Consider the following 121,896-nt stretch of genomic DNA (forward strand, 5'->3'; position numbering starts at 1 on the left):
ATCGTCAATAGCCAGGCAGGGGACAAGATTAAGCTGTTTGTCCTGAAAAATGGACTCTGTAGGCTTAGGGTTAGTGACGGGTATACTGTGGTAATCCATCGAAAACTACAGGAGCTTATGGGGCTACCCTACGACCCTGCAAAAAAAGTACTTTACCAAAGGCGACTATGACAGCTTCTACAAAACTGACGTGTACCAAAGATTGAGACTCGTTTGCCCCCAGCTGGATGAAGACGATTGCCTACTCTATGGGAAGAAATCAAAAATTCTTGCTTTGCTTCCCACCAAAGAGTTAAACGCATGGGGAGACATGCTTACATGGAGTTTCGACACTCCAATCTACCTTCCTTTGAAAGGCTCAACAGACAGACTGGAGTTCATGCTGACGGACCAGCATCATTATGAAAAAAATGTTTCGTTCGTCGGAATTACGATGCATTTACTCATAGAATAAATGGCTGATACAATGAAGCTTTACCCAACTTTGCCGCCAAGTGCGCCTGAGCATGAGCCAGAAGAAAGTCAGGTATACAGACTCAAGAAGATCGAGGAGGTGGAACAGTACTTGCGTGGTGAGATCAAAGAGCGTGACAAACTCGCCAAAAAGTTCAAGATGCATGGTACGTGGGTTAGATTCACTGATCATGAATTGCTAGCTGTAAGTATTATAACTTCAGGTGTTGGGATTGGTAGTATGCTGTCCGGAATAGGTGTACCACTAGCTGTGGCAATGGGTGGTATCACGATCGTTGTAGGACTAGGGCAGGCAGGTTTACGGAATGCGGGGAAGAGGCTAGACGTTAAGTCAAAGAAGCATGAGGGCATCAGACTCTTAGCAGAGACTAAGTTGAACTCCGTTGTCGACCTCATCTCAAAGGCTGTGGAGAACGGTGTGATTAGTGATTATGAGTTCAGCCTAATCATGCAGGAGAAGCAACGCTACATGTTGCTGAAGGAGCAGGTCCGACAACGAACGAGAAATATCGTAGATTCCATCAATGATCGGGAGCGACAGCAGCTTGTCGCAAAGGGGCGTAAGGAGGCCAAAGAGGAGCTTATGAAAAAACTTCAATCTGCGCAGTATGTCAGCGATACTTAGAGTCTCCACCTGCTTATTCGTAGATCTAGTGTATTATTCAAAACACTAGATCACCTGCACAATCTCGATCACTTCTCCCGTATCTTGATCTATGAGCAAGTCGCCATCATGTACGACACGTCGCTGTTTTTTAGCGAGATCCCTCAAATATTGTTCAAGATTTTTCTCCCATGCAATTTTAGCACAAGGCTCGCAGTACGGTCCGTCCGTTTGTGTCGACGCATCCTTATACTTGACTTTGCGTATGGTTTCGACAAGGTATATTCGCTTCAACGTAGAGTACCCTTTGAGACCTAAGACTTTAGCTTCTTGTCGCAGTTTGTCCATTTGTTTATGTGAACAGCGCCAGGCTACATTCTACATGGAGATATGACTGCCTTTCGTTGTAGGTGGGGGATGAAACGTCCCCCACCACCACCACCACCCCCAAAAAAACCAGAACAGTTCATCGTAAAAGTCCTCTCGCGCTTCGGTTTCGATTTCGTCGTGCAGCGTTGCCATTTATTTTGTATATTTTTGGGTCTAACCTGCTTTGCCTCATGGACAAAAAAGTCTCACAAGGGCAGTGGCCACCATTGTAAGTGGCATAGTCTTGGTAGCAATACCAACAAAGCACCTTCTCTCCCATACGCAGACGTCTTTGACATCTACCACACCTATCGTAGGCATCTAGAGTACTTTGACAGTCATCGCAGATTTCTCGCATTTATTTTATGATACACCAAAAATTATTCAGTTTCTTCTAGTTCTTTAATTCTCTCTACTAGAGCGTTGATAGCACTCTCGCACTCTTCTTCTTTCGCACTTTTCATCACAAGTGCGGTAGAGGTGAGGGCTAGGGCAAATCCCACACCTCCAAAAAGCGTAAAAAGCATAAAATTTGTGTACCAATCTAGCGCTGTCTTTTTATCGTTGCTTGACATTTATTATACCAGCAATACGTTTGTTTTTGTCGCTATCCGCAACAATTTTGAGACTTTTTATTTCCCTTTCTATTCAAACAGATTTGCGCGTTTGTTGATGTCAGCAGTTTTGTCGAGTGCCGTCATGATGTCACGTGACTTGTTTACTCATTTGAGGCATGATAAAATCTGTGACGTCACAGATTTTTTAGGGGGTCTAAAAGCAACGTTTTTTAATAGGGCTTTGACCGTCGAAAACCAAAAACCTGGTTATAAGGGTGTACTACTCTAGCTCGAGGAGGGCACATAGCTAGCTACCTTTATCTGGTACACAAAATTTATCACCACATATTATTGTTTTAATTATTCATTTTTCATATTTTAACACTTTTTTTATCTGTATAAATATATATATAGCCAAATAAACTTTTAACTTATAAATAACACAACACATCTTTATTCTATATAAATGCAAAAGAGCATTTCTATCCCCGCTTTTCGTTTTTAAACTTTTAAAATGTGATCTTAAAAAACATTTCTATCCTCGCTTTTCGATTTTAAAATGCGATCTAAAAAAACAATTTATGTTATTTTTATAAGCACCCAAGCCTCATTTTGAATTTCAATTGCTTATATCAAATTTATAAAGATACTTAGGTTCAATTTGGAAAACTTAAGAAACATTTAAGAAACATTACCAGGCTGGATTGTTAAGGAATATAATTCTCAGAAAAGTGAAACTTTAAGCAAACATTATTTTAACTAAATAGCTTAAAATCAATTCAAGTATCTGCAAACAAGTCAAAGATGTTGCCATTATGATGGTTTCCCAAGTCTTAAAAAAAAGGAGTTTAGCTCCGAAGACACTAAACAATGATTAGAAATTATCGATGCTGCATGCAAAATTGTGTTTCCGATTAGGCTACCATTGTGCGTAGGTGCATGATTTTTTTTTAATTCAGAACAAATTTATTGAGTGTTTGAAAATAACCTTATTGGCAGGGCCCTCAATGCTAGTGCTTAGTGGTATAAAAATAGGCAGGCTTTCGTTTTCATGGTAGCAAAAAGATTTTCTTTAAAATTAAGAATTGCATATTAACTTTATAATGCTTACCAATTCTCATGCTATGACTTGTGACGTTTATTGCATTATAAAAATAATAGATACAAAATTAATAAAATCTCCATTTTTAATTGATATATTTATATAGATGTTTGGAATTACTCTAATGTCATCTTCAGTTTATGTAAGTATTGATAATAAGTCATGTCACAAGCAGATGACATGATATTGTTCGGCAATTGTCAAACTCCTGTTTATAATTATGCAAAATTAGACTTAATTGAAAAAAATGAACGAATCGTGCTGATTTTAATCAGCGTGGCCCAGGGTCATTTCTTCGCGCCGTCTCGGATATCAAAAAAACGTAAAATTGCCCTGGGAATGAGGTTGAGTTTTGAAGATTTTATCCTTTAGACATCCAAGGAGAAAGGATGTATTTATTTTTTATTGTAATTTTCTTTAGAGGAAAAAAATAGTTTTTGTGATGTGAGTATATTCTTAAAAATGCTTTGTAGGATTTATTGGCATCTTTAGCATTTATTACATCTGTCCAATCCGTGTTTTGTAGTGTTTGAGTGAAGTCCCTTATGGTTTGGTCTTTAAGCATCCTTTTGTGGATGATTGTAGATTTATCTGCTAAAGTGTTACAGTTTATAGTTTTTGTTGTAAAAAAATATTTAGGGAAATGATCGGAAATATCTGTTTGAATGATGCCCGAAGTAGTATTTTCATTTAAAAAACAATTTAGGAAAACATTGTCAATAATTGTACTGGAACTAGGTGTTACTCGTGTTGGTTTATTAATTATCGGTATAAATCCACCAGAAAATAGAGTGTTGAAAACATTTTGAACGTTAGTGTTTGTGTCGTAGGTTAAGGAATCTATGTTAAAATCACCTGTTAGGAACACGTGATTGTTTTCACGATTCATCACATTAAGAATTTTTGTTAATATGAAATTAAATTTGATGATATTTCCACTAGGCGGCCTATAAATCACGCCAAGTAAACTATTTTTCTTTCTTTTGTTTTCAATTTCTAAGGAAAGGATTTCATTGTCATTATTAGAAACTGAGAGATCCTCTCTAACTTTAAATGAGAGGGAATCATGCACAAACGCACATATTCCACCACCTTTTTTACTTGTTTTGCGCTCAAAATGGATGCTTTTATAACCAGTGAGCTGGTAGTTATGATCACAATTAAAGGATTCGTTAGATAACCATGTTTCTGTTAAGACAATTACCTTAAATGTTTGATTTGTCTGTATAAGAAAATGTCTAAAAGACTCAAAGTGTTTTTGCATGCTTCTGATATTTAAATGGAGGGCGGAAAGCTGCTTGTCGTGATACTAGAGTCTGAGCAAATTTGTTCCATATTATAATACGGTGTATTAAGACGCTCTTTATGTTGGTGTTCAAAAAGATTTTTTTCCGCATCTAGATTGTCTGAATGCGTAAGAACGACAAAAATGTTGGAAATAGTTTTTCATATGTGGTCACAGATTCCATTGTAAAGAGAATGTTAATTTATGTATCATCTTGAAATTTTTTTAAGAATGCCATTGTGCAGCAAACTCTTGCGTCAGAAAGTATTATTTTTAGAAGAAGAAAATATTTTAAAAAGGTACTGAATGTGCACAACAAAAATTTGTGTAAGAGTACAAAATATAAAAAAAATAATAAAAAACCCTGAAAAACAAGTGTAAAAAACAATTACCTATCATTTTCAACGTTTTCTTTTCCTTTTATCAATGTCTTATAATGTAGCTTCGACTTTATTCCTGTATCCCGCAGATACTTCATTTCTTTGGAAAGCTCCTTCCTAATTCTAGCTCTGAGAATTCCTCATTTATGTAAGTTTTATTTTCCCACAACCTTTTTTTGTAGTATCTTGATAAAATGTCCTCTTTGTCCTTATAGTTCAAAAATCTTACAACTATGGTTCTCTTCTTTCTGTTTCTTCGTCCTGTTCTGTGCGCCCTTTCAATTTCCACAGCGTCAGTTCTTTCCAGTTGGTTTATAATGATATCCTTCACTTTCTTTTCACTTTTCTCCCATGTCTCGTTCTCATTTTCTTCTACGTTATCAAATCTTAAATTATTTCGTCTTTCTTTATCTTCCAGTTCAGACATGTTTTCCTCAAAAAAGTCATACTGTTTTTGTTGTAGCCAATGTACCTGCTTTATTCGCTCTTTCTCTTGCTCATGTTTTTCATTATTGAAACTCAATCCCACCTTTATCCTCGATCTCCTTCTTTAACTCTTTGTTCTGATCTTTCATTTCGTTTCGAATTTCTTGAATTGCTATTTCAAAGCGACACTGATAAATTTAGAAGAGTCAAATGAAACCTTAAATGCAATCATTTTACAAAGACTCCCTTAGGGAGTCAAAAAGGAGTCAAATTGAGACGCAAGAAGGAGTCAACCCGCAATGACTCCTTTTTGAGGTGCTCATTTGACTCCTTTAGGGTTTCATTTTTTGCTTGACTCCTTGAAAGGAGTCATTATTGCGTTCAATGATTGTTGTGCGTTCAATGATTGTTGTGCGTTCAATGATTGTTGTGTAGTGTGCTCACATGATTCCTCAAAAGATTTCATCGGGAATATCGCATTTAATGATTTCTGCTGTGTTTGACTTTTTTATAAGAGAATACACTCAGATACAATCACTTTAGGTGGAGATTATAGAAATGCGCCTTTTAATACTTGGAAACTGTTTTACGGGAAGTCTGTAATTCCTTCTCGAGTGCGATATGAAGAAAGGTATACATGCCTTGTAAATCAAAGTAATCAAAAGATTTTTCAGGGTCAAATAAAGGAAAATTTAAGAAACATTTTGTTATATTATGTTTTTTATTGAGATAGACTACGGCTGCAAGCTAGGATTGTTTATCCACCTGTACATAGCCTTATAACCCTATATATCGATTAGACCTGTACATAGTTTTTATCACTCTTGTTATTTTTATCAAATATGGCTGACTCAAGCTGAAAAGCTTGACTTGTTCACTCTCTTTACATCCACTCATATCTGCATATAACATGGTGTCAGAATATTGAATTTGTTACACAAGAACCTTATAATATAATATTTCACAATACTCACTGTTGTATCTGAATGAGACACGTATCACACTATTTCGGACGCCATTTTATTCTCCCTCCATCATGTATACAACTCTAATATTACGGCAGACGACATACACATAAAATGGTAGACCAGCTACCGGGACAGACGATACTCACGAAACAACAAGTTTCGCCAACATAAAAAAACGTCCGTGAACATTAATAGACTTTCAGCGTTCCGTTACCGTTATTAGTCCATCACGAAGTCATCAAGTCTTCGTGGTTTTTTTCGAGTTCGTTTTTTCATTTCGTCGTCAGTCTTCGCCTCGTCATCGGGCTTATCGTTGCTTCCTTTGTCGTTGTACTTTTCTGTATCGGATTCGTCGTATGCTACCGTTGCATCGCTGTCGGTATCAGCGTCGTAACTGTTATCTATAAGATTTTCGTTGTGTATATCATTGTCGATTGATGGTAGCTCTAGTTCGAAGTCGCTGTCACTATCCTCAGAGCTCGTCATTTGGTTTGCACGTTTTTGTATAGTGAATCGTGGTGTGTGATACGTCTTAACCTGTCCAGAGTTTCTTAGTGTATCCTTGCCATCTCGCTTTAGGAATATAGCACTCCCTTTTACCCCACTGACGACGAAAGGTCTTGGGTCCCAGCGACTGGTGTACTTATTTTTGTGTTTCCAGCTGTTGGTGCCCAAAGCTGTTGTGCCAACCTTGATTTGGTGCGGTTTGACACGTCTGGATTTGTCCATTAAGATCTTGGCTTGCGTCTTTTTTGTAGTAACTAGACGAAGAATATCTGGTCGACTTGTTTTTCCATCGCATTCACTGGGACTGGGCAGTTTGTCCCTGAGTGTCCTATTGAACAACAGTTCAGCTGGCGTGACTCCTGTGGTGGCGTGTGGTGTGTTGCGATAATTAAGCAAAAAGTTTTGCATTACAACACGCCAGTCTTTAGCTTCTGCTATCGCCGTCTCAACGACCTTCTTCAGGTTGCGATTAAACCGTTCTACTTCGCCATTGGCCTGTGGGTGGTATGGTGTTACTCTTCTGTGGTGGATGTTGAATTTGTTCATTAGTTCTTTAAATGTGTTGCTGACAAATTGAGGTCCGTTTTTGCTTACCAGTTCGCATCGGCTGAAAAGTTTTCGTAGTTTTGTGACGATGGCGGTCGATGTGATTTTATGCAGGATCTCTACCTCCGGAAATCTACTGAAGTAGTCGATACACACGAGAAGATTTTCTTCTGTCGGAAACATGCCACACAGGTCGCAGCCTAGCATTAGCCATGCTCCCCGGGGGATCGGAGTTATTTCCATTGGTGATGGAGTCTGTGCAGGGCCAACCACTTGGCAAGGGTGACAATGACGTATGAAGTTTTCAATGTCTGCGTTCATTGCCGGCCACCAGACTTTTGTGCGCAGACGTTGCTTAGTGCGCACTATTCCCTGATGTCCCTCATGTGCAAGGTCGATCACGCGGTGCTTCAATTCCTCTGGCACGACAATTTTGTTGTCACACATGACAATTTCTTTCGAGACGGACAAATGCAGTCGTTGACGCTTGAAAGTGGTGACTGCTCCTTTGTCAGGAAAGTGCCCTTTGCGTAGGCACTCCTTCAGCTTCACGAGGACTGGGTCACGGTGAGTTGCTTCTTGCATGGTAGTAAGGGACAGCGCTACTGGCAGACTGGTGTTGCAAACCATGTGTATATATCGGTCTGCCATTTTGCTGTCTTCTCTGAGTGTTTGTACGGGGTTCGATCGAGAGAGGTAATCTGCTGGGTTGTTGACTCCGGGTCGAAATTGAACAATGAAATCATACGGAAGCAGCTTCATTACTCAGCGTTCTATCCTTGGTGGTAGGTTAGATTTCTTCCCGAACAGTGCCACCAACGGTTTGTGATCGGTGTTGACGATAAACGTGATGCCGTATAGATAGATCTTGAATCGTTCAATGGCAAACAATATGGCTAGAGCTTCACGTTCAATTCGGCTGTATCTTTGTTCAACAGGAGACAGCGATCTGCTTGCGTAGCTGATTGATTGATTGATTGATTGATTTAATTTATTTACCGTCGGTTATTATATACAATAGTTCTTTAAAAAAATAATATTTTGCAAAAAACTAATCAAAACCGACCAAATAATTTTATATATTTACAATTTAGATGAAAACTATAATAAATAAATAATGAATAAATAATAAATAAAAGATAAACATTCCCCCTCTCCCATTTTCGTATTGATTACGCAAGTTATGGAATCAATTGCCGACACTCTGTGCATGAACAGTGGTACAGCGGCGAATATCGTCAAAAAATGAAAAATAATAACTTTTTTGAAATATCTATTTTTCTTTTAAGTCTTTTGCAAAAAAAGACATTTGTTTTACGATTTGGATGCCTTTTTGGAAAAATACTAATATGTATATATATATTTATACTTTGTTTTATATTAACAGAGAATAAACAATGATGTTTTTGAAAAATGGAACTAGTGCTCGTAAGTATAAATTTGATCTCTTTGATTCAAATAAGGTTATATCAGGTATGATATTGTTATTGACTTCTTTTATTAACCTTTCCATGGTTTTTATGGTAGTGACCTTTGAATTCTAATGCTATATTGAATTTTCGTGCGAAAAACCTGTAAATCACCCTTGTCCCCAGTGCCTTTGCGTGGCTTGTACGAAACTGTTTTTGTAAACATAGTTTTGTTAATAATTGAGTGAGAACGGAGAAGAACACAAAAAAATTCAATATTATTTTTTCTAACCTTTTAAGTTATTTCGATAAAGGAAAAGGTAGGTAAATTTCGAATCCTTTTCAAGTGCTTTTTCGAACGCACATTTTAAATTTACATTGAAACTTTTAACGCGTGTTTTTATGTTCAGGAGACTGAAAAGAGAAAATTTCAGGAATGGTTGGAAGTTGAAAGGACTAAACGGAATTCCGTAATAATGCCCGAACAGACTTATAAAACAATGGTAGATTTGAAAGAATAGATGTGAAAGAATAGACAACGTTCCACGTGCTATGAAAAGAAAATTGCGAAGAAAAAAATTCCAAGTGATGAGTTATCCTACACTTGGTTTATCGGGTGTTTTGTGCTCTCCATTTCCCGATGTCAGAACATTTTTATATATATCTAATTTTGGAAAAACTAAAGTCACAATTATTTTTTTTATAAACATTTCTACTTTTAAGAAATTTTGTTTCAGGCTCGGCATGTTCATATGGTGTTCTCAATTTTTGGATAGCTTCGGTCTAGATGTTCTTATGAGCTTAAGTTCTTAAGCTTAAGGTTTATAAAATTGCCAACTCAAATAATTTTACGGTATTTTAGGGCGATTCTCCTCTGGGAAAATATCGTCGCGTAGCAACAGACCGACAGATGTTTGACATTATCAATAGAGTACACCGCCAAGAAGTTGGTCACCAAGGGGTTCATAAAACGTTTCAAAAGGTATTAGATTCTTCGAACAAACCTCGTTTGAAAGTAAGAGTCCAAGGAATATGGGTGTGTCACTGATTCTTAATTGCTAACAATTTTAGATAGCACGCACCTATGATAACGTTACTAGAGACGCTGTTGGTGCTTATATAAAGCTTTGCACAAAACGGTGCTTATGAAGCTGCTAAACTTCATACTGCTATTTATCGAAGAATAGGACCAACCAACCAATGCTTGTCATTTTTTTGCGCAGAATACGAATGTATGATAAAAAACTTCGTTGCGCCATTCATGGAACATATTGTGGAGTCAGCTTGCAACAGTCCGCATTGTAGCATGAAACAATCGAGAGCCTGCTTCGACACATTTCCTTCGGCAACGGTGAAAAGTTCCTTTGTCCATGATGTCCAAAAGTGGTTTCTTGAAGCAACAACGTCAGTTTGTGGAAAGAAAGTAAATCAGAACATATCTGACGAATTTTCTTTCGTCGACGAAAACATAACAACAGGGTATAGTACGCCAATATGTTCGTATTCGATGTTAAAAGTTATTAATTTTTTAATTATGTTGTTTCCATAGGATAAAGAACAGATCTTGTAATGGAAACAGAATATACAAGGCCCGATTTTTTAAAAAGCTTCCTCAACTATTAGTTGTTGATGTTGCAGGCGATATTGACCCAATAGACATGGCTACCATTCCCGAACAATTACACATTCGGTTTTCCACAAATCAAGGAAATAGGTATTATCGAGGCCAAAAAATATCTTAAGTTCGGTTTGGATGTTTTTTAACTTTGAAAGAGGCCTTTTGAACATTTATAGAATGAGACCTATATTGATATATCGCTGTCTTGTCTGGTGTCATTTTAAATGCTCCAAATTGGCTGTAAAACCCTTAGGGGACTGGTTTTGCGATCTATGTTTACATATTGCAAAAAAAGGTCAGTAAAGCTTCCCTGAGTTGCTACACAAAATTGTATAATTAACATGTACTATGAGTTTTCTTTTTTTAACTTATATTCCAGATTTCCAGCAGCATCAACAACAAAGAGAAGCAGGTATTTAAAAATTAATTATAAGCCTGATCGCAAACAATTTCATAATAATAATGAGATAGTTATACAATGATTACTTTCCTTTAATAGAGAAAGAAGTGGAAGACGAAGAAGAAAGGGAGAGGCAATGGAGGAGAGAGTTTTTGCCATTATTATACAAAAACGGTACCCTGGACTACCTGGTACAACAATCGAAGCTGCCTGAAGTAAATTCACTACTTCTGATTAAACGTTCTGGTAGCAAGTATCAAGCATTTTATAACGAAATACTGGCGAAAAAACATCCTCAATTTTATCAAAAACTGATGCGTCATTCGAACATTGCAGAGCCAACTGGAGTCATCACCAATTACATTCGGATGAAGTACCCTTGCGAATTCGATATAGGGAGATTATCGTTAAACCGCATTCAGTTTTTGTTGGTGGAAATTATTGATAGAGTAAATAAAAAAAAGCGATGTAAAGACCATAAATGATAATATATAGTAGTCTTCATCTGTTTCTTGGTGTTTTAAGTTGTACGAAGTTGGTATGGTTAAAAAAATTCAAGTTAAGTAGAAGAAGTGAAGTAGGCCCAACCTCGTACACAGTTATTTAAGTTGTACGAAGTTGGTATGGTTAAAAAAAAATTCAACTTAAGTAGAAGAAGTGACGTTGGCCCAATCTCGTACACAGTTATTTAAGTTGTACGAAGTTGGTATGGATCAAAAAAATTCAAGTTAAGTAGAAGAAGTAAAGTAGGCCCAACCTCGTACACAGTTATTTAAGTTGTACGAAGTTGGTACAATCATCAGATAATTGTCAAAAATTAACGTTCAGAGAATATTTAAGATATTATCATGTTTACTGAATGTAATTAACAATGTTTAGATATTCATTTCTAAACCAAATTATTCGTTGCCTAATTTTTGTACAGCAATTGTAATGCCCATTTTCGTACAAAATTGTCCATCTTCGTACAAGCGCGAAAAGTGACCAACCTCGTACAACGGGTCAATTTCGTACGGAACAACACAACACTCACAGTATTTTAATAATAATGGATTGTCTCAAGGATCTAAAGGCACTAAACTTGGACATTCAAAAAGCTTGCCGAACTCTGGAAATCATGGAAGCAGGCATTTTAAATCTTCCTCCAAGCCACCAAATCTGCTGATAAGCCAGATATTGTCAAATCATCAATCCTTCTTCACTGCATAGGTAAGCAATGCAAAGAAATTTACGATACTTTTGAATTCCATAAAGGAGATGAAATGAAATTGAACATTATTCTCCAGAAATTTGATGATCATTTCAAACGTAGTTAGTTGAGTATTTAATGCTCAAAATGAGCATTAAATACTCAAGGACTCTCCATCTAAGCCATGGCCCCTCCTGGAAATAATAGACAGGGTATATCCCTCGATATTTGTGAGGCTAGCCATGTAAAATATGCACATCTCTCTCTCTCTCATCAGGAAGACTTTGAGAAATTTGACGAATACCGCACTAGATTATGTAAATTGTGTGAACTCAATCAACTCCAGGATTTTCTCATCAAAGACATGATCATTATCGGTTTAAGAGACCAAAAATTTAAAGAATGCCTACTCTGCGAAAACGACATCACATTCGAGCTAGTGAGGTATCAAAGTTGCAAACTAAGTCTATTCTCACAACAAACCTGACTCAACTTCTTCATCATCAACTGCTAATTCTGATGATCCATTATCAAAAAAGCAAAGAAATCATGAAATGCAAATTCTGTGCTGGAAGTCATCCTTGTAGTTTATGCCCAGCATACGGCAAAATATGCAATACCTGTGAAAGTAAAGGACACTTCTAAAAAATGTCGAAAATCTAATCAAAACTTATCTCAACGTAATAATAAACCAAAGAGATACTCACAACGCCCATCAAAACCTGTTGACTCAGTTGAACAAGAACATCAATTTAATTTAGACTCAGATAGTTCAGACAATAAATTCTTCCTGAGATCAATCAAACTTGAACCAACCTCCGAAAGCAAACGACATCAACGAAATACCCAATCCAACTGCATCAGACCATCCAGACTGGCTAATCAATCTCTCAACCAATGATACAATGGTTACGTATAAAATAGACACTGCTGCTCGTGTAAACGTTCTATCAATCTGTCTTTCAACGCTCAGCAAAAAAGCAATGAGTGTGACCTCCTACTTGTATATTTTATATACATACCACACAAAAACCTGCTTGAAAAGTTTCAATCTGAAATTACTCTTGAATTAATGTATATAAAGAAGTTGCGTAGTCCTATTTTTATCTTTAATATATTATAAAAAAATATTTACACCTGTGAAAAACATGTCAATTTCCTATGTGCTCATGTAAGTTTTTGAAATTTTATATCTTACGAACTGCCCTAGATTTTTGGGGTGATTCCTCTATGATGCTTTTCAAAAAAATTCACAGGAAAAAAGAAAAAAATTTATTTATGTAGCATATTTTTAAGATTGTAGTAATTGTTTTACTTATGTGTTTAGTATTTTTACTTGTATATGTATATAATATTTTTCGGTCCTAGTATTTATTTTCTGTTATTGATAATAATTAATATTTTTTGTTCCCAATATATTAATAAATTTATGTACATTTTTTAGCCTGAATTAACAAGGCAATAAAAACTCCAATGATATATCATTGAAACCCTTTAGGGATTCATTGATGGGGTGCCTGTGAGGAGTACATAAAAAGAGTCGTAGAAAAAATGACTCCTTTAACTCTAAATTTATCAGTGGAGCCTCTTGCATTTTAATAACCTCAAGTATTGTGTCTTGTTGCATTTTAAGTATAGCTTGTAGTTGTTCTGTTGAGAAAGTTGTTTTCTGTTCTTCTTCTTCAGTGATAGTTTCGGCAATAGATTCGTCATGTTTGTTGTTGTTAGTGTTAACTCTTTTCTTGGAACCTTTTCCACTCATGTTCAAAGAGTTAAATTAAAGTTATAATTTAAGTTAAAGTTATTATATTTGATTTTTATTGTTAAAAAAATTTGTTTTTGAAAACAAATTTAAGGAGCATGCAAAAACACGTCTTCTCACTACAACATAACCAGGACCTCAGAGGGACCTAAAGAAGAACGCCTATCCTGCCAAATTTATTTACTAGAAGAAATACTCTAGGAGCCTGGGGGGGGTTGAGTATGCACTTCAATGTACACTAGGTCTGACTTCAAATCTTGAAAGTACATGATGGAAAGGTCAGAAAAAACTTACTTTCCCATTTTGGTTCATGGTCGTTTGGCGGGAAAGATGGCGGAAGGGCTCGAAAAATGCATAAGGGCGTAATTTAATACTGATCAATAATCACATTAGAACTTGGGTCTGAAAATGTACCGTTCAAAAGTTAGAAGCATTTAAGTGAAGTTCGGTATCTTATCTTTTCAAAAAATATATTGTCTTTTCAAAAAAATGTTGTGTATATTTTCTTGTTTACTACATGTTGCATTTTAATTGAAGATCATTGCTAATTTTGCAGGTTTGTATTGTTTTATATTGAGTATAGAAATCATACCTAAAGTGTGGACAAAAAGTAAATAAATTACATGTGAATACTATCATGCGAATAAATTGTAAGTTTTGTCTCGTGATATTTTATAGCTCTTGTTCATCGTGCATGATATAAAAATTTCTCTTTTTATGTATTTAGAACTAAAAATATGCAATGACTAGTGTTGAATCGCCTACAAAGCTACATGCACCGTCTTGTACGAAAGAAGATAGTAAAAAGAGTACAAAAGACCTTACCAAGTGTATTATTTGTCAGAAAAAACAAGATAATAAGGGAAACAAGAAACTTACAAGTACAGAGAATGGAAGAAATGCTATATTTAACTGTTCAAAAAGTTTGAATGATGATTTATTGAAGGGGATACCATTGAGTCAATACGATGATATCAACTACCATGTCAATACTTGCTATCCCCGGTATGTACGTTCTAAAGAGAGATTTGAAAGTAGGAATGAAACAGCAACAAGCACAGAAGATCTTGAAGTTAAACCAAAACGAAAAAATCAAATGTTTCCAGTCCTCCACCTCTAGCTGAGAAGCCATGTGTTATTTGTAACCATATCAAATTCAAAATGAAATTTTGGAAAAGGAACATAATAGTGGTATGAATTATTCTTTTCATTAATTTATTACCGGACACCCCTCGTTTCTTTTTTCAATTCGTAATTTCTTTCGCATTATTTATAAAAGCCTATGTTACGAACAGAACATTGAAGACACTTCTAATTGACAACTTTGGAGAAGAATTATCATTTACATATCCAAAAGATAGGAAGAAATCACAGATGTTTTATTTATCTGACACACACACACTACTGCAACAGTTATAGAAACAATGCGATCAAACAACCCAATTGAAGTATGTGCAAATAAATTGAGATCAGAGTGTGAGAACTTTGACTTTAATCTCGATAACAGCTTCAGATATGCCAGTGATTTAGAGCTAAGTTTCAATTTGATTAAAGACGGTCAAAAGAAAACACCATTACACACTGCAATTGCCCAGTGTATTCACGACACATGTAAATCGAAAAATCTGATTCAAATTTTGAACCGCTTAAGACTGTGTATCAGTTATGACGACCTAGAACGTATTGACATTGGCATCACCCAACACACAATTGATATAGCTGGTACAAATAGAGTACCAATGTCAAAAAGTATCACATCAACTTCCATTATTCACGGTGCTACTGATAATTTTGATCATGATGAAAACACACCATCTGGAATAGGAGGGAGCCATGATACTATCCTTATGCTCTTTCAAAATGAAAAGAAGGACCGTGAGGGGAACACAATGAGCCAAAAAACTGAAGAAATTCGTAAATTTTCACGACAGAAAAGAAGTCTTAGCTGTGCTTTAGATTGCCAGAATTTGATTAAGATGGGAAGATTTTCAAAACGTGGTGAAATTTCAAATGATTTCATCTCAAAGAAGCCTCCAAATCTAACGGCTGTTATTAAAAAATCACAAAAGTATTATGAAACATAGATTGCTGCAAGGTATTTCTCTGGTGATAGTAATGCTGGTATTCCATCACTCTCAGCTACAAATAGCTTCTTTCAAGATATAGCACCACAGATAACAAGTGTTGCATTTACACCAATCATACCATACCCAGCAACTTCATACGATACCATTTTTACAGTCATGAAAAACTTTCAAGATGTTTTATCTCAAAAGGATCAGTCATATGGACCACTATGGTGTGATGAAGGCGTTTACCGTTTGGCAAAAGAGCTGCAACTGCTAAATCCAACACTCTTTAAAAATATATTCCTTGGTCTTGGTGGATTTCATTTTGAAAAGGTGATCATCGCATGTTGTGGAAAGTACTTGGAAGATGTTGGGATTGATTCCATATTTGTGGAAAATAAGGTATTTGGTCCTGCAATTGTCAATACTGTTATGAATGGTGGCAACTACAATCGCGGTTTGCGTGGAATGTCATTATTATCAGAGGTTTTCTATACTCTCTTATTGAAGCGATTCACTGCAGAAAACAAAGATTCATATGAGGAAATCAAGCTTCAGGTCGAATTACTCAATACATTAATACCAACATGTGAAGTTAAAAAGACTATCACCGAATGGGAAAAACTTCAAACACAATTTCATGAAATGAAAATTGATTCGTTCAGACAAGATGGCAGAGTTAAAAGTAACCAATTTTTGTACTGGGATACATTTCTGACAAGCATCTACCCAGTGTTAAGAGATCTTACGCGTTCTCACAGAGAAGGTGACTGGAAATTGCATCTTTCAGCAATCGAACGTGGATTGTCATTAGTGTTTGCTTTCGATAGAACAAATTACAAGCGATGGCTACCAATATATTTTGAAGATTGTTTAGCATTAGAGTCAGAGTTCCCATTGATATATGAATCTTTCAAGGAGGGAGGTTTTGTTGCAAAGTTATCCCAGAGAAAAGGGAGTGCGATACCGATGGATCAAGCTCTTGAAACAAAGTACAATAAACCAGCCAAGAGTTCGTCCGGTATCATTGGAATAACTCGTAGAAAAGAAGCAGTGTGTAAATGGAATCTTGTGAAGCATGAAAAATCTAATTATACCAAGTTTTTGCGTGATATATCAGGTATCAGCGACGACGATGAATATTCTTTGCACCATGGGTTTTCTACTAAACGAACAGAGAGTGATAGAAAGCTAGTCAAACAGCTCAGTGCCTATATCGATGGTAGAGGTAACCCATTTAATGCATTGAAAAATCACATAATGAATATAGCCACTGGAGCAAAGTTAAATGATAAATCTGCTGAATTTTACTTGAAAAGTATCACTTTGGGACAGGAGTCTTACAAAAAATTCAAGATTGAAAGACTTGAAGAAAAAAGCAAGAAGTTGTTTGATACAATACCAATGACTCGATCTTCAACAAAAGCAAAACGTTTGCATACATTCGATGTCAAAAAAGAAACTATATCTTTTCTTCGAATAATGGATTAGGCACGTCTTAGACAATACAATGTCGAAAATCTTCTGTCATATGAAGTATCAAGTACTTCGTTTTACCTGACTAAAGATGGAAACCTAAGGAAGTCCCCTAAATCAGAGCTCGCGCAAGAAATGAAAAAGCTTTTGAAGGAAGATTGCCCAGCAAATGTTCCAAATAATGTGGAAATGAAATCAATGATTGCTATCGATTTTATGGGTTATGCTTGTAAATTACCTACCAAAAAAATGAAATTGAAGACATACGAAGATTTTGCAAAGGCATTATGGAAGATATTTGTCAACCTATCGAAAAACTGTGAAAGGATAGACATAATATTCGATCTGTACCTTCAACAAAGTATCAAACAAGATGAACGTAATAGGAGAATGAAAGCTGATCCAATCGAAGTCAAAATTACACACTTCAAGCAGCAATTACCTGTTGAAATGGATAGGTTTTGGTCATCCTCAGAAAACAAAATGGGTCTCCAGCAAATGTTCATCAATTGGATGATTGAGTGTTTTCGATCAGAAATTCCTGTTTTCCTTGGTGGTGCAAACACCGATGATATAACATCTTGTTTGAAGCTTTGCAATGGGGAGAGATCTGTTGTTCCATCACTCAGCAATGATCACGAAGAAGCTGATGATTGCATCATATACCATGTTAGCCAGTCAATCTCAGAAGAAAGATTTGAGAAAGTTATAGTTGCTTCTCCAGATACTGATGTTTTTGTATGTTCTGTTTACCATTTCAAGCGTTGGATTTTCAATGGTTTGAATGAGTTGTGGGTAGTCAGCGGTAGGAGCGGTACAACAGTTGCATTTCCTGTTCATGACCTGGCAGAGAGGATTGCTCCTGAAGTTATAGATATCTTACCAGCTGTGCATACATTAACAGGTTGAACCATAATTTGAGAATATTGAGTACATTTGTTAATGTAGTAACTGTAGACCTGCAATGTAAACATGTATTCAAAATTTAACTGTTCATTCACTTTAAACATGCAATTCATGAAATCTTTTTTTATAGGATGCGACACAACAAGCAAAATTGGAACAAAAACAGCAGCATTAAAAGTTGCGTCTGGAAGTTGTTTTGGTGAACTATCTTTCTTTGGTGTATCTACTTTGAATGAAGAATTAGTCGACTTAGCACAACATTTTATGGTACATTGTATTTCAAAAGGACGTTACAACATTTGATCAGTTACGAAACAAGATCTATTATAAAAAATCGCAACTGTTAGATTTAGAGAAGCTTCCTCCCACATCGTCGAGAGCAATATTACATATTAAACGTGCCTATCTTCAAACGTATGTATGGTTACATGCCCCATTTGTGAGAAGTATTGACATAGATCCAACACATTATGGCTATGTATTGGATGAAGAAGGTGTTTGCCTGAAGCCAAAAATAACTGAAGATGACGTTTTGCCTGATGATTTACCACAGCCTTGCAACTGTCTGAAATGTGCTCGAGCTAATGTCTGTATATGTCGAATAAATAACATTAACTGTTGTCAATATTGTAACTGCAAACGCGAAGAGTGTCAAAACCCATTCGGATGAAATTAGTAAATCTCTATATCATCAACGAACAAAGGCGCATGATATTTTTGTTATAATAGTTTTTTATATATATAGTGTCGTTTTACTCTTATCGTTTGATCAAGATTTTTTATCAAGAGCCTGAATAAAATAATTTACAATACTCCAAATTATGATCAGTATTGAAATTTTTAGTTTAGTATGCTTCACTTAAATGCTTCTAACTTTTAAACGGTACATTTTCAGACCCAAGTTCTAATGTGATTATTGATCAGTATTAAATTTGTGATCGATTGATATATAACATGACCATATTTGGGAAATTACGCCCTTATGCATTTTTTGCGCCCTTCCGTCATCTTTCCCGCCAAACGACCATGAACCAAAATGGGAAAGTAAGTTTTTTCTGACCTTTTCATCATGTACTTTCAGGATTTGAAGTCATACCTAGTGTACATTGAAGTGCATACTCAACCCCCCCAGGCTCCTAGAGTAAAATGGGCATTCTCTTTTAAAAGAATATTTTTTTCTTTATATTCTTTACTATTTTCGCAAGATAATCTGGAAACGTGCTAGTTGTTTGGAAATTATAATACGAGATCGTGTAGATCGCTGAAGACCTGGAGTGCCCGACTATCGTAGAGGTTTCTGACTCGACGAGGTAAGTAATTGATATGTTTCGCTGCGCTGCTTCGCGTTTTCAGACGTCACATTTCGGCAGGGCGGCCCCAAAACTAGTTGATTTTGTAGAATTTACTCCTTTTTCAGAAAAACTGATCTAAAGTGTCCAAACGTCACGAGACATTGAGATGACACGCCCTGCGTATCACTATATTTTAAAGGGTTAATTATGACTAATTTTAATTTTTTGGACCAAGTTACTGTTATTTAGGCCTATTAAGCCGACATTTTCTGAACTTATTTGAACTGAATATGCAGTTTCTAAGATAAAAGCTATTTATTTACCCATTGCGTTTCTATATTAAAATATGGCCCGATAAACATGAAGCAAAGTACGGTAACTGAGGCACAAAGTAATCCCTGCATACTGTGCTTGTTTTAGCCACAGAATAGAAAAGAGTCTAATTAACTGTCTAAATAACTGTCTATTAAAATAGTAAGCACCCTAAATTTAAAATTTAGCGCTACATTTATTTTAACGCTCCTGTCTTCTACAAATACAGGACTGTTTATGATAATCTTTCCGGCTTTATTTTGCGCACTGCTTTCCACACATGAAGAACCAAACAAACAAACCGACTACTTTTATGCGCTGTGGTTTCTACTTAAAATATTTTAAAACGTAAATTTTGTGAACTTGAAATGGTGGTCATGGTAATCCTAGGTGACGTCATCACAGTTTCATATTTAATCCAGGATTCTTTCCGTCCTTGTGCAAAAAGAAGCCTATTTAAGTAGCTACGACAAAAAAGCCTGCTAATTAACTGGATCAAACATTAAAATCAAGAGTTTAATGACTTACTTTCACGTAATAATTCAGTTAAAATAATTTCAGCCTCGTCATCAAGTTGAGGTTGACATCGTGTTTTAGTGTCGCTTTTCATCTCATCTTCTTCTTTCTCGTCTAATCTTTCCTCGCTTCTATAAAATGATCTGCCTTGTAAAAGCTTTTTAAATACTCCTTCTTATAGGCATTGCATTAACTTAACTTTACAATCCTGTTTTTATATCTTCGTCTGTCACATTTTTAATTCTTAATATTATCTTGGAAGGTACTATTTTTGACGCTGTTATCCGAAATGTGCTTATCGTCTTTCCAGTTTATGGTTAAATCCAGTCTTGCTTCCAGGACTTTGCCAATTTTTGATTAGCTCTAAGAGTGATATCAAAAAGAGGTCCTAAAAACGAGGTTGTGTCTAAAATCTACATTTCATCAAAATCACATTGGCCAAAAGTTTTATGATTTTCAAAAACAATAAAAAACATTCGCTGTTATCTTTTTATGTACCCTGGATATTATTAATCTCTAACCAAAGGAAAAGCTTCTTATATAATAATACGAAGTGTATGTGACGGTCATAGTGAATATCGTCATTTTCCTTTGATGTCGCCGAAATTTTCTTTGAAGTTGCCGAAAAAAGTATGTCTCAAATGTTAAATTTTATGACGTCAATAACACTACTTTAACGTCAATGCACTAAAAACTTTAAGGCCAAATAACTTGAAAACGAGGTGGTGACGTCAATGATTTTTCACAGCATGGGTAACTAGGGACAACCTAGGACCAATTTGGGTAAGTTTCTCAAACCTAGGTCCCCAAATCCGTTTCGGAATGGACGGGTTGATGACGTCATCAAAAAACCTTCAAACTCTAATATCTCTGCAACCGTTTGTCAAAAGTACATGATCCTATACATTTTCTTGATCAGCGTTTCAAAATCTATACGATGAAAGCAACAGGTATACAAATTTCTAAAAAAAAAATTTGATTTTGACGGGTCATTGCTGACGTCAGCAAAATTTTTAAACCCTTATATTTCATTAACTGCTCATCAAAACCACACGATCATATACATTTTCTTGATCAGCAGTGTAAGGTCTACACAATGGAGGAAACATAAAAACAAGTTTCTCAATTTATTTATTTTGTATTTGCACTGCTGACGTCAGCAAAAAATGTAAAACAACCTATTTGTCCATCTTCCTTTTGCCTGAGTGGATTTTTCCACGGGCCTTATCGACTAGTTTTCATATAACATTATACGTAGCTTTTTCTAGGTGATAACAAACCATTGTTTGTATCACATATGACTGTGTTCTATCACTTGAAGGCGCACTTTTAGTTCTAAAATTAGTTGAAAAGTGATCTTCATGTTTGAAACTAGTAGGGTATATTTTTAGATAGGAGTTTTATCTGAAGTTTCGTGATATTACTTCTCAAGGGTAAAGAAACCCAGGTACACCACGAGGCTTACCACACTCGGCTCCAGGGTTTGTTGCTTGATGTCGAAGCCGCTAGCGCTTACTTGACGGCTAACAGCTTCGATGTCAAAAAGGCAAAATACCCTGAGGACGAGGTTGAGGAGTTTACCTCCCTTCTTGGAGGAAGAACTTCCATGACATACACATTCTAAATGCACAGACTTGATTGCCGTGTAACATCGGCATTTTGTGTAGTTAATCAGACTGGGATTTTTTGTTAAAATAATCCAAACTGATACAAAATCCCATGACGAGAGCTGTTGCAGTGCAGTCGTGAAGTTCATCATAAAAGAAGAATGCTCTGGGAACAAGTCTTGTACAGAATAAAACGCAACTTTTTCTTCGCACAAAAGAGTGGAAATCTTTTAGCTATCGTGTATTTATTATAAGACGCAAGCAATTTTCTTTTTCTAGAATTCCATACCGTTGCAAAAGTCTTCACAAGAAAATACATTTTCATTTGATTTAAAATTAAAGGTCAAAATTTTGTATCAAGCGCATCTTCACTACTCGTAACAACGTCTTTAGAAATGTTATTCATTTCAATATCAAATATTTCATCATGTTCCTCCGCAGTTTTCGTTCCTCCAAGGGCGTCAACGTAATCAACTATATTCCTCTGTGCCAGGTCAAACAGAACGTTTCCACTCATTTCATTTATGTTCTCTAACTGAATGTTGTTATTATTTCTGGTCTCACCGCTCAAAATAAAATCTAAAGAAATCAGAGACTATGTTTGTTAGTATGTCCAATGAAGAAATATATAACTCTTAACCCTATTCGGTCCGGGGTTTTTCGAACATACTATGACCGGGGGGGGCGGATTCCGCCCCCCCTCAATAACTTTTCATAGGGTTGTTCAAATTGAATCAAACTTGGCACACTTATAGTACGTCATAAAAGGAACAAAATGGCGCCAAAAAAAATTTGCTTGCGTCAGCACATTTTCTGTGACGTCATCAAAAGCTTGAAAATTGTTAAAAATGCCACTATCTGCTTAAAATATTATTACTTTTGTTCTAGAGCGAATTTTTACATTCTGTTTGAAGTTTCTGAAAGCTAAATAAAAGTTATTTAACATATTTTCCGGTTTTTACATGGATCGGATGAAAAATTGCCAAAAATTGCCCGAAAATCCGTTTTTTTTCGATTTTCGGGTAAAATCCGACAAAGTCGGGAAATCGGATTAGTCACGTGTTCAAATTATTCAAAATGATTCTTCTTGATGAAACAAAGTTATGTTGCAAGTTTCAAGTTCTAAGGATAATCCTAACAGGAGTTATTATATTTTCCCCATTATAAGGATTTCATAGAGATTTTTAGGGGTAGTTTCGAGTAATGGCCAATATCAAAGCCTCTGAAAGGTATAGGACCTAAAAAATTAGCATGCAGGTGTCTAATAGATAAATGTTGAAACTCAGTAAGTATCATAGCCATATAACAAAGCAATAAGGAGTTATTAAAAAAAAACCGTCAGGGGGGGCGGAATCCGCCCCCCCCCGGACCGAATAGGGTTAAAGGACGAATCCTGAAAACTGGCAAGCAAAAACAGTCCCGCCGTTTGACTGCAATAACTTCTGAGGACTAGGTTTAATGAAAAGTGCTCCCATGTTCTAGAAAGTAGCCACCAACTGCGTCTAAACTTTAGGGAAGTTGATTATTTGTTAACTGGAAAAAAAAGGATCTTTTCATAAAACGAGCGCCACAGGGATTGATATGGTAGCAAATACCTATTCACTTTATAATTAGTAACAAAGTCAGTGTTAAGTGATTGTATTAGACAGGCAATAAAAAAGGGGAAAGTTAGATATGTACACTAATACATCAACCTCGTCCCCAAGGCTTCTTATCTCTCACCGCAGCTGCGCTGCCGTCAGATACAAAAAAGAGAGATCCTGGGAAGGAGTTTGCTAATACATATATACTTAGTTCTAACACTACTCTAGAGTAGAGTTGGGGAAAAATAAAAAAATAATAATTGTAGGCGTGACTGGCAATTGACGCTAATACCACATACCATTTCTTTGTCACGTGACATTTCATTTCGAATCAATATAGTATTAGATGAGGGTTTAGAAATAAAACCTTTGATTGTGAATTTCAGAACTTAAAACTGGTAGGATGCAATGCAATATTACAAAGGCAACATACATACATACATTGCAAACCTTCACCCACCTAATGTGTCTTGCGGTGGAGTAACAAGTTTACATGTAAGATAACTAATGGTAGAATGAAACATCCAACAAAATGATCTTCGAAATTTTCTCCTTAATATAGGATGCAACCATGGGTTTATCACACCCTGTAATGCAGCTAAACGAATAGACAGCATACCATACCAATCTGGGTATTCTGTTTTTGATAAAGAAATGCACAGACATACCTAAACAACAAAGGAAGTGAAAAAAACTTAATAAAGAAACATTGTAGCAGCCACTAGACTGACAAATGCCGGTTATTTCTTTGTTATATCGACTGCACCTGCAAAAAAACAATGTTTATCTATTATTGAGAATAATTCAGTTTGAACATTGCGGTTGGTTGGCAAAATTTCCAGGCAACATTGGCTGGTCATTATTTAATCGGTAACCAACATGGCTAGTGGAGAGTCGACTTTAAGTACTGGAAAAAGAGGCTATTGGAAAACAGACACAGATGTATGCAATATTTATTTAACGTTTTATCTACCCAGCTGCAACAACATCTGATACAGAAAAATTCGTTGGCAGATTTCCAATTTACTTGTTTTAATTCTCACATTCTATGGTCAGTGAAGATATAAATTTTACGTACATATAGCGGGAACCATAAAATTAAAAATGTTGCCATGGTGACTATGGACAAACGCAGAAATAAGTACTCCTCACTGTCAGTCTGGTCTGTACTTTGCGAAGTTGAATATTGAGTTCGAAATGAAATCATTTCGTAAACGCTAATCGAGCCGCCGATGTTTGCAACGATGACTAATAGTATCATTATGGTAAATGCAATTAAATAACCCATCAGCATTGTCCGGTCACGGTCATTTGTTGGTTGAAGGGTAAACATACAATAGGTACCAGGATAATATAAGGTGTTGGTACCAAACCCAAGAAAAGGAGGTATCGATATCGCAGCAGATATGGTCATGTTTACTAAGATAAATATGATTATTTTAGTTGCATTGGACACCATCTTTTCTTGGTAGCAGTAAGGCCGCGATACTGCAAAATACCTATCAATTGCCATGCTTATAACAACAATAATAGACATGCTATTAAAAAACAAAACAACGGAAGCGTGTATATTACAGACCAGATAACCACCAATATATTTTCCATGTAGGTAAGTGATCAATGGTTGCACGTACGTGACTGTAACTAACAAAATATCAACAGTTGTTAAGACTAAGATTAAAATGTTAGGGATATTCTTTTTTTTTCCAAGAGTCCTAATTATAACACACAATACTACGAGGTTGCCAACAATGCCGATGATAAAAGCAAGTAATAGAGATACACCAGCTAATACTCTCACATTTACGGAAAAAATATCTTCCAAAACATATGCTTCGTCCATCTTTAAACACTTATCAAGACTGCTGCTAGTGCCAGATGAGCAACATTTCTAGATCTTATTCATTGAAGCTGCTTAGATACGAGTTAGGGGTGATTGCATCAATTTTCATAAAGAAAATCAAGCAATAGCTGCACTTCCTGCCCCTGAAAAACTGTATCTTTGGAAATTTAATTCGGAGGTGACGTATTTTCTTTAAAATCTATTTTCGGCATGATTTACGTATTGCAAATATGTGCTTAAATTCTAAATAACTTCGGTGCCGTCTATTTCGACACTGAAGTTTGCTCAAGCGTATTATAGCTACCCTGGGTAAATTATTCATCGATAAACGTAATTTATCAATCTTGTTCTCAGGACACTAAATTTAAAAATTTTTTTGCCTTTTAAAACAATACTGAAAAAGTTAGAACAAACCAGAAGTTGAAATTTATCCTGAAATTCATGTATATAAATTTCAGCCTTTTCGGTTAATAATAAAAAAGCGATTGCTAAATTTTGTTTGCGTCGTGCAACTCTTATTTCTTCAAAAGGAAATATGGAAAAAAGTACACGAAACCAGTATGAAAAAGGTACCAGTATTAAGTAATTTTGGACAATATTTTAACATTCGAATGAAATTTTCTACCATTTTTGACAGCATAACAGTTTTGACGCACCAAGCTCATCTTCAGGGCATCTTATATCTTTTCTTGCATCGCGAAAATGTTCTGTTCGTACATTTCTATTACCAGCAATTCTTAGTCAGATGGTGTGTAAATAAAACGTATGCTATGTTTGCAACCAAATAAAAATCGGTCGAGAAACTGTTGTTGTTCCAATAATTTTGACCGAGATTGTTGTTGGTTCTTATGACGTCGGCTTTAATTCAACACTGCTTTTTTACTAGCTTTGTCAAACACTCATGGATATACCTCTAACATCGCCAAACGCTCCCAGATGCACTTATATAGGCAGTCCTTTCAAACACAATTGCATTATGGGGGCCGCGTATACCTTACTGGTAAACAAATTTAAAAATAAGCAAAAAATTAAGACACTTTGACATAATTTTGTCACTTTTTGTGGACTAAATCTTCGAAATTAGTCACTTTTCCAGATTGAAATGACAACAAAAGTTAGAAATTTTAGGCTTTTTTTCTTTCAAAAAAAAATTTAAAAGAACAAAAAGGAAGACTTTGTAAAGTTCCAATGATTATTTCTTTCTTTTTCTTTAATTTGAACATTTTATCTGCTTTGCTCTTTAACTTCTTCTTCTTTATTTCCTTCTCGGCTCTCTTTTTCCCATACTATGCTCACTTGAACCTTTATTCAGACCTTCAGACTGTCAAAGTTTCATACAGAATTGAAAAATCGGCAAAATGAAAGAAAAATACCCTGAAAAAACGGCAAAAATGTTTGGTCGGCTAAAGAAATTGCAAAAATTGTAGTTCGGCAAAAAAAAATTAGTCAAAAATTAGTTAATTTGGGCACTTTTTGGCAGCTTTTTTATCGATAAGGTAAAATGGTGGAGAGAACATGCTTTACTTCAGAGGGACTTTTTGCGGCAGAAAATTTTGGGAAGGTAAAAATTTGCGAAACTATGTAAATACAGTTGCGAAAAAATTTCACGCAGAAAAGTGTTCCAGAAATTTAGAACATGAAAATACGCATTTTTTAATAAACCAAAACACAGTTGACAGCAACCTCGTTTCTAGCTATTGTTGTTTCATTTTTATATGTCTTGACGGCGAAACGAACATGGCTCTGGAGAAAGTTGGTCCGATATGAAACTGATATGGTTCGATATAATAAGCGGTACAAGATACATCTGTGATGAGTTAATAGTGATATGACGTCACTTTGGATAAACCATAAAATATAACGTCAATTAAAATGTATTTAATTTATTTTAGACGTTAAATTGAGTTGTCGAATTGACAATTCTTTGGTTTTATATAAACCTTGCTACAGAGAAGACGTATCTAAGTAGAAAAGACTAGGACTATTTAAAAGAAGTAGCTGAAATGCAATTTAATATTGCTGAAGCGATGAACATTCTTATGAACACAAATACCGATTGCCGATGGTATACAGCACACAGATGCCTTTTTACAGCAACGAATGAAGTGAATCTTAGATATCTAAACGATAAATAAATAAACAAAATGTCTATAGATTTTGAATCAAATGCGTTCCAAGCATGCTTTTTAATAGAAAGCGCCAGTCTCACATAAGACTATGTTGTGATTAAAATAACGAACACAAATGGTATAAAACGATCAATGTACGTACCTTGATTATTAGAATTTAATTTTGCTTTTTCTTCGTCGTACATGCTCAGCACAGCATCAATAAACTTTTCTCCGTGACTGTTTTCAATGCTTACAGAATCTTCTTTATATGTCTTCGTCCTCGAAATAATTCACCAACCAAATCATTCGTACTGTGATCACACAAAGGTACATTAAAATGTATTCTCTTGAATCAATATATTTTGATTTAGAACCAGTACTGTTTTTCAAGAAGGTTCGATTCCGTGAGTCATTAGTTGACGTACACATGTTCGAATGTGATAGAGATAATGTTAACATCTATGCAGTGGAAAGTGAAATCAAAACCTCTGCGATGGAGGAAAGTGCAGTTGAACTGCCTGCACAGAGCGTGTTAACGCGTTTCAAAGATTTTTTAAAAGGTGCAGAAGAAATTAAAAGCATCTAAGCTCTATGTCGTTCTCTTTGAATTCCGGTACCTGCAGGATCTTGTGTTTTTAGAAAATCTATAACTTTCATTAATAGCCAGTTTACCAGAATATGACTACCCCAGGCCACCTGGAGGTAGTGATTTGCAGAGTACTGAAAACCTGTGTACTCATTTAAAACAATGTTTTAATAAACTCCCAAAAGACGAAGAAGTTTTTATCTTGGGAGATTTTAACTATAAAGGAACTTGTTCCACTCTTTACCTAAAACAACATATTACGGAGCCAACTCGAGTTACAGAAAATAGTAGCACTCTTAACTTGATTCTTTCTAAGAGTTCTTGTATTTCTATAACTGGTGTCACGGATTTAGGCATCAGTGATCACAATTTAGTTTATGTAATCAAAAAATTTAAAAGGCCAAAATGTGAACCTAAATCTATCAAGGTTCATGGCTACAAGAACTTCAGTGAAGAGGCTTTTCTAAAAGAACTCAAGAATTTAGACTGGTCATATTTTAAAAATTATGATGACCTTGATCAAACATGTGAGAAACTGAATAAAATTGTTAAAACAGTGGCTGACAAACACGCTCCTTTCAAAACACATAGATTTCCTGGCCGTGTTGAGGCATGGGTCACTGATGAATTAATAATAGACATCGAAGAAAGAGACTTCTTAAAACAAAAAGCATCAAGAACAAAATCCATCATAGACTGGGAAGCCTTCAGACGAAAAAGGAGCCAGGTAATAGGTCTCAAAAAATCGACTTAAAAACGAGTACTATAATGACGTTTTGCAAGATTTTAAAAAACGGCCAAAACAACTTTTGAAAATCCTAAAAAACTTGTTCCTGATAAGTCAGGCAATACCACCTCAATAAAGCGATTGGTCCAAAACGATGACACAGAAACATCTCACCCGAAGGAAATTTCAAACACATTTATTTTATTTTTTGTCAGTGTTGGTGCCAAGCTAGCCTGAAAATTTTCTTCTGGCACCACTAATGTTAATCCACCTGTTAGCAGACACGATTTTCGGTGGGCTCCTATTGAGACCAAATGTGTCGAAAAAATAATTAGTTCACTAAAACTTAATAAAGCTACAGGCTTGGACGAAATTGGTTCAAGACTGCTAAAAGTAGGTTCGTCAGTTTTGAGTATTTATTTATCAAGTCTTTTCATCAAATCTTTATTTACTAGTTATGTACCTAAACTTTGAAAGACTAAAAGGTTCTCGCCTATTTTAAAAGTGGCAATAAAACAGATCCTACTAATTATCAGCCTATCTCCATTCTGGTGTAACTGTCACAATTCCCACCGACCGGGCAATGGTAGCTTTGACTTTGTTCCTGAACGTTCCTAATGTTGTTGAACGAAGAAATTTGAACCTTCTGATTTAAACTTTGAAGGCTGTTTGGTCCATTGGACAAAATTTACAAAAAACGTATATAAGTATTTTTATCAGTTTTCATTTTTCCTGCCACGCTTTGAAAATGATGTGTCGTATTAAAAGGACATGTATAATGATTTGTGTTGAAGGTTTTGGAGGAAATGAAGGAATGCGTTCTTTGCTGCCTGTCAGTGTCACATACACATTGTCAACAAACATCTGCACGTCTGTTGCTTGTGGAGGGATGATTCCGATGCATCAGGTAAGAGATATCCTTTTTTGCAGCAGTTCGTATTGTGACATGGTTCATTTTTTGCACTTGATTTACTAATTACACCTCTTACGCTATTTCCATTATCGTTTTTAATTATTGCTGAATATGCATAAAATCGTAAAAGATGGATCTTAACAGCACCAACTTCTCTGCGTGTTCTGTTTGGTTCAGTTAGATTTAATCGTTGCCTTTATAGCGACACCCTGCTTTTATCTACATATATGCCATATGAAAGTAAAAATACTGGTGGAAGAGCAGGTAAAGGACATGGGATCCGGGTTAAGGTCGCAATGCCAAAGGAGAGTGAAAAATGGTTGGAATGCCACGATAGCTAGATGCAGTTGAGGGTACCGTTTGTCATATAAGCAGACTTGGAAAGCCTACTTATTCCAGTAGAAAAAATGTTAGAGATAGTAAAACGCAGAAGCTGAATAATCACATACCATCTTGCTTTTGCACCTTTAGCAAATTTTCTTACGGACATGTACCAGATCCACTGAAGGTCTACCGTGGCAAGGACTGTGTTAAGCGATTCGTGAACCATCTGGAGGATGAAGAAAAGAGGTTGTTCGACATCTTTCCTCAGTTGCGGATGACAGAGCTCACAGAGATGCAAAAAAGAGAGTAAAACGAGTCGGCAGAATGTCACATCTGTATGAAGTCATTCGACGACCCTGCAAGGAATCGCAAGCTACGTGACCACTGTCATTACACTTGTTTGTTTGTAAATTTATTTATAGTCGGTACATTATATACAAGTTTCGTGAAAAGAAAAATTATATGCATAGCTCTAAAAAGTAGTGCTAATCAAAACCGACTGAAATTAAAGTGCAAATAGAAATAATATTAAATAATATTAATTGAATGAGAGGAAATATTTTTAAATTTTTATATATACAAAAAAGAGTAAAATTGAACTAAAAGCGTGTTTGGGACAATTCACATACCTCACAAAAACATTTACTTCCATTCCAACTTTTGATCGCATTTTTAAAAGTACTAAGAGACTCTGAGGATTTCAAGTGATTGGGTAATTTATTCCATATTTTTGGCCCCAGGGAAGAGAGACTTTTTGTTCCAAAACTAACGGTATCTATATTTGGGACTGTTAAATTATTAACATTTTGTGATCTCACTGGTCTACCACTCCCATGAAATTTAAAGATATCTTTAATGTATGTCGGATTGAGTTCGTGCAAAGTCTTATATATTTCTGTACATAATGTTTTAAGTCTATAGACGCTCATTTGGTATTTTCCTGCTTTTAAAAGGAGTTCGTCGTAAGTACTATCATTATCATTTAATAAGAAACGCAAAGCTCTCTTCTGAATTTGTTCAATTCTCAACAAAGATTTATATGAAGAGAAATTCCATACTAAAGGGCAATAATTAAAGTTAGAGTATATAAAACTTTGTACCAGCGCTAATTTGGCTTTGTGAGATAAAAACGTGCTAAGTCTAAACAGTGCATTCAATTGTGCTGATGATTTTTTGATAAGTTTAGAAATGTGAGAGTCGAAATTCAAGCCATTATCAATGGTCACTCCTAGTAATTTAACTTTGCTTTCTGTTTTAATTAACTTGTCACCAATTTTTACCACTAAATCACAATTGTTAAATTTATCTCTGGTGACAATGATTGATTGAAATTTTTTTGGATTCGCCATCATTTTGTTATTTTTCAACCACACTAGTGCTATATTAGATTCACATTCTAAAAGTTTAATTAAGTTTGAAATTGAGTTTGAGAAAGCAGAAAGGGAAATGTCATCAGCATAATTATGTACACTGGCTTTTTTAATAAAAAAAATAAAGTCATTAATAAAAATGTTAAATAAAATAGGTCCTAAAATTGATCCTTGGGGTACTCCAGACAGAATTAATTGGAAAAGACTATGCTGATTATTTATGCGGGTAGATTGCTCTCTGTCAGAAAGGTACGATAAAATTAGAAGTAGGGCATCCTTGCTAAAGCCATAGGCATTTAATTTAGCAATAAGTAAATCATGAGGCACGCAATCAAAAGCTTTAGATAGATCCATTAAAACTGCACCAATTACGTAATGTTTATCTAATTTTTGTTTCCATTCTTCCAATAATCTTATTAGTACATGTTGTGTGCCATATGATTCCCTATAGGCTGATAAAAATTCTGAAAGTTTTTTATCAATATAATCAACAATTTGAGATTTAATTATTCTCTCATAAAATTTTGAAAATATATTTAAAATGCTGACTGGTCTATAGTTGTTTATACATAATTTATCTTTCCCACCTTTATCAATAGGGGATACAGTAGCGCGTTTGGCTCTCCTCGGAAAAACAGAAAGACAAATACTGTTGTTAATGGCATTTGTTAAGGGTTTTATCAAATAAGGTTTTGCTAACTTCACCATTTTAGCCGTTATCTTGTCCTCTCCAGATGCCACACCTACTTTTAGATCCCCGAAAAGTTTAGAGACTTCATTTTCCGAGACTTCCTTAAAGTTAAACAACATTTCATTATTTTGATCAATTAGTGAATTTTTAATTTCAAGAATACTGGGGTGATTTTTATATGTTTCCAGAATCTTTGAGATAACTTCATTTCTATTTTCAGATTGATAATTTCGTAGCGACACTGGTTTAACTCCACTATATTTTTCAACTATATGTATGTACTCTTCATTGAAAATTTCCGCTAATTCATTTTTATCCGTTACTATAATACCATCGTGAACAATCATAATTTCATTAGAGCTCTTACCTGATTTGTTAGTAAGGAAAGGTTTAACAGTGCTCCAAAATTTCTTATTTTAAATAATGCCACCCTCCATAACACTATTAAAATGCTCTTTAATCGCCTGTCGTCTCATACTAACACACTTATTTCTTTGTTTTTTATATTTTGCCCTATTTTCATCTGTTCGATTTTTGTTAAAATTGTTTTTAAGACGAGATCTTGTGTAAATTGCTTTTCGTAATTTTTTATTCATAAACGGGGCTTCGTTACCCCGAACTAATTTAATTTTTATAGGTGCATGTTTATCAATTATATTTCGAAATTTCAGTACAAGGTTCTCATTACTTTCATTTGGATCTATGTTATCACAACAAAAATCTGTGCTCCTCATTTCTTCAAGAAAAACTTGCTCATCAAATTTTTTAAAACACCTATACGATATCTCTTTCGATTTTAAACGTACTAAAAAAGTCTTCATAAAAGTAGAAATCATATGGTGGTGGTCACTAAGTCCAGTTTCAAAAGATTTAGAATTATGGAAACATGCATGTTTGTTTTTGCTCAAGGTTCGATAATTGCTTACAAATCAGCCCTTTTTTGACGTATTCAATAAGTCCCCCTCCATTTTTATCCCTGTCCCTTCTGTTTCGTATTTCATAATTTTCAATATCAAATTGAGCAGACGGAAATTCAAGGTCTAATTTAGTTTCTGCCAAAACAAAGTAATCTGGTGATATTTTTGTTACAACTTCGCGAACATCTACTATCTTGTTCCTTAAGCTATTTAAGTTTAAATAGCAAAGTTTAAATAGCAAAGCAAAGGATTATTCGGATGTTTAAGCCGCAAATGTTTAGCATTTTCTAAATCACATTCATTAGAAAATCCATCTTGCTCCTTATTTGAGACATCACTTAAAGTTACGGAACACCCCAAGAAACCGTGTTTACATATAAAAAATTATTTAAATAATTCAAAAAATTATTGGCTAAAAATACTTTCCCATTATCATTTAAGTGTAGACCATCTTTCCACAAGTTGAGGTCTTTAATCATTTCGTTGTTTACAAAAATATGGTCGTGTGCAATAGCTTTATCTTCTACGGCTCTATTCACTTTAATAATTTTCTCAAAATATACTCGCTTGCACCTGATGATACTTGATATAAAAACTTTTTCCACGCCATGCTCTTTACATTTATCTGCTATGTTTACGATGTTATTAGCAATTTGTTCTTCAGTATTGTCGTTTTCGTCCATATTAAGAAGATCGTTAATTCCTACGTGCAACACAACGATATCGGGGCGCTCGTCGATTAGGGTGGGTAGGGCATAATGGCCAAGATTCTTCACATTTGTACCTGGAAAACATTTTATTCTTGCATCACCATTTTTCAATTGTCTATTAAATTCTCTTGTCTTAATTCCCTTAGGAATACTATCGCAGATGATTCTGATTTTTTTCTTCTCCGTGGCTGGCTCTCTCATACCTTGTTGATCATTGTTAGTATTATAAAAGTATTTTTCCCTTTCCGGATAGTGACTTACAACTGGATTTGGCCTTCTGGGAGGAAACGTTATATTACGTGCATTTGTTGACCCATTAGTTTGTGACAAAAACCTTCCACTTGATTGATTGTCAGTCTGTATTAACGTTTGTATTGTTAGGGTTTTCAAAGTTTAAAACCTCATGAGGAAGATTATCAAATCTATTTCTCGAAGTATAATCATAATAATTACTACCTGACTTTGTTGATGGTGGTCCTCTGGGGACTTTATGCCAATTATCGATTTTTTCTGTTCTGGTTGACCGTGCTTGTGTTACGTTGTTGTTGTTTTCAAAGTTTAAAACCTCATGAGGAAGATTATCAAATCTATTTCTCGAAGTATAATCATAATAATTACTACCTGACTTTGTTGATGGTGGTCCTCTGGGGACTTTATGCCAATTATCGATTTTTTCTGTTCTGGTTGACCGTGCTTGTATTACGTTGTTGTTGTTTTCACAAAGTTGAATAATAAGATTCCTATATTCTTTTAATTCTTCCTTTAAAAAACTATTTTCTTGTCTAAGCTGTTCCACTAAATCATCAGAAAAACACTTTCGAGTTTGATCGATTTTATACGTAAAATATTCTTTTAGGTCACTGATTTGTGTGACCAGACCTTGAAAAACTTCAAACTCACGACAACTGGAGATTTCTTTTGACAAAAAAGATTCTTCTTTTGCCGACGACATATTTAAACCACTCTCTTCAGAAATCACAAATTCTTCGTTATTTTCGTCACTGCATTTCTGTAAATCAACATTTACGTTATCTGTTTTACAAATCTATAACTTTGTTTACCATTACTCTCTGTAACGTAAATAAAATCTTTATCACACAAAGTTTCCAATGTAGACTTTATTACATCAGGTTCTAAGTCTTTTGTACACAAGTTGTACACAAGTCTATAGCGCGGCGCAGAACGACCGCAATCTGAATTAAATCTCAAGCACATCCCCATCATCCTCCATAAAAGGAGTGGTTACGATGCGCATTTGTTCATCAGAGAACTCGGCGAGAAATATAACACGCCAGACATAGGCTGTATCGCGGAGAACTCGGAAAAGTGCATAAGCCTCAACGTGAAAATCGATGTGCCGCTAGGAGGCATCACGAACTAGGATGAAAAACAGGTGTTCAATAAGGTAGAGCTCAGGTTTTTTCATAACTGTTGATTCATGCCATCGAGTTTAGACAAGCTGTCAGGTAGCTTGAGTGATGAACAGTATAGAAATGGTTTGTCAAACAGGAAGACCTATTCAAGCTAATGCAATACATGGGCGTATATCCATACGAGTATATGAATGCATAAGAAAGCCTCGAAAAGACGGAGCCTTCGAAGGAAGCGGTCGACAGTAAACTCAATATGAGAGGCATCTTCGACGCAGTCTGCGTTAATGCCCAAAATGTATCGACGAATTGCATCAACCAAAAAGGCCACAAGGCTACACTCGGCGACTATCACGACACCTACATCGCTACAGACGTGCTACTCCTTGTGGATGTCTCTGAGAATTTCCGGGACGTCTTCCTCGAGAACTTTAAACTTGATACCGTACACTTCTACACCTCTTCGAACCTAGCCGGGAGAGCTGTACTTAGACAGGCAGGAATAAACTTAGAGCTTCTCACGATTTCTGACATGCTTCTAATGTTTGAGGCATCCGTGGAGGGATCACACAAACAGTATATCGTTATGCCAAATCCAACAACTAGTATATGGGTGATGAGTATACTCCGTACCTGCAGTACCTCGATGCAAACAACCTCCATGGCTGCGCCATAACTCAGGAACTGCCGACACATTTCCTGAGGCTTTAAATGGGTACTTCAGACCGTAAATTTACGGCCAAGCCCATTGCAATGCTGGTCAGGAAGAACGGGCACGGTTACATGCTAGATGTAGATGTAGAATATCCAGAGGCGCTGCTTGATAAGCATAACGAACTACCGTTTCTGCCAGAGCAGATGACGATCAACGGGGAGAATAAGCTCGTACCAAAGTTGAAAAACAAGCGTAGATACGAGGTGGATATCAGAGCTCTTCATGGCTTATACTGAAAACGTTATACCGAGTCATCAAGTTCAATCCGAGTCAATGGCTTAAACCCTACACCAATCTTAATACGAGACTAAGAACTGTCGCCAGAAACGAGCTCGAGAAGGATTCTTTTAAGCCCGTGAACGTCTCTGTCTTTGGGAAGACTATGGAGAATGTGAGGAGGCATCGCAACAGAACTAGTGGCGAGTGAAGTACATATTGATGGTGACGAAGCCGAATTTCAAGGATAGCACCTGCTGTAGCAAACATCTAATGAGCGTAATGATGGGAAAAACAGGGATCAAAATGCTGAAACCTGTGTATCTGGGGCAAGCGATCGTACATTTCTTCAAGCTGATCATGTACGAGTTTCACTACGACTATATGCAGCCAAAATATGGTAGTAAGATTCAACTCTGTTATATAGATACCGACAGCTGCGTTTACAATATACGTACGGATGACTTCTACAAGGATATAGCTACCGACGTAGAGGAACACTTTAATACAAGCGCATTTTACAAGGAAGGCGCAGGGCCACGTCGGATCGGTAAAAACAAGAAGGTGTGAGTTCGTGGCACTAAGAGCAGAACTGTATGCCTGCAAGAGCCTCACGGAGAAGGGCGGTCATCGAAAAGCGAATGGTGTGAAGAAATGTGTTACGGAGAAGTCTATTCCCTTCTATGACTACAAGCGATGCTTGAAGGAAGGTATTGATGTGCACACGAGCCAGATGTTTATCCAGCAGAAAAAGCATCAACTCACACTCAAAAGGTGAACAAACTGGCGCTAAACCGAGCTTGTGACAGAGGTTCGTACAAGCGGACAAGATCCGAACACTATCGCGTAAACACTATGAAAAAATGACTATCACTACTCATGAGTATAAAGTGGCAAAAACAAGATCATACTCATTTGCTTCATCTATTCAAACTGTTTACGCATTTCTGAATGAGCCACAGCTTTCTGTATAAATGCGCAAGAGTTGCGCGCAGTAATAGGTGGTTTAATCACATGTGCAATACTTAAGGTAATACAATACTGAAGGGGTTACTTCGAAGTATACTAGAGTCATGGTACCAGGCTTAGTGCTGGCGGAAGGGTAGGCTTACGTAGGCGAGAGCATGTTCTACCTGAAAGCGGTCGTTTTGCCCCGGTTTGTACCACACTAGCGCCATGCCTGTAAAATTGTGTTATATGTCGGGAAAAAATGTCTGTGCAGGAAAGGCCTCTGGCAGCTCCCAATTAAAAAGGTCGGTTCGTTAAAGCGTAGTACAGCACGTTATTCTGTATCAAGAGAGATACTCGCAGTTGGATCAAAAATTCTCTAGATTTTAAAAGACAGCAACAACAACAACAAGAATAAAAAATCCAGAAAGTTTTTTCAAGGGAGTTTTGTTCCTACAACAAATATGGGAATACACCTTAGCATCGCCATAGCTCTGCTTTACGTTAACCTTTCCTGTTGCTCTGTGTTCTACGATATGGGAATCTTATTGGAAAGATGTCTTCACTCATAAAAAATTTAGATGTGGTAGATACACCTGCGGAAGCTGTGAACATCAAGGAGAAGAGGATTGACCAGCTATTGAATATATACAAAGTCCGACCGGACATCAAGAATTGGACGAGTGGCTAAAAGGTTGAGATTAGACAAAAATTGTAATGAATGAGGGTTTTAAATTAGCGGATTGGTTTGATGTCAGCGTAAGCGAAAATAATGTTCGGAATACAGCTTGAAAATACCTTATCGAGGCACTTTCCAAAGTCGAATCCATGTCTCTTGATGCCAAAAGGTGTGCAATAAGATATTCGAGGCAGTAGTATGATTTTATTTCGTGCTTACTTCCATAAAGTAAATGAGCGACGGTACACAACAAGTTGAAGAACAGCGGGTCATTACAAAGCAAGTCAAGCATCTAGGGATAGTAGCACAAGGCCATAATTTAGCGGCACGGATGAAGGAGAGGAAAGAAGATCTGATCCAACAAAAAGGATACTCATCAAAAATAAAAATCATCAGTCAAAACCTCTTCTAAGGTCAGTTTAACACAGTCCTACAGCACTGTGTACTATGGTGTACTCGCAATAGGTGTCGGTGTCTGGTACGTGCGATCGCTAGCAAATTTGACAGCTTTAACGCGTGCCAAGGTTCCGGATGTAGAAGCACACACGTATTCGAAGCCTGACTAAAACACGCCGGCTCCTCGGTGCAGCCTGCCAGAAGATTTACCTATGTTTCAAATGGTCAAATGTTGATTTTTCAGGTATATAATAAATGATAACCGTAACGCCTAATGAGAAGGAAATAATTACTATGCTGTACGAGACTTGACCTGAGGCTTACTTTCGAATATGCCTTAGCAGGGAAGAAGATTCTAGGAGATTCTAATGAACAGTCAATGCTAATGTTACGTATAAAAATTTAAACAGATGTTATAAAATGTTAAAAAAGTACGAAATGTGTCACAATCGAACGTGTTGTCATTTAATACCCAATTTGATTCTTTGACCACCTTGTCTCTTTTATCAAGAAGACAAAATGAGACGTCGTCCACTGTATTTTAACAAAATTATGCCTTCCTTACTGCAAAAAATTATAAAAAAAATTTCCATCTTTCACTTCAGATAGAATCAATCAGCCAATCGCGTTGCATGTATACATTTTTAAGGGATATTTTAAAGTGGCAACAATCGGCCTAACTATACCTACCTGTAAGTTTCAATGCAAATTTTGATCAAGATAAATTTATTTAGCACGATGGCAAGGGGTTGGGTTGTTTTTATTTACACTGCATATAGATACAAAAAATAAACTGAAAGAAATGAGAAGCGAAAAATCACATATTGCAAAATGTCATCGGACAAAAAAATATTAGGAAAAAGTGACAGTTTTTGAGGGGGTACGAAAATTCTGTTAAACTAGTTAATAAGAAAGTCTAAACTAATAATCCGATTTTAAGTTCGGGTTTATAGAGGCTACTTACAAGAGAAAGGTAAAAATGCGGAAAAAATGAAACACTGCGAATGAAAATATAGACTAAAAAATAGACACTTTCGAGCTACATTCAAGATAGTTAAAAAAGAGTTATAACTTAAAATATACATTCCCTATCATGACCATATTTAAAAACTAAAACACGTGTTAAACAAATAACTTTGTGACGTGGTAAAGATTGTTTTTACATACAGTACACAACCTCTCATGACCTCGTACTGCAAAAGGTCGTTGAGGAAAATAAGCTATCCTTTTCAGAAAGACTGTCTACTTTATCTGAAGAAGTAAGCATACTGAATTGAATGCTTTTGCAAAAAAGTTTCTTTTCATTATCAAGGCGCTCCATTAAACGCCCTAGCGTTTTCTTCACTCGCAATGCAGTTAATCTGGCTACTGGGGTTTCGTACCAACATTCACTCATCAGCTTCGCTAACGTCATTAAATGCTAAAAAGAGAAACATTTTATCAGAATTTGGTACCTATTTCAAAGGAGTGGTTACACTATCCCCTTTTCTTAAATTATGTCAAAGAAAAAAAAACTAAGAAAAAAGGAAAAGTATAGACAGACAGCTCGTTGCTTTCAAATGCACTCAAACACAGTGAATTTGCTATCTCGAACTCTCAGGAAGCCAATAAAACAGTTTGAGATAGGAAAAGTTTGAAATTAAAAATTTTTGTGGTCTGAGCGTAGCGAACTGCTTTAAAGAATGGTAGATTGGTCAAACTATAAGATTTAGAGAGCTTTGACCATGACAACATATTTTTTTAGATCCCTACGCAAAACGCCCTGGAAATAATTTGGGAAATTGTTCTTTTTTTTAGGTCTTGCTCGTAATGGACAAACATCATCACTTGGCCAGTAGTCCGCAGTCGGTATGTTGCCATAGTTCTACTTTGGTAGTGGTGCAGGCCGAGTAGCTAACGACGAAAATGCGTTAGCTGCGCTTTCCGCAATGTCCACATTATGAAACAACCTGAAAAGATCCAAAATAAGGTGGAATCGGGGCATGACGTCAACAAAAATAAGCATCCTTTAGATTTTGGACCTAACCAAATAACCTAAGATCCTAAATCCACTGTGAATATTGACAAGTTCGGAGTGCTTTTTATAGAGATAGAAACGACGTTCTTAATTGCTGTGGTTGCGATCTTTGAAATTCCGCCCTTTTCCCAATTATTATGTCCGGGGTTGTAGGCAAACAGTCAGACCGTATTTTGTTTAAATTAACACACATAACAACGCTTACCTCTTCACCGTACCATTTTTTGGGGATGCGTGGTCGATAAGACTCGTCACAGATTACCCTCTTCACATCTTCGAAAGGAGGATCTTGACATAACTTATCATAATATGGAGGCTGGTAGTCTTCACTCACACCTATTGGTAAGAAGTAGATTGCAATGTAAAAATAGATAAAAGAACATATAACAATTAATACGTAGAAATATAGCGTTCACGTTCATTGCTAGATTTATTGAAACTCCATTGCCGCAGAATTTACTCACCATCGCAGAGTGTCCTTCTCGCTACCTCCCATAACACCAATCCGAAGGCATACATGTCTGCTTGTTTAAAAGCATCAAAACTCTTTAAACACATTGTTTCATTTAACAGCTCCGGCGCCATATATCGCTTTGTCCCAACCCTCCTGTTAATAGCCAGATCTAACTTATTGGAGTCGGAGGAATGCAACACAGAAAGTCCAAGATCTGATATTACGCATTGCCCATTCTTTTTTACTAAAATATTTTTCGTTTTCATGTCTCGATGAGCAATCGCAGGTTTCCCTTGCATACCAAATATTTCCGTGTGTAAGTGAGCCAAACCGCTGACTGCTGAATAGGCAATCAAGCACATTTGGTGTGGATCCAGTGTGTGAAGGTTTAAATAATCATACAATGATCCGTGCATGTGATAGTGTGTGACTAGCCACATACACGTAACACCGTGCCTCGTTGCAATATCGGCGGCGATATAACCGAGTACGTTATCGTGACGTAAAAGTACGGTGTTGTAAATTTCCGTTTCACGTTTCCACGATTCTTCATCTCTTGAGTTGAAAATTTTCACAGCAACACTTTCACCTTGCCAACTTCCACGCCATACCTCTCCATATCTACCCCGTCCAATTAGATCACACAAAACAATCTGCCTAGCAACAGTCCGTTGTACAAGAAAAGGTAGACCCGACCCTGAGCCAGAAGAACAAGAGTTCTCTAATAATCTTGTGAGGGAATCATCACCGGGAAGCAACGGAGTCAAAGCGGTTCCGGGCTGCATTTGATTCTCTTTCTTTTTAATGAATTTTAAAGACTTGCGTTGCCAGAGTTTAAACGCGCCAATGATAACAGCAAGTAGGAAGATCAACGCAGCAACTGGTGTACCGATATTAATCGCCATGTTTTTGCTGAACGAATGTGACGTGTTAGTGGGCGTGGCTGATGACAAATTCGACATACCTGACATTTAAAGAACACAAAAATAGCATTCCTTACTACTTTAAACAGCATATATATGAGAAAAAAGTGAAATCGTTTCTCGATCGTATCATTGTGATAAACAAAATTATGACATTGAAAAATATACTTTAGAATCAAGGGCTATATTTTGTATTAAATGTTAGCCCTCACAAGGGTTTATAGAAAACAGAAAAATACTAGATAAATTATCTCTTAGCGCATTAAAAAATTGGCACCTACAATGGCGAGCAGGTGTTGGAAACACTGCGTTGCAATCATCTGTCTCACAGCACCTCATAGTGACACATTCGCCGTCAACTCCTTTGTTGCCAATCCCATTGGTGACGGTACCATTGATATTTGCCGTACCGCAATACATTCGTAGACGTAGATGCATTTGCTAAAGAAAAATACAAAGTATATAAAAAATAAGATTCTAGAAGCAAAGCCATAAACGTTGAGTGCTTCCCTAGCCATGTGACATAGTTTAGCTGACAAGACAATACTGCACAACGGAAATGGTTGTTGCGTTGCATGCTGGTACTTAGTTTAAGTTCACTACCATACTTCATGCCGCATCATGTAACGCAAAGGTAGCAAACAAAACGAAAATCGTAAGAAAAATAAAGTAACGGTCGTATGTAAAGAATCGATCATCTATTTGATTAGACTCATTCTAGCACGCAGAGCACAGCGGGTCACAGACCTTTGGGGTTAACCAGAATTTACGAAAAACCAATTACAGTTTCTCACAAAGTGGGAAGGAAGTCATCATAGGTGTTAACGATACTGGTTCGTGCTTAGCTAATTGGCTATACAAATTCTCCATCGCAAAGCTTTGATTTTTTCAGCCATCAATAATAACTTCAAGTATATCATTTCGTGCGCATGAGGCACGATGCTCATAATAAATTGCTGACAATGAAAGTACAATGTAACCAGAGGTAGCAAGGGTAGAACCAACACTGAAAAGTAGCAACTTGGCTTATGATTGCAGCAAAGTTTTTATCATATTTAATTTTGGACCATTCTAAAAATTAGAAAGTCTTTTGAATTTTGTTGCAGAAGCTGTTTAAAAAATAAAAGCGACTATTTCTAATTACCGACTGCTAATTAGAGAATAAACATATTTCAAAATAAACTGCCGCAATTTGACACAGTTTTCAACCAGACCTGAGTACAAATTTTTTCTTTTATAAAAATATGCTTCAAAAGAATATCAAGCTAGAATTTTTGGTAAAAATATTTAAAAAAATAAGAATAATGACCAGCCTGTTTAGGATTTTGAAATTTTTATAAAAAAAAGCGTGTACGTCCGAAATACGGGAGAAGTGCATATTTTCCTGCAAAAAGTTTATTTAGGCATGAATCCATTACCTCTATGTCATCTTTGTGCTCGTGAAGACAACCATAACGTTTTGTTAGCGCTTTAGTTGAGCCACTTTTATGAGTCACCGAAGAAAAGCAGCCGGCATACGACTCACACACATGATTCGCACAACCATCACAATGACATCTTACTCTTTTACCGGAATTACGAGCTGTCGTTTTATCGGCCAGTTCGGTCAAATTTAAGCGCTTCGCGAGCGTTTTCCGTTCTTTATCGTTTAAATGTCGAACATTTTTAGTATAGTTCAGTACATTACCAGCCTCGCCAATCAGCTTCTTCCTCCCCTTGACTCCAAGAGGACCATCACTTGTACTGTCGTTTGATGACATAGCTAGAAAAGAAGAGAAAAAAATTCGTTAAACAAAGATAGGTATTTAAACATGAATTATCGATCAGCACTGCATTATGTATAATATATACCGTAAACTCTTTGATATCTTAATGTAATACGCCCCAACCACATGTCTGGCTGTGAGAATGAAAATTTTTGTTTTGAACTTCACACCACATACATACATACCTGGTAATCGACCAATCACAGTGAGTTTTAACGCAGGATGCAATTTCATTCCAGCTGCCTTCATGTTTTAAAAACTTATTAAATGACAAAGTTTGTAATTAGTACGTTAACTCTCTTAATAGTATGACATATAAAGATATTGAAAAATATTTTTTTATAAAAACTAACGAAAAAAAAGTAAGTCAAATTTAATTTCGGTACACAGTAAAAGTTACAAGCATTTCCTCGCTTGACACAGACTTCAACTAATCAGTAAGAAGCGAAGGAAAACTTGGCAAAGCTTTTAACTTGCCACTTACAAACGAAAACGCACTAAAATACATTTAGAAGAATACCTAACATTGCAATATTTTCTAACATTAACTTTTTGATGGCAATTAATAACATTAGTCGCCATTAAGAACAGCTGTTTTACGATATTAACACTAATTATAAAAATTCCGAAACTTCTTTTAAAAACGAGAAAAAAGTGATCGAAGATACTTGTCTAAAAGTACAAAAAATTCAGTATACATAAAAGGAACGACGAGAGAAGATGTAAAAAAAAGTTTAATTTACAAACGAAAGAGTTTTTATTTCATGATTTAAAACAAATTCTTTCCCATCAAAAACTCGATTGTGCACTACACTACTTTTCAACAGCTATCAATGATAAACGTTCTCTGAATCCAAGCCGTGTGAGCTATTTTGGTTTGGGCAGGTACTTAACACTCACGGAAAGCATGAATTTACTGAAATAAAACATACCCATATAAGGCATCTTTACAACCATATATGCCTCACTTGAATAACTTAAGGACTGGAGGGAATATAAGACTGAGAAAAAGAGTGAGTCGGTCGAAGTAGTAGTGGTCAACGCGAAGCTATATCTCAATGGAAAGTGCGAATATAGACGTCACTGGATTCATAAAACATTTATGATGTTAAAATATTGTGGTAGCAACACTGTGAATAGAGATCTTGGGCGTGACTACGAATAAAAAAAGCAAAAATATATTTAAAAATGTCCTATTTGAGAGATTGGAAACAAGTTTTTTTAAACAACAAAATTTTAATTAGCAATCAAGTTCAAGTTAATGCTTTAACGAGAAATAGTTACTTTTATACCCTCGTCGTCTCTATTAATAAAAACACAAAGCAGGAGAGCAATATCAAGCTTTTATCACGTAGGCTAAAAATTTTTTTCGTGTTAAAAACTACGTAATCATCCAACACTAATCAGGAATAAAATCTGAAACGCTCTTCTTATTTCACACCGACGACCTTTCTTTGTTTCTTCAAACATCTCAACATATCGATTTACAGTACATAATATTATGTCATGGAGTACATTAAAAGACATAGCTACGAACTAATGTGTGTGAAAAACATACGGATGTTCTAGCTAGAACTCGTCGCTATTTTCACTAAAAACTAAGTTAATAATTCATGATATGTGTAAATAAAAATACTAAGGGAGGGAGGAACAAAAGAGAACAATATTCATTTTCTAAGCCAAGGTGTCTGTCATAAACTATGGGTAAGTTGACATCTTACGTCTTGTGTATATTTACGTGACTAGGTTTTTAAGGAAGTCGTGTACCACCCCTGTCCCAAAATACTATTATATTTTCTACCTTTAATCATAGAAACAATATGAATAATTTTACCAAATATTTACAAGTAAAAAACTTGTATTGCTAACTTGCTCACTAAACAAACGCAACTGTTAATGTATGTATATAAATAAATCTAATCAAGAAAAATTAAGAAAACTATTCAATATAGGCTAACAAGAGAATTAATTGATTACACGTATGACGTCATCACACCATGCTGGAACACAATGATCATGGGAGCAAAAGTGAAGTGGTACAAACAACAAAATCGATCAATAAAAAAAAATCAATTAAATAAAAAAATCAATAAAAAAACAACAAAATCAATAAAAAACAAAAGTTTATATATATATATATATATATATATATATATATATATATATATATATATATATATATATATATATATATATATATATATATATATATATATATATATATATATATATATATATATATATATATATATATATATATATATATATATATATATATATATATATATATATATATATATATATATATATATATATATATATATATATATATATATATATATATATATATATATATATATATATATCGCTGGCTCAATGTTTTTTTTCGACAAGTATATTACAAAGAAATATTTCGGCGAGACTCATTCTGGATGAAAACATGACCAAGGCTGGAGAAGATAAAAATTCATGCCAGAAAAATAGCCAGGTTGTTTTTCACCGCCAACAGCTCGACTTTCGTGTAAGTTACTAAAGTCGAAAACCAACAGCCGTTTCGTAGCTCCTTTAATTTGAACTCGTATTCAAAGACATCAGAAAGCACTTTTTGTTATTGTTGTTAAAGAATATATAACAACAAATTGATAGTGAGAAAAAGTTCTAGCAATTTATATTGTGCTCCGGCTAATTTTATTTGTCTACTTCGTCTGCTTTTCATAGCCACCAAATGTGACTAAAAACACCTTGTATTTTTAGAACTTTATTTCAAGATCTCCAGTGCTTAGATAAGTCTCTCTCATTTTCTATCGTTGCCAAATTTTGAATATTGCCACAGGCTTATTTTACCAGTTTACTAAATCTTTTCACAATTGTCAACTTCAAAAGATTTTTTTCAATAGGTCTTGAAAGGCAGAAACATGAATTTAGATATATTAATGAATAAACAGAATGTAACTTTGGAAAGAAATAGAAACCAACTGCAAACTAAACCAATACAAAAAATGAGCAATTGCTGTATTAAGATTAACTAAATTATCTGTTTTACTTAAGGTAGGTAATCTAAGAAGCAATAATTTACTCCGCAATATAGGGCACCTTTTTTTACAACAACCTTTCTATTTAACATAACCCCACCCTTTTTATTTGGAAATTTGTAACCTCTTAATTTTTACAACTTCTACAACAAAGTATAGAGATCTAGAATGCTTTAGAAACGCCTTAATTCAACAGTTTTCACTTTTAAAACAAAACGATCAATAAAACATACAAACAAATTTGACACTTGTGTACACGACATTATTGCAGCTGAAAATAAAAACAGGCTTTTAGTGAGGATGACTCACAAATCGAAAAGTGTACGCTAAAGTCAACGTTAGGAATGGGGGAGGGGGGGTTAAAACCATTCATGTTTAAATATAATTTTATATTGCCAAACATGGTTTTTTTTGGAGAATAAAAAGTATTTTGAACTAGTTGTTGTTCAAACGCTTCACAGGAGCATATATCCGAGCGCTAGAAATTTCAGGGATTACGATAATGTTACATTTTTATCAAATATTTATTTTAGACAGAAAGGGAGAAGGAAAGAAAGCGTACACTTTTTAAATTAAACAGTGTCAGTGTTTATAACAGCGTCACAACTCTTGTGAAAAATCTTGTGAAATACAAACTATCAGGTGCTTTATGCTCAAGCTATAAAAGAATTTAACAGTGATAAATTGTACCTTATAAATACGTATTCATAGCCCATATAAAACGAAACAACAGTAGAAACAACTCTAATTCAACTTTAAACAAAAGATAACAGTTAACAATTTGCGCTCTTTTTTCTCCTTCCTTCTTTATACTATTGGCTTCTTTGATGAATACAATTACATCAAGTCCTGTGGCTGCATTGGCAAACTTAAAAAATAATAATAATTCACACATCAATAATTCACGCTCGTTTTTATGTAAAGATTATTAATTAATAAATAAATTATCATAACTAATAGATGACTATGAAAAAAAACTATATTTTTATACTATGACAAGAATTGTAAACATGGAATAAAAAGTAAAACCCTTCAGGAGACGAACAGAAGTTACCATGCTAAGTTTTTTTTGTGATAACTCAAGAGGATAATTGATAAAACTAATTCAGCTACCGTCTTTTCAAAACATTCAGGCAATACCGAGTTGGGACGTCTCCAATGCTATTCCTTAACGTTATACATAGGGTATCAAGAAACTAAGAATTTTAAACTATGGAACAGTAGGAGGCTAGTATCAATGGCATGCATGATCCTAAGGCAACGCTTTGAATAGATATTGAATATATACATAATATTCCCAACTAATTGCTTATGTAGTGTTGAAAATGAAGTACTAATCCTTGAAGATCATACTTAACAAATTAAAATATTACTTTTGCCATCATTACGCATGAGAACAGAACTGCATCAAAGCGATGACAGAATTGTTCATCCTTGCTTTCTATAGGTTTCGTTCTGTTAAGTTGAATTTTAAATTTGCAGTGGCAAAAATATATGGTAAAGTAGATTATATCCAAATTACAATACATAGTTGAATTTTCGCAAAAAATGAAAAAAATAAAAAAATAACCAACCAACAAACAAACAAACAAACTAGCACACACAAAACTAGTTCTACTTTATAAATAAGATTTTTCAGCATTTGAAACTAAATGTAACCTAGCTGCTACTATTTTTATGCTGCATAAAATATCCATAAATTATCAAATTAACCAAAAATAAAACAACATTTAACAAAACCAAACACTCACTTCACTGAATGCTACTTAACATGACAAAAAATAATTTTTTTAAAAAAAATATTAATCAGAACGAACATTAATCACGAAATTAATGCATGTAATGATCATTTAGCACAATTTGAATATTCTCTACTTTCAATATTTCTTTCTCTTGCTTTTGTAAAACAACTTTGGATTTATATTTACAGATGTAAAAATGACGTAATGAGTTGAACCATTGACGTCATTTATCAATATTACTCTAAACATTTTACAGTTTGAGTTAGTTTTAGTGAAAAAATTTTTTGTAAGGGACATATACAGGAAATACTTTGTTCTCGATAATTGTACCTACCACAATCTTGAATAAAATTCGTGAAACAAAGTCATTTTTTTCTTCATTATTTAAACATGGCAAAAAGGATCAAATGGTCACACTCGCTAATTTTGCGCACATGTTGGTCAGGTAGAAAGCGTTTAAAAATTGCTAGTGACATGATCAAAGAAGGTCGAAGAATTCCTGAAAAATAGTCAACAACAAATAGCATCTATCAAGAGTTAATTGTGAACATTAACAAGTTCAAAACCCGCGACTCTAATATAGAAGCAACCGATTTAATCACATGTGGCGGCTAAACTTGAAATTAGCCGTCCTGTTTTGTTCATGATTGTAGCCCTTTACACACAAGTTTTAAGTAGAGTGAGATAACATTTAGATGTAATCCAACCAGCTAATGCACTATTAATTGACGGATGTTTCATTTAACAGAACTCAAACAAACAGTTAACTCTCAATTTCCACAGTAACTTCCATAAGGCTTTTCCTAATACCTTTCACCATATTGTGTTTACTTATAGCTTATGAAAATAAAAGCAAAATTTTTATATTCTTCACCAAATTTACATGTTGATAAAATATCTTTAAACTATTTTGTAACACAAACCTCCTAACTTTTTATCAAAGGCACTAATAAACATTCATTTAAAGTAACACTTAACAGGGGGTCAATATAATTAGATTTTGATTTAACCTCGTCCTTAAATTAACTTAAAGACCACAATATAATAAATCGTACTATATATCATAAATGGTTCAGGAAATAAATAAAATATATAACATATAAATATAGTATAAAAACAATATAGTATTAAAGAGAACAATTCTTAACAACGTTGACACCTATCTTACTAAAGTATTTACAAGGTGAACTTTTTTTATTAATAAAAGGACAAAAATATGCGTCTATTCTTGTGAAATGAGGTTTGCTAATTTTATGACAAATTTTACATTCTTAAATATACTCTTTTCATTCTAAATTAACCGTAAAATGTGATTTCATTTTCCATAAGGAAAAACAGTAATGGCCAGTGGACAAATTGTAGTGCAGTCTTCTTAATAATACAAACACGATCAGTTGCCTGAATGCAATCTCTTTTAGTTCGTAAATAAAATTGAAATCGAATAATTAAAGTAGCTCTAAAAAATAAAAAGACTTGAATGAGGCAGTATTTCAAAACTACTTTTATTGAGAAGTTAGTGGGGTTCTGAAGCAGTCGCAATTCTTTGTCTCACAACTCATAAAAATTCTTTCAATTGTCAAGGAATTTATGAACTATCTTGTTTTATCTAATTCTTCTTGAAAATTTCATCTTAAAGTAAACACCATATCTGATTTAGACACTCCTGTCATATTTAAAATATCTGTTAATATTCTGTGTGCTTCGTCTTCTAAGTCTGATTTACTGAATGCAATGAAAATATTTTCTTTTTTTTCTCTTTTTACATATTAACATGTAACACCTGTCAAACAGAAAATAAACTTTTGTAGAAGAACAATGAACCAAGTTTTAGTTTTAACTTAGCTAGAATATTAACAAACAAAGAATTGTATTATGGTAATTAAAATAGTAATTATGTTTGAAAAAAATATATATATCATTGATGAAATTAATGCTTTAAAGAATCACTCACACTTTAAAAGAAATTGCGAACAAAAATTATAGCCTATCATTCATGGTTGAAAGTCTTGCGATTGAAACGTTTATGGTCTTAAACGGCATTTAGTTGACAAAAAATCAAAATTTTGATGCCACCATCATGTTCAGCATACTTTTTTTATTAACTGTGCCAAATTTTGTCGAAAATAAAGTAATTTTAATTTTTGGACCAATTTTGGCCTAAAATGACATTAAGGTGGCCAAAAATCGAAATTTTGATGTCACCATCATGTTCAGCATAATTTTTTTGTTAAATATTGTGGAAAATAAAGTAGTTTTAATTTTTGAACCAATTTTGGCCTAAAATGACATTTAGGTAACAAAAAATCAGAGGAACGTGAAATCCCAGGGTCGATTTTTTCTCAAAAAATGCTCCAAAAGAAAAAACGACGGTTATAAAGAATTTCCTACGCCTTCGGGCGCGGAAATTTAAAAAAATGCCAACATGGTGCTTGTTTGTTCGTTTGAGAGGAAGGATGCCTATGAATCATACACCCTGAACTACTCATAATTTATTGTCGGGCATAAACTCATTTTAGGTAAAAAACTATAATCAAAGATGTCAATTGGATCAAAATTGGAATGGATCCGATTTCCAATATTCAAGTAACAGATCAACATAAATTGGTAACAATTAAATCTGAAAGAATGTTTGTGAGTTATCTCCTTATGTTATCTCCTTTTAACACGTATTTTGGACCCTGCCATCGCAATTATACATTTTTACTACTTAACCCTATTTGACATTGGCAAGGCAGGAAGAAGGATGGTCAAAAATATAAAGTGAAACAGCAAAATCAAACTTTAATATCTTAAAAAAACTGTTTAATTGTTATAGGACTTTGTGACTAGTAATATTTTCATGATTGGCATCTTTTTAAAAACGTCGGTGATGACGTCACCAATTATTAAAATTGCCCAAAATCACCATAGTAAAATCTCTGAAATTGAAAGTGCTATAAATTCCAATCTTATGAATTATGTGCATGGCAATTTTACAAAGAATTTAAGTTACTAATTTAACATTTTAGGTAAGTTTTGTTACTTTCCAGTTTCCCTAATTTTCACAATCTTAATCAGATATTAAAATATAGCAGGTTTATTAGGACATTTTCAGTATTTTTATGCGTAAGAACTAGAAGATATGTTATTTTAACTATACTTTCTGATTTCCAGAATTTAGGCATTTTAAGGGAAAGTGACAAGAATAAAATAATAAGGTTGTCATTATTTTTTTAGGTGTCATGTTGATTGATCTCGACCCAGTACATTTTCATTTTTCACAACAAGAAATGAATAAGGTTTAATCCCCAACAATACAAACCGCCATTAAATTCATTGTGACTATAAGTTTCCAAAACATAATAGGCATTATCCCGAACACAGTATTCGAACACAGCTTATCAAACAGCTAGCTAAAGCTTTGGCAATGAGTTTTTGTTAGATACGCAATATTAGTTATTCAATGGAAGAGTCTTCTTGATAGGAATAAAAATACAGGTGTCATGCTGGACATACTGGGCACAATGTGCTGCCGTTTATAAACTGTATAACCATAAACTGCTTGCTATGTCAAGTTCACAATAACTCTCTAATGCTTCTTACTTATTGTGCCTAGCCACAATGAGTAAAAAGCATTAGAAGCATACAAAGCAATGTTATATTTCTGTAAATTGTTTTCGTTCCACTTTTACCATTAACCATAAGATTGCAGTAGCTAAACAAAATAAAGTAATAAAACGGTTTGCAGATTAAATTCGAAGTTATAAAACAAAAGTTCTTTGGTTCCTAGAGGTAGCTAAAAACAACAAAATAAGTATTGGGGAATGTTTATGGGAATATGGTTTATGTAGGCAAAAACAGGGATAAATCTTTAACAAAGTTTTAAAATATATAAAAATACAAATAAAAAAGTTAAAAAAAGGGACAGAAGATGTTGTAGCTACCTTTGCCGAAGCTAGCTAGGAAGACTTGGCTCACAGACCATGTATTATGGGGATTGAATAGGGCTTATTATAAGTGCAATTACAATGGTGCTGTCAATAAAAAAACCATGTTTTTAAAGAAACTTCCATGTAGACAGACAGATGTACAGCGAGCATTATAATGTGGATGGACAATTAAAATAAACATCAAAATATTGCTAAGAGCATTCTAAGTGTGATTTAGATAGGTGATGGTATGCGATAGCTACCGTAAATTTGTAAATCATACTTTGGTCATCGAAATGCATCATTCAGTTATGATAATTCATTGCTCGGTTGTGGTAAGCCAGCATTTGGCCGTGATAAGTCATATTAACATACACAACTGGTAAATCTTGGGGTGAAAGCACTTGGATTGTTTAACTGCATACAAAGCTTAGCAGACAAAGCTTTGATGATGTCAAGAAAGGTCTGTCAATATGGAAAATCCGTTCTTTAGAAATTTAAAATAAACTATTACCTAGAGATAAAAAAGCCGATCAAGTATATGTAACGTTTTGATGACATCATCAACCTATAGGCCCAAAACATGTATAGTTTGACCCAGTTTTGATGAATTAGTCAAATTTGATCTCAGGTGTCTCTAGCTTAATATTACCAATTATGGTATTGTCATAAAATTAATGCACCAAAGTGAATAAACAGAAATAGATAGATCTAAATAAACATTTAGCTCATGTTAATTGTGGTGACTGTAGTAACTTTTCTGTGGCCTTGTACATACAATGTTCTTAGGATCAGAGATAAAGGGCTTGGGGGTTTAAGACATCTTATACAAGAAACTTCACTTAGGGCCATATTGGTTATTACATGATAGGAGTGTTGCCTGCTTGTTTCCATCATCAGGTATCAGACCTCTGTGATGCCTGGCTTACTGGCTATAAACTTTCAATTTTAAGATTAATTTTTTTTGCCGACCCTCCCTATAGTTCCCAAGGCTGTTATTGATAAAATTAAGCTGTCAGAGTACGTCAATCTCGACTTATTCCTCCCCCTAATACATGATCCTGTATTACGTTCGTAACACAGGATCATCAACAAGAGGAAAATGTTGTTATACCGTTAGAAATCGAAAAAGAAGCCTTCACCACTTATTTTGCTGATAATATCGGTAGAAAAGAAGAAACATTGTCAGGTAATCAATATAGATGAATAATTAGTTCGTTTACATATCCGTGGTTTCACATAACTTAGTTTGGTCCCTAAATCGATTTAATTATTCAAAGGGAAACAAAATTTAAATATCTTGGTACAACACACAAAGTGAACAGCTGGATCCTACAAGGTTCATTTATCATAACACACAAGTTAACATTCTTCCACTAAAGAATATAAGGAGACGACGATCCTTCGTACCGACTTCAACTGAGTCTGAAACCAATTTTCGCTACAAGAAAAGAATTAGTCCACTGCCTATGCTTTTCCCTGAAAATGAAGTAAGGGACTTCATCGTAGATGACAGCAACAAACGTAACTTCTTGTGGACACTGATGCGACATGTTTCCAAAGAATTCGTCATTCCAAGTTGGACTGGATTTCAAATATGTATTAGAAATGGAATTCCACTATTAAAGACAACTGTTGGTTATCTCGATTGTATCGACTCATCAGCCACAGAAATGTCCACTATTTACCAGGTAAGAAATTAAAAAAAAGATTTAGATATAGGTAGTCATCAATATATTGCATATGCGTATGCACAAGAGAGTTTTCAATGGGGTGACAGGAATCATGTTGTTTGTGATGATTTTTATTTAGATACTTTTTATTTGATTTTGTATTATTAATTTTATAACTAATTTATATTTAAAAGCAATCGAAGTAAAGTGGAAGGAGAACAACAAATTCCACAATTGCATTCTGATGATGGGGATGTTTCACATGCTGATGATGTTTATAAGCTTTTATTATTACAATACCATTTTTTAACAGATACTCGCGCTTTTATCTTGTGAATGCAAAAGCAAATGTGGCGATCGTTGCCTGTGCGTCATCAACAACCTGAGCTGTACTGATATGTGTTCTTGCTGAGATTGCGCTAATGTGGTCGAATCTGAAGATGAATCTGGAGATGAATATGACGATTCTACGGGCGATTCAAGTGAAGAAGAAGAATAAAAACAACAATAATATTTGATCTTTTTTTGTATATATGGGTTTAAATGTCTCTATAAGTAAGGTTTAGATATGATTCCTCTGTGATATAATTAAATTTCCTCTATGGCAAAGATCAATAACTTTATTGATAGGTTTCTAGCTAAGATAATATCTAAAATAAATTATTTTGTATCACAATGGGTATATGTCAGGGGCGGATCCAAACCCCGTCAAATGGGTCAAAGGACGGGGTTTAAACAAGTATAGTTTATCTAATTTTCAAATATTTAGTACTAACCAGTAATATTTGGGGCGTGTAATAATGTATTCATTTGAGCGCTCATCAATATAAAAATTAATAATATTGCCGCCGCTGCTGCTGCCGTGTGTATGGTCGCGCGGTGGTGGCGGTGGCGCGCGTGATGGCATCAGCTTCATTTTCGTTGCGAAGACAGGGCGCAAAGATGGCTAGACCTAATCTTTAATGGTGGATAGAAAAATATAGACTTTGTTCTGCAGGTTTTTGACGGAGCAATGAGGTTATTCTTAACTCTTATTGGTCTAGAGTGCCGGGTTTGCAGGAGAAGAACACCGCCAGGATTTGATTGGTCATTACAGAAGTTTTCTTAAGTTGTGATTGGCTAAAAATCAATACCCTGCAAAAGCCAAAATGCTCACGCTAGTCTTCATCTTCATATCTTCCTCAACATCATTGCTCAACATGGCGTTTAGTCCAGTGAGAGAAGATGTTTTGAAATTATTTCAAGACGAAGATTTGCAGATATTGATTGAAATATTTAATATTTATTCTGAGAAATGGATAAATTCAAATAAAAATGTGTTTTTAAACACAGAACAGCTTTATGCTGTACTTTCTTGTGGAGAAATTGGTGTGAATGAAGATGCTTTGAAATATCTTCCTGCATCAGTTTCTTCCAAGAATTGTGTTGCATTGAGGTAAGATTTTATTTTCTGTAATTTCCATTTCTGATTATTGCTAACCATTTGTTACCATAGTAATTAAGTTTACATCACTATGTCATCACCATGAACTACTTATGGCTAGATAGATAGATAGATGTGCATATTTTACATGGCTAGCCTCACAAATATCAAGAGATATACCCTGTCTATTATTTCCAGGAGGGGCCATGGCTTAGATGGAGAGTCCTAGAGTATTTAATGCTCATTTTGAGCGACGCAGACCCAATTAGGGCCCGCGCTCTACTAGACAACTCCCGGCAACATCCAACGGCCCACACAGTGTGTTATCTTCCCAATTTCCCTCACATGGCTTGGGTTAACCCGGGGCTATGGTAACATTCACTCGCCCATGTTGAATCGCCGTCAAGAGGAATCGAACCCCGGTCTCCCGCACAGTGTACGAGAGCTATAACCACTAATCTACGGCGCCATATAATAAGCTAGCTAGCTACATGTATTCGTGGTTTTTGTTTTGATTATTACTCTTGGAGAGCTAGCAACCGTATCTATGGTAGCTAGCTGGCATGTGTGTGTGGAATTAATAATGGTTTTGATTCTTCTCAAAATGTTAAAACTTAGTGTCTTTGCTCTGAGGAGTGAATTCTCTTTAATTTCTCTAAGAAATATTTATTTATTTTTCACTGTTTAGGTCCGAATCATCTGGAAATTGCTTGTTTAGCTCCATATCCTTATGTCTGGTAGGTGATAATAGTTTGACGCAACAGTTAAGGCTACTTGCTTGCATTGAACTTTTTGTCAATTCTGAGTATTATAGTTCTCACCCCAATTTATTTGTTGACAAATATCCATCTTTAAGTCCATCAAATATTTTAGCAATGTCAGTATCTCATGCTGCTGTTGATACTAATTTTAAGGCTGCTGAACTTGTCAAAGCTGAGGCTACTTTTTGTTTGAAAAACATGAACCAGTGGTCTGGTTTTCTCTTTGTTTTGTCATTGTCTTCTATAATTCGCAGAAATATTATGTGTTATTATCCTGATTGTAGTCCTCTCAAATACAAAGAAATATTCAATAAAAAGGTTTTTCCACGTGTGCCAAAGGTTGATGAAACTTGCTTCCATATTTTGTTTTGTTATGAAGGTTATCTCATTTCAGATCTTACTTTTAAACATAATCACTATGTGCCACTTTTATTTACTTCTAAGGAATTAATTTATAAGCCTCTATTTAAGAAGAAATGTATGTCTACCAATGTTTCTGGATTCTTTCAAAAGAAAATTGATTTTAAACCTGTCACCAAGAATAAGCTTATTTTACCAAAGGTATCTCTTCCTCAGCAATTGCCTACATCAAGTCAGGATCCCCAAGCAATAATAAAAGGTACTAATAATACACCTTCAAGCAACATTTCAAATCCTTCTACTTCTTCTGTATCTAATGTTTTTAGTAATCTTTTACAAAATAGTACTAGCCATGAACCTAATTTTTTTCCAAACAATAATAAATCAGTCATAACATCAAAAATAGTTGATTCCCTTCCACAAAATTTTGATGTAACTGATGTTTTATTTGATATAGATGATATTATTTTAATTGTTATGTATATTTGTTGCAAAGGTTGGTATTATATTATACTATTGGTATTCTTAAAAAATTAATTTAATAGAAAATATGTTTATCAAAATTATTAAAACACTTATATTAATACTACTTTATCACTTTGTTTGTTAACATATTTTGTGTTCCATTTCCATTTTTTTAGTCCATAGTTCATTTTCATTTAATTGACAACTGTCAAGAAATAGTAGAACATAGTTGCAGGGACTATGGGGTTACTCAGTTGTCATTTTATCCTGCATTCATTTTTATTCATATCAAACCATTTCATTCCAATATTCATTATCATTTAATTGGCAACTGTCAAGAAATAGTAGAACATAGTTGCAGGGACTATGGGGTTACTCAGTTGTCATTTTATCCTGCATTCATTTTAATTTATTTAAAACCATTTCATTCCAATATTCATTATCATTAAATTGACAACTGTCAAGAATTAGTAGAACATAGTTGCAGTTGTCAAGTTATCCTGTATTTTTTAAATATAAATATGCCAATGACAGCTAAATTTTTCTCTATTTTTTCCTCATCATTGTATCTTGTTATCTTAATTCTTTACTTCTTTTTTATTTGGCTGTCCATGTCTGGATGACATTTTTTGTTATCCTAGGCATCCTGATGAGCTCTGATATTGAGCGAAACGGCCTATTAACATCTATAAATTATATGAGATAATCTTGTTTCTTTAGTTCATAGGCTTCATATATAACAATAGAAGCTCAGCAAGAAAGACAAGCAACCAAACAACATTGTTGAAAAGATGACACGGTAACGATTTTCGTTTTATGCTGTATGAATGACAAATAGCCTTTTTATTTTCCAAATAATTTAGATGCGGGAATGTTGTTTTCAGACAATCTAGGATCCTCCAATGTTTAAAAATTTTCTGGCCCCTCAGGCCCAACCATGGTGAGCCTTCGCGTGTCACTAATATAAGTACATTTTATGACGGGGTACATCAGAAATCCTAGATCCGCCCCTGTATGTTACATTGAAAGAGTGTAAAAGTGTGTTATTTTTGTTATGTGTACAAAGAAAACGATCAAAAACGCTAAATTTGGAACAAAAAAACACAAATATCGATAAAATTAAGCTCTGCGAAGGAGAGTAAGCTAAATTTTAAGTTAAATTTCATTGTTTATGATTTGTTTATGTAAATGTAACTTAGTTTTTCAAAAATAAATAAATTTTCAACGATTCACAGCAATATTTAGTCACAAATGCCTGAAAAAATGTTTTTTTTACACCACTCTGCAGAGAAGTGCTGTATTTTCTTAAGACAACAGTTTTAGACCGTCCAACATAGATTTTCTGAATCCCCAAAAGATAAGCTTTTCAATGGTATATTATAACATGCATAGGCCCTTTTTGATACCCATATGTCCCAAATCCCATGGACTATCAGAGTTAACAAAATAAAAAAGTTAGTAAGTTGTTGAATAAGAAATAAAAAATGTGACATTTTTCGAACGCTTAACCACAAAAAATGTTAAACTCAATCTGAGATAAAAGAAACACAAAAATAAATTAACTATAGTAATAACATAACATCTAAATTCAATTTAATAAAGTTTTTGTTTCGTTACAGAATTGCTTTAATATTATTGCTTCCTCTTTCTTCTTTTACATTTTGTGAGAATATTATATGAAATAAGAGATTAAAGCATGCGAAATAGGCATAAAAATTCAAAAATAAAACAAAAACTAACACTTACCTATCTTTAAATGGCTTTACAATTTTTCCACTTAAGAATATAGTACAGTCTAAATCCTTACTTGTTTATTTATGCGCACAATAAAACTCATTCCATTTCATTATATTTAAACATACTCTTTCATGTTTAACATCAAAGGATTTGAATGGACAGTCCTGGCTCAGAGACAGTTAGAAATAACTTGGAGACACACTTATAGATTTAGTAATCATAAGTCTATTTATCATAATAGCTAGTTGAAACTGGTTTCCACATGGTGCACAAAATTTGAGATAAGCACTAGGAACATAAAATATAGTTCAAATATTATTTGGTAGGAAGTCAAGAAGTTAATGAATATAACATTTTCCCTACGTGAATGATAAATTAACTTTTTGAAATATAGGAAGATACTTAATAGGAAAGCCTTAATATAAAACTCTTTGAAAAACACTTTATAGTGGAAACCACAACACAAAAGCCATTAATGACATTGAGTCTCCTTTTCTTTGTCCTCACCAGAAATACATTGTTATGTTGTTCATAATGTAGCAATTTAAAATTTTATTAAATAAATTATTAAAGTGGTGACATATAGGGTTTCAAAAGTGGCCTGCATTTCATAGTTGTGGAACAAAATGACCCTTTTAGCTCTAAATGAAGTTGTTAAAAGAAACAGAAGTATTGACATCAAAAAGAAAAACTAACAATAATAACTACTAATGTAACCATGTTGTAGAAACCATTCCTTACACATCTGTCTGACATGACCCTATTTTATGGAGACATTGAATAGACATATTCAAACAATGCGTTAAGGATAGAAAAACCACAAGTATATCTCTTAATACATACTTCATCTTTTTCTGCTTTGTTATCTGTATACCTTCGCTGTCGTAACAGATGCAAATCTTCAAGGTTAATGAAAACAAAGCAAAAACTTAAATTTTAAGCAAACAAAATTCAAGTAGTGGAGACTCTTTGTTGTCTACCTTTTATGAACTTCTTCCTGGCAGCTTGAAGGAACAATGATATGGTTTAATATAAAGCTTTAATTCTATATAAATACATTTAACAGGGGGCATGTATTTAAAAGCTAACACGACTAATTTTCTTTCTCTAATCCAATTGAGATTGGAACACAACATAAAGGTAAAAATAAAATAAAGCCATTTTTACCAAATTGGATGTGAATTGACTTTAGATAAAATTTAGCCTTTTCTTCCAAAGAGCAATATTACAAAAGAAACACATAAGCAACACAATAATTAAATGTCAGATACATTCAGTTTATCTCGTTTATCACCATATAGCGTTTTTACTATTGAGACTAGTGAAGCACGAAAGGGTACCAGTCTAGTGTAGCGGTACGTAAATTATCAGTTTTTGAGTGTTATAACAGAACTATCCTGTTGAACGGTACAAAAGGTACAAAAGCCTATGTTTTTATGAATAAATCATTTTGAATTATTATTTTATGTTTAGTATTGGTTTCAAGAGTTTCACCAAGCTACAATGGTCGTTTGTTATTTTTTTTTGTGATCTGAAATTTTATGAAGCTAGATTTGTATTTGGTCACAAGAAGTTTCAACAGACTAAAATTCTTTTTTAAGGTTACTGTAAAGGAAACAATTTTTTTTTCTAGGTTTTTTGCAAAAAATTCATGACATATAGAAAAAAAAATTCTCTTTCCAATGACATATTTTATAGTCTATGAAAATATTTGGAGCATTCCTTTTTTCTGGAAAAAGCCTTTTTAGAGCTGTTATATCCTTAACACCTTTGAAAAAATACGTGCAAAATGAGTTGAGCATATTTTTTGTAAACATTATGCATAATATGGAACTCCCGTATAAAAAAATGCATAATAATATTTTTTAGATAGTTTACTTTCACTAACGAATTAAAAAAAATCAAAGTTAAGGAATATGCATATGAGCTGTCTCTTGTAAACCTGACTTCTGTCTATTAATGATTCTGAGCGCGTGCACGCATATTTAGCATAAAGAAAAAGTTTGCACTTCTATCATCTTTCTGCATACTCAGTTCACACATTTTCATAATACCTACGAAAATCTTTAAGAAGAAATATCTTGTTAGTAAATTTTCGCATACATGCCTTTAAGTTTGTGGTCTCTTTTTCCGAAAGCTTCCTATTGGCTCATTGAAATTTTCGGTGATGAAAAGCTGAATAAATTATGCACAAAAGGTTCCTGGATTTTTTTGTATAAATTACTGATTAGCGAATTATGACGACAGAAAGAAAAAAATATGCATTTTTTTTAATGATTATATATAATTACAAATAATTTCATAACGACGTTATTAGAAAAAAAAAGGGAACCTTTTTGAATTTAATTTATGCTGAATATAATAGTGCAAAAACGAGAAGTCTGCGACCACACGTTCGGAAAAAGAAGCCATTTTAAAACGTACAGTGAAAAAAATTGGTGTGTGTTTATTTCATTATATTTTCTTTTTGGAAAATTACCATCTCACGAAAATAGCACCATCAAAAAAGTCTTTCATCAAGCATTCAGAAACAAAAAAACATAAAAAAAAATATAAAAGTATTGATAAATTATAAGGGTTTTTCTGAGACTACTCATCAAGGGAGTTTTTTCCTTTACAGTAACCTTAAAAAACGAAATAAATCAAAATAGTTGTTTTTATTGATTTTTACGTTTTATCTAGTTTTCAAAAAAGCGGTGTTTACAAACCTGAACTCGTTTTTCTACTTTCATATTTTTCTTTCGTCTTTTGCTGTGCCAGTTGAAAATAATTAATTATTAATAACGTGATCACTTTTTCTACACAATTGGAGAACTAAAGCAAATACTCCCCCTAATTTGGTACAAATTAGTAATAAGCCATAGAACTTCCTGCCCAAATGGCGGGTTTATCTTGAATTAAATTGGAATTTTTTGTATGATCTCCCAATTTCCATGGAAAAGTTGACATAATTTTCACAATTGTTCTCAAAATGAAAAAATATTGTTAGGGAAATCCAGGCCTGTCAATAAGAAAATAACACTAGAGCAATAAATCGCTCCCCCCAAGGTTACAATAATTTAAACTGGGCGAGCAATCTGAATAAATAGAGTAAGTTTATAAACGCATATTTTATCGCAAAGTCTTTTTTATTTATATAATTTTATCTTTTCTATATATTTTGGTTCTTTTTTACTTTTTTCTTTTTTTTAAAAGAAAGAGAACATTGATTTTCATGTGAGATGAATTGATATTGCTCAGCCAGAAAAACGTTTTTGGGGATTGGTGGAGCAAATGGCTCAGCTAGTTTCTCATTTTTCAGAATTGGGTGAGCTTTTGCGTGAGCAAGAGCAATTGTTGTTCCCTTATTGATAGGCCTGGAAGTCTTAAAAGTACCTACATTTTACCAGTTTTCTTCACACGATGTTCATATTTCATGTAGTTTATTTTTTTACTGGTGAGCCACAAACAAAATGCTAAAATCAACAAAAATCAAATTTATATACTTCGAATTGGGCTCTGTATGCATTTTAACTTCAACATCTGACAGAACAACCTAATCATTAGTAAATTTGCAATCCAAGATATTTTTAATCACTAAAAATTCCACAATTTATTTTGAAAAAACACTGGTCTCGGATTACAAAGTACCCATAATTTCAACAAAAAGGCAATAAGGCCTATATATTTAAAAATAAACAAGTCTCTTGTCCATGATCAATTTTTCTAAACTAGAATCATAATCACTGATAGTATCTATAGCAGTGTATATTTTCAACTGTCAAAAATACCTTCCAATCGTCCATTGTATTTTATGTTTTTATTTCTTTGAAGAATGAAAATGTACTAAATTTCAGTTTTTATAGCATGCATATACACGAAAGATTAAATTTGTATCAGCTGAGTGGTAACTAGTGCGTTCCTTGAGAATTAAATTGTCTTAACAGCGCTTGCAATTTGGTGTACTATGCATCAGCGAATAATTGTTGTTGCAATTTTCGCTCATATCAGAACACTGCAGCAGTTTTTTTAACTTTCATCAGCAAAATTTTTCTTACGTAGTCTTTGAATTGAATAGATCACTTTGGTAAACTTAACACTTACATCAGCAATCTATTTTAGCGTAATGTTAGGTTTGTTTATAAACCAATGTTTTCAACCACAGAAAACTATATTTTTAATAATTAAAAAATATAAAATAATCTTTTATAATAAATTAAGAAACTTCCATGTGTCTGTATGTGACTTTTGCAAAGTGGATGTGTTTATATTCCTTTCATGCATGTCTCAAATCTCTCAAATATTAATCAAAAAATTAAATGTCACAACTTTAATTGAATTAAATTTAACGTCAATAGCTTAAATTTAAATTAATGAAGATATTACAATGCATCTATATCCGGTGGAAATAACTGACATCATTTCCTGGGTGGGTAACTATGTAGGGACTACCTGAAACCAAATTAAGTTCAATTTTCTATAGCTGGTGGAACTTTGCTGACATCAGAAAAAATTTTAAATTCTTATATGTTATGTTCTATACCGCATACGCTATTTTGATCAGGCTTTCAAGATCTACACATTTTGGGTGACGGTTAACCATGTTGTAAAAAAATTTATTTGTGCATCAATGGGTCATTGCTGATGTCATATAATTCAAATGATGCATTTTTTTGTTTCTTTTTTGCATAAATGGATTTTCCATGGGCCTTGATGACTATTTATAATAAATAAAATTGGTTCAAATGCATAAATAAATATTTACCCTATTTGTGCTTTTTAACTTTTTTTTATAACACATCAGGGTTCGAATTAGAAAAGTAAAGTCGGTTCGCAAAAATTTCGGCACTCTGTAACAAAGTGAGGGAACACCGTAGATCAATTACCATTGGCTTGTTCATTAGTAGCTACTTGTTTTTTCGACAAGAGTTTGTATTTCTTGTGACCTGCGAGTTTTACCTTTTCCTGCATTATTATTTTTTATGTTAAAGACAAGTGAGGGACGTTTAAACTTGGAACTCTAAACACAAGAACTGCCCGTCTGAGGTAGCGACTCTCTCAGTTTTAACTTTCTTGTCTCCGATAGCCAAAATAATGTTGAAAAAAATAAAATAAATTTATTTTTATAGCAAGAAAATATTCAAAATATAATTATTGTTTCAAAGGTTCTTAGCCAGTTTTTGTGAACATTACAACGCAAGTTAATTACAGTATACTGTTGTCTGTTGTTGTCTGCCATTTTCAATATACCCTGGCCGATAGGAGCTTCAATAAGGACTTGCTCATATAACTGGTTGCTCCCAATTCCGCTTTTTTTTCCAAGTCCACTGCTTTCAGATGTCATCATCATTCATCATTCTCGGCTTAACGTCCGTTTTCCATGCTAGCATGGGTTGGACGGGGTGTACTAATGACCCTCTTCCAATCTGATCTAGACTGTGTTAGATCTAAACTCAACTTCCCCTGTATCAAGTCTGTCCTTATAACCTCCTGTCAAGTCTTTCTCGGTCTGCCTCTGGGCTTTGCCCCAGGAACTATCAAGTCTCTACACTTTCTTACCCAATTATCCTCCGCCATTCTTTCCAAGTTCCCCAGCCAATTCAATCTTCTTATCTGGATAACATCTTTCTACTGATACTTAGCCTGCTTCTTAGCTCATCTGAACTCTTTCTGTCTCTCAGACTGGCATTACACATCCACCTAACCATTCTCATATCATTCCTTTCTAAACGATCAAGATCTTCCTGCTTCACTGCCCATGTCTCACTACCACTAACACTTCTTACACGGGCCTCATACAACCTACCTGTTACCTCAATTGATAAAACTCTGCTAGTCAACAAAGAAAGTAACTCTCTGAACTTTTTCCAACCAGAACCTATCCTGCAAGTAACACTTCTTCCAACACTCCCTTCACTGCCCAACATATCACCTAAGTAACAGAAGTTCTCAACTATCTCTAACGAGCCACTGTTGTACATCATTAAAGCTGGAAATACTTCATTCTCTATAATCTCACCTTTGCAACGCTTGCATACATGTATAGATGTAAGTCACTAAATAAATGCTTTTTAACAAAATCCCTTTTCATGGACTTAGAGCCTATTAAAAAAACACCTAAATCTACAAAAAGCATTTAAAACGACTATACATAACAAAATGAAACACAACGTATTTTTTTCACTTTAACTCCACATAAATCTTTTTCTAATAAGCAATTTAACTCAGTCTGCCATTTATTTACTGTTTTTATAACAAGGCTGTAAATTCCGAAATTTTTCTACCTTTTACAAAGCTAACTGCTCTGAAAATAAGAACACTGATTTTCTGTTAAAAACAATTTCAATCTACCTGTCCTATTCCAATTTTATTTTCTCTTTGCGGATGCAACTTTACTCGTAAGAAGTTAATAATATTAATTGAACTATCTGCCGATATTGAAACTGAAAACTTAAAAAAAAACTTGACTTTATAATTTTGTCATGGCCTTAGGTGACTCCAACTTAATTAGTTGTTCTACCAGCCCAACCGACCCAACCGACCCTAATTTTCACGAAAACAAAAAAATAATAATATCAAGTGAAAAAGTTTAAAAACAAAATGAAAAAACAAACATTTTCTCATCCCATCTTGTGAAAATATAATGAGCATAGAAGATTATTAATGATGTTATTTTTTTGTGTGGAATATTATACTAAACAAGGTGAATCAATAACATTACTTTAAAACCACCATTGGTAAGACCACTTGCAGTTGATTATTTGTTCATGGTAATTTGTTGCAATGCACTAATTTTGTAATCACAAAAATAGTTATGTGGGTAAACAGAAGTTTAAGTTTTTATGTGATTTATAACGAAAGTTAGCTACTTTCACTAAAATAGTTATAATATAAATGAAAACTAGACAGATTATTATTGCCGTAACACACTCTTTTGTTATGATTATCATACATGTTTAAAATTATGCTAGCTAAAATGTAATACTGAAGACTTTTATTGGATAACATCTTGGAGGAAAGAATACGGATTCGTATTCTTGCTTTCAACACGACACAAGAATAATTCTTGCTGTATAACTTTTAAAACAACACAAGAACAACTCTTGCTGCATAACAATTTGAGCAAGGAAGTATTTATCTTTTCACCTTGAGTGCTAGTTACATTTTTTTAGTGAGAAAAATTATTATTATTTTTCCTTCGCAACTAAAAAATATAAACTGTGTGTTTATGCTAAAATACATAGAAAAATATGCTTGTCGTAACACTCTCTTCCGTTGTTATTTTTATTATTTTTTTTATTGTTCTGACCATACATTCTTGATAAAAATTATTTTTATTTCCCTGGCAGACCGTAAGCTACCATCAACTTCCCCCGTGGAACAACTAATTAAGTTGGAGTCGCCATATGATAAATTAACATGTAATACTTTACACAGTCATTTATAATGATCTGCGCTTGATAAAAAGGCTTTAAAAACAATTTCTTATAATAAAAACGGCTTTTCAGAAGCAAATGTTACGAAACTTTTGCCCACATACTTTATTAATTATTTACAAGTGAAATACGCAAACGGAAAGGGTTATTATTTCAAATCCCAGCATAAAATAATCAAGCAAAACATGAGAATTAAATGGAAACACAACAAAGAGAAGGAATGAATAATTTTTATTATCACAAAAGGAAGATAGTGATACAAAAATATTTGATTCGCAAATTGCAAACTCCTAATTCGAACCCGGTTGGTTTAACATATTTTCCGGGTTTTACATAGTTCGCACTGAATAGGGTTAAGCAATATCTGGCCACATCAACATATTATATTGGTGTGGCCCTTCTAATTCATGCATGCAAATGCTGACATGTTAACAAAGCAGGAAGTAGGCAAATAAAATATCTTGTGCTGCAAACAAATTAAAATGGTTGTAATGACTTACTGAGTGTCAATAAAAAAGGTGTACAGATGAACTACAAACTTAATGTATTGTTAAAGAAAACTGGTTGCATATGTATACACAAAAAATAGAACTAGTTAAACTTAAGTACTAACCTTCAAATGTGCATACTTTCGGGAACTTCTAACATTGAATTTGTACATTAATAAGTCTAAAATATAAATTTAAAACAATATATATAAAAATATAAAATAAGTTTGCAAACAGGGAAATAATGACCAATGTTTTGTTGATAGGTTGGCATATGGGACCTAAGTGTTAGTGTTGATCATTATGTTTATTATTTGTTTCTTTATAGTGTAGCATTATAACTAGTGGGTGTAATAAATATATGTGTACATCGTTTCACTATCTATGGTTATTATCAATTTAATATGGTAGCAAAGGTAGTTGAAGAATTTAAAGATGAGTGGCTATAAAAACCCACCGGTGTTCAATAGCAAAGACAAACCATATGACAGATATTGTAAAGAGTTACGTGCTTGGTGCGTTGTAACAGATTTAGATAAAAAGAAACGGGGAGTTGCAGTAGCATTGTCTTTTCCGGAAGATGATCCAAGTGGTGTTAGAGACAAAGTGTTTAATGAACTGAAACTGGAAAGTATTAATGCCGATGATGGCGAAGAGAAACTTATTGATTATTTGGATAAACTTTTTAAAAAAGATGAGTTAAGTGAGGTATACGAACGTTATACCATATTTGATAGATACGTACGTGAAGCTAACCAGAAAGTTGAGACTTTTGTTTTGGAATTTGAAAAAAGGTATAACCGAATAATGCAAAAAGATATGAAATTGCCTTCCTCAGTGTAACCTTCCCATGCGAGATTGCTGGAAAAAGCATTTTCATCAAAACGGATGTGATTGATAGTGAAATCCCATTATTATTGAGCAAAACTGCAATGAAGAATGCCAAAATCAAATTAGACCTTGAAAATGACCAAGCTGAAATATGGGGCAAAACAGTAGACCTTGATAGTACCTCATCAGGACATTATTGCATTCCGCTTGACAAGGAAGAAATACCAATTTCTGATTGCCTTTATACCTTGGAAGCTGATGTATCCAGAACAGAGGAAAAGAAAACGCTTGTCAAACTACACAAGCAATTTGCCCACCCTTCACAAGCTAAATTGAAAGCCCTACTGAGTGATGCGATGTTTGGGATGATGATTATCAGTCTATATTAGATGAAGTTTATGCCTCTTATGAGATATGTCAAAGATTCCGTAAAACACCACCACGACCAGCAGTTTGTTTACCTTTGGCAAATCAATTTAATGAGGCTGTAGCTATGGATTTAAAAAAGTGGAACAAGGACGTAAACATTCTATATTTGCTTGATCTCATCAGCCGATTTACCACTGCAAGAATCATCAAAGATAAAAAACCATCCACTATCATAGATAATGTTATGCAAATGTGGATTGGTTCTGGATTTGGAGCCCCACAGAAGTTCTTGGCAGATAATGGTGGCGAATTTGCCAATGAAGATTATAGAAACATGTGTGGAAACTTAAACATTCAAGTCCTTAACACAGCTGCTGAAAGCCCGTGGCAAAATGGAATCTGTGAGAGAAACCATGCTGTTGTCGACAGATGTCTGGAAAAGATACTGGCAGACAATCCAACAGTGTCTTTGGAAACGGCTCTAGTGTGGGCAATAAATGCAAAGAACTGCCTGCAAATGTGGAACGGATTTTCTTCCTATCAACTTGTATTTGGACAAAATCCCAATCTTCCCAATGTGATGACAGATTTGCCGCCAGCTCTTGAAGGTACAACAATGAACCAAGTGTTTGCAAAGCATATCAACACTTTGCATGCTGCTAGAAGAGCATACATAGAAGCTGAGTCATCATCAAAAATCAGACGTGCCTTAAAACATAAAATTAAGGTAAATTGTACTCAATTTGACAAAGGTTGTAAAGTCTTTTACAAGAGAGACGAATCCAACAAATGGAAAGGACCTGGCACTGTAATAGGTCAAGATGGAAAAATCAGGCCATTCCTTGAGACGAGTGCGATGGCACGCGCACTCGTCCGCACACTCGTAAAAAGATTTACGAGTGCTTTTTTTCGCACTGGTGAATTTTTTCTTTTTCTAAAATATTATAGAGTGATGAAAAAAGCTAATACGCTGATTACATAACATTCATTTCTTTGTGATTGATTTGTTTAAAAAGTATAGAGAACATTAAAGTCGCCCCCTTTCCTTCATGCTGACACTCTTATGCTCGGCATAACACTGAGACTGGAACAAAAGACGGAAGACCATTTGGAACTACTTCACAAGTCAGTCCGACCTTCATCGTCACAGAGAATACTGCGAGAAGAGTGTGCACCCATGCAAGTTAAATATAACCAGAACATTGGAGAGGTTAGGTGTCCTGTACCTTAATACAGCTTTCAGATGAATGTTTTCGTGATGTAATACCAAAGAAAAAACATGTTGAATAAAGTTTAAAAAATCTTTTTAAAAGGAGAAGGAGAAATCGATAATGTTTAGAAATATATCTAATGCCAAAAACATATAGCAAATCTGCCAACACACCATCGCACTTGTGGTTAATACGTTTTACAATCAAAATTCATCTCTATACAGCAATAACCTAACGTTGCAGTAAACAAAAAATAGTTAAGTGTGAATCACACTTGCAAATATTCAAATCGCACTTGTAAATTTAGCTTACAAGTGCGATTTTTCACACACCATAGCAGTCGTAATTTTTTTAGCGGGTGCTTTTTGTAGCTCTGGCATAGTTTTATTCAGGAAATGGCCTGAAAAATTGTCTTTGTGCGACATGGAAATGTTTATGTTAGGGTATCAACCAACAGACTGATTAAAGTTGGGCATGAATTTCAAGAGCCAACAGAATCAGATCCTGGCCCTGAAATAAAAGTTACCTCAGGTGAGGTGAATTGCATTCGTGAATCTTCAGACGAAGAAAGCACTAATCAAAGACAGCATGCCAATGCTGCTATACACGACGGAGTACAACTTGATGATGCCACCTTGGACCAAAACATGACCGACAATGTTACGGGTATGCCAAAGAAAAATGATGAAATTCCCTATAAACCAGGTGACAACATTTGGAGAGAGGCAACGATAATCAGCAGAGCTGGCAAAGCAACTGGGAAGTATTCTTCCTGGTACAATGTGAAACACCCAGATGAAGAAAATCCCATTTGCATAGATTTTCAGAGTATTGACAAATAGGAAAAGGTAGAAAAGGGAAGAACTGAGGAAGTAAACATTGTCTTAGTGCCACAACAACGCCATTGTGACAAAGATGTTATCACTGCCAAGGAACAAGAGATTAAGAACTGGAAGGATTTTGAGGTTTTTGAAGAAGTGAGAAATTCAGGACAAAAGACAATTTCTACTACATGGGTAATTACAGAGAAGAAAATTTTGTAAAAGCCAGACTCGTTGCAAGAGGCTTTGAAGAGGAGCAAATTTTACAAGTTGACTCGCCTACTGCCTTGAAAAGCACCCTGAGAATTCTGATAGCAATCTCCAGTATAAAAGAGTGGCAATGCCAAACCACAGATATCAAAGTTGCTTTTCTTCAGGGATGCGATATCCAGAGAAATGTATTTTTGCAGCCACCAATTGAAGCAGATGACCAAGGCAACCTTTGGAAACTTAAAAAGGTTGTATATGGATTAAATGATGCTGCGCGACACTGGTTTTTTACTGTGAAAAAAGAAATTGAAAAGCTTGGATGTGTACAATCCAAGTTCGATCCAGCTATGTTCTATTGGAAACGTGAGGATATTCTAGAAGGGCTTTTTGTCATCCATGTCGACGATTTTATTCACTCTGGAACAACATCTTTTGAGAAAGAGGTTGTTTATAAATTAAGAGATGTCTTTCGAATTGGGAAAATTGAGGAAAATTATTTTAAATATGTTGGCTTAAACATACAGCATAACAATGGTAACATAGAAGTGTCCCAGAATGATTTTATTGACTCGATGCAACTTATACCTCTATCTCCGAAACGTCAAGCAAATAAGTTTGAGAAACTTAATTCCACTGAAATTGCCAGTTTACGGAGTTTGATTGGTCAAGCAAATTGGGTGGCCAGTCAGACCAGGCCTGATGTTAGTTTTGATGTTTTGCACTTTAGCATGTGTATCAACCAGAGTCCAGAAGTAAGACATCTCATTGAAGCTAACAAAATGGTAAAGAAAATTAAGTCTGATCAGTTTAAACTGATATATCCAAAAATGAATGTCAACCAGGAGCTTCGATTAGTCGTATTCACAGATGCTTCCCATGCAAATTTGCCAGATGGTGCATCTAGTGCAGGTGCACATATCATTTTATTAGTTGGAGAAAATAATGATTGTTGTATACTAAATTGGTCATCAAACAAAATTAAAAGGGTAGTGAAGAGTACCACAGCTTCAGAAAGTTTAGCACTATCAGATGGGTTGGACGATGCACTGTACCTATCTGAATTACTGGCGGAATTGCTAAGAAAAGACGTAAAGAAAATCACAATAAATGCCAAGATTGATAATAAAAATCTACATTCACTTATATATTCAACAAAAGTAATAAGTGAAAAACGACTGCGTATTGATATTGCAGCAATAAAAGAGATGCTAATTCATAACGAAATAGTTGTCAGAGTTTACAAAATATTCTGTCGATTGGAAAACTTGATGTGTTATTTCATTGTGCACACAGGTTGTGTACTTTCTTTTGTTGCAGACGTTTCAAAAACTATGGACTTTCTACGAACTACAAAAAAAGGGAGGCGTGTGTTAGTGTTGATCATTATGTTTATTATTTGTTTCTTTATAGTGTAGCATTATAACTGGTGGGTGTAATAAATACATGTGTACATCGTTTCACTATCTATGGTTATTATCAATTTTACACTAAGCTGACAAGATTGTCTTGAAAAAAACCACTAAAAGTTTCCCACCAAACCAATGCAAATTTAACACTGTTTCTTTTTTTTTATGTTCAGCACTTATTGCTACTAGATTTTGAGACATATGTGGGTATAGTGACAACTTCATCCATTGGATCCGCATGGATATGAATCTTCACCTGACATCCTGTCCAATTGCTTCAGCTACACGGTTTTTTTGAGCTGATTTAATTTGGCTTTAAGAATCAAAGGGTTTTTGTCCAGTGGTGGAAGCAAATTAGCCTACTTTAATCTCTGATGTTTTCTTACATTTTAATTTTTTTTTGATGTGTATGCTGGGCAGAATTTGCGTCTACTATTTATGGTGAGTCGTTGTGTGTCTACCCCAGTGAGGATAGGGTGTTTACAGCTCAGGTGTACGCGAAAAAAGAGAGAAAATAAACACTGACAAGTTGTAAGGAGAGGAAAAAGATGCAGCGCGCAGTTATTAAAATATGCTGGGCTGCCTTTGTCAGCCTATGTTTTGTGGTGTGTGCGTACTTATGAGAGTAGGGCAATTTTACAGAAGTCGTTGTAGAAAAGAGAGAGAAAGGAAACAACGAGAAGTTGTAAACAATAAGCCTATTGACATATCTGTTCCAGTTCCCCAAAATACACAGAAGTATCGCCACAGTAAACATGAAAACGAGGTTTATTATGAACATTTTATTTTTCAGAGTGTTTTTGCTGAGAAGAAGACTTTACCACAAGATTTTAACTTTATAATCAAGTTTTATTTCCATATTTTCTAAAATAATGGATACAGATAAAATCGAAGAGGTTAGTAGTAGTAAGGGTGAAAACGAAAATATTCTCGTGGTTTGGAGTGTGCAGCTTTTGTTCACACTGCCCTTTATGTTTTCAACGATGACAAAAATGAGTATACAACAGCTCATGATATTTCATATGCCAATTCCATTTAACACAAAATTCCTTAGTCAGTATATATATGAGAAAATGAAAGATGACATCAAGGAACTTTCCAATAATATTGCTAAAAAATGGAACTTAACAAGGAAATCAATTCATATCAGAGCAAAGCATTTTCTTTAGAAAAAATAAAAAGTGATCCACGAGCAGTAAAATTTTACACCGGTTTTCCAAACTATGAGTCACTGTTATCAGTTTTGTCATGCTTGGAACCAAAATTACATCGTATCCACTATTCAAAGTCTCTTGGTAAGAATCATGGTAGTTTATTTTATCAAAACTCCAGATATAGCCATTCCAAACCTGCTCGTAAACGATCACTGTCTTATGAGTTTTTTATTGTCTAGTACGTTTGAAGGTTGGTTTGTCTGTTGATGATATAGCTGATCGTTTTAATGTGTTTTCTGTTCACATTGCAAAAATATTTACCACTTGGATAAACTTTCTTTATTATGAACTTCTTCTGTTGTTCCCATTTCCTTCTCAATAAATGGTTCGAAAATACATGGCTAAGCAATTTTGAGAGTACCCCACCACATGTGTTATCATTTTTGGTACTGAAGTTTTTATACAAACCCCTTCTTCTATGGTATCAGTCACAAACATGGTCACAGTCTAAACATCATAACACTTGGAAAGCTTTAGTGGGGTCATCCCCCAATAGAAGTGTCACGTTTGTATCTAAGTTATGGGATTGTCAAGGAAGTAACAAAGAACTAACGAAAAAGTCTTTTTACCATATGTTTAACGACAGTTACTTGTGACTTAATCAGACATTTCAACGTCAACGCCCCTCTAGTTAGTTAGTAAAAAAAATTGAATTTAGCAAAAAAAAGTTGAGTAGTCTATGTGTGCTGCTAATCCATAAGCATATATAATATGCACCTGTAAAGTTTTTCTTATATATTTATGCCCTGTTGGTCTCATGGCTATGACACTCATGCAAATGAGAGATCCAGGTTCAAATCCTGGACAGGGCTAGGAAAAACATAATTATCTTTACAACAACCAGGTAACAATGAGTATATGATAGCTATATATATAGCTATTGTGAGGATAATTGGTATTTCTCGAATAGTAGGTAGTGTTAAATCATTCATCACTTTCATTTATAGAGCACAACAATGCCTTCTCAAGAAAAGGCAGCTATATGTACCTGTTTGTCTTGACCAGTCTCAACAAATCATATTTTCAGAATAAGAGTCACTAAAAATTTTCCCTTCCGAACCTAGGAGACCTTATGACACTGTTTATAATACCATAAGTATTGCGATCTTCTTCAGGACATGTAGGTATATATATTAATAGTGTTGCCATCATTTGTTATGCGACAGAATACAGCAAAAACTCAAAGGATAAGGTCAGATTTTGTGCTAGATGTTTTCTCCATTTGAACAAACAAAATTTTTTTTAGTTCAGAAACACGCAACGATCCTAAGTCGTCTTCCAAACCATTAACTGTTTTAGTATGAGGTAAGTGCTTGAAACTGATTCATATTGCACTTAATTGCAGCCAAAAATAACAAAAATTTGTTAAGTAATTTGTGCACTTTCCCACTACAATTTCAAATTGTTCATAATAAACCTCGTTTTCATGTGCGCTATCATTTTAAGCCGCCATGGTTAATTGTGAACATGTGATTTGGAAAAGAGCTTATTACCAGAAGTTGTTTGAGACAAAATAAGTCAGTGTAATGACTCGTGACGTTTCATGAGACTAGAATATGTGTCGACTGAAGGTGAGTGTTGTTAATTTGGGTACATGCACCAGAGATCTTTGTGTAGTTTTGCTTGCTCAGCATCCTCACCCCTTTTCGCCAAATATCCCTTTATATCAACATCACAAATGCAGGTAATGAAAATACATTTGTCTTTCTAATACTGTGGTTTTTGTGAGAATCTCTATATAGGTTTGCAAAAATAAAACTTAGTAGGTCTGGAATAGTTTGTATATAATTGCAATATAAGACTCAGCCTTAAGAAACAGGATGTGTCAATAAAACCCACAAATGTGGATTATAAACACCAAGCATTTGATCCATAGTTCGTAGCCCCTATGTCTCACTTCTCTTCTTAATAAAAACACTTCTTTTTGTTAGTCAAAACACTTCTCTTCATTTCTCCGAAATCTTCTCTTCTATTCAAACACTTCTCTTCCAAAGCGAGAAACACTTGTCTTCCATGAACTCAAATAATTCCCAGATTCACTTCTGGTCCCGAATATTGATTAAGCTGGATTTTCATAACTTACGTTTTTGAATAAATGACCGACCACCCTCATTTTGATTCTACAGTATAATCCCCAATTAGCGGACACCATCGGTGTATGACCAAAGTGTCGCTAATTGGAAATGTCTGCCTTATAGAAAGTTTTACATTTTAAGCCGCAAATTAGAAAATAAAGCCGATTTTTGTAACACAAAGGAAAAATATAACAAATAATAATATAATATTAACACAATGATAACGAACCAAACTTTCCATCTTTACAGATTCTTACAGATTCAAAGTAAAAAGAAATGCTTAATTCCCCTGCATCTTGTAATATATTTTTACTGGAAATTGGATTTGAAATAAGGCGACCATAAGTTGTTTTACGGGCAAAGTCGATAGATAGCGAAATAAAAATAATTTTATCGAGAATGTATGGTCGGAACAACAACAAATAAAATTAAAAAAATAACAACGGAAGAGGGTGTTACAACAGCCTTTTTTCTATGTATTTTCGCATAATGCACGCGGTTTATATTTTTTAGTTGCGGAAGAAAAATAATAATAATTTGTCTTACTAAAAAAATAGGACTAGCACTCAAGGTGAAAAGATAACAACATATTACATAAGCGTTGTCTGTAACAGCGATGTACGGAACATTATTTTCTAATTTTTATAGAATATTTTTATCCATTTATATCTTAGCAATCACAGTGTGCATGATAAAATAAATTGCAGCAGTGGGGAGGAGATAGCTGCATGTGTCTTATTAAATGCATTTTTAATTGTATTTTTCATATTTGCAATGGTCACCTGTTGCTTGAAGTTAGCGAAGATAAAAAAGAAATTTATCATTTATACATTTAATTTTACATTTTTCAATATTTTTAACAGAAATTAATAATGGGCACTAGGTTGAGAAATACATGTCAATAACACCTAAAAATGATACCTGCTATACTGCTCTATTACCAGAAGCAAATCATTTCAATGTGCTCAATGTGATTGCAAAGATATAAATAGATTAGAATTACATTCAACACAAAAGAAAAAATTATCTCCAGAATTGTGTTTTAGAGCAAGCGTAATTTTAAACTTAAGAATAATCATAACGAAGGAGGGTGTTACGACAATAATAATATTTTTTTCACGAGATGGGATAAATAATGTTTGTTTGTTTTTAAATTTTTTTTTCTTAAAAACATTTTTGCCTGTTATTATTATTTTGTTGTTTTCGTGAAAATTAGAACAACTAATTAGGTTGGATTCGTCTAAACAAGAAAGAACCTTACCACGACGAAAATATTTTTTATTTAATAAAATAACAAAACAATAACTATTTAATGGCGTTGTTCTCTCATGACATTAATTAAGTGTTATTATAATGTTTAAAGATGTATCATGACAGTCACGATGTGGGTCGCGAAAATCACAATGCATCGTGCAAGTCGACCCCACGATGGATCGCGACTTTCACGATGCTCAAAAATTTTACTATCGCGACAGCATCGCGAATCGTGCGCGACGCGCACGATACGTGGTCCACGATGTTAGGTGTCCTGATTCCAGTACTGTAGTTCTGCAGAAACACAGTCGTGAGACTTTGGAAGAACATACAACAAACGTAAACAGATGGTGCAAGATTAGATGTATAAAGCAATGGGTTTTGGATATTTTTTTATTTAACATTTCAACTTATCCTTCCTCGATTTATCATCTAATGCTTTAAGGATTAAACTAACCGATTTTTTTTTTTACCATCTTATATCCGACAAAAGTTCCTTATTTTTTAAACTGATTATTTCAAGCCAATTGTTTAAAACTTTTGTAATTACACTAGGGTCATGTGTGCGTTTGTTGTGTGTCAATGTGCTGGTTCTGTGTGTGTAAATGTGTGTCCATTTGTTTTCAGTTTTTGTTTTGTTTATTGTTTGTTTTTGTTTATTTATTTATTTATTTATTTATTTATTTATTTATTTATTTATTTATTTATTTATTTATTTATTTATTTATTTATTTATTTATTTATTTATTTATTTATTTATTTATTTATTTATTTATTTTTTCCTGGTTATTTAATTGATATATACCCCACTTCATATGTCCCTAAATTGTCATTGATCATATAGTCCTTTAATCAAAGGTGGCCTCACATTTTTCTAGCTATGCTATAGTGTGGTCTCCTGGATAATTTTTATAGTTGTGTGGATATCATTATTTTTATATTTATATTGTATTTTATTTTTGCTGTTATCCTTACAAATGAATAAGTCTTGTAAATTTTTTATTCCGAATAAATGACTACTTACTACTACTTACTTACTTCCATCAGACCGCATTTCTTGATATTATAGTGTTTAACTCAAACGCCAAACGATGGAAAACGTTTTTCGGCAAATGAACAAGAGCAGAAACGATGCTATCATGAGCAAGTTTGCAAATTGAATATGGTTCCTTTACACCTTTGGTATTTTCATGTCACAAAGGAATGGGATGCGAGTGTCACTTATTTTTTATCACGCCCTGCCCTCCCTACCCTTCTCTATGCCTTCGCGCTAAGTAGGTACACTCGGCCAGCGAGTCACCTTCTGTCTTCAAAGTAGAATTTTGGGTTATCGAGTTTCGCTTTCACCCTCATGCTTACGCAGAAGATTTGGAAAATAAAATCTGGATCAATCATCATCTCGATTAATCCTTTAATTTTGGCTTTATAAACCACAGGTAGAGCTAAAGATTTTTCAACCTAAGTGTTCTTTCTACCAGCTAGCAAGTTACTAAATCAAAATCATGGCACCTAAAAATAAGCAAGTGCCCAGAAAAGGCTCCAAATTATCAAGCTGCAGGCCTGTGCACAAGACGAGGATCTTCATCTATGTTGTCCCAGCCATCGTCTGGTAAGGAACTTATTGATGTGCAGTTGTTTTACATAGAGCCTCACATGCGCATAGCCGACCAGTAGGCATCCATGGGAAAGAAAGCGCTACTTCTTCTAAGCAGGCAAATGCCTCTGCTGCAATGACGACCAATGAAGTATGTCCGTCACACAAAAACGTAGCCTGTAGAGTTACCAAAGTCTTCAAAAAGTGCCTAACCTTCAAAAAGAACAATTTTAAAAGACTAAGGACTTGTTTGATTTTGTAAGAATGGGAATTACCAGCCAAGTAGAGGCAAACCACGTAAATTTTATTTAACATTTTTTTGTTTTCTTCTCGCTCTCGCCCTTGACCCCCCGTTTATTATTGGACCCTGTTTCTACCCATACATATGGATATGGCAGCATCTTTAGCTAGCTGTATATATTGCCTATGGTAAGGGTAATAGTATTTATGTAATATGGATCCTCTTTTGCCATTCAAAAAGATTTTTAAATGGTGGCTATTTTTTCTCATCCATAAACCGAAAAAACTGATGAAAACTCAACTGTCTTTAACTGCTTTTACTCTTCAGCAAGGCTATTCACAGCTTGCAGTACCATATTTATATACAAAATAGTAGTAATGATATTATCCAATCACATTTATGATGATGTCATTATTTTTAGTGCCGCAGTTTTGAAGCTTGACGCTGTGTGTTTTGCTAAATCACACATACGGAGTAGTGTGATATGTTTGTTTACCCTTTCGTCGCGGCGACGGCGGCGGCGGTCTTCAGGAAAGTTTCATCACACTGGATTTGAGTTGTTTTATTTTGCGTATGCCACTGTATTCGAAATAGTGCTTTATTGTTAAACAGGGTTAAAATAGACATTTATTTCATAAATAGTTTCTTATTTACAATATTTAAAATCGTCAAATTGTCGACTTTTGGTACAATTATGAATATAAAAACAATAACTATTACATTTCTAAAATGTTATACATTGAAAATTGTAATAATACCAAGGTTTAAACTGGAGCAGTGGGCTACACAGCGTTGAACCAGCATCGAAATGAAGGCAAGCACTCATTCAGTTACCGTAAAAAATGTGTGACGGAAATATACTCGGTACTAAAAGATATACCTTGAAACATAGGGGGTACAGAAAAAATCAGGGGTACAATAAAATTTATTACATCTTTCGGGAAAAACTATAGCTAGCTATAATTATAACTATAGCTAACTATATCTTGATATAGCAGCTCCATATTTATTTTTTTATTTTTTATTTTCTGCAGTGTTAAGTCATAAAATTGTCCCTCTCTCTCCCTATTCGGTGTTAGAACTGAAACTAACACTGAAAACTAAAATTGGTTAAAACTTGGTAAACTATTAAAACTATTGGTACAAAACTCTTAAAATATTGTAAACTATTGGTTAAAACTATTCTGTTAAAATATTGTAAACTATTGGTTAAAACTATTCTGTTAAAATATTGTAAACTATTGGTTAAAACTATTCTGTTAAAATATTGTAAACTATTGGTTAAAACTATTCTGTTAAAATATTGTAAACTATTGGTTAAAACTATTCTGTTAAAATATTGTAAACTATTGGTTAAAACTATTCTGTTAAAATATTGTAAACTATTGGTTAAAACTATTCTGTTAAAATATTGTAAACTATTGGTTAAAACTATTCTGTTAAAATATTGTAAACTATTGGTTAAAACTATTGGTAAAATATTGTGTAATAATCTTCTAGTTTAGCAAGTTGGTAAACTAAGCTGGCTAGCTAGCTAGCTAGATACTGTTGGCAACTACATTTTTTAATATTTTTAAGATCCCTGGTTATCCATAGCTATATGTTATGTGTATTATGCTGTATTACTTTATATCCAAGATAATTAATCTAACAGTTATTGCTGTGTTTCTGTTACTTTTGCTAATTTTGGCTGTCGATATTGAAATAAATCCTGGACCAGGCCCGCAATTTCATCAAAAAGTTGTTCTGGCTCTTTTCACCAAGGTGATCCCAGATTTGATGAAAGTAGTGGTATACAATGTGCCTGCAATGCACTCTATTCAATATGTTTTTTTGCAATTAAAAAGGTTTCAGTTTGGAAATCGTTTGATTTAGATTATGTATTAGAAAAAGGAGATGAATTGTTTAAAAGATAGAAGAAATGCCTTCCAGTGTACTAATTGAAAAAAGTAATATTGAAATTAAAAAGTTATCTAGTCTTTACGGATTAATGGGACAAACAGATATTTTTGTTAATCACGACACAATCACTGATATCGGAAATGGTCTAATATTTATGGCAAATGAAATTAGCTTCTCATTGATTTGGGCAAAAAAATCAATTTTTTGTTTGATTCTCACAGTCGGGATACAGATGGCTCATTAGTTGCAGATGGAAGTTCAATTCTTTTATCTTTTAAGTCGCTTATTGATGTGCAGAGGCACATTAAGTATCAATATTCTAAACATTTTGCTGCTTATTGTGCGAATATGCAGTTTGAGATACAGTATATCAAAATTATAGAATCCAGAAATTGTTCTGAAATTTTATCTTCTCTTATGAAAAACCGAAAAAAGATTCAGAACAAAATTTCATTTGATAAACATTACAGTAAACGTTACAGTAACAAAAAGTGTGAAATGCGTTTAAAATATCTCAGCATGAAGATATAAAAATGAAAAAGTGATTAAGTTACGCCAGTATTGTCTGGACTGAAATGCATGAAACTATACTGAGGAGGAAGCAGGAAAGTTATGTTAATAAATCTAATCAGACTTCAAAAGAAAGGATAAAAAAATTCACTAAAATGATAAAAGAAGGGCCATTCTATATTTGTGTGGTCTGCAATCGTTGTCTTTACTTTAGATCAGTAATACTTTTCGATGTTGGCAAATATGATATTCACATATTTGACTTTCATAAAAATGTTGAAAGTCCTGATGGAAAGTTTTACATTTATCGCACTTGTCATACAAAGTTAAAAAAGTCAGAAATTCCTGCACAAGCTGTTTGGAAAAAACTTGATATATTCAATTTCCCTAATGATTTAGCAAATTTGAACAGACTTGAAAAAGTTTTAATATCCAGAAGAATTCTATTTAAAAAGATCACAATAATGCCTAAAGGCCAAATGCCAAAGCTCAAAGGCAGTATTTGCAATGTTCCAATAGACACGGCAGATTTAGCAAGGACGCTACCTCAAGGAGCTGATAGCAATGGTATTGTAATGCTGAAATTAAAGCGCAAGTTAACTTACAGAGGTCATTATTCTTTGAATCTGTTTCACCAGAAAAAGTTCAGGCAGTACTACAATACCTGAAAATGAATAACCCTTTGTACCAAGATATAACAATTGATATAGGTCAGATACCAGCTGATATGTTATCTCTAGCTGAACCTATTGAAATACCAATTGAAACACAGTCAGAAAATCATGTTCCTGAAATTGTTAGAAATGTTATCGAAGACTCTAATAATCCACTGGATCAGTTTAGAGTAGGGACGTCGGAAACTGTGCTTCTATCTAATATTCCTCAACCAGAAGAGGCAGTAATTGCACCAGGGGAAACTATGACACCTCTATCAGTTTTAAGGATGAAAAATGTGAGGAATTGGCTCACCCTTTTCTCTTCCCTACTGGAAAATTTGGTTACAAGGCTGACCGTAGTATTAAGTTAAGTCCAGTAAAGTATTTTAATCAACGCTTGTTAAACTATAAACAAAATTTGCTTCAGACTCTGATTACATTTTTTATGCACTTTCAGTCATGTTACACTTGAATTTAAACAGCCAAATAAATATAGCAATGGTCACTTCCAATCGTTTAACAGCTGGTATGCTGTCCAATAACTTTTCCGATACAGTAAAATCATGTATTGCAAAGGATGAAGGTTTCAATTTTATGAATTACGGAGTTTCATACCGCGCAGGTCTGTGCGCTAGCGAAGCGCTTTGTAGGGACAAATTTTTGGCTTGTTTTCATTTTTCTCGATAGCCCAAATAATTTTCATGGTCAGTTTTTCACAACTATTCTGGTTAGTGCTGCGAAAAGAGGCAGAAATGCAAAATCCTGCCTGATGTTTCTTCAACTAATTTTTTTACTTTAACTGACGTTTTGCTTTTTAATAACACGTTTAAATGGTGTTGCTAACCCTCTTTGTGGTATATTGACATGGGTAAGATGTTGGAATCGAAGAAAACTTAAATTACTGACTTTTATAGAGAGGCAAGAGAAGACATAATGTTGATGTTGGTTTTAGGGGTTATCTTCCTGAAGTTGCAAGCTACATATACCATACATTTTGTGTTGTGAGGAATAAAGTAATGGTTAAAAAGAAACACTATTATATCATTATCAGTGCACTTTGGCAAGAAGAAATAAAAATTACAGCATAGAAAGATTTAAAGGACGTTTTTTACAGTAAGTTATAGCTAGCTAGCTAGCTAGCTATATATGGATCTGCAAGTTTGACATGGATTAACGTGGAAGAGCATTTAATAAAGGATTTATTTGCAAAATATAGCTAACTAGTTATATAAAAAAGAGCACAGATGAAATTGACTGAAAATAAAATACACACTTCAATGATATAATGACTGGCTTTGCCTTTTCGTTAGACATTATTGTATAAATATATTACATAACTGGCTAAGGAAGGAATATATATAATAGCATGTTACACTGTATTACTGTGTTCTAGCTAGAGTAGGGGATGAATATAATCAGGTTTTAGGTTTTTGACGGTCAAACCCCTATTAAAAAACGCTGCTTTTAGACCCCTTAAAACAGCTATGACGTCACAGATTTCATCATGCCTCAAATGAGTAAATACAAAGTTCATCATGCCTCAAATGAGTAATCACAGATTTCATCATGCCTCAAATGCGTAAACACGTGACATCATGACGGCACTCGACAAAACTGCTGACATCAACAAATCTGTTTGAGTAGGGAAATTCCCTACTCAAATTGCGACCGATGTTGGTTGGAACCTATCTATAATAAAGAAGATATCAACGCCAGTAGCAGCAACTCGCGATGCTCTTGCGGATCGACTACAGAGCGTGCGAGACACTGATACTTCTTATTATAACAAGGCGAGGGAGAGGCCTGGTTACGGTCAAGCTTTGAAAGCCACTGTTGAAGATGTAGATTTGGCTCTAGAAAATGCAGCTGAAAATGGTCACATTGAGATTCTTAAGCTGTGCAAAAAGTGGGGTGCGACAGACTTTAATTGGGCCATGAAACTTGAAGCTGAAAATGGTCACATTGAGATTGTTAAGCTGTGCAAAGAGTGGGGTGCGACGAATTTTAATTGGGCCATGAAACTTGCAGCTGAAAATGGTCACGTCGAGCTTGTTAAGCTGTGTAAAGAGTGGGGTGCGCAAGACTTTAATTGGGCTCTAGAACATGCAGCTCTTAATGGTCACATTGAGATTGTTAAACTGTGCAAAGAGTGGGGTGCGACAGACTTTAATTGGTCTCTAGTAATTGCAGCTGAAAATGGTCACATCGAGCTTGTTAAGCTGCGTAAAGAGTGGGCTGCGACAGACTTTAATTGGGCTCTAGAACATGCAGCTAAAAATGGTCACATCGAGATTGTTAAGCTGTGCAAAGAGTGGGGTGCGACGAACTTTAATTGGCCCATGAAACTTGCAGCTCTCAATAGTCACATCGAGATTGTTAAGCTGTGCAAAGAGTGGGGTGCGACGAACTTTAATTGGGCTATTAATAAAGCAGCTGAAAATGGTCACATTGAGATTGTTAAACTGTGCAAAGAGTGGGGTGCGACAGACTTTAATTGGTCTCTAGAAATTGCAGCTGAAAATGGTCACATTGAGATTGTTAAGCTGTGCAAAGAGTGGGGTGCGACGAACTTTAATTGGCCCATAAAACTTGCAGCTCTCATTGGTCACATCGAGATTGTTAAGCTGTGCAAAGAGTGGGGTGCGACGGACTTTGATTGGGCTCTAGAAAGGGCAGCTAAAAATGGTCACATCGAGATTGTTAAGCTGTGCAAAGAGTGGGGTGCGACGAACTTTAATTGGGGTATTAATAAAGCAGCTGAAAATGGTCACATTGAGATTGTTAAGCTGTGCAAAGAGTGGGGTGCGACGAATTTTAATTGGGGTATTAATAAAGCAGCTGAAAATGGTCACATTGAGATTGTTAAACTGTGCAAAGAGTGGGGTGCGACGAAATTTAATTTGGCCATGAAACTTGCAGCTAAAAATGGTCACACATGTTGCGTACGTCGACATACAAGTCCTCATTCTGGTTCATTGTGCTTGGTGTGTGGCTCACCTTCACACGCTGCTTCTTCCTTATCATTGCAGCATTGTTTTAACCTCCGTGCATGGATCGACCTTCTTTCCGAATATGTTACTCATAACTGCTTTATTACAAGGTGACTTCGCTTGAAATAAATGCCTATAAATCCCACTTAAAAAGCTGGAGACGATTTTACGCTCGAGGAAAACATTCCAGACGACACAGAAGATGGGTCCTTTAGTAGACCCGAGGAACTTCCTGCCTAGCCAGGTACCAGTTCTACGAAAACGCTGGAAGAGCGTCAAATGCAGGAGGGTACACGATTAAGCCAAAGAGAAGAACTAAAACGGTCAAAGGTCGATGGTCTCTACTCTCGTTTTGAGGGGAACCGGATGCGAGATATTATGACGACTTTAAACTGGAAGATCGGCTTATCCTTAAGGGTGCAATAAGAAAACCAAAGACATGTGCGACATGGCGGTTGTCATATATCCTCTGGCGCTCGAGGATGTTCAAGATCATTTCAAGACTATTGAAATGTGTAATAAGGCAGTTCAAGAGGAGCCCTTGGTACTTAGGGACGTTCCGGATCATTTCAAGACCTGGAAAATGTGTGCGAGGGCAGTTCAAAAGGATCCCAGGGCACTCAAGTTTATTCCGGATCATTTCAAGACTCGTGAAATGTGCCATATGGCGGTACAAGAGGAACCCTGGCTGCTCAAACTTGTTCCGGACCATTTAAAAACCCAGGAAATGTGTGACGGAGCCGTTGGGATGGCGCCTTTGCTACTCAAGTTTGTTCCAGACCATTTCAAGACCCAAGAAATGTGCACAAGGGCGGCTGAGCGGAGATCCTGGCTATTCGAGATTGTTCCGGACCATATCAAAACACAGGAAATGTGCATCAGTGCCTTTGAACATGCACCCCTAATGTTTAAGTTTGTTCCAGACTGGTTTGTTACCCAAGAAATGTGTAGCAAGGCGGCTGAAGAGAATCCCGAGCTACTCGAGGCCCATCGCTTGCGAAAAGCGTGGAAATATAATCTTAGGAAGGCACTTCTTCCAATAGCCTGGCATCCGAACAGGGCCGTGGAGTGGTGTTCTACCGAAGATGAAAAGGCAGACCTTGAGGTATTGTGGAGTTAAATTTCAGCGCATGATCAGAGGTTCATGTTTTTTTATAAAACAAAACATGAAGAGATTCCAAGAATTATGCAATAGAAACGTTGACTTTAACCCCTGGATGCTCCAGTATGTCCCCGACTACTTCAAAACGCATGACATGTGTACCTCAGCGGTTGAAGAGACCCTGTGGTATTTGCATATATCCCTGACTATTTTAAAACACTGGAAATGTGCACCAGTGTCGTTGAATTATACCCTGGGATGTTCGAGTATGTTCCAGATCTCTATAGACCTGGGGTTACTCAAACTCTATCAAATAAAGATGTGAGAGCAATGCGATGAATGTGGGAGGATTCTCGACAGATACGACAGATGTCGCTGTGAACGGAGGTTCTTCATAAGGGGTAAGTTGCTCTGCTGGTTTTGCTATTATGAGTACATCACGTACAACGGAGGTAGCTGCCCGTTTGATGCTAGTTGAAGCTTTCTCTCCTTAATAAAGAGGATGTTGAAATTTGGAGAGAAAACTGTTAAATCTGAAGACTTTTACACCAATTCGAAACCGCTAAAAATCGAAGAATCCCAAGTCGAAAACCTCGTACTGAGCGACTTTATCCCAGTAAACAAAGGCAAGGATGAGCGCTTCGTGATTGGCTATCAGGATCAAGACGGCCACCTAAGACCGTTATTGATACTAACCCCTGAAAAGATCCGCTCCAAAGGTGTCTCTGAATACAGTGAGGGTTCCGCGCTAACGATGTCGTTTGATCTCGCCAGCTATCCCAAGTGGTTAGAAAAATACGAAGAGATTTTGGACGGGGTGGAATCCCTGGAGGGGATGTGCTTCACCAATACCAGCGTGAAAAAGGGCAGTACCTCAACACCAAGCTCAAGATGTGGGATGGTAAAGTCAGAACAAAATTCCATAAGAAGATACCACTAAAAAAAGCTGCGAGTGTAAGGCTATCATCAAGCTGGCGAGCATTTATGGGCAAGGGCGCAACTACTACGCACAGACATACTTGGAAGAGTGTAAATATAACGAGGTTGAGGGATAGGGCACTTGCTACTTCAGTGATTCTGATGACGACGAGAGCTTCACCGTCTTGTAAGTGGATGTAAAGGTTCTATGTTGCTCTTCAACATAGAAACAAACATGAACGTTCCCGAACTGAAAAAGGAAGCAAAAGCACTAAAGGTCCGTAACTATTCAACAATGAATAAGGCTGAACTCCTCGAGCCTATCCGCAAGGCTAAGTACAAGGATGCCTCGACACAAACAGATTGTCCCTATTGCGAACCTTGCGTCAGGATCGCCTGGCAGAAGAACCTCGAAGAATACTCGGGACAGCTCTCCGAAAAGCAGCGACGTGTCGTATATGACTGTGGCCTTATCATCGACTATGATACTGGGGATGTACTCGCAATCGTCTAGAATGTTGTTCAACACGCTAGATCTGACCGGATATACCCGGCGGGTACACCCTATAAATAAGCTGGTGGCTCCTCTAGGTACCGCTCACATACTGCGCAGATTGAAGTTTTTTCAACAGTTCATCCTTCGCGTTCTCACGCCCTTGCGCGACAAGCTGCTGTCGCTCATCGATTCCACGATCTTGCGTGTTCTTTGTCGGGCTTGCTCCTTTAATGTCATATATTTTTGCTTTTCCTTTATGATTAGGCTGAATTCATAGTTGCTAATGACTCCATTCTCCACGGTTCTCGAGATAAAGTCAGTGATAGAGTTCAACTTGGTCTCCGCCAGCAGTCTCTCTTGCTTCTTACTCTTGACACCTAGCCTCTTCCCCGCATTATGCAGACCCGCCTGGCCTAACCCTACGGCAATCGTAATTCCACCCATGGCCACGGCCAATGGTACGCCGATCCCGAGAGTATACTACCGATACCAACGCCGGAAGTTATCACACTTACCGCTAGTAGCCCATGGTCGCTGAACCTAACCCAGGTCCCATACATCTTGAACTTTTTGGTCAGCTTGTCACGCTCTTTAATCTCACCCCTAAAGTACTGCTCTACCTCCTCGATCTTCTTCAGTCTGTAGACTTTTGAACTGTCCTTCTCCATACCCTCCGGAGGTGCAGAAGGTAAGCTCGGGTAAAGCTTTGTAATGTCAGTCATATTTATTCTATAAGCAAGTGCATGGTTATGCCCACGAACGAAACATTCTTATCGTGGTGATATTCATCTGTCAGCATGAACTCCAGCCTGTCTGTTGAGCCCTTCAAGGGGAGGTATACAGGAGTGTCGAAACTCCACGTAAGCATGTGCCCCATGCGTTTAGCTCTTTAGTGGAAAGCATAGCCATTATCTTGGATTTTTTTCCGTTAAGCAGGCAATCATTCTCATCGAGCTGGGGGAAAATAAGCCTCAGCCGTTTTTAGACGTCAGTTTTGTAGAATGAATCGTATTCACCCTTCATATAGTATTTTTTACTGGGATGGTAGGGTAGACCCAAGAGCTCTTGCAGTTGTCGATGAATCACCACCGTGTACCCGTCATTGACATGGAGCCTGCAGAGTCCGTTCCTCAACACGAAAATCTTGATCTTGCCCTCCGCTTGGTCGTTGCCAATGGCTGCTAAATCCTCTATTTTGTACAAACCGTTCATGATCTCAGTTGCTTCATTTCTCCTTAAATAAACATGAGCATTTATTCGTATAACCCGGGAGCAAAGTATGCCCCTACACATCGGCGCTATCTCGAAAGACTCAAGGGCGAAGATCTCTCAATGCAGAACATCGTCATTGATGCGAAGGGGTCCTCGTTCAAGGTGAATTTTACAGACATCTTCGTCGACTACGAGTTCCACTCTGGTGCGGTGTTGAATACATGGCAAAGCCACCCCTTCAGCCTCTGGTCCACTCAGCTCAATTTTGCCACATATTGCGCAGCATCCGCTTGCGGTATTTCTATGCAGCATCTGACTCCCTCTTTACCTCTTGTTTCCAGTGTCTACAGATTCCACGTGTACTTCCAGATTCGTAATATTCTAGCAGAGCTCGACATCTCTCTACCGGGTTCCGATAGGTTTCGACGCCTCAACAACCCTTTCAACAAGTAGAAGTTCCATCAATTAGCACGTGAATTTACTGTAAGTAATAGCGAGAGTGAGTGGAGGAACGAGACCTTGTATAGTATTCGTAAAGACAACCCCGCAGCGGGTCTAGTTATTTCGATGAAGATTCATGAGTCGATGAATTCTCGAAACTTCTCACGGTCTCACGCGGATAGGTATTGAACGGTTATCCCAAAGCGTCAAATTTTACGCTTACCTCATACTTCAGAGCCAAGCTAACGTAAGGTCCAACATGATCAGCAATCAAGGTAGTTCGATCGATGCTCAACGCTTGTACTTGACGAATTTTGAGGATCTGATCCTCCAACCTAGTGACACGGGTGAGGAAATAAGGCGATTCCAAATTGTGCTCAAGTACGCGCGGTCCAAGGTGGACTTCTCGGTTGCTCACGGAGTATACATGATTCCTAGCAACATGAGTCTTCATATAGGGAATGTCGTGAATTTCACGAACAAGATACTCATCAGCAAGGAGTACTTCTCTATTGGTGTTAACCCGCAGATTAACGCCGGAAAGAGATTGGTTAGTAACCAACCCCTTGACAAGGCTAGCGAGTCGAAGAAACAACAAGAAATTGTGAGGTGGAAAGGGGAGGGTGCCACCATCCCCCTTGGAAAGAATACCATGCGTCTTACGCATGCCCCTGAGAGACACCACGATACCAAAACCGCGCTGGTTACGGTAGGGGTAGGACTGATCCTCGCGTTTGTTTGGCTGAAGTAAATTTAATTTGTTGATCAACAAATTAAACTCTCATCGATTCTGTCCACCCTTACTCCTCCTGTTACCCACATACGCAACAACAATACCCACAGCACCAGCGATGGCCATGTACAAGTGCTTTGCTGCGTATTCGACAACTCTCGCTGCTACACTGAAAAAGAAGGAGACCACGCTGCCAATGATCCCTGGTAACGCTGAGCCAGCCTTACCTGCTAGGTACTTCAGGAATTTTCCGAGTCTTTCAAGCTGCTTTTGTACAAACCCCTTGTCATCGGCTTCCTTCTGTACTTCCTACGGCGCCTGCACTTGTGACAGTGACAGCGAGCACGATGGTGGAAACCAGTAGACCAACAGCAGAAACGATGCTCGCGATAGTCAAGCCTTGTTCCTTGAACTTTTCTTGTTCTTGAGCTTTTCGACCAAGGTTTTATCATCCCTAGCGATCCTTATCAGAGTCTCTTTGATAATCTTCACCTGGCTTTGAATCTCGGAGGAAAATACGCCGTGTTGCTCTTGTAGGGCTTTCTTCTCATCCCGCAGTTTGTTTAACTCTTCCCTAGCCTCGGCTATATTCCCGTCCTCAATCTTTATCTGTTCCTTGGTTATTCCAGGCGTCCTCTTCTTTCTCTCGTGCCTCTCCATCCTTTTTTGTACTTTTTGAATCTGACTATCTCTCACGAGTATCTTGCTTTCCAACATCCTCAGCTGGCCCCGGATTGTTCGAATCCCTTGGTCGAGTCCTCTTTTCTCGCAATCCGTGAATATCTCGCCTCCTCCAAGCAAAGTATCTTCCATCAAGCTCTCTGTATCGTCGAGTACTTTCCCGAGCAGCGGTTTCATCTCGATAGTGTTATTATTTGCCATGATCTGGTCCACATCGTTCAAGAGCCTCCCGGCCGTTGGCGCGATAGGTGTAATATAGCCTTCGAACCCCATAGCCCCAAGCGATTCTTGGGGCGTAACATCCTTAGCAGCGTCGATCCAATAATTCTAAATTGACCATTATCTTCCCTTGTGAGTCTTATGTCATCGAAAAAAAGCTGGTTATTGTCCAGCCTAAAATCGTCGTAAGGTATCGCATCTAGCTTCGGCTTCTCATTCAACCCCACCGAAAGATGTTTGTACATGCTAACAACCTTCGACCTTTTCAGCCTTTCCCCTTGACTTAGCGTGGTGTCTGTCTCAGTCGCTTCTATCCCACTTGCTGTACCCTGGATTATCCTCGGGTCGAAGGATATCACTCTCGCTACTAAACTCCTCAGGCTCGTCTGGAATGCCTTCCTCTGACGTAAAGCCAGCTCCGTATATTGGATTAATCGGCATTTCTTCAACCTGCAATTGCCTACTAATAAATGTATGGAACTAAGCTAGATCCTCACAAGGAACTAAAGACAATGTTGGCTATGAAAGGCAAGAAACAGCGTGTCAAAGTCTCCCACAACCCCAGTACGATTAATCAAAACGAAGACTTGTACGTGCACGTACCAAGTTTGGGTAAAGATGATGTAATTTTTCCAGGCTCTCTCAAACTCCTATTCGACCTGGAGCTTACTGGCACCAACACCAAACGCCCCATCGTCAGCAACATCGGCAAGGCCCTGGTGCAGAATCTTCGCATAAGCCTGAACGGTTACAAAGTACAAAACATCAGCAATTTCAATGTGCTCGCAGTATATAGGGACTTGTGGCTGCCAAAATTTGAACGCGAGACCAATCTAATTCTAGAAGGCATCAACCCCAATGATAGTACCATCAGAGCTCTACAAGTAAAAGCTAGCGACCATATAGGCAATGATGAAGAAAAAGCGATCGTGACAGCCTATGGGAACACATTTTGCATCCCCATTGGCAAATTTTCGACTTGACACGAGACCTGCCCTTCTACCAAGCAGGTTTACACGACAGGTTGCAGTTTGTACTGCACTTCGCACCATATGATCAAGTCATCAATGATGCTGGTACACCAAAATCAGGGTTTACAGAAGCCAAACCAGCTGATGCTGGTTATAAGATCACAAACATTTGCTTCGAGCTTGATAAAGTGACAAACGAGGGTCTCGCGAGTGCTATGATGTCACGATACTTGAGGCTCGCCATGCTCTATGAGCGTGTACTCTGCAGCAAGGTTATAACGATGAAGAAAGCTGATACCTCTTACAACTTGCAAATCGACACCCCGGCGAAGTCTCTGAAGGGTGTGTTGTTGTTGTTTGTAGACCCGGGGAAAGTTAAATCTTATGCTGGTGCAAACCAGGTGTTCTACAATCCAAAGATCGACAAAATCACGATCGCAGTGGAAGGTGAACCTAACGAACTGTATAGCCACGCCATGCTCCCCAAGGACCATCTCGAACAAGTCTTTGAACTCTTTGGTAGCCACGACTCGGAAGTGACCATCGGTCAGTTCTTTAGCCAACGTTACGCCCTGTTCATTGATTTCAGAGCGACAACCGATCACAGCTTGCACGGTTCTGGAAGGCCTCTACAAGCCTCTTCATTTTTGATTGATCAAGATGGCGGCAGGACGTGATCTTTCTGAAGGGGAGATAGAAAATCTCATTTTAGAATCTATAAATGTTATACGAATGGTAAAGAAGAAAAAAGTAACACTACATAATATAATTAATTTTATTAGTAAAGGTACGTGCTCTGTTTCTGAAAGTAGGATAAAGGATGCTTTGGAAAACCCAGAGAAGTGCAAAATGATTTATAAGAAGGGACTTGACGAAGATGCTTCGTATTTTTATACTGATACTAGTACGTATATGGAATTATCTGTGACATCGCCAAACACTGGAAACGAAATTGTTACAGGTACGAAAGAACAAAGTACTACTCTCGATGAGTTTGGTAAATTTGACATGATGTTGGATGAGACGCTCACAAGAATGAAAAATAAATCTGTGGTGGATACGTTTTTCCCATGTACACCATCTCCAGGACGTTTTAAATTTAGTAAGGGCATTGGCAAAAACGCACTTCTGCCAGAGGACTACCTACATGATGAAGTAATATTTTTACGTAAAGAGCTTGACAATAAACAAAAAGTTATTGACAGTTTGTTGTTACTTCTCGAGAAAAAGTCCACCATTTTGAATTGTCAAGGAAAAAATTACACTCATATTTCTACATTGGAATCGGATAAATCTGCTAATTTTGTTGTAAATGATTCGGCAATCAATTTAAGGAGAAGTATTCCCACATGAACGGAACAAGATGAATCGGTAATTCCATGGAAACCTGCTACAACACTCGTTGTCGGTTATTCTATGTTGTACGGACTTGATGAACAAAGAATGTCAGCACGTCGTAACGTTAAAGTTCGTTCATTCCCTGGAGCGAGGGTAGATATGTTTCATTATGTAAAGCCTTTGTTACAAAAGAAACCGGATAAAATAAATCTACATGTTGGAACCAATAGTACTATTAGTCAAACCTCGCGACTGATTTTGGACAAACTATTGAGTTTGAAGACTTTTATTAACACCAAACTTCCTAGATGTAAAGTGATTTCTTCGTCCGTGATTAAAAGAACTGATAATGCAAAAGCCGCAGTAACGGTAAGCGATTTGATAAGGCATTTAAAAGAACTGTCTCTGAATGTTATTGATAATGACAATATTTTATCTGAATGTCTTGGGAAAAAAGGGTTACATTTGAATGGGTTGGGGGCAGGGAAATTAGCTGTAAACTTTATTAGAAAAATGAAATCTCGAGATTGATGTCAGGAATATTCTGCAAAAGACAATGTTGAACTACCAGTAAACTGCAGTGTAGAAAATATCTTGGGTGAAAACAATTTGACAATTTGAGACCACAAAACATAAATAGACTAATTTTTTGGCATGTTAGTATCAATTCACTACGAAATAAGTTTGAGCCTCTCATCCTTTTCCTGTTTTCCTCGAATATGAGAACTATGTAATGCTGGGTGATTTTAACGCTGAAATTAGCAACCTACATGTAAATGAATTTTTAACAACATATAAACTTAACTCTTTAATAAAAGAGCCTACATGCTTCAAAAACATAGATAACCCTACAAACATAGATCTCATCTTGACAAACCACCCAAGATCTTTTTGTCACTCCAGGGCTATTGAAACAGGCTTGATTTTCACGATTGTCTGATTTTCATAAATTGACAATGACTGTTTTAAAGGCCAACTTTGCTAAACGAAAACCAAAAATTATAAATTATAGATCATATCGGAATTTCAATAATGTAAATTTCCGCCATGATATAATGGATGCTTTAAATGATGACAACAATCTCGATGATTTTAAAATTTTTGAAAATTTCAAAAACAATGTTTTAAGCATTTTAGATAATCATGCTCCTCGAAAGAAAAGGTATGTACGTCATAACCAGGCACCTTTTATGAGTAAAAAAATAAACAAAGCAATTATGAACAGATCAAAACTTTTAAATAAGCATAGGAAGGATAAAACTCCAGAGAGTAAATTAGCATACAATAAACAAAGGAATTTTTGTGTTTCACTAATAAGAAAAAGTAAATACAAATTCTTCAACAACCTTAATGTTAAAAATATAACTGACAATAGGTTATTCTGGAAAACAAGTAAAACCATGTTTCTCTAACAAGACAGTTACAAGTGAAAATATTACCTTTGTTGAAAATGGGACTACAATATCTGATGATAAAGATATTACTGAAATATTCAACAATTATTTTGGCAGTGTTGTTGAAAATTTAGGCATAAAGTCATCAAATATACAACCTTCAAGTAATAAAAACAGACCCAAAGATCAAATAAATTCGATAATATATAAATATAAATCTCATCCTAGTGTAGAAAAGATAAGAAAAAGCGCAAAAAGCAGCACAAAATTTTCTTTTAAACAAATTGCATTTGAAGATGTTGAAAAATACATTCGAAAACTTGATCCAATAAAGGCGCAGCAGAAAGATGATATTCCTACTAACATCATCAAAGAAAACAGTGATATTTTTAGCCAATTCATTACTGAAAAATTTACTCAATCTATAAAAAGTTCTGAATTTCCAACATCTTTGAAAAACGCAGATATTACTCCTACACACAAGAAAGGACCGCGCACTGAAAAGGCGAACTATAGACCTGTAAGCGTCCCATCGAACATCTCAAAAATCTATGAAAGATGCATGTATGACTAAATATACACTTTCTTCGAGCCATTATTTTCGAAACTTCAATTTGGTTTTCGCAAGGGGCACAGTTCACAACAATGCCTCATAAGTATGATTGAAAAATGGAAAAGCAGTCTTGACAAAGTTGGCACATTTGGAGCGCTTTTAACTGATTTGTCTAAGGCATTTGACTGCATACCATACGAGCTCTTACTAGCAAAACTTCATGCATATGGCTTTGATATGAACTCTTTGCTGTTTATAAAATCGTACCTAATTGACAGGAAACAGCGAGTACGTATAAATAACAATTACAGTGCGTGGACAAATATAAAATACGGCGTACCGCAGGATCAATTTTGGGTCCTTTGCTTTTCAATATATTTTTATGCGATCTTTTCCTTTTTGTCCCATATATGGACATTGTCAACTATGCTGATGATACAACCCCATTTTTAATAGGAAAGAATATCAACGAAGTTATTGAAAAGATTAAATATGCAGCAATTATAATATTTACTTGGTTTGAAAATAACGGTATGAAAGCCAACCCAGAAAAATTACATTTTTTTACTAACAAAACTGATGTACGATTAAAGGTTTGTGATGAACTTCTACACAATTCTCAAACTGAGAAACTGCTTGGTATAACCATAGACCACAAACTTTCTTTCGAGGAACATGTTAATCAGCTCTGTAACAAGGCAGGCCAGAAAGTTAGTGCGCATGCAAGGTTATCTTCCTAAATGACATTAGATCAGCGAAAGCTGATTATTAATGCTTTTGTCACTAGTCATTTTTTGTACTGTCCATTAGTATGGATGTTTCACAGTCGTAAATTAAACAATAGGATAAACCATATACATGAAAGAGCACTAAGAATTATCTATCAAGACTATCAATCCTCATTTGAAGAGCTTTTATCAAAAAAATGGGAGCGTTACAACTCACCAAACGAACTTACGCATCCTTGTTACTGAGCTGTATAAAGCTAAAACAAAAACAGGTCCAGAAATGTTGAATGAACTTTTTATCTTTCCTGAACCAGTGTATAATTTGAGGAAGGACAAACTCAAGAGTAACAAAATATTTTCAGTAAGATATGGGATCGAAACAAAGTCTAATGTTGGGTTAAAGCTTTGGAACTCTTTGTCTAATGAGTATCGGAACGCTGGTACTTTAATTGAGTTTAGAAGCAAAATAAGAAACTGGAATCCAAACCATTGTCCTTGCAGAATATGCAAAACTTTTATACCTGAATTAGGTTTTCTTTAGTTTCCCCGTTGTCTTCCTTTGTCAGTTGTGGAGCGGGAACTCAGTTAAACATGTTTTGTTTTTTGTATATACAGTATTCTTTATAGATTTTTTATATTTAGTTATTTATTGTTTTTAATGTTTTTTTAGCCTCAGAGCTACATTTTCTTGTAAACTTGTCAACTATAAATAAATTCATTTTTCAGCACACGAAGAGGAATAGTACAACCAAACTAATGTCCCATTATTAGCTTTATAATAACATTATAATTTGCCTTAACTGGAAAAAAGCAATCGAATTGTGAATTGAACTTATCGTAGAAAATAACGAACCAAATCATAGACCTTAAAATATTAAAATCGCATTTCTCCAAGAATGTCAAGCTGACTTTTTGCAAACAAACAAGGCTCGTCGTTGCAGCAGCTGCGCAAATAATGAGATTTTATAATTTAAAGATAAGGCTTAATTTTTTGATATTCCAATGTTCAAATAATTCTAGGATGTAAACTATAATGGCACGTCCCTTTTTGATGGATTTTTGTTTTTAACAAAAGGAAACAAAGCCTTTTTTGGAGCCTCAATTCCCCAAATTGCAGAATAATACAACCCCCGATTTAATAACCATTATTGGTATACGTACCAAGTTACCCAGTACACTAACAACTTAAAAGAGAGACTTCTGACAATCGGCCATCTTGGAGCGCCATAAAAAACAAACAGACGAGGGGACAGGACTACTCTGTGGTTTTATTGATGGTGTTTACTGCTCTTTAGACCTAAAAACTATTAATCAAGGAATTTTTCATTACCTTTTGATTACTGAAAGGTATTTGTATAATTTTGACAATGTTTTAACTTTAAGATTTCATATTGTAGTTAGCTGGTGTAGCTAGCTAGCAAAAGACACTAGCTAGTAGCTGGATATTTTTTGGAATTTGTTATAGCTAGCTACACTTGTTTTTATTCTGCTTTAGGCAAGTGGATAGCTGAAGCTAACACCATGTCTTCTGCCAGCTACATTTAGCATGCTGCAAGATTATAGACATCGTAGCTAGCAAGCATGAACAATTGCTGAATTTCCTAAATTGAGGAGCATTCTTATGTAATAAAACTTGCATAAACACTATACACAGCTAGCTAGCACTAGTGACCTAATTATGTTTAGTTATACAACTTGTCTGTTGTTGGTTTAGCTAACTACTGCTATAGTTTTGATAAGGACACAAATTGAGTGTAAAGGCTAAAATACACAGTAAGTTTAAACAGATCGTTTAAAGGTATATAAGATAAAAAAAACTTACCGTGTAAACAGCAAAGATGTTTTAACTTTTTTCTGTTTATGTTTAAATTGTTTAGACTAAAGATTTGAGCATATTTGTTCAATTTCTAATCATAACGGGTTTTTTTCTTTCAACATTTACCCTGCTGATGCTATAACAATACCTGCAACGTGTTTTTCCTTGGTATTCATTGTGAAAAGAGAGTTTTTTTAAAAAACTTTACATTTTATCTTAGCGTGTAGACAGGTATATTACCTGCAACGAAACAAGTTTTTTCCTACAACAACCCTTTTAATTAGGAATTTTTTACGACGGCAAAATCGTGCCGACGTGATTTGATACTTTTGCCAGACACGTCGGCAAATACCTATTTCACGTCGGCAAAACTTTTTTTTAAGAAAAGGGGTTTTTCCTTTCGTTTTCGGTGTTGTTAAAAGTTGTATATATATTTTTTGTATCATACTTAAAACGTTTTATGAAATTTACGAATAAAAGAGAAAAATTTTCATTAACTTCATTAACAAAAACAAAATGTAAACACAGCTTGAGTTCCCGAAAGCAATGAAAAGAAAGGATTTTAAGGAAAGAAAAGAAAAAAGTTTTTTACTGTATTTTTTTACGAAATAAGTGAAAAATCTTTATTTCTTTAGGCAACAATTTTTTTTTTTTGAAAATATAAAAATTCTAGCGACGGCATTTTTTTGCCGACGTGATATTAGTTTTTCTCAAATCACGACGGCAATCACGTCGGCATTTGCCGCGTGCCGCCGTGAATTAAAAGGGTTGTACAACTAAACGGTCCGTTTAAACTTACCGTGTATTTTAGCCTTAAGAACTGGCTAAACATAAAGTTGTTGTTGTGCTGTCATTATGATGCAAGCTCTATCACTTTATGGTTCTCTCAATACACTGCCCTCTCGAATAAGCGCCTACCCTAAATGTCAAAATTTTAAGCGTCCGGGGCACTTAATTGAGCATTTATGGTATGTAACTTTGGTTTCTAGTTGACCAACTGGCTACTTATTATTTGACTACAATATTTTATATCAAACAAGATAATGCATTTATTATATTTTGAAAAAGATCAACCATTTTTTATGTTTGCAATTCATTAGCAGCTATTAGGATTTTAAAGTAAATATCAACATGCTATGATAAGGTTGAAATAAAAATGATCTTTCAGGCGAAAAACCTTAATTATTCTTTCCTTATAAATTTTTTTCTGCATTTTTAGTGTTTTTTGCTAAATTTCGACTTAAAAGCCTCAAATCTCCCAAAAAGCAATCTGATATTACATATAGATATACACTTTTAAGGCAGTTAATATATAATGTATATAATCTTTTAGGGACTTTATTGTTTTTTTTTATCTTTATATATATATATTTTTTTCCCATCAAAATATTTTTTTTAAAAATATTCATAATGTCTTCCTATCAAATGTTGCTATGTTTTTTCAATTTCTGATGTTTTGTAATTATAATTTTTATTTCTATTATTTTAACCTCTTGGGTCTTTTTATCACAAAGCCTTTCAATAGGGCTTATGATTTTATTTTAATCCCATGGGTCATTTTGTCACAAATCTTTATTATAGAACAGCTGTTGAAATTCATTGAAGGAAATATGATATTAATATTGAGTTATATATCCTAAAAATTCACATTGGAGTGCATCGTGCATTGGAGAGTTGATATCAATAAGGTATAGGTACTTATAAAATATAGTATGTATGTGTCACAAAAACATATGTTTACAATTAATTGAATCTGGAATATTTGGAAACTTTTTTAATTGTGATTATGAATATTTTTATGAATTGTGTTTTCCTTATAAGAACATGGAATTTAGTTTGAATATTCTTCTTATTACATTGCAGCCAAATTAAACTTTTTAAATCTACTCACATGTAATTGATATATAATAACATGTATTGTTAAAAAGATGGTTAATCATATATGTTTCAAGACATCATTTTCGCTTATGTTTAAATAATCATTGAGGATACTTGGCAAAGGAAGACATGGATTCCTATGTTTCATATAGTTATTACTAACCAGGATCTGAATTAATACATCCAAAGTTTAATAGTTTGTTATTGAAATTTATTTTTCAGAATTTTAACTGAAATATTGTTTAACCAAATTTTCTATTTTAGTTAATAAAGTAATGTATAAAACAGAATCTGTTAAATTTATCAAAATGACAGAGCAAACAATAAATGTAAGTATACATCAGCGCTTATTTTAACATTGATACTTGCTCAATCTTTCAGGGTATGCTTAACAAATTAATAAAACGAACTGATGCCATCATGTATATAATGCTACTTTAAGTTTTATGTTTGTATTTTTGTTTGTATTTTTGTGTTTAGACTCGGTCAAAGAAACCTAATTTAAGCCAAAAGGATATTGCATTAAAGTACTGTAAATTAGGTGTTGACCAAAATGGGTTCATTAAGAAGTGGATTCATATCGATATTGGTATAAATATTTTAAATTTGTTCAAGAAAGTAGAACATAAATTACACATATTTTTTTTAAGAAACTATAGTTTAAAAATGTTGAGGCTGATAATTTTCTAAAAATTAAGAACATAAGAACATACTTTGGCTAATTCCCTTCATAGATTGAAATCAAAATAATGTGAATTATTAGAATTACTAAGAAATAATTGTTTCTGAACAGTTTTTTTACTAATATTTTTACACTAACTTCAACACGATCTTTTCCTTCCAATTCTATAAAACCTTAATCGCCAGTCATACATCTGATCATATATATTTCCCAATTTTGTGAAGAACATAAAACAATATATTAACATTTTATCAACAGAAAATTAAACTATTACTCTTTTATAGGTTATGGTGTTTTTACTGAGCGTCCTTTTAAAAAGGGAGATTTTTTGCTTGAGTATGCTGGCACTTTTATGTCATATGAAGATGGTGAAAGGCAGTTTGAGGAAAAGAAAACTGGAGACTCATTTTTCTACTTCTTTCAAGGAAACGAGAAAAATGATTGGCACTGGTAAGTTTTCGTTCTAGATACAACATGGCTGTTCATTTAATAAAATGAAACTTACTGCTAATGAAAAGGTTTCTCAAATTACGTTTGACAATTTTCTCTTTGGTGTAAGTTGCTTTAAACATAATCAAAATTCCAAGGGAAATTAAAAAAATCCTTTTATAAATTAAAATAAAATAAATGTTTAATTTCAAGAATTTTTTATGTTTGCAATTCATTAGCAGCTATTAGGATTTTAAAGTAAATATCAACATGCTATGATTAGGTTGAAATAAAAATGATCTTTCAGGCGAAAAACCTTAATTATTCTTTCCTTATAAATTTTTTTCTGCATTTTTAGTGTTTTTTGCTAAATTTCGACTTAAAAGCCTCAAATCTCCCAAAAAGCAATCTGATATTACATATAGATATACACTATATGTAATATCTTTGGTGTAAGTTGCTTTAAACATAATCAAAATTCCAAGGGAAATTAAAAAAATCCTTGTATAAATTAAAATAAAATAAATGTTTAATTTCAAGAATTATGGTTTTTTGTCATATTGGCTCCTTCAATTCTTTGTTTCAATAGTTGTTCGCATTTTTTTGTTTATTGTGCCTACACCCTTTTTTTCTTATGTGCCCATCTTTCTAATTTCCTTTTCCCTGTGCATTATGTGACACAGTTTTACCTTGTTGTTTCAAGTTTTATGGAAATTTTAGAATTGTATTATTGTATTATATATTAATAAATTTTCATTTGTATTTTTAATTTATAGGGAGAAGAACCATATTTTTATATGGAACCCGATTTAATGTTAAATAAATAAATAAATAAATAAATAAATAAATAAATAAATAAATAAATAAATAAATAAATTTCTGGATTAATTGTGGTCAATGAAGTTATAATGAATATGACACATAAATTCTTGCTATTTTCTTATTTTACATTTTATGTGCATTTTCTTTTTAGTATTGATGGATCAACTTCTAACCAAAATGGAAAATTTGTAAATGACTCACTACATGGAAATTCTGTTATGAGAAAGATTAATTGTAGCAAAAGCGATATTAGACTCTGCTTATTTGCATCAAAAGATATATTGGAAGGAACGGAATTAAGGTATAATTATGGAGACGATGAAGATATCTGGTGGAGGAAAGAGGTATGTACTGTAACATCACAATGATAGTTAATCGTCTCATGTTATTCTCAAGCATTACAGTAAACTTCAAAATATTTTCATTCAGGGTTCATTCAACAAACCACTTAATATTCAAGTAAGTTGATGTTCTGGTGAAATTTATTGCTAATACCATTTCTTAACCTGTTTTTTGTATACAATGTTCTTTTTTTAGGCGATTGAAAATAATTCATGTGAAGTAAGTATTTCTAATAAACTAAGATAGTTATTAGTTTCGATTTATCCAGCTTACCAACAATTTGTGTTTCATTTTTGTTTATGGTTTGGTTAGAAATTATTATCTTTTTTTTTTCTATTAAGGAATGAGGAAATAAACTTTTAAAGTTTTTTTGAATAAGTATTATATATTTTTTTATATTAACTTTATTGAAGATGGAGTCGAATGATGAATTAGATGTATTTCACTGGACTAAATACAAGTAAGTATTTTTTTTATTTATTTAACATATGTATCTGAAGGTGCTTTTTTAACAAAAATAAATTTTATTATTATTTAATGGATTTTAATGATAAGCAAACTTCTCTTAGGGACCTTCAATCCGTACCATGTGAAGTAGTAAAAGTTCTGGTTGAAAAGTGTGAAGAAACATTAAAGGGAATATTTACTGGAAAGGTAATGAACTTATGATTTTTACTTACTTGTGTAGTATTCCATGAATAGAATTTTGTATGAAATTTTAAAAGAAGAAATAAAAGTTGATACATAACAAAGGAAGTTACATTATTAGATTAATACACAATAACGAACATTTTTCAGGAATGGCGAAAACGATGTGATATTTACAAACAAAGAGGCCGAGCTAGAGGTAATGTAGTTTAGGTTATGTATTTTTTGAAAGTGAAAAATAAAGGTTTGTATTAAAAAGTTCTTTTTTAAATGTTTAGAATCTCTTACAAATGATGTTCGTTTTGGTGCATTTACAAAAGAGCAAATTGATGTGATTGTAAAAACTTTGTTGAAGATTTTTTGTCCAAATAACAGTACAAAGGTAATTAATTTCTCCTCTTTGTAAAAAAACTTAGGATTCCACAGGATCAAGACAGTCCTGCAATCTAAAAAACGTCTTAAAAAGTCCTGGGAATTCCTGAATTTTTTTAAAATTAATTATAAAGATGTTAAAGATTTTAATCCCTTCAATTTTCGTTTATCTTTTTGGGGTGAATTGGTAAAAGTTTACTATTGTAAAATTTAGAAAACATGCCTATTGGTGAAAAATTCCCTTTTAAGTCCTAAGTAATTTTTCTGGAAAGCTCATTTGGTCAATTTACCAAGTTACTTTTATTCTAGAACTTTGATTTCGTGTTTAAAGTTCTTTTGCCAGAGACCGTGACACTTATATACAGTCGTGTAAATGAGATATCAGTGGAAGAGGTATGTTTGACACTATTTGAAACGTCACTTTATTTATTCAACTCTGTGGTAGGAAAAAGTGGTATTACATTGAAAATTGATTAAGCTTGCTATTATATTTTGTATTTTTGAGGCTGAAGAACAAGTTAGCAATGTTGGAATTTCTGTCTTAAAGGAAGGTAGTGATTCCGATGATGGATCAAATAAAGAAAGTAAAGAACATTCAGGTACACGAAGTCGTTTATTATAGAACGAAAAAACGATGGAAACGTTAAAATGAATTTTAATTTAATTTATATCAATCTACTTCTTTTGTAGAAAACGAGTTTAGTCATGATGTTAACTGTTATCCTCCAACAGATGATGATGATGTTTCTCCCAAAGGAAAAAGTACGGTTGCATGATTTAGCATTTTGAAAGTATCTTTGTTATGTACATTATTCCAAAACTGGTTCAAACGTTTTTCTAGGTATTCTACAAAAGCGTTTAAAGGCAGAAATATTTATAGAGAAAAGGTATGTATAGTCTATCTCATGGGTAGAAGTAATTTAGAACACATGATTATTGCACTTGTAACATTTTAGATTTTTGTCTAGAAAAAGACGGAGACAGTATTGGCGTAAGCACGAAAAAACAAAATAATGGCGAATATTATCATTCTGCTTTTGAAGAAGAGAATAATGAAGAGGAAGAAGAAGAAGAAAAGAAAGAAGATATGAACTTAAAAAACAAAACTGGGTTTGAAGGTAACAAAAGGACTAAATTAAAATGCCTAAAGCAGGATGGACGGAAGAAAAAGGTCACTGCAAAAAAAAGGTTAAAAAACAAAAAAGGTATATTACCTCAAACCTCAGGTATATTAGCAATCGACTCTGTTTGGTTCATTGTTCTTATTTCTTATTAACATTTTTAAAGTTCCAGAAATGCCGTCTACTAAAAGAAGGGCAATCTCAGCCAAGGAAGTATGGAAAATTGTCAACGAAAGAAATCGTCAAGGTATTAAACAGTATAAGTATACGTTAACTTTTAATAACATTCCAGCATTTTCATACTTATACAAAATATTGCTCGAAATATTGCTTAAAAACCTGACAAATTATTTAAAAAAATCAGAAGTTGATTTCGTATGTGCTATAAATTATATTGTTTTTAGACGATTGGTTTGACACAACTGGAAAAAGCGATGACAATGAGTCCAACACACCAGAGTCAGATCTAGAAGAAAACGTTCATGCCAGTATATAAAATTCTTTTGTTTAAATTATCAGTACCAATTTGCTTACTTGTATATCAGTAATGTTCTCCTTTGTTTTATTAAGTTTTGTGACACAAAAATTACATTTTTTTAAATGATTTTTTCCTTTAGTTGTCCATACCCTCTCAAAGAAAGAGAAAAGAAAAAAGAAAGAATCAGGTGAGTAAGAATACTAAATAATGATGTCAGTACGTCACTGCCAGTTGCCTGCAATTAAATTTCGGATTTTTAAATTTCTTTTTTTTCAGATGAGATCATGGAATTGAAGAAAAGTATGGAGGTCATGAGGAAGCGCTTAGAAAAAGCAGAAAAAGCAGCCGAGAGAGAATATACGTACGTAGAAGGTGATAATGAAAATGATGATGACGATGTTGATATGTCTGTACAGAAAAGTGAAAATACAAGTGAAGAGATAAGGAAAACACATAAGATCTTAAGCCATGGAAAGATTCTTGCTAACAAGAGAAAAGCTGAAAGAAAAAGGAAAAAGATGTTAGCCTGTGTGAACAAGTATGTCGGGCCTCCCGGTACTATAAAAGAGCGCAAAACTGGCGTTATTGACTACAGAAAAGTATATGACATTAAATGCCCGGTTTGTTCAGTTGTATCTAGCAGACTCTACCAGCATTTAATGCTTCAACACAAATTTTCGGATAGGGAAGCAAAACTAAAAGAGTCAGAAGTCAGGGTGATGTTTCTTTGGTCAAAAAAGGAAAAGCATGGTATCCCAAAACCGTTGCCTTGCGCAATCTGTGGAGTTTGGCACCTGCGTCTTCGTACCCACCTGAAAAGGAAACACAAATTGGAAGGATCAAAAATCACAGAAATTTTAGAAACTGCGCGAAAAGAAAATTGGGCTAACGAAGGATGTTTGGAAAATAAAGCCAAGCTAGTCAAGACAGCCAATCAAAAGGCGAAAAAACGTACGAAATGTAATAGAGAAGAATTGATTAATACTGGGAGAACGATCAAGTATCTGCCAGATAATGCGAAGGAAGTAAATGCATCTAACAAAGCAGATTGGGATATTGAAGGAGATAACTTTCTCATGTATTATGAAACCGGAAAGGAGTTGCTAGAAGCTTTTAAAAGTGAAGTGGAAAAGAAGAAAGGAGCTGTTAAGGCAAAGAGGTAAGACAAATCCTTCTTATTGATATACATGTTCCATCGTTATCCTAACCCTAGTAGATCGTGGTTACGAACCTGAATTCCTTACAAATAAGACATCATTTATAGGATTTTCTAGCTCCAAACTTTATTGAACTTTTCCAAAACTTTTTCAATTTTTTTTATCGTGGAACTCTTTAAAACTGAACCCACACTAGAATTTTTCTGTTTGGTAAATTTAAAAATGATTCATTTTATCTTAGGTACAGACAGCATGTGGAGTACATATGGACTATTATCGATCCCAACATGGCAGTGATACCAGCCAGTGCATTTGCAAATTGCTTGCTTGTTGAAGATAAATACCACGATCCAACTTACCGCTTGATTGGTAAAGGAGGAAATGAGGCTTCCACTCTAAGGGTTAGATATGTCGCTTTGAGAGCATTTATTAGATTTTTACGTCGTCGCCATGTCTATGGAGGCATTACCCGTGATCAAATGACAGCTTTGTCGGAATATATCGATGAATGGAACGCTGATTTTACTGAATCCATTGCCCAGCGTAAAACTGACATAGACGAATTAAGATTAAACGCTTAATGACTCCTACCCATATGATTAAATATGGCCGATCAAATTTTGTGCAGGGTCTTGTGAAAAGTATTGAAAGGGTCGCTAAGTCTGAGAAACCTACAAAACGGTTTTGTCAGCAGGTTAGAGACTATCTGATTACTAACTTGTGCATAATGAATGGGTTGAGATCATCAAACCTGATAGAACTCAGGGTTTCGGATGTCCAGGAAGCGCACACTAGCGAAGAATATCCTGGATACATGGTGTTTACTAATTCCCGTTATAAAACATCCACAATATATGGTGAAAAGGTCATTGTCTTGCCTAAAAACGTGTTTGAACATCTTAAATACTATGTCAAAGAAATAAGGCCTGTTTTGAATCCCACAACAAATACTTATTTATTCATTTCATCAGATACAAATCAACTGTCGCACGCTACAATTGGCAGTAGCCTGACGTCATCTTTCAAAAATGCGGCGGTATTTGGCAAACACGAATATGATAGAGTAAGTCCTACTCGAATAAGATGTGCATGCGCAACATTCGGGTGTAAGGTTGATGGAATTGACAGTGGTTATTTTGCAAAGCACTTTATGAAAAATAAAGAGGATACCACAAATATCCATTACAATTTGTATTCAAATCATAGAGAGGCATTAAAACTTGCTATGATGATGGGTAATACATTTGAAGTTGGTGGAGTTACGCAAACGTTAAAAAAAGAAGATGTTGAAAAAATTACATCTGCAATCTTAAAGAATGAAAAAGTTATGCCCTGTAAAGATGATGTTATCGAGTGGGTAAGCAAAAACAATAGCCTGGAACCAAAGGAATTGTCAGATTTTATGGATATTTTGGAAGAGCTGGAAGGGGAGACCAATAGAATTGATCTTTTCTACAATAAAAATGGAGGAAATGTAAAGAAAGTAAGTTGATCCATTATTTGCTTTGTTTTTCTTCATTATAAGGAAATCATGATATAAAAATGATTGCGTTTTTAAACTTAAAATGACTTTTTTTTACAGAAGGATGCTAAAAAGTCTGTTGCTGTTCCAAAGACAACACTTAAAACGTATCCAAAGCGAAAACAAAAGGTGCTACACTTTTTTGCTTTATAAGAAAGACGGGTATCACGCCATATAGATCAGTCAAATTCTTTAACGTAATTCTGGATCGAAGTTTGGTTTTGCATACTTTTACCTTTTACAAGGAAACGGTAGATCCATTAAGGCGGTTTTTCACTTAAAACGAAATTGATTAATTGATTTATGAATGTCATAAGTAGGATTGTTTTGATTTATTTATTTATTTAATATTTTTGTTCAAGTAATCTTTAAACAGTTTGCCTTTAGTTACATGCCTGGTACATTTTACTAGAGGTTGCCAAATTTCAAATTTCACAATTTCTTTACTTCATTTTATTTTAGCCACCTAAAGGGAGTTGTTTAGTATTACAGCATCAGGTACTATTTATTTTATAAAAACATGACACGTTTTCTGTTTTATTCCTTCATGTGTGATATTTTAGGGATTCTTTTTGTTAAATTTTAGTATGGTGAAGACTCTATCGGAAGCAATTCGAGCAATAATGATGACTCGAGTGAAGAGGATGACAATTCTATTTGCGAATTCTCTGCTGAAAGTTTAAATGAAATTTCTGACGAGAACTTGCAAACAATGTCAGAAGTTGATGACTGTGAAGTGGAGAACCATCCTTTAAAAGATAGTTTGGACGAGGTAATTTCAGGAATAGTTTTCTCAATCGACACTTTCCGAATAAATTTTGATGTACCGCAGTTTTTTTAAAGTCCTTACAAAAAATTTGAATACACCTTAAATTTTAATAATTTGTAAAAAAAAATCCTTTTGTTTTAAATACTTAAGGAATTAATGCCGCCGTATTATATATAATGACTTTTTATTATTGTAGAAAATTGCGAAATATGAAACAGTAAAGAAAAACGACCTTGTGAAAGGAAGAAAGCACTGCAGGACCATGTTTCTCGGTCTTACGTATGTATGTGAAGAATTAATGAAACGCAAAGATTATGATAACGTGTCAAAAACGAAAACATTTACAGCAAACGAAGTAAAAAGATGCATTAGCAAAAACGAAAAAATGAAAGAAGCGTGCAAAGGTAAAGACGCCGACTACTGGAAATATTTAGTTTTAAATATGCGTGAGAAATACCAAAGAGCTATGAAAAGGGAAGAATACTGCAAATGTCGTCAGTGGTTAAATGAAGCAAAGGACATGATGAATCACTGGAATACTTAGTGCCGTTTTGTCATTATTATGTGGCACAAACCGTGATGCATTCATCAAGCGCCCCACTCGTAATATCGACTCTCTAATATACGCTTTTCCTTAATATGTCCATTTGTTTAGGTTTTTGGCGCCCCACTCAAAATATTACCTCCCTAAAACAATTGCACCAAGATATATATTTATCTATTTCACTTTTTGATTAAAGTAAAAACAGAAGTCAATAGTTTAAAGATATATATAAAGAGCCCTGGCGCTTAATCGATGCATTACGGAGCGAGTAGAAAACTTTTAGCTACGTAACTTTCCATCGTTGACATATATGCATGAGAAACAATGTCATTTCGCTTTTATTTTTTTTATTAAGCGTCTCTCTTTCACAAGCTGATCGGATGGCTTACTTGTTGCTTGTTGACCATCAACTTGAGAATATCAAATTCACGCGTTAGCTTGCAGAGTTAATTCACAAATCGAAATCAAACTTAGGTGTTATCAGTTTTTTGTATACATATTATTTGCATAACTTTTAGAGATATGTATCGGAAATATGTTGAAATTCCGATCAATTTTCATTTATGTATTTCTTTTTAGTTTTAAAGATAACATTTTTTGACATCTTTAATTTTGTAACTTTATTAAGATTAAAAATATATTTATCTTATCAAGTCTAGCAACCTTTTGTTTGTTACATCGGTTCTGTTAGGCAGTCAAAATTTTGCGTTTTTTAAAACTAGCGAAATTAGCAATAGTGTATTTAGATTCTTAATCGAAATTTTCTACCACGACAATACCTTTTCCCGTCTATTTTTACTGGTTGATAAGGGTTACACCAAATCAGGAAGTGGTGTGAATTATCTTTGGGAATTCATTGAAATGCACCTTTTTTATAAGAACAAATTATATAAGAACATAGGGCTTCACAGGTACAAAACTTTGGAACATGTTAACAATATTTTTCATCTTTGTCAATACCGAGAAGTACTGAAATGCTCCTTTAAACGAAAAAAATGACAAAATAAGAGAAAAATTAAGAAGAATTTAAAAGCATTTTGAGACAAATTAAAAAAGTTATAAACATTCGTAGGCTTCCTTCAAGTTGCATGTTTTTACAAAAAGCGTGTAGTAGACGCGAAATATGCAATTTGAAAAGTAGTTGACAATTCTTTTTTTATTCTCCGCGATTTGCAAAAACTAATCTTTTTTAGCTGCAAATAATTCCGTGAAAATTGTCAAAAATAGCAAAATACTTCACCGCGAAAAAGCTGCTTTCTATGTAGAAAAAAACAAAATGCGGAAAAATACAACCGCAATTCAGAATAATACAACCAAAAAACATGGAACAACCAATTACAGAATAGTACAACCATTTGCAGAATAGCACAACCAAAAAAATCGCGTCGCAGAATGATACAACCATTTTCAGAATAGTACATCCGCCGTAATAATAATAATAATAATAATAATAATAATAATAATAATAATAATAATAATTGTCGGACGGTATCACGCTGCACATGACGAAGAAGGCTGACGGAACGGGGGATATACGCTGCTATGTGTACTTGCTCCAAGATGCGCAGTTGAATATTTTCAACGGGCGCTTCCACAGTGTGAAATACTAAAATAAACATACATGGCAACAATTGGTGTACTCGTAGCAGGCGCTGCTATCAACGCGCTCGCGTTTAGCGGGTCTAATTTCCTATTCAGCAAACTGTCAGGGCAATGGTAAAGCAGAACGTAAGAGGCATGACAAAGCTATTGAACAACTTCAAGCAGCCCAAGCAAAGTGGGTACGTGACAGACAGGCAAAGATCGACTAGTACAATCAGCAACGGGAGCTTAAAAGACAAGCTGGGGAAAGCTTAAAAGAGCTTGTTGAAGGCATGCCAGAATATTATATCACGACGATCGAGAAAGCTCCAAAGCTATTCGACTACTATATGCCTTCGAAGCAACAACAAGACGGTGAGCTGACGTTCATCGTAGGGTCCCTGGCCCTTCTAGGTTTCGCGGTGTACAAGTACATGTAAGGAACATTTTTTGACATTTACTAAATGTCAAAAGCACATATCCTCACAGAAGAAGAAGTTGAAAAGCTAAGTCAAATCTACTACACCCCGGAGCATCTTTGGACTAGTCGAAAAGCCATTAAACTACTCTCCGAGCAGATTAGTCTCTCTAAAAAGAGAGTTACTCATTGGCTGAGCCGGCAACTGCTCTGGCTTAGACATATCAAAGGCCCCAAGCGCATCAACTATCCACATTTCACCATCACAAAGTCCAGCGAAATGCACCAATTTGATTTGCTCTTTATGCCCCATGACATGCTGTATGGAAATACGTATAAATACATCCTCACAGGCATCGACGTTGCTTCGAGGTATAAGGTAGCGAGGCCTTTACGTACGAAAAAGGCTAGCGAGTTTGCGGATCTCTGCGTTATCCGAATATATTCCAGTGCGATAATGGTTCAGAGTTCAAGTCAGACGTGAGCAAGCTGCTAGAAAGCAAAGGGGTCGAGATAAAGCGTGCAACTACCAAATACCACCACACTTTCACGGCGTTCGTCGAATCGTATAACAAGGTGCTCGCCGAGAGGCTTTTCAAACCTCAAGATGAGCAAGAGCCTGCCTCTGACGAACAAAGTAGTACTTGGGTTAAGCACTTGTACACTATCGTGAAAAGTTTGAACAACACCAAGACCGCGATGATTGGTATGAAACCCTCGAAAGCGATCAAACTTAAGGAGGTGCCACAGGTCGAGGAAAAGCACGATGAGAAACCGTTACCCGATGACAGCCTGTGCTTGTATCTGCTGCAACCTGGGGAAGAGCATGGAGATTCGAAAAGACGCGCTACGGACGCTTGGTGGAGCAAGAAAACGTATAGATTCGATCGTATTGTAACATGTACACGTCTCCTGTACTATTTGAAAGACGGACTTGATCGAAGCTTTGTGTCAGAAGAGTTGATGTTAATACCCGAGAATGTTGAAGTACCTCCGGAGCATGTAAAAGAGTGGTAAATTTCTCGAGTCGGATGGCCATTTCACCGGTTCCCCGTGGCGGGGGATGTTGGTGCCACCGACACCTATCATTTTGCCCCGCATGCTTACGCCATGTCATTATCAAACATCCCCCTCGAACAACTCACGCGTATCATCGTCAGCCGGACTATGCTTCAGGTCCGCCACACCTCAAGAGAAGGCAATAAAGGACCGCTTCTGTCAGTAAAACCGTGTCTGGATGAAGGGGACGGATTCCGTCCCCATTAACATCCTCTTCCATAACATCCTTATATCGTATTATATACCTGCTGGGAACATGGATTCGAACCGCCCTCTTCCCATTTTTATTATCTGTATACCCAACGGCTCTAACAACATCGCGGGCTACGAGGCATTGCCCGCGATATTGATGCAGAGGTCGTATTTTTGCGAGTCCGAGGGTCATTTCATCAAGTTGCCTGCAGCGGGCAACTTGCTCAGTTAATATTTATAGGTATAGTTTTTGTGGCTCGATCGAGCTACAAAACTTCAAGCGCCGTAACACCTGGGTCTTAATATTTCATCATATAGTGGATCATGGCAAGAGCTAGCGACGAAACACAGGCGATTAAAGCGATCCGGTTGTTGTGTTTATCTCTCAGACTCATTTTATACACCTCCCAATCTCTTTCCTCAAGACCCGCTTCCAAGTCCTCGATTGTTTCCTCCAATTTTCGGATCTCTCCCTCAAACTCCTCTCGCAATTTTTCGAGACAAGACGTATTTATTTAGTTGAAAGTCAAGGCAAAATGCTCCAATTTCTGAGGTGCTCCAGCCTCACGCACAAGCAGGCACAGTTCGACTTCCTGAGCTGGCCCTTAATAATGGAAATTTCTTCCCTAATCGAAATTACATCGTTCTCTTCATGTATGAGCTCGAGCTCCTTTCGATTCTTCGGATACCAAACGAAAAGCTGTTTCATTTGGTCTCTTACCGTTATTGGGATCTTTTTATATCTTTGTGTTAGCAGCCACAAGCTGTAATTCCTATGCCTACCCGAAACAGCTAGTTCCAGCAACGCCCCGCGAGTTTTATCCATAGATTCGTCCGCTATAAGATCGTCAACAATGAACAAGCTCTCTTCACCCGCCAGCTGCTTCTCGAATTGTTCGATCCAATCAAACAACTGGTCTTTGGGATCTATAAGGAACACGTAGTCATCTTCCCACAGCGACGATCTCTCTAAGTCAGTCTTGTTACAGCGGATCGTTGGACAGAGTATGATGATATTGTGGAAATAGTGCCTGTGCTCATTCTCCAGGAGGAGAATGAGTACAGGCACTATTTCCACAATATCACGTCTTGCCACACGAGGTGGGCCCGGTCTTACCTGCGTCTTGCCACACGAGGTGGGCCCGGTAAAGATTGCTGTATGCGAGTCTTTTACTATCTCTAGAATTTATTATGCGCCCTTTGTGTCTGTCTATTAGGCAGACACAAACTTTGCATGCGCTTACTTAGGCTTAGGTACTATGGAGGCAGGAATCCAGCCTTTTGCTACCGCTATCTCACGGCTTCCCCGTCCTGCTGTGAAGTATACCACCATTTTCATCACGTCGCTTGTATCAAGTCTAGTACTGGGGCTCGAAATCCCGAGGAACCTCTTACCAACCATAGCGTAAGCGAAAGTAAAGCGTAGGTCCTCGACGCTTTCATATACCATGTCTAATAAATAAAAAATAAATAAATAAATAAATAAATAAATAAATAAATAAATAAATAAATAAATAAATAAATAAATAAATAAATAAATAAATAAATAAATAAATAAATAAATAAATAAATAAATAAATAAATAAATAAATAAATAAATAAATAAATAAATAAATAAATAAATAAATAAATTGCCGCAAAATGTAAAATTATGCCAAACGGTCGAATAATTTAAAAAGCAACTTGTGTCACAAGGAATTATCCATTGTAGTTGTTTAATTTGTTTATAAATTAAAATAAAATTGTAAATAAATATTTATTATAACCTCGTTCACAGGTTCTCTCGCCTTTCTTAACAAGAAAGCATAAAGCTGGATCGCCTGGTGACTAGGTTAGTTGGTTTTTATTAGTCTAGGATATCCATTGTAACCAAGTTAAAATAAAGAATACATACATACATACATACATGTCTATAGTCTCCTTCTGTTGAGGGGTAACGTTTGAACACATTTATATTATAGATTATCTCATCTTGGGAAAGTCGATATCGGACTGGGCTGTGGGTTTTTGCTGAAGCGCACGTGCCCCTCCGGAGCCGCCAGACGATGGCTCTGGTGCTTCGGCGGGCTGCGGAGACGCTACAGACTTTTTACGGAAAACATAGAACCCAACTCCTACACACGCGAGTACGGCAACAAGACCCCCACCAAGGTATACGGCGCCTGACTGTACGGAACTTGATCCAGAACTCGCTCCAGAAGAGGTTTTGACTGTAGATTCTACTGTTCCCTCTTGTTGCTTCAGATCTTCCTTCCTCTTCTTCATCAGAGGCCCCAACTTGTGACCTTGTGCGACTCTCCCCGGATGCTTTACTGGCTTTGTTATGGCTCTCTCTTCTTGTGGTTGTTGTTTGCTTATTTCTTTAATTCGTGAGACTTGAAGAAATCACTTCTTTTTACATTAAGATGGAGGGATAGATTCTGTTCCTCAAGGATCTCCATGGTCTCTTTTATCCCCTTGAGTATGGCCTCGGCAGTGTTTAAATCTCTCTCGAAGTACTCCCTAAACGTCATGGGTTTTTTCTTTCGTGGATCTATTCCAAGCTTCCCCTGTTGCCGGTTACATTTGGCAAGTCTCTTACCTGCCGCAACCCTTCCCGGGTGCTTTTTGTGTATTTCAACAATTTTTTTCACGGTTTCGGGTTGCTGTTAATTGCTGATAATACTACACGCGCTGCTTATCTTTTTGTGGCTCCTCATCATGTCGTTCTTCACCACTCTTGGACGTTGAGAGCTGTGTATGATTAATGGTATGTGCAGCAACGAGCAGGGGTGCTAGGAGCTTTCCAAAAGCCGAGTACACGAGGATCCCCAAGTCAGCCATACTGTCCCTGATAATGGGATCGTCTTCAATATCCGCTCTTAGACCTTCGGCACTATCCAACTGAATCATACTCCCCACGGCTGATAGCCTGTGAGTATAGAGCCTTGGCTGTTTCTTTCCCTTTTTCCTGGAGTTCGCGTTGAATGAATTCAGAGTATAATTTATCGATTACCCTATCTGATGCTTTGTCACAGAAGGCTTCTGTACACTTCTTTGGTAGGAGGTGTGCCTTACCTTTACGTGCATTTTTCAAAGCCTGACGTTTATCGATATGTTTTTCACGTTGCTCAAAGGCTTCTGCTGGGGTATCAACTTCATCGAAAATAGCGGCTAGATCAGACATCTTTATTAATACCTTTCTATACCTAAAACAGCAGAACACGATCAAGACGTACGGAAGAATTATTGCGAGACATAGGCATATTTCGCATAACATGTTATTTTTTCAAAACAAAACCCTCGTAAGGGAACCCTCTGGGTGTTTGTTGTTGTTGTTGTTGTTGTTGTTGTTGTTATCGTTGTTGTTGTTGTTGCTGTTGTTGTTGTTGTTGTTGTTGTTGTTGTTGTTTAAGCCCAGAGGGTTTTTTATTCTGCGAGTATACCACTCAGAGCCTTTGGTTTTTCATATCCGAGGTGTTTTTTTCCGTGCTGTCCTGCTTTGAATACTTTGCATACTTTTAACGTACTTGCTCTTTATACTCTATACAGAATGTCGTGCTTGTACTACGCATTAACGAAACCCACCTTTTTAAGTGAGCACTTTCAGAGGCAACCTCGATCCCATGGCCTGTAACGTTTTTTGATATGAGGATAAAACGCGTAAAGTAATGTTTAAAAATTTTGAACAGCTTTGATAAATTTGTAAACGATGCAAGGAAGTCAAAAATAACGTGAATATAAATATTTTCTTCATAAACAAGTAACCAAAATCTTCGTAATGCTTATCGCCATATTTGTTGTGGATAAAAAAATGCAGTGGTTGCAAAAAAACTTCTGCATTAATTATCTTTTTAACATGCTTTAAAAAAGCCGTACACGCAATCTCATTGGTTGAGTAAGTCTGTTGTACCAGGGCCTCGTACGCGTTTCATCCTCATATCAAAAAACGCTACAGGCCCAGGGATGGAGGTTGTTTCAGAGGCCGTTCCTAGCACTGACATTTAACCGGCATTGTGGCACAATTTTTCCCGACTGGCACAGTGTGTGGCAGAAACCGGGGAGAGACGGCCGCCTGCAGGTAAGGCATGGTCTCGGCCGCCCATCCGTACCCTTTAGCCAGGACTAAGCCTGCTACAACAATTTTACTATATATCGAGCTTCGTATATGCCTATTCAGTTCACCTTGAGTATTACCTGTGTGAAAATTCACGCATCACCGGTTAGGTCGTTTACGCATCATACAGACAACTCTTGATTATTCAGAAATGCTTATCATTTCTGAATGGATGAGGCAAATGAGTTTGATCTTCTTGCTACTGCTGCTGGTTAATTTGTTTGCGTAACCTATCGGCAAAGCTGACATACAGCAATACCTTGGGATACTCGTGCACTCCCAGATACTCACGAGGTTATAGCCAAGTTTTTGGATAGGCTCTTTCTTATCCAGAGTCGCGGAGTACCGATTCTTATCTGCTTTGGTTCTCTGCGATTGACAGGTGCATCCATGCCACTTGCAGCCGTGATATTCGTAGACTGTCTTGGTCTAGGGTTCATAGTCGTCTCTCTCTTCCCGTAACGAATCACTCGCTCTCCACCACGCCCACAGAGCGCGTGGTGTATATGATTTCTGGTTTGCTCCGACATGGCTTCTATCCATTGACACGCCGCGTAGCTGAAACCCTTATCAGGGTAAAAGACCTTTTCTGATTTGCTCGGTATGCGCTCGACCTTTTTGCCTTTGCAAATGATTGCCGCCCTGACACCTTCGCACTCGTTCTGCTTGTGCCGCGTAAGGTTTCAAGATTTTGTGAACCGTTGATTACACGCCTCGCATTCCCAATGTTGTGTTAAAATATAGCACAGCGGCTTTAGGATCCACTGCAGCAAAAGCGGCGGATGCTACTTACAAGACCACTAACATTTCGCTGGAGTATGGCAAAGTAAATAATGAGGGCCTTGCGAGTGTCATGGTATCACGCTACAGCCGTTTTGCATTGCCTTTCCAAAGAGTCCTTCGAAGCAAAGTGATCGCTATGAAGAAGGAGGATACTAGTTACAACTTACAACTCGATACGCCTACCAAGAGCTTGAAAAGTGTTCTTCTACTCTTTGTAGACCCTTCGAAGGTTATAGCGTACTCTGGGCTGAAAGAAGTTTTAAACAACCCCTAGATCGAAAAAATCTCTATAACAGTCGAAGGGGAGCCTAACGAACTGTATTCACATGCTATGCTCGGAAAGGGCAGTTTATGACCAAGAGATACAGGCTTTTTGTCGATTTTCGATCGTCTTCTGATCATATGCTTCATGGTAGTGGGAGACCTCCTAATCGCTTGAGTGACGGCATTACTTTGTAAATGACGAAGAAGGCGGAGGGCACGGGAATATCCGCTGTTTTGTCATCTCTTAAGCGATGCCCAGTGGAACATCTTTGACAGGTGCTTCCATAGCCTCGAGTATTAGACAGCGTAGATCATATCCCAAAGCGTTCTGTAGGGATCATTCTCTGCACAAAGACACAGGGCGCAGGGCTTCGCTTCTAAATAAATGACCCTAGAAATCGTCAAAGAGCCACGTACTGCTACCTTTTCAGGACACACAAGTAGTGGGAAGACACAACGTGTTATAGATCTCCTCGAAGGCGAACACAAGCTGGATTTCCGCAACGTAGTCATATTATGCCCAATACAATGGTATTCAATATCATGGAAATATCATGGAAAACAATACAATAGAAATCCACTTACCCGATAGAAACTCGCTTTGGAAAGATGACTACGTGTTTTTGATCAACCCCAAGGATCAAATTTTTGAACAGATCGAGAATTTCTCAAAGCTTCTAGCTGATAAAGAGACTCCGTTCATTGTCGGCGATATGATTGCAGAAGAGAATCTCGATAAAAAAAGACATTCTCTCCTTGAATTGACTCTTTCAGGGAGACATCAAAGGCATAATCTCTGGCTGTTAACACAGTCTTATACCGCTTAAACGTTCAAAGACAAAAAGAATAGTTTTTTCTGTGGTACCCGTACGAACGCTCTGATATTTAACTCGTTAACGAAGAAACCAACATCATCAGTGACCGGGAAAGCATCAAGACTCAACTCAAAAGGTCAAAACATGCTTGTACGTAAGACTGGAACATCCTATGAGCTGTAGATTTCTCGATCGCGAAACTAAGCATAAACAACAGTGAAGACAAATCTCAGGGCGGGACCACCCTACTTTTTCTAGCACCTCTTCATGTTAATCCACACGATGTGTTTTTATAAGTGACCCATACGAAACCTGGTTGGAACTAAGGCTATCAAAAAGATGGCTTTTTCTTAACTTTCCCTGTTCAACGTCGTACCTACTGGTGTCATCTAGACTCTATTCGATGAGCACTCGCAGACTCGTTTCAAGCGTTCCATTCTCGGGAGATTCTTGGGAATTCTTAACATAAAAACAACATACGGAGACGTGAAAACCGCACCTCGTTGTGATATCATGGGAGGGGTAGGGTAAACCTACCCCTCAAGCAAGGTCAAAATTGTACGATATTTTCGTGACACTGGATGCTGCTTTGGAAATTACGCACCGCTCAGGAAAACCCAAGGCTACAGAGTTAATATGATAGATTGCAGGAAAGGGTGTGGAAAGACGTCAGGATGAGGTCAGGAAGCAGCGACAGCTAAACAAAGAGCAAGCCACAGCCATTGCCATTCTTGAAGATATCCTCGAGAGTAGAGATAGTCAGGTTGCAACTCTGCGCCAAGAAAACTCAGGGCTACGGCAGCGACAAGTTCTACACGCACAAGATTCCAGCAAAGACAACATGATCGTCATCTATCGGGAGCACAGCGCAAAAGACAACGATGTCATATCATACCATCATCTCCCGTACTACTGTGCGTGTGTTCAAAGACGCGTTCTTCCTACCAAGAGAAGATGGTTCAGAGATAACTTTCCGAGCTTAGAAGAGATCATAGTCATAGGCACTGCTAACGGGATCCAAGCCTTTAACAGATTCGAAGAGGGAGGACATGTAGAGCGATACCACATCTGACTTATCGACTTTATTTGAGATGATTTGTACGACTTGGTGTTCTAGCACTGGAAGTCTAGGGAGGTGCATAGGCTTCGCGCTTTGGAACTTTGTTCCGCGTTGCTACTGTTCTGTAGTCTGCAAGGACCACAAAACAATAGGGATCTCACCACTCTTTCACATACGCAGGAGGGACTTCTACATCTTATGGAAGTAGCATGAGTTCTTCTGCAACAAAACTATGCTCGGGCCCGCCTTCAAACCAGTATAACACGCGACTGTTTGGCTCTGCCACGATACGACTCAGCCTATACGTTTTCTTACTTCAAAAGGCGTCGGTCGAACGTCTTTTCTAATTTCCATGCTCTTCTCCAGGTTGAAACAGATAGAGGTACAGACCATCTTCTCCTAACGGCTTTTCCTCTGAGTACTCTTCGCTCTTTAAAAGTTTAACTACCTTAAGCTTGACAGCTTTTAATGGCTTCATCCCAATCATCTCAGTCATGGTTTTGTTGAAACTCTTCACTGTAGAGTACAGGTATTTCACCCATGTGCTACTAGTCTCCTCAGAGACTAACTCTTGCGCATCTTGAGGTTTGAATAGTCTCTCCGCAAGGATCTTGTTATAGGACTATACGAACGCTATAAATGTATGATGATACTTGGTTGTTGCACGCTTAATCTCCACGTCCATACCCTCCAGGAGTTTCCTGACCTCTGATTTGGATTTGGACCCGTTATCACATTTAAAAACCTTAGGAGGGCATAGAATTCCAGCTTTGTGGATATCTTTGATCATCTCTGCGACATCTGCAGCCTTTTCGTGGGTAGAGACCTTGCAACCTTGTAACGTAAAGATACATTGATGCCCGTCAGGATATACTTGCACGTGTTTCCATAGACTTTGTTATTGGGCTACGTTATGGTGAAGTGAGGGTAGTCGACCTTCTTTGGGCCTCGAATGTGTCGAAGCCCGAGTAGTTGTCGAAAGAGCCAATGTGTAACTTTCTTTTTGGATAGTTTAATTTCCTCAGCGAGGCTTAATGGCTTTCCTTTTAACCCAAAGACGGTCTGGGTGATAGTAGATGCTGCTCAGTTTTTGTTCAGATGCAGAGTGATGTACTTGTACTTTTATTATCTCTTCATTAGATGACAAAACAATGTGTTTTTTCTACGAATTTTTCTACGCTACAAACCCTAAAAGAGCTAGGGACCCCAAAATGAAGGTGAGTTCACTGTTCATTTGCTTATCAGAAGGCATGAAAAAATCTGAAAGCTGGGGAGCCTTATCAATGGTAGCAATGTAGTATGTTCGTACAGATCTCGCCTGCCTCTCGTTGTTTTTCACGCTTTTTGGCGTACCAATCAAGCTTAACCCGCTTATCCTCAACCCACCTTTCTTGGACAGCTAGTAGCTGCTCGATAGCTTTATCGTGCATCTTATGCTCCTCTTGACCATGTCCTGAAAGTTTGGTAAACAGTAAATTTGATCCCGAGAAATCGAGAGCGTTGATTATCGCTCCTCCCGCTATTACTGCTAGAGTAGCCATTTATTTAATGTAGCGGTTGCACTTGCTCATATTCTCTGATGTCCAGAGCGGCTGGGTATTTGTATAGTGGAGTCTTCAAGCCACTTTCACGATTGAGGGTTGCCACAATATGAGCTCGAAGTGTATCTACATCGTATCTTAAGTACTCTTGAGAATGTAGCTCCTTGTTTCCCTGTGGAGTCTTGTGTGTTCGGCTGGAAAAAACATGTGCAAGATGCCCAGGAGGATCACAGATGGGACATTCTCTCCTTTGTTCTTTGTGCTTGCAGATCTGTCTGCCATGCTCACAAGGTTGGCAAGGGGATTTCCGTCTGACATTCTCGCGAATCCTTCCACCTTCGCGAGGATGGCATCAGGATCTCTGTCTGCCATACTCACAAATTTTACTTCCTCCACATTTCTTGCACAGTTTTCTCTGTCTGTCATGATCGCATATGGGGCAATGTCGTCTTTCTTTTCCTTGTAGGCACCTGGTGCGTTCTATTGACGCTATGGCTGCATCCAAGCACTTGATTCATTGCTTCGTCAGTTGTTCATTCACTTTGATCCTAAAATTGTTTAAAGAAAGGGGTGTATCTTCCATGTTCTTTTGTGGACATGATTGCCCTACTTCTTTTTATAGTAATTGTAGAGCTTCTGCAGGAGTATCTACTTCATCAAATACCTTGTCAATCTCGCTCGTTCTATTTATTACATGTCTGTATTTTAGAAAACAGAGTAAGAGCAACACGTAAGGTTGAGCGACTGCGCATGCTATAGCAATACTTGAACAAATTTCTATTTTTTAAAGGCAAAACTTTCGTGAGGGAACCCTCTTGGGTTGTTGTTGTTTGAAACCCAGAGGGTTTTTGATACTGCGAGTGTCACACTCAGAGACTTTGGTTTTCCATCTCGCAGATGTTTATCAATGCTGTCCTGCTTACAGGCTTAGCTACTTGCTCTTGATACTCTATACAGAATGTCGTGTTGTACTACGCATTAATGAACACACCTTTTTAAGTGCGAAATTTCAGAGGTCGTTCCTGCACAGACATTTTTTACCGACAATTTTACCGTGATGACACAATGTGTGGTACAAACCGGGGTGAAACGGCAGATTCCAGGTAAGGCATGTTCTCCTCGCCCGCGCATCACTACTTTCCGCCAGGACTAAGCCTGTTATCACAATTTTTAGCATACTTTGAAATTCGTACATCTTAGGAGTACTAATTTTCACGGGTATTTGTTTTCGCGGGTATTAATTTTCACGAATCGAATAAATTTTGATTTTTCGCGAGTATTAATTTTCACGAATTGATTGTATTTCGAATTTTCGCGGGAATTAATTTTCGCGGAACTAGACTTTAAATAAAAAAATGTAATTTATTAACTTTGCATTCCACGAGAAACCTTCCGAAATGGGAAATTGAAGCAATTAAAATACATGTTCTAACAAAATTGCCACTTTCTTACTAATCATAAGCCATGGTCGAATGCATCAAACGCATTTCCATCATCAGCTGATTCTGGTGCTGAGTAATTATCAGATGTTCTCCTCGCCCGCGCATCACTACTTTCCGCCAGGACTAAGCCTGTTACCACAATTTTTAGCATACTTTGAAATTCGTACACCTTAGGAGTACTAATTTTCACAGGTATTTGTTTTCGCGGGTATTAATTTTCACGAATCGAATAAATTTTGATTTTTCGCGAGTATTAATTTTCACGAATTGATTGTATTTCGAATTTTCGCGGGAATTAATTTTCGCGGAACTAGACTTTAAATAAAAAAATGTAATTTATTAACTTTGCATTCCACGAGAAACCTTCCGAAATGGGAAATTGAAGCAATTAAAATACATGTTCTAACAAAATTGCCACTTTCTTACTAATCATAAGCCATGGTCGAATGCATCAAACGCATTTCCATCATCAGCTGATTCTGGTGCTGAGTAATTATCAGAATCACCGTCAGGTTCCCATTCTGAGTCGGAGTCATCCTCACTTTCCTGGATTTTCTCGCGAAAACAATCAAGCTCTTCTGGAAAGAGGGTCGATAAACTCAGGTTTTTACGTAACTGGAGAGATTCAATCAGAGGGCATATATCTGCAAATGGATCCAAAGATGGAACACCGCTTAAACCAAGTTTGATAGCGTCAGAGATGCCCGCTTTTTTCCAACCATAGGTTTTGGGAATATATGCGTGGTATTTTTAAGGTTATCTTGTTTATCATCTCTACCTTATAAATTTAACTTTTTTCGCGGGTATTAATTTTCGCGAATTCACCATCGCGAAATTTTTCGCGGACATTTAATTTCGCGAAAATGGTCAAAAAACGCGAAATTTTGCGAAAAAATGTACTCGCGAAAATTAGTGCTCCTAAGGTATACTCCTTAAGTATCACCTTGTGTATTGCTCGTGTGGTTAACCACACCGCGCACAACTCTTGCGCATTATACAGAAAACCCTCGATTATTCAGAAAGGTGTAAGCATCTTTGAATAGATGAGGCAAATAAGTTTGATCTTGTTTTTACAGCTTCATACTGATGAGGAGTGACTCAAGGTTGTGCTTCGTAGTGTTAGTGTTCTTATATTATACCATTCTCTAGGACGCGACGTTTGTCGTAGAACGCTAAGAGCCCTAGCTTACTTTGCTCGTACGTGCGCATCCCCTCATTGTGCACCCGGAATCCTGTGTTTTTCGCAATGTCTAAGCCTCTTTTCAAGGTGTATATGTACCTAGACCAAGTCATGGCATTCTGCCTTTTCGACATCCCTTTACACGAGAACATGGTACCTCTTTCCCTTCCACGAAGTAGCACTTGGCTGTCAGCGGAATCATCCTAGAACCTATAAATTCCGCTTTGAATAAGCCTCTTGTCCTACCCGAGTAATTGTTTGTCACAAGCCAGTTTTTAACTTCTTTGTCGTACACCTCGAGCAGCTTAGGACGTACAAGAGCTCGAAGCTATTTCACAGAGATGACAAAATACGTGCTATCTGTATCCATGTACATATACTCAAAGTCTCGACGATTACATACTTGTCCAGGAAATCGTAGTAGAACTTAAACATACATAGTTTGGCTAGCTGGTACACATTGGTAAGCTCTGTTAATGCTGCACTTGTCTTACCTTCTCTGATCTCATAAGCATCGCCTATCGGCTCCAAGTCTTTGAGATATGGCAATCTCTTCACTTGATCAACCTTCTTTTCATCTCTTGTAAAGGTTGTTTTAGCATACCTTGCGACATTTTCGATCAACTTCCCGCAAAAAGAGTTACCCTTCAACTTTGCCGTATCTTCAGTCATCCACCATAGGGTTCAACACATAACGCATCGATACACCATGGATACTCACTGCATCCTTCAAGATGTCTATATCATCTTTGTAATTGCCGTGTTGTCTTGTCAACCG

General features: G+C 35.6%; 6 protein-coding genes across 17 annotated transcripts; 4 read left to right on the top strand and 2 right to left on the bottom strand.

Annotated features, from left to right (window-relative positions):
* Window positions 1–8,445: 8,445 nt before the first annotated feature.
* LOC130641564 (uncharacterized) lies at window positions 8,446–11,351 on the top strand. Of its 4 annotated transcripts, none has more exons than XM_057448413.1 (3): window positions 8,446–8,646; window positions 9,490–10,657; window positions 10,745–11,351. In XM_057448413.1, exons 2-3 carry the CDS (start codon window positions 10,594–10,596, stop codon window positions 11,128–11,130), a joined length of 450 nt encoding a protein of 149 aa, XP_057304396.1. In that variant the 5' UTR covers window positions 8,446–8,646; window positions 9,490–10,593; the 3' UTR covers window positions 11,131–11,351. The 4 variants fall into 4 exon arrangements, with proteins under 4 accessions (XP_057304396.1, XP_057304397.1, XP_057304395.1 ...); XM_057448414.1 differs by lacking the exon at window positions 8,446–8,646 and having other exon boundaries at window positions 8,685–9,609; window positions 9,699–10,657; XM_057448412.1 differs by lacking the exon at window positions 8,446–8,646 and adding an exon at window positions 8,685–9,269.
* Window positions 11,352–21,974: 10,623 nt separating this feature from the next.
* On the bottom strand, window positions 21,975–25,356 carry LOC130641566 (prostaglandin E2 receptor EP2 subtype-like). Its single transcript, XM_057448415.1, has 3 exons — window positions 24,436–25,356; window positions 23,818–24,025; window positions 21,975–22,353 (listed from the first exon to the last, which is right to left on the bottom strand). The coding sequence occupies exons 1-3, from the start codon at window positions 25,198–25,200 to the stop codon at window positions 22,118–22,120; spliced, it is 1,209 nt and encodes a 402-aa protein (XP_057304398.1). The 5' UTR covers window positions 25,201–25,356; the 3' UTR covers window positions 21,975–22,117.
* A 13,522-nt stretch (window positions 25,357–38,878) lies between these two features.
* Window positions 38,879–120,542, bottom strand: LOC130641567 (activin receptor type-1-like). Of its 4 annotated transcripts, XM_057448420.1 has the most exons (8): window positions 74,183–74,200; window positions 66,163–66,218; window positions 61,514–61,589; window positions 42,686–43,029; window positions 41,549–41,708; window positions 40,355–41,308; window positions 40,096–40,226; window positions 38,879–39,293 (listed from the first exon to the last, which is right to left on the bottom strand). In XM_057448420.1, the coding sequence occupies exons 4-8, from the start codon at window positions 43,025–43,027 to the stop codon at window positions 39,054–39,056; spliced, it is 1,827 nt and encodes a 608-aa protein (XP_057304403.1). In that variant the 5' UTR covers window positions 43,028–43,029; window positions 61,514–61,589; window positions 66,163–66,218; window positions 74,183–74,200; the 3' UTR covers window positions 38,879–39,053. The 4 variants fall into 4 exon arrangements, with proteins under 4 accessions (XP_057304403.1, XP_057304402.1, XP_057304400.1 ...); XM_057448419.1 differs by lacking the exons at window positions 61,514–61,589; window positions 74,183–74,200 and adding an exon at window positions 120,533–120,542 and having other exon boundaries at window positions 66,163–66,220; XM_057448417.1 differs by lacking the exon at window positions 61,514–61,589 and having other exon boundaries at window positions 74,183–74,284.
* LOC130642275 (uncharacterized) lies at window positions 53,608–57,192 on the top strand. The gene is made up of 4 exons (XM_057449364.1): window positions 53,608–54,823; window positions 55,500–56,451; window positions 56,574–56,768; window positions 57,118–57,192. The coding sequence occupies exons 1-4, from the start codon at window positions 54,537–54,539 to the stop codon at window positions 57,190–57,192; spliced, it is 1,509 nt and encodes a 502-aa protein (XP_057305347.1). The 5' UTR covers window positions 53,608–54,536.
* LOC130641569 (uncharacterized) lies at window positions 90,569–102,153 on the top strand. Of its 5 annotated transcripts, none has more exons than XM_057448423.1 (17): window positions 90,569–91,801; window positions 97,505–97,611; window positions 98,066–98,130; window positions 98,282–98,390; window positions 98,768–98,933; window positions 99,886–100,078; window positions 100,164–100,193; window positions 100,272–100,295; window positions 100,490–100,536; window positions 100,646–100,730; window positions 100,875–100,923; window positions 101,003–101,106; window positions 101,406–101,489; window positions 101,602–101,695; window positions 101,787–101,858; window positions 101,938–101,983; window positions 102,053–102,153. In XM_057448423.1, exons 3-17 carry the CDS (start codon window positions 98,077–98,079, stop codon window positions 102,108–102,110), a joined length of 1,215 nt encoding a protein of 404 aa, XP_057304406.1. In that variant the 5' UTR covers window positions 90,569–91,801; window positions 97,505–97,611; window positions 98,066–98,076; the 3' UTR covers window positions 102,111–102,153. The 5 variants fall into 5 exon arrangements, with proteins under 5 accessions (XP_057304406.1, XP_057304409.1, XP_057304407.1 ...); XM_057448426.1 differs by having other exon boundaries at window positions 102,065–102,153; XM_057448425.1 differs by lacking the exon at window positions 90,569–91,801 and adding an exon at window positions 91,899–95,454.
* On the top strand, window positions 102,079–104,585 carry LOC130641568 (uncharacterized). Of its 2 annotated transcripts, none has more exons than XM_057448422.1 (6): window positions 102,079–102,214; window positions 102,384–102,464; window positions 102,622–102,705; window positions 102,835–102,882; window positions 102,972–103,854; window positions 104,094–104,585. In XM_057448422.1, exons 1-6 carry the CDS (start codon window positions 102,184–102,186, stop codon window positions 104,431–104,433), a joined length of 1,467 nt encoding a protein of 488 aa, XP_057304405.1. In that variant the 5' UTR covers window positions 102,079–102,183; the 3' UTR covers window positions 104,434–104,585. The 2 variants fall into 2 exon arrangements, with proteins under 2 accessions (XP_057304405.1, XP_057304404.1); XM_057448421.1 differs by having other exon boundaries at window positions 102,166–102,301.
* Window positions 120,543–121,896: the final 1,354 nt, after the last annotated feature.

The sequence above is a fragment of the Hydractinia symbiolongicarpus genome, chromosome 4, assembly GCF_029227915.1.
Source record: "Hydractinia symbiolongicarpus strain clone_291-10 chromosome 4, HSymV2.1, whole genome shotgun sequence".
Classification (NCBI taxonomy): Eukaryota; Metazoa; Cnidaria; class Hydrozoa; order Anthoathecata; family Hydractiniidae; genus Hydractinia; species Hydractinia symbiolongicarpus.

Coding starts and splice junctions, on each gene's coding strand:
- LOC130642275 (XM_057449364.1), top strand. CDS start 54,537: ATGCTCACGCTAGTCTTCATCTTCATATCTTCCTCAACATCATTGCTC. Junction 54,824..55,499: donor AAGAATTGTGTTGCATTGAG/GTAAGATTTTAT, acceptor TTCACTGTTTAG/GTCCGAATCATCTGGAAATT. Junction 56,769..57,117: donor ATAGTTGCAGGGACTATGGG/GTTACTCAGTTG, acceptor TTGTTTCTTTAG/TTCATAGGCTTCATATATAA.
- LOC130641568 (XM_057448421.1), top strand. CDS start 102,184: ATGAACTTAAAAAACAAAACTGGGTTTGAAGGTAACAAAAGGACTAAA. Junction 102,302..102,383: donor AAGGTTAAAAAACAAAAAAG/GTATATTACCTC, acceptor ACATTTTTAAAG/TTCCAGAAATGCCGTCTACT. Junction 102,883..102,971: donor AAGAAAAAAGAAAGAATCAG/GTGAGTAAGAAT, acceptor CTTTTTTTTCAG/ATGAGATCATGGAATTGAAG.
- LOC130641567 (XM_057448416.1), bottom strand. CDS start 43,282: ATGAAGGCAGCTGGAATGAAATTGCATCCTGCGTTAAAACTCACTGTG. Junction 43,030..43,218: donor TGTGATTGGTCGATTACCAG/GTATGTATGTAT, acceptor CTTCTTTTCTAG/CTATGTCATCAAACGACAGT. Junction 41,309..41,548: donor TCCAACACCTGCTCGCCATT/GTAGGTGCCAAT, acceptor TTTAAATGTCAG/GTATGTCGAATTTGTCATCA.
- LOC130641564 (XM_057448413.1), top strand. CDS start 10,594: ATGAGTTTTCTTTTTTTAACTTATATTCCAGATTTCCAGCAGCATCAA. Junction 10,658..10,744: donor TCAACAACAAAGAGAAGCAG/GTATTTAAAAAT, acceptor TTCCTTTAATAG/AGAAAGAAGTGGAAGACGAA.
- LOC130641566 (XM_057448415.1), bottom strand. CDS start 25,200: ATGGACGAAGCATATGTTTTGGAAGATATTTTTTCCGTAAATGTGAGA. Junction 24,026..24,435: donor TTTTATGGTTCCCGCTATAT/GTACGTAAAATT, acceptor TTTGTTGTTTAG/GTATGTCTGTGCATTTCTTT. Junction 22,354..23,817: donor TCCACCGCAAGACACATTAG/GTGGGTGAAGGT, acceptor TGATTTCTTTAG/ATTTTATTTTGAGCGGTGAG.
- LOC130641569 (XM_057448424.1), top strand. CDS start 98,077: ATGTATAAAACAGAATCTGTTAAATTTATCAAAATGACAGAGCAAACA. Junction 100,537..100,645: donor TTTCACTGGACTAAATACAA/GTAAGTATTTTT, acceptor AACTTCTCTTAG/GGACCTTCAATCCGTACCAT. Junction 101,859..101,937: donor TGTTTCTCCCAAAGGAAAAA/GTACGGTTGCAT, acceptor ACGTTTTTCTAG/GTATTCTACAAAAGCGTTTA.